The following is a 144179-nucleotide window of genomic DNA, read 5'->3' on the forward strand; positions in this document are numbered from 1 at the left end:
CCTGGGGGTGTGCCGGGTGAGGAGGGGGCCTATCTGTTGCTCTGTAGGATGCCATTGGAACAGTTACCAAGGCAGACTAATCTGCCTTCAGATCAACACAAGCTGCTGGCAGACAACCATGCTAACTACAGTGAGGGATCTTTCTTCTGGAAAGTAAAGACTATATCTGCCGCAGGGGAAGAATCGTTCCCCAGCCTGGCGAAGACCCATTGCTGCTGGAAAGGCAGCCCGCTGAGTGTGGAGTTGGGTCAAAGGCAGGATGGCCTCTGAGGCTCTTTCCTCAGATGAGGGTTCGAGGACCACGGGAGCCGATCTTCCGCCGATGTACAAGGTGCTTCTCGATCTTCCTGTGGACTACAGATCCAGATCCAGGTCCTGCTTCCAGAACCTCTGGGGTTTTTCTATGCCTGGGCCTCCATGCGGCCCTGCCCTTCCATGTGTGGGTCTCTCTGCTTTGTGTGCATCACTGGCAACCCCAAAACCATAGCCCGCCTTGATGATAAACTCATCGAAGGCAGAGACCACATTTCATCTATATGGATCCCTGGCGACTAAGCAAGGGCCTGGCATGGTTGTTCCATTAAAGACTAGGTTTCTCAGTGTGTCTGTAAGAATTACAGTAGCTGGAGATGAGGAGAACAATTTCTGGTTAGGGTGGTCTGAGAAGACTTACCCCCCAAAAGTTAGGCTTGTATGAGGCCTTTGAAAACCATGGCTTATTTAGTTCATGGGAAAGAAGGAGGGCATTTCAGGCATGGAATCATTGCTGAGCCAAGGTTCAGAACACAGTTTATGAGATCCCATAGAGCAGTAAAGTGCAGTAGGAAAGAATCAACTGGGGGGCATTTAAAATATACCCAATTCCTGGATCCCCTTGCGGACCAGATGAAGCAGCCTCTGGAATGGGCCCAGGCTTTGGGTGCCCATACAGCTTCCTCAGTGAGTCTAATGTGCCACAGGGCCGAAGACGGTGCTGGGACTGTCAGGTCACATAGGAGGGGTGTAAAGAAGGGCTGGGTTTGAAGAACGAAGACTCCTGATGGAATCTCTTTCGTTTTTGGCCAGGAGTTTGGGCCCTGAGCCAACGCATATTAGGGTGCTTTTTGTGTTTTGCAAACTAGGTTTTATGGCAGGTTAATCTGGTTCAGATTCAAATTGAGGGAAGAGGGTGAGAGGCTTGCGACACTGGAGAGCAGGATGGCACAAAGTTCCAGGAGAGGCCTGTTCTCAGGTGGAGGAGCAGAAAAGGGAAGATGAATCCAAGAGACATGGAACAGGAAGAATTAATAGAACGTGGTGGGATGAAACATGTTTTCTCATCAGGTGTGGTAGCAATGGGAGAAATCTCTCCTTATATAAAGATTTTATTTATTTGAGAGAGAGAGAGAGTGAGAGAGAGAATGAGTAGGCAGGGAAGGGCAGAGGCAGAGGAAGAAGCAAACTCCCCGCTGAGTGGGGAGCCAGATGTGGGGCTTGATCCCAGGACCCTGAGATCATGACCTGAGCCAAAAGCAGATGCTTAACTGACTGAGCCACCCAGGCATCCCGAAGTCTCTCTTTATATAAACAGTCCCAAAGTTATGTAGGCGAGGAAGTAGGGAATGGTATTCATTCTCTACACCTGCCCCGGCCCACTCCCCACCACCCCCATAGTAGCTGGATATTAGGAGCTCATTCCTTCTTTTGAGTTACCCTCTCCTAAACTATCAGTGCATTCTATTTCCCCTTTTCTTCCTTGAGAAACTTTCTGAAAGGAGAATCTACCCTGATGTCCTCACTTCCCCACCACCCACACTCTCACTAACCCCCTGCAATCTGTCATTTATCCTGAGTCCCTCTTGATGGCCTCCAGTGGCCTCCCACTCTTTAAAATCCAAACTTCTGTCTGTGCCTCATTCCCCTCCACCCCTTGGCTGCACTTAACTCTCTTTCTTAAAGCGTGACGCTCTTGGCCTCTGGGCTGGTGGATGCCCCTGGATCTCCTTCCACTGCTTAGCTGCTCTTTCTCTAACTTGCATTTTTCCTTCCACCCAGGACAGATTCACCCAGGATCCATCCCCAGGCTCTTTCTTCATTTTCATTTCCAACTGTCAGGAGGACACTGTCCACCTCATTGTCCCATCTGTGCCCCATACTCACTGTCGTTATGGGCACCAGTATTTGCAAAGTCCTTTGTTGTGTGGAAGGTGCTTTACCCACAGTGTTTCACTTGAGCTTCATCGCCCTCCAACCCTGCTCCTTTCATTCTGCTCTTCCCTCCCTCTGAATCTTGGCTCTGTTGCCGCTAACTGAAACCCCAGTTTCTCAGTCTAAAATGGGGATAATTATACTCGCATCACGAAGGCCTTGTGAGCAAACAGGAAAAAGTACAACAGGTAAGCTCACTGTCTGTCACACTGACTTCTTCTTCCTTGAAGGCAGGATCTAAGTTTGGTTTGGTTTAGTTTGGTTTCTCACTAACCCCCAAAGGAAATGCTCCTAATGTAATGGAAGGAACGAATTCCAAACACTAGAAAGAGAAGTTGCCTTAAGCTGATGATTTGAGTAAATTTTGAGGAAGTGGCAAATTTCAACAAAACTAGGTCTGAGCTTATTTTTCCTTCTGAACACCTTCTCAAGGGCTGAGGGGGTTGCAGGTATTTGGGGCCTGAGTTTTGACGAGGTTGGCTCGTGGGAGGTACAAAGATGGCAGTGGGAGTGCCTTTGCTACTCGTGGCCTTGCGTGTCAAGGCAAGGTTCTGTCTTATCAAGGGGTATCAAGTGTTTGTCAGTTGTCTGCACTGGAAGATTTGATGGCAAGATTTTTATACTGTCTGAGCTTGTCTGCTAATTTCTTGTCAATTTTGATTTATGAGTTGTTTCAGATCTATGAACTGCTGAGTAACCTGATCTGTGACTTGCTACTTGGATTACTGCCTGCAAATATTTGGGGGGCTGTAAAGTGATAACATCCTAAGGAATATGGTCAATAATCAGACAGTCCCCATGACAGGGCTGCAGGTGACTTACTTGTAATATGATGTTCTAGCATAACTGTGAAAAATTACTTGGCCTTGGGGCCTGAAATGCATTTAGGGTTGTTCGAGAACTATGAACACCAGCTGGCCTTTCTTTAATGCATCGTTCTTAATTCACCTTTTTCAACTGCCAACAGTGATTTGGAACATTGTAATCAAAGCTTTTTGGACTTGGTTCTAGAATTGCAAGGGAAGTGTCTGACTGTTATGTTTGAAATACTTTGGTAGACATTGTGAAGGTATTGGATCAAATGTGGTAAAAAAAAATGAGGAAGTGGACTATATTTACATTATTTTGCCTCATGTGTGGGAAAGCAAAAGGTAGTTTTCTGAAAACATCCTCACTAAGCTTACTTGCATTCTGTGATTATAGTTAAAACATCATGTAGGTGGATTTCCAATGAACACACGAATACGTGGTGTTGGTGACCAATGCGTTATGGAGATAAATGGGCTGATAATGTCAGGAAAAGCTGCAGACAATTTAAGTTCAGTTTCAGTGACCTTTGTTACTCCTTGCATCACGAGGTGAAATCAATTATCTCATCCCCTGAAGCTGTGCGGTCCCGTGACTTGCTTTTCCCCCAGAATGCAGTGCAAGTTATACAACTTTGGAGCCTAATTCTTGAGAGGCCTTATATCTTCTTTTCTTGTCCTCTTGAAATGCTGCCCCGGGTCTGCCATGTGAAGAAGCCATGTGGAGTGGCTTCTTAGCCTTGCCTGCTAAGCCCCCCTGGATTCACCAGCTGAGAGCCGGCGTCAACCTGTAGACATGGGAATAAGGTGGTCTTGGGTCATCTGAGTCTGTCCAGCCTCAGGAGAGCTCCAGGTGACTGCAGCCATCTGAGCGACCCCAAGACATAGAGGAAGAATCAGCCAGCTGAGACTGCTCACCCAGAGAATCATGAGCAAATAAAAGACATTCTAAAGGTTGTTTTAAGCCACAGAATTTTGGGATCGCTTGTTATGTAGGAATAGATAAGAACACAGGCAAATACTATTACTATTCAATGTTGACTTTATTGAGAAATAAAACAAATAAATTGCACAGTGACTTGTTAGATCCTAGAAGTTTAAAGCAGGAAGGGACTTCACGGTCATCCCACTGATTCTTCTGATTCTTGACGCTACTTTCATGGAGGCATGTTTGCCGTCGCTAGGAGACTAGCTGGTCTCTGAGGGCTGGGGCCAGCTTTTATGCTTCTTGGTATCCCACCCCCCTGCTTGTATTCCCTCTCTCGCTGTGTCTCTCTCTGTCAAATAGATAAATAACATCTTAAAAAAAAAAAGAACCACATTTTATGTACCACTTACTTTTGATAATAGCACTCTTATTGATGCCTTAGTCCAAACAAATGGACCAAGGCATCCCTGTCATCTGTATCCATAATGGACACTGAACTGGGACACAGAAGTCTGGTCGATTCATAACCCCAAATCCTAGGCTGTGGGAACTTTCTACTAGAGGGACCCAAACTACCGTTACCATACACAGTTAAGGGAGAGTGTGGCCGTCATTGGCCTGGGGGTGGGTTAAGAGTAACTGTTCTTTGAAGACTCTTACAAAATGCTTTTTAGCTTTTCTAAGAACTTCTACAGCATTTGATCTTCACTGCAGAGCTGGAGAAAAGGTTACCATCTATATTTTCAAGACAGGACAACAAGGACGCAAGTGTCAGTTTGCAATAAATCCCCAGGTTTTCTAGTCATCAGTTCAAATTTCTTTGCTCCAGACCAGGCCATCTCAATGACTGGGAGAAGGAGGGCCTTGGACCCCGTGATTTGATGACATGCCCAGCCACTTGTGTTCTACTGAGTCTGGGATTCTGTACTTCTGCGAGACATCAGGGGCACTGTCCAGATGTCCAGACCGTCCTTCAAGGAAGGACTTGTGGTCCAGCTGTGAGGGGTGGTCAGCAAATAGCCTCTAGCACTGAGGTCCTTCCAGGTCAGCCTCAGGTGCCGGCCAAGAGCTGTATTAGATTTTTCCATTATAAAAATCATGCTCGGAAAAAAAAAAAAAAGACATGCTCATTCTTGGTTATTTGGGAAACATGCCCCTCAAAGGCTATTAAAATTTTGCCAAGAATAAATATATTTCTCAATGTACCCTTAAATTAATAGTGGGCCCCTCAAGCCAAAGGAACAGAATAGCCAGTTACTCCTCAGAAAGGGCCACCCCACCTTTCCTCTCATTATCAGTGCTGCCTGTGGCCAGTTGTTCAAGGCTACAGAAAGTCCCTTTGCCAGCCAAGTCTCACCCCACAGCCCCCCCAAAATAAAAACTGCTGCTGCTTCTTCGGGGGGGTGGTAATTATAAGAGACTCAATTACATAACAAATTACATGTATTATAAATATAAAAGACTCAATTATATAACAAATTGCTTTGAAATGATGATTTAAATTGTGTATTGGCAGGAAGTGGATATTTGAATATAATGAATTGCATCGATTATAAAAGTGTCTTCTCTAAAGCTGGTACAATAACCGCCTCTGTTGGTCAGCTGCTCAAAACACCAGCCAGCTGGAAGACTCCGAAAATGTAAGTTGTTTGAATTGCATTTGGAATATGTAAGGGGATTGGCTCCCTTTGTTGTTTCTGTTCCTGGGTGATAAGGCTCCTGAGAATAGATCTGTGGCCCCAACGTGGGGCAGTCGCTCTAGTAGGGCTTCCTGCCAGGGCAGGCGGGGCTGGTCCCCAAAGAACCAGGACAGTGCAAGGCTGGGAAGCCTATAGCCTGCAAGCCCAAAGCAGGTGCCTTAAGCCTCTAGGCATCCAGTCCCCTTCCCCGTCCCCACCCGCTCAGCCCACCTGGGGAAGGAAGCACACGTCTGTTTGGTGGGCTGTGTCCTATGCCAAACCCTCCACGGCTTTTATGAAGGCTTGACACGTAGGGGTGGTGGATGCCAGGAGTGCGTTAGAACATTTGTCCTGTGTGAACCATTACTGTAGGGAGATGTGGCAGGCCAGAAAAGATTGCCTGGGTTAATGCAGAGGAGAATTAGGAAGGCCCTCAGCCTGTGAACTGGCTACTGTCATACCCAGAGCTCCCCGTCCAATCAGGAGAGGAGTTTAGCAGCCAAGCGTGTTCCGGTTTTCCCAGAAGGGCCTCAAGGAAACCTTGACAAATAAGGGCCATGCTTTTGGCCACTGTGGACCCTATAGTCCAAGCACTGACACACTTTTTCTATAAAAGACCAGACGGTAAATGTTTTAGGCTTTGTAGCCATAGACTTCTCTGTTGCTTCTTCTTCATTGTTGTTGTTGTTTAAACAACACGTTCAAAACGTGACAGCCATTCTGTGCTTGTGGGTAGTGAGAAAACAGGCTTCAGGCTGGGTTTGGCCCCAGGGCCATCATCGCCATCCCTTCCTGGTGTATTATATTTGGTGGCGAGGCACTGGAATGTTTGCTTTCTATACTGAAGCACTGAGATGTGATGGTGGGCCCCCAGCAGTGAATCCCAGATCGAGCTAGTCCTTCGGGAAGAAGTGGACAAGCACTGAAGAGTCACATGACCTCCCTGGAGACCTCTGACTGACCCTCCAGTTCATGGTCACCTTGTTCTTCTGGCCAGACCTGTAGCTCCTGCAGGACCTTCTTGGCAGTTAGCCTTTACTGCCTGGCCTTTGTAAGGGTGGTCTCATGGGTTGGTGTGCGCCTGGGCTGTCCTCCTAGAGGTCTCCTTTCCGTACCCCACAGCCACTCTGAGAGCCCCTGTGAGTGGCGGCTTTCAACCATTTCATCTCCTATCAGTGCTCAGAGCAGTGCCTGCTACAAAAACACTAAGTGATGCGGTCGCCGAGTGATGCTTCGTGTTGCACACTGAGTTCCCCTCTTTTTTCCCTTCCTCACTGGCGAGGCCCAGCAGGTGGAGAAATTGAAGCTATTTTGTGATTTGTGGAGTCCTTGGCAACGTGTGGCCCCTTGAGGTTTTCTGAGGCCCCTCTCTTGGTTCTGAGTGTTACTGTGCCAAACCCCATAGTAACCTTTGTGATCTGCTCCCAAAGTGTGGAACGTGGCTGCCCCTTGGGTGGGTGGGGGTGCGCCTGGGTGGCTCAGTCGGTTAGGTGTCTGACTCTTGATTTTGGCTCAGGTCATGAGATTCTCTCTCCCTCTGCCTCTGCCCACCCCCCGCCCCTGTTCACACACACTCTTTCTCTAAAAATAACAACAACAACATGGGAATACCTTGAGTTATTTTGTCTTGCCCTATCCTGCTTTTAGGCAAGAACTATGGGTCAGTCTAATCTTACCCTTGACCCTTAGCATCACGCACGGCTTTGAAGACAGCTAAACTGTCGATTATTGAGCACCTACTATGTGCCGGGCATAGTGGGAGCGACTTTACATGTATGGTTTCTAATCATATGGTTGCACTGGGAGGGCTACATTATTATCCCCATTTTACAGATTAGGAACCTGCAACCCAGACAAGTTGTCGCTTGCCTTTGACCACACAGCCTGTATATGGCTAGGCCAGGAATCAGCAAGGACTTCTTTTTTTTTAAAGATTTTATTTATTTATTTGACAGAGAGAGAGAGAGATAGCGAGAGAGGGAACACAAGCAGGGGGAGTGGGAGAGGGAGAAGCAGGCTTCCTGCTGAGCAGGGAGCCCGATGCGGGGCTCGATCCCAGGACCCCGGGATCATGACCTGAGCCGAAGGCAGACGCTTAACGACTGAGCCACCCAGGTGCTCCTAGCAAGGACTTTTTGAGCATCCACTTTGATCCAGGCACTGCACTAGGTGCTGAGGATGCAAAAAAGAATCAAGCCTGGTCCCTGTCCTCAGGGAGCACACAGCCTGCCCCTTTCTGGAAGGTTGCCCTAGAAACATATGTCTCTTGTCTTGCCTGGAAAACAACTTTGGTTGGGCAAAGAAATGAGGCACTGTCACCTGCCTTCGACCTAAAGCCCTCCTGTCTTCTTCCATGAAGCCCAGGAGGTCTCCAGCTGTGCTGAATGGTCTGGGAAATGGAGGCTTTGGTGTCATACCACCTGGGTTCAAATCCCAGCTCGACTATTTTCTGGGTGGTGACCACTGGCAAAATACTCAGCCTCTAAGTGGCTGCTGTGGGTTTAGATGACAGGTCCTGTAGAAGCGCAGAAGATCTCTGTGCAAATCAGCAGCTATTATTACCAACTTGCATTGTTTCTAAATGCACTTTTCTTATCAAAGAAAGATGATCAGAGGCTCAGCCTCCCTCCCCCCTCCTTTAGTCTCACAGCATCTCACATCCTCCCCCAGGCTTGGGCGGTGGGTGTCATAGGCTGCAGCTTGCAGACTGCTCTGGACGGCACCTGGCACTTTGAAGTGCGTGAGACACACCAAGGAGTGTGAATGGTGGTGTGAATGGCAAGCTCAGTCAGCCAACTCTCCCTGAAGCTTTGATCTGCTTCTGCGTGCTGGGTGGAACAGAACACAAGCTCTTATCTGCCTCTTCGGGGGCACTGGCCCACGCTTGGCTTTCCCACACTGTTTATAATACAAATCTATCTGTGCCCAGATAGAGACGTGCCAGAAAGCGGGCAGGGGAACCCTCATGCTGGGCTCTTGTCTCCCTGCAGGGTTAGGCTGGGCCATCAGGAAGTCTCCTAGCCTTGGTTTCCTCTCCTCTGAACTGGGAGGGCCTTATCAAGCCTGCAGTCTCATTGAAAAATCCCCTGGGGAGCAGAACCGGTGATGGGTGCCTGTGAGAAGTAGGGCAGCCCGGACTGGCCTGGGAGGTGGCTGGTGTCGGGGAGTGTGCTCTGCAGCCTCGGACACAGCTCATCCATCTGGACGAGCTGCCGGGGGGGTGCCCGCTGTGCGTGAGGCCAGGCAGCCCAATCAGTCTTTGGGAGATAACGCAGGCCCACACAGCCTCGCTGGGCTCTATCGTGCAAGGTGCCATTAAGAGCAAGATAAAAGCTTAGAGCCTTGACTCAATCTTGAAAACAAGGCCCTTGCAGGCATTTTTCTTTGTCACGGTGTCCTCAGGAGAAAGGAGAGTTCCAGGGAAGGAGGAGGAAGATGAAGGAGCAGAGGGGGAAAGTGGTTTTTGAGAGAGTAGACAAGAGACCATGAAAAAGAAAAAGCAAAACTTCGAGAGCGCCCTGAGCTCTTCGTTTTCTTTTCATAGTAAAGAGGAACACTGTGAGGGCCAAGTAGCAGGTTTGCGGGGGACACACAGAGCACCCTCTCCTTTTTGTCTGCATTGCCTCGGGCGGAAGGATGGTCCTGAGCATCATTCCCACAGCGGGAGTTTGTTCCTTCAGAGGGGAACTCTATGATCACGTTCTCCTGGGTGACTGGGTGATGGCCTTGCAGTAATCCCCGGCCCAGGGTCTGTCTTTCCTTCCTCTTCTGGCTGGCTTTCCCCGCCTGTTTGTAGGGGCTGGGTCAGCTCAGGAAAGCCTTTCATGGATTGGCTTCCCCTCTGACCCTCAGAACTTTATTGGACATTTGCTCTCGGGGCTGAAATCCAGCTGAAGAGATCTGATTTCTCAGAAGTCATTTTGAGAAGTCATTTCAAAGGGAGTCCTTTTCGTGCCAGAGCCCCAGTTTGGTGGCCCCAGACCTGCCCCTTTAGGCTGTGAGTCTGGATGAGGCCCTTGGTCTCTTCCTTCCATCCTGCACGTGGAGCCTGGGATCCCAGCACAGGGGCTGCCTGGGACAGCTTGTGAAGTAGTGGGACTTGGCCCCTGTGTTCCTGGTCTCTGGCAGCTCCAGATGCCCTGCGTTTTCCTCTGACTCTGCTCCGTGTATCTTCCCATTCCCAAAGTTCTCCCGCTCCCCTGCCCTCATTCATTTTATTAAAGCTTGCTCTAAAAACTGGAACTGACCCTAACTTTGGGGCTCTTCTCCTTCAAAGAGCCTTCTCTGCTAGGTCCTGCCCTCCCTTGCCCCCCACCCAAGGCAAGGTACCCTTCCTCAGGGCTCCCACTATATTCTGTAATGCTCTTTAACTTCCCTTATTCAGTTCCTATCACATTTTGCATAGTTATCCCTTTCTTGACTGTGACCCTCAACAGATGATGAGGTCCTTGAAGGAAGAGGCTGTTAGTCTTTTGCCTTGGTCCTAGCATCGAGCACAATGCTAACACAGTAGGCTCTCAACCCTTGTCCAGTGAGTTAATGAATTCCTTCCTGCAGTTCTTTCAAACTGTCCTAGGGTTTGGCTGAGGTGGCTCAGGGGCAATCCAGCTTGGTGGGAGGGAGGGAGGGTGGGCAGGGGAAGTGGGGTAGGGCATTCTCCTCTCCCACCACCTCCCACCCATGAGATAATTTCCAGCCCCAGCCCTTGCTTTGTCCACAGCAAGTTTACTTTGATCTGTCTTATATTTATATACATATATATTAAATTATATATTATGCATATTACATGTAATATATACAATATATGATATAGTATAGGTGTAACATTCATATTACATATATGCATATGTAACATATCATCTGTATAATATAATATGACTTATATATGATGCACACATACATACATATAAAGATATTTTGTCAGAAGAGTTCTGTTTAAAAAAGGTTTGAAAACTAAGACCTTGAAGAAGAACCATGAGAGACAATGGACTCTGAAAAACAAACTGAGGGTTCTAGAGGGGAGGGGGGTGGGAGGATGGGTTAGCCTGGTGATGGGTATTGATGAGGGCACGTTCTGCATGGAGCACTGGGTGTTATGCACAAACAATGAATCATGGAACACTATATCTAAAACTAATGATGTAATGTATGGGGATTAACATAACAATAAAAAAATTTAAATAAAAAAAAAAAAAAAAAGAAAACTAAGACCTTGAACTTTTAATCCAAGGTCTCTCTCCTAGGGCATTTGCTTTTGAAGCCATTACTAATTACCACTTGGACAATGGAAAGCTTTGTGCCAGCTGGAAGCATTCTAGGATTTTACTGAGCTGATGGAGGCATTACTTTTGGGATAGTGACTTTCTTCTGGTGTATGGACCGCTCACCCCACCGCCCACATCAGCAATCCTGGCCGGTGTTAGGGAATGAAGAAGGAATTGGATTACTGGAAGCCACAAAACCATTAATGTCATTTATCTCAGAGGGTTTTGGTTATCATCATTGTTTTGGTCAGCCTTGGGCCAGCTGGGAGGCCACTGTTGACCAGGTTGTTGTGTGAGGGATGAGAATCTTCACAGACACAGACAAAGCACCTGTTTCTCTTGCTGGCCTGTGAGGTGGCAGCCGGGTGGCAGCTCTTGACCCCCTTTTTCTGAACCGCCCCCTCTTCCCCTTGGCGGGCAGCACCTCTATCCTTCTGCTTCCTAGATGCTGAGTCCTCCTACCATGAGGGTCCCTGTGGGCCTGCCCTTCCTAGTACAGGAGCCCGAGCTTTGGCCCTTCACTCCTTATCAAAATCCAACCAGCTTCTGTCACATGGTGTGATCGTGGCCAGAGCACTGACTTGGGAGTCCTAGAACCTGGTCTTGAGTCTTGAATTACTCACCAGTCATGGGACCTCAGGTGAGCCACACATTCTCCAGAGTCTCAGTAAATGGGAGTAATGGCCCCAACCTTCCTATCATGAGTTGAGGTTCATCTGAAACACCAGGTCGGTCTTTCTCAGCTTTTCCTGCAATTAGATTCCCCTAGGGAGCTTTTAGCATCCCAATTCCCAGGGCAAACCCCCAAACCAATTAAATCAGACTTTCTGAGACTGAGATCCAGAAATTAGCATTGTTTAAAGCTCTAGAGGTAATTCTCACATGCAGGTAAGGCTGAGAACCACTGTTTAAGGTCCAAGTATTATGAACACTCAAAATATAAGCGGATTCTGAACTTCCATCTGAAAGAAATTGCTTTTCATCTGAGAGCAGAAAATATGTAATTTTCTAATCTAACAAACAAATCTACAGAGGTTCTCAGTCCTGATTTGGTTCAGAATCTCTTTAAGAATCTCCTGAAGGTTGTATAGCCATTTCTCCAGGAATGAACATACTCACAAAAGTTTGCACGTAATTTCAACATATAATATCACCTTCTTAGTAACATTACCTGCTACACCATCATACCCCTCCACACCCATATACATTTCCTATCTTCCTGCCCTGTTTCATGCTTTCTCTGTAGTCTTTATCACTGTCTGCACGCACATCTTCAAGTCCCTCACTGTGCCAGAGTTTCTCAAGGTGTGGTTCCAGGACCACCTTTACTTCATCAAGATACACAGGATGGGATTCAGAATCTGCATTTTCAAAATCTCCCTGAGTTTCTCTTAAACACTGAAGTTTGAGAGCCCCTGGTCTGGGGCCCAGAATTCTAAATTCACAATATTCAGGGGAAAATCTGTTGCTATCTCTTCCAGACCCTGCCTTGCAGGTGGGAATTCATCTCCCTCAGTGTACTGGTGATCTTGAGTAGAATTTCCAATGTTCCAGAGAAATCCTAGGTATTTTCCAATTTACCTCAGGAGCGTGCGGGAATGTGGCTCTGTCAGTAGTATGATTTGAGGGGCTTGGATTAAGGTCCCCTATCTAATGGGAAGGTTATCCCCTTCCCTCACCAATCATGGTACTTGGAATTCCATCATTGTCCAGTCATTCTTCTTGAACTCCAGCCTCCACCTCTAGTACAATGAATAACAAAAACCCAGGCAGCAGGCATATTTGACCGCATCTCTCTGATCCAAGTTTTCCACTGGCTTCCTATTGCCCGCAGGGGGGAAGCATACCTGATTTTTTGTTGCTAAGAGGCTCTTCAGGATCTGGCTCACCTCTGCAGCCTTTGCGCCCACTGCCCTTAGCACACACTCCAGTGGGATGCAACCACACGTGGTTCTTGGAGCATCACATACCATTTCCTTCCCTGGCGGTCCTCTGAGATTGCTCTTACATCTCTTTACACATGTCACTCCTCTCCCCAGACTTTTAGATGACTCAGAGGGCAAGCCAAGTCTCCACATAGCTTCCAAGGCCCGGCAGGATCTGTCCCTCAGCCTCCTTACCTCTCTGCCCTCATCTTCTGCCACTCGCCTGTGTTACTTTGCTGGGGCAGCTGTAAGAAGGCTCTGCAAACTGGGTGGTTTCAAACAACAGACATTTATTTTCTCGTGGTTCTTGGGGCTAGAAGTCCCAAACCAAGGTGTTGGCAGGGCCACGGTCCCTCTGCGGCTGGAAGGGGAAGGATCCTTCTGTGCCTCTTTCTAGCTTCTCGTGGTTGTCGTGTGGTATTCATTGCTTTGCAGGTGCAGCACTCCAGTCTCTGCCTCTGTTGTCACATTGCCTTCTCCCTGTGTGTCCCTGTGGCTTCACATGGCCATCTTTTTAGAAGAACCCACCCTGCTCCAGTATGACCTCATTGTAATTAATTCTATTTGCAATGACCCTGTTTCCAAGTAAGGTCCCATTCTGAGTTAATGGGGTCAGGACTGTAAAGCGTCATCTTTTGGGGGACATAATTCAATCCCTAACACCTCCATCTTCTTCATTCTGTTCCAGTCACACTGGCCTAGAAATGCCAGATTTAGCAAACAAAAATACAGGGCTCCTAGTTAAATTTGAATTCCAGATAAACAGCAAATAATTTTTTAGTATAAATATGTCCCAAATGTGGCCTGGAACATTTTTTTTTTTAATACAAATATGTCCTGTTCAATATTTGGGACATACTTGTGCTAAAAAAATGTATATGTTATTTACCCCAAATTCAAATTTAACTGGGCATTCCATATTTTCTCTGGCAACCTATACTCCTTGTTGTTCCTTGAACACAACAAGCATGCTCCCACCTCTAAGCCTTCATGTTGGCTGTTCCCTCTGCTCTGGGATGCTCATTCTCTGATTGCCTTCAGCAAGGCTTTCCTGAATACCTGTCCCTCATATTCATACTGCCTGCCCTCCTTTCTTGCTTTAATTCTTTCCCTTTGTCCCTTGTCTCTATCTACCTGGCTATCTATTTTGCCTGCTGATTGTGTTTATTGTCTGTTACCCCCAGTAGAATTTAAGATGGATGCTTTTGTTCACTGCTGTCTCCCCAGGGCCGAGAACAGTGCCTGGCACATAGTTCAGTAAATGTTTATGGGATGGATGAGGAAATAAATCCTTTGACTTTTGCTCAAGCACTGGAGAGCAGGCCTCTGTAGGTGTTGCCTACCTAGGGTGCACTTGCACATCTGGTAGAAGTGCCCCTCCCTCACTCACAGTGTAAGTAGTTTGGGAAAGTCCTGCCCCAAACTCTAGATTCAGAGGTATAATGGGATGCATGCTGGCCTGTGAATTCCAACCATTTGGCCACAGGCCTTGGTTCAGGGATGGGCACAGGACCCCAGCCGGTCTCAGAGCCAGTCTCAGAGTTTCTGCTGGAACTACTAAGATAGAGCACTCTCTTCCTACCGGTGTTTCTGAGAGGAAGAGGATGTCAGGTGGAGCTGCTGATAGCCATCTTGTCACCAATAGAGGAAGAGCAAGGGGTCAGCTCATGGCCAGAAGCCTATGAGTGATCTTTCAGGCCTGACCATAGGCAACTTCAAAGGTGTTCTGTCAGCTTGGGTTGTCATCACAGAATACCCATAGACTGGGTGGCTTAAACAATGTACATTTATTATTCACATTTCTACAGGCTTGGAAGCTTGAGATCAAATTGCTGGCAGATTCCATTCTTGGTGAGGGCCCGCTTCCTGGCTTGTGGACAGCCACCATCACCCCGTGTGCTCACGTGACCTCCTTGTGTGTATGCATGCGCAGAGAGAAAGGGAGCTCCGGTGCCTTTTCCCCTTCTTATAAGGACACTAATCTCATCATGGGGGCCCCACACTCATGACGTCATTTAACTCTAATTACCTTCCAAAGGCCCTACCTACAAACACCATCGTATTTTGGGTTAGGGCTTCAACCTATGAATGGGCGGGGAGGGGGGGTCCACACACACATTACTCCATAATACGTTATCTGGCAGGCTTCATGGGGGAAAGCTGCCCTTCCTACACCAGACGCAGTGCACCGCCAATGCATGGCAGGCTCTGAAGGGAGTTGCATTCAAGGACTAGGCCCCTGTGGTCAGCCATTCTTTCATGCACGGCTGCATTCCTGGTCCAGGTGCCTCCATCAGAAGCCTCTTTATTGGGGAGGAAGGGTGACTAGGCTGAAACCTTATGGTGGGAAGGGGAAAGTTGAAGACACTTTTCTCCACACTGACTCAGTACTCAGGACTTTTCTACTAGGTATCCCTGCTCCTCCTGGCCCCCAATCCATAGAAAGACAGGAACCTATTGTTTGAGGCTCCCTCAGCAGTGAGCCAATTTCCCCAGGTGTGCTGATACAGTTGGCCTTCCCCAGGTGCTGTTCCATGGGGGAAAATGGAACACTGGGGAGCCAGCAATTTAGCTTCTTCCTTATACTATGGCAGTAAATAAATAAAGGCTTAATTGTTACTTTCATTTTTGCCTTGTTGTCTTAATTGACTACTTTGACACCTGGCAGATCGGCTCGGCTCTTGACAGCCTGCTTGAGAATGAAACAAACACAGAGGTAACAGAGCTGAGAGACAGAAGAGGGATAACTGGGTCTCTATAACATCATCTGAACTCCCCTAAATCTAGCTGTGCTGGAAGCCATTGTGACACTTAGACCTTTTCATTCTTGAGCATAAGCCAATTAGCTGTGTTTTTGTGCCATTGAATCCTGAGTCAAGTACATCCTTTCAGTGCCCCCCTCCCCCCAGAACTCAGGAACTCCCCCCACCGGGTTCCTGTTCTCCTGCGTATTTGCCTTCACCGTGGTCCAGATCAGCCTGTACTATTCTGTTTCACGTGCTTGCCTCTTTCAAGGGACATCTTCTCTTAGAAACCAGGGGTGTGGCTTCTTTTTCTCTATCTCTTTTTAAATCCCCCCACCTCCTACATGCCCTTGCACAGAATCACAAAAAACTCTGTGGAATGAGTACTTAATGAATGAAACTCCAGTGGGCTGTTTATAATCAATTAGGTAATTATAAGTAGGAGGAAAAACTCTTTTTAATATTTAAAAAATTTGCATTGGACACATTTTTTAAATCCCCTTAGGAAATCAAATCTGTGTTATGGGATACAACCTGTATTCATCATCTTTTGCTGCATAGTAAGTTATCCAAAAACTCATCAGTTTAGAACAACGAACATTTATCCTCTCAGTTTCTCAGGGTCTGGAGTCAGGTACAGCTTAGCTGGGTCCTCTGGCTCTGGATTTCTTACAAGGCTATGATCATTGTGTTCCTGAAGCTGTAGTCATTTCAAGGCTCAACTGGGAGAGGATCTACCTGCAAGCTGACTCAATGTGGTTGTTTGTAAACCTCAGGTCCTCAGTGGCTGTTGGTGGGAGACATCAGTTCCTTGCCACATGGGCCTCTCCATAGGGCTGCTCATAATATGTCACTTGGCTTCCCTCAGAGTAATGAGAGAGCAAAAGAGAGAGAGATCCACGATGGTGGTCATAATCTTGTTATGATTTAATCTCAGAAACAATATCACAACGCTTTCCCTATATTCTGTTTGTCAGAAACTCATCACTAGGTTAAACCCACACTGAAAGAGAGATTATTATATGAGGGCCTGAATACTAGGAGGCAAGGATCATTGGGAGCTATCAAAGAGGTTGCCTACCACAGTCCACCTTCTGACTTCCAAGATTCACATCCCTCCCACATGCAAAATACCTACCCTATCAAGGTCCTTAAAGCCTCATCTCATTACATCAGTTCAAAGTCCAGAGCTGCATCTAAATTAAGTTCAGGTGTGATTGAGGCTCCTCAGGTGTAGTGTCTTAAATACAGACCCTTTTGATCTGTAGACCAATGGAACTAAAGAAATAAGTTATCTGGCCCCCATCTATAGTTGTTGATCAGGAAGTCATTCTTGTCCAACAAGGTAGAAAATTGGAGGCACAAGGGTTCATTGGTCCATAGAAATTCTGAAAGCCTCTAAGTAAGTGCTGGAAGTTTCTTGATTAGATCCCAAGGCCTAAGATTAATTCTCCATGGCTCTTGGCTCCACTCTCTGAGCTGTTGATTCTGCCCTCTGAGTCATCTTTCCTTTTCTTATTTTATTTTTTAAAAGATTTTATTTATTTTTATTTGAGAGAAAGAGAGAGAGTGAGAGAGAGAGAGAGCACGAGCGGAGCAGGGAGGGGCAGAGGGAGAGGGAGAAGCACACTCCCCGCTGAGCAGGGAAGCCTGATGGGGGGCTTGATCCCAGGACCCCAGGATCATGACCTGAGCTGAAGGCAGCCTCTTTACTGACTGAGCCACCCAGGTGGCCCTCATCTTTTCTTTTTTATGAAAGGTAGCATATTTTTGTAGCTGAGCAGCTTTCTCAGCTTGCTTCTTGCCAGTAGAATTCTAGGGGTTGAAAAAGTCTCCTCATTCTGTACCGTTTCTGTCCCCTGTAGACAAGTTGGCTATGTTTCTACAAATATAAGTCTTTTAAGAAACTTGTAGGTCTCCTGTGAATCTCTTTGGGATTCACTCCATTAGGCAAAAGCCATACCTACAGATTTCTTTGTGATAAGCCCCTTTGCTTTTGCTGAAATGGTTGAGGTCCAATGCCCTTAACTTTCTAGAGGCCCTATAGTTTGATTGAGAGGATTTGTGAAGCAAACCCTTAATCTCTTATGATAGTATAAGAAATATGTGTTTGCTCTTCATCCCCAGCTCCTGGCCAGAGCTCCTTTGGACATTATTTCTATAATGCCCTAAGGGATAATAGCAGTAGGAACATCTTTTGTTATAATATTTGAATTTTGTCCCTAGCTCCTGAAACAGCTCCAGAGTGATAAAGCTGAAAAGAGCATCTTTTATAAGTTTGTGTTAATGAGATGACTTTTGGAAATTCCCTACGGTTGGGGGGGGGGGGGCGCGGTGGTTGCTAGTGGAAACAACCACATGATTAGAGAGTTGGAAATTTCAGCCCCATCTGCTGATTTCAGGGGCCACTAATGGCAATGATTTAATCAATCATGACGATGTAATGAAGCATCCATAAAAATCCTGACTGAAGGGGTTCCGACAGCTTCTGGGTTGGTGAATACTTGGGAGTGCTGGGAGGTGGTGCTCTCGGAGAGGACATGGAAGCTGTTGCCCTTTCCCACATTCTTTACCCCAGGTGTCTCTTCTAGTTGGCTGTTCCTGAGTTGTTTTCTTTATTATAAATGGGCAATTGTAAGTAAAGTGCTTTCTTGAGTTCTGTGAGCCATTCTGGCAAATTATTGAGCCCAAGAAAGGGGTTGGGGGAACCCCCCTGCCCCCATTTATAGTTGGTTGGTCAGAAGTATAGGTGACAAGTGGGACTTGAGATGGGTATCTGAAGTGGGAGGGGGAAGGGTTGTGGGATGGAGTCCTTGCCCTGTGGGGTCTGCACTAATTCCAGGCAGGTAGTGTCAGAATCTAGTTAAATTGTAGGACGCCGCAAACAATGAATCATGGAACACTACATCAAAAACTAATGATGTGATGTATGGTGATTAACATAACATAATAATAATAAAAAAAAAAATTGTAGGACGCCCAGTTGGTGTCCTATGAGAACTGGAGAATTGCTTGGTGTGGAAAACCCACACATCTGGTGTCAGCAGTGTTGTTAAGTAGATGGAAACGGGAGTATTTCTTTCTTCTTTAAGGGGGTTTTTATAGACTCTGAGGCACCACCTTTGATCTTTCTGAGGTCTTAACAAAAAGTTTTACTTTTATATCCTCAGTTTCTTATTTATTTATTTGAGAAAGAGAGAGAGAGCGCATGAGCTGGGGGGTGGGGAAGAAGGTCAGAGGGAGAGGGAGAGAGGGAATCCCAAGCAGGCTCCACTCTCCAGTATGGAGCCCAACGCAGGGCTAGATCTCATGACCGTGAGATCACAACCTGAGCCGAAATCATAAGTCAGATGCTTAACTGACTGAGCCACCCAAGCACCCCTTAGTTTCATCTTTAGACACTGTTTTCCTGCTAGTGCCTTGGATTTGATATTTGTTTGAATGCCATCTGGAGAGGCTGAAAATTTTAAAATCTTTTTTTTTGCGGGGGGGTGGGGAGGTGGGTGGTGGGGACTATAATAGTCTTTCCCTCAGTTTATTTCTCTCTTCCTTCATTTTACTATAAGGAGCAAAAAGGGACCAGGTGGCACCTCCATCACTTTGGAAACACCCCGTAACTGATAACCTAGGTCATTAGGAATATTTTCTACTTTCCATATAACTGCAGGTAATGGTGTTGCTGAACTTTCTGCTATTCCAAAATAAGGTCCCTCCTCTTGCAGTTTCTAATAGCACGTCTCTCATTTCCTTCTGAGCCTTTACCAGCAGTGTCTCCAAAGCCAAGATTTCTACTCACTGTCTATTCAAGACAATTAGGCTTTCTTTAACATGCTCCTCAAATTCCTCCTACCCTCTGCACACTGCTGGGTTCCAAAGCCACTTGCACACATATCTGTTCCAGGAACCTTACTTCCAGGAAACAAAAATCTGTATTTATCCCTTTTCTCCTCTTACCTCCAGAGGTGACTATTCTAACATATATAAAGCATCATTTTGTTTGTGAAGACTTCATATAAAATTATACTCTTGTTTTATGAGCATATATTTTTACTTTCTTAAATGGTATTGTTTTAAATATCTCATTCTGTTTCCCACTCTTTCCAACCATCACTATGCTTTCAAGCTCCATCCATGATGTTATGTGTGACTAGATGTAGTCAGTGGCTTCCAACTGTGTGTAGTACACCCTGGGTTACTCCCCCCCTCATGTTTTATATGTCCAGTGCCCTAGGGATGGGTACCCAGATGATCTCCATCTTCATGCCATCATCACAAATAATGTGGCCATGAGCATCCTAATCCATAGCCCCTTAGGAATTTGTGTGAAGATGTCTTTGTGATATATGCATACCCAGAAGTGGAATTAATGATGCTTAGGTTATACATAGGCTTACATTGACTAGGAAGTGCCAAATTACTCATAATATTCATACACTAGTCTTCATTCCCACCAGTCATGCATCAACGAACTTGTATGCCACATCTAGGCTGACGCTCAGTATTGTCATCCAGCTTAACATTTTTTTCAGTCTATTTGGTATGAAATTGTATCTCATTAATATTTTGATTGACGTTTTTCCTGACAATGGATGAGTTTGAGCATCCCTTCATATACTTTTGACTTCCTTCTTCCACGGATTGCCTGCATATATCCTTCTTTGTATCCCTGATTTTTAAGATCAGAGAGCAGGTATGATTTCCTCTGCATTCTCCACTGCTCCCAGCAACACTGATGGATGTTGACTGATGACTGATGAGAAGGTCAATGTGGCTGTGTTATTTGAGCTTCTGGGTTTTGAGGTCTACTTTTCCTCCACAGAGCCTGAGGTGTTTGCCTTCATTCATTCAGAACACATTCATCAAACAACTACCCCATGCCAAGTCTTCCTGTGCAACTCTCCCTCCCGGCAAAGCCCAAATGACCTGTCAGTCACTCTATCAATTGAACAGAAGAATGAAACTGGTCACACTAGTCATCTGGCATCAGACAGACTCTGGTAACATTTTAAGTGCCCTTTTATAGACTCCTCTGATTCTAACTCACTGACTAGTTGATTTTTTTCCTTAACTGTTGTTTTTAACTGCCACGTGCCTAAAGCAAGGCAAGATCCAAGGAATCTTAGCTATGTATTTGCACGTCAACACAAGACTTTGTTAAGTGTCTCTGCTTATGAGGCACAATCCCACATCGTAGTGAACTATGATTGCTGAAAGCTATCATGGATTTCACTGTCAAAAAATAAACTCTCCTTACTGTATTCTATAAAGGTCACAAGTCTCAGTGTGACAACATTTACTGGCATTTCCAGAAGAAGTAGTATTCTCAGCCCTAACCTAGCTACTCCCACACCCACCCACTTCAGGGCAGGGTTAGGAGCCCAAATCTGTAAGTCTTGACTGAAATACCTCCACCCCATATTGTAATTATCTGTTTATTTGCTCTTCCTCCTCTAGATTTGGGGCACACAGAGGACACAGATTGTGTCTTATTCATTTCTTTAGTTTACTAATACTTAGCAAGGCATTTGTCACAGAGTAAGTGTTCAGTAAACATTTATTGATTGAATGAATGGACATATGAAAAAATAATTTATTGAGCACCTATGCCACATACTATGTCAGATTCTGGGAATTCATAGATGAATAAGACACAGTTTAATTATAAAATAGTGTGGAAAATGTACAGAGGAGAAACACTGCATCTTATGGGGAGCTGAATCTCAAACAAAGAAGGAATGCCATTTGCAACACTCATCTTTTTTATCTCCGAAAGAGTTCTTCTGCCTTAAATTCTGGATATGGCTTGTACTTGACTTGCAAGAAAAGAGGCTTTTTCTGTGTGGACATGTGTGTGAGAGGTGTGGGTATGGATGCTGCCTATCCATGTGTGCCTATTCCATTGTAGCCTGAAGTTAGTAAAGGGAGGTTGAAGGCTATTTGCCCACCTTCCAAATGGCTGGAATAGCTATAGAACCATCTGGGGCTGTAGTGCAGACAAATAAGTGAGCATCACAATATTGGACCCTTAATTCCTTTGGTATGTGATCCAACAGTTGGGAAAATCTAAGCCAGCCTAGGAGTGAGCTTTCCCAGCTCCATCTCAAATCCATGTCAATTTTCAACTCTTTGGTCAAGTGAAAGGGGCTTGGGTCAAGTTCTGTCCAAAGGATCGGGCTTTGAGGGAAACTTAGACAAGTAAGTTTGCTGAACAGTCTAGTTATGTACCTCTTGGAAAACATACAAGTCAGGCCTCTGCAGGAACCTTGTTTCACTTCATATCAGCTCAGTGAGAAAGCTGAACAGTGACTTCTAAAATGGGCAATAGGTATGGGGCCGGGTGGGGAAGTATGCTAGATTTGGCATTATGTCTTCCACAGAAAAACAAATACTCATTTCTTTGTTTTCACTTTAAAAGATACTTCTTATAAAAAGGGTTTCTTTGTAAAGAATCACTTAATACTTGGTATTTCATCAAGTGAAACAAATTTGGGTTCTCCTGAGCAAATCCCTAAAGAGATTTCCTTCATTTCCGTATCTGTGGACTTTGGATAGCAGAGTCTAATGTGAAATAATCTTCAATAAAATTTTTTTCATTGATATTCTACAGGGCAGAATTCTTTTATCTTTATTTGCTGCCTAATCTTGAAGCATTTGCTCAGTAACCACAGTGTGGGCTTCAGTTAAATATGCAACTCCTGCCTCTGGCATTCTTCTACAAAATTATTGAACTAGTTTGCTGGTGTGTATTTACCTCTATTTTTAAGGACTCAGTGACTGATAACCAGGATAAAGTGCACATGAGTTGCCTTTGTTTGTTTGTTTGGGGTCGATGAGCCTGTCTATCATAAACCAAAATAGTCAATAGAAGATGAATTGATGAAGGCTACCACCAATAATAATTGCACAATGTGAGGACAACCAATAGAGTAGGGGTTGGTAAACATTTTCTCTGAAGGGCCAGGTAGTAAATATTTTAGGCTTTGTGAGTCATATAGTCTCTATCATAACTACTTACCTCTGCTGGTGTAGGGCCAACTCAGCTGTAGACAATATGTAAGTGAATGAGCATGGCTGTATTTCAATAAAACTTTATTTACAAAAACAGGCAACAGGCCAGATTTAGCCTGTGGCTGTAGTTTACTGATCCCTAAACTAGGATAGAAATAAGTAGCTTTAGGGGTGCCTTGTGGCTCAGTCAGTTAAGCATCTGCCTTTGGCTCAGGTCATGATCTCAGGGTCCTGGGATTGAGCCCCATGTGGGGCTCTCTGCTCAGCAGGTAGTCTGCTTCTCCCTCTCCCTCTCCCCCCAACCCCCGCTATCAAATTAAAAAAAAAAAGAAAGGAGTAGCTTTAGCTATGAAAAATATCATAATGGCCCTCCCCTTTGAACCTCTAATTTTGCCCTGTATCTTAGCATACAGCATTTGCTGTCCAGTTTTGTTTCCTGAGCTTTAGGTTTATAGGGGGAGTGAGGGGTTAGAGTGACAGTGTTTGCAGAGGATTCAATGACAAGAAGCTCTAAGGGGTGGGGTGCCCTTCCCTTTTGTTTTCAAGCCTCCTGTCCTCTCCTAGCTGGGCCATGGTAATGGGCTGAAATAGAGAAGGGTCTGGAACGGAAACCAACCACTCCGCCGAGGATCTGTGGCTCCCAGGGGAGTTGGGGTTTGGTGCTTAGGGGGAAAGAAGGGATGTGCTTCTGGGAGTCTACTCCAGCAGCCCAGAGATGAGCAAGAAAAGAGACCAAGGTCCCCAAATTCTCCTGGGTGCCAGATTGGTTCCGGTTTGGAAGAAGTCATTTTCAGGGCACAGCTTGTAGGCACAGAGCTTGGCTAGTGGTTTGTGTTTCACTGGTAAAGAAGATCCTGCGATAGTTCTTGTGCTCTCTCTGCAGCCGTCGACAGATGTGGACTCCTTATTCGGTTTCAGTGTTGGCCGAAGCAATGATTCCACCGTCTCCATTGGGGACACAAGGGACGCAAGTAACAACTAAAAGAAAGGTAAGAAACTGAAGGTCAGGTATCCTTTATTTGGAAAAGGGCCAATAAGTACATTAGTGAATGTATGGAGTGGATGTTGCAGCTGAGACCAAATTCTAAGATTGTGGTTAATTTTCTTTCTACCTGGAGTAGATCCCTAATCTTGCTTTTTTGCTCAATCATTTTTTCCCCCAAGTCTGAGCAAACATAAGCCATCCTTGAGTTCTCGGCTCTGGTAGGTTCCCAAGTGAGCAGCATCTGTTGGATGGAGAAGTAGTTCATGCCCAAGATGTTTTTAGAGGGCTGACCCAGCGTCGGTGTCAGGGCCATCAATTAGACAGTGGGAGAGGGGAAGCAAAGAGGCAGCGATGAAGTTGGTAATTACACACCACAGTACCATTGACCTCCAAGAGCAGGTGGCGGTGGCAAGTGAAATTCCAGGCTCTGTCACTCAAGATTCATTTTCGCTCTTGTGTTTCGGCCTGAGGGGATGCTCACTGATCTGGAAGAGATTGTCTACACTGTTTTGTTAATAATAAGGACAATAAGAAAATAGTGTATTTAATACAGAAGGATATTTTCCTTTCCTTAGTTGCTTGAAAGTTGCTATTACATTTTTAAAACCTCTCTCTTTATTGTTCTCTCTCTCTTTATATATGTGTGTGTGTATATGTACACATATATACATCTACACATATATGTGCAAATTGGGAAGATCAGGATCTACATCTATAGTATGAGTTCAATATTTACTGCTTCTTTATTTTTAAAGATTATTTATTTATTTATTTATTTGAGAGAGGGTGGGGAGAACACAAGCTGGGGGGAGGGGCAAAGGGAGAGGGAGAGGTAGGCTCCCTGCTGAGGAGGGACCCTGGTGCGGGGCTCGATCCCAGGACCCCGAGATCATGGCCTGAGCCAAAGGCAAACGCTTAACTGACTGAGCCACCCAGGTGCCCCAATATTTACTGCTTCTATAGAACTGGCCCTTTGTTGAGGCCTTTGCAGCCCTAATATTTCCATTTCTTCAGCCTTGCCTTGTTTACAGAGTCACTATTACTCCTGAGTCACAGGTCCAGAGAGGAGGACCCAGAAAAGGATACCCAAGCCCTGGCAACAGATTTGGTGACATTATCCTTCTGCCTTCCCAGTTGTACTTGCCGTTTTCAACGTCACTCTGAGCTGTGATTCCGATTCCGTCTCCCTTTGTCTCCAGCTTCTCTTCATCCCAGTGAGGCACTTCGCTTTTGGCCTTCAGTGTGGTGGGGAGGTGAGTGAATTTTCTTGGGTGCCTACGTTCGTCCTGAGCAGCCTGGAGTCAAGGGGTGGGGGGTATGGACAGCGGGGCATAACAGCTTCATTTTCACTAGCCCTTGAGCCACGTCAAACACTTCTTACAATAACAGACCCCAATCTGCAATTGATGTCCGGGACAGATGGAGGTCTTGGCAGAAGCTGAGATGGCTTTCCAATTTCACTGAGATTATAAAAACAACATTTTTGAACTTTACATCCTAGCACTCATGACCCTGAGCATTTTATTTTTCTTTTGTCACTGCCTTCTTCGAAGACCAAGTCACCTGTTCCTTCAGCTTGAGACAATGTTTTCAGGTGATAAGAAAAGACAAACTATCAGAAACCCCAGAGGTGCCAATTATCTACCCTTTCCTTGCTAACAACTTGCATGTCTACTCATTGGTTTATATAAAAGTAACTACGTCTTTCTCTTAACATTCTTGGAGGGGGGCGGGAGGGGAGTGTCTGTCTGTGCCAAAGTAGCCAGATCAGACTTTTTAAATGAACAAGAGTCAGAAAAAAAAAAAAGGTAAATTGACTTTTTATAGGGAAACAGGCCATTCCTCAAAAACTATTAAAGATTCTGTCATCTAGAATATCCCTATCCTGTTGACCTTATTTACAGATTTCATGAAAAATACATCATCATAACATTGATATATGGACCCTGTAGCATCCAATTTCTTGAAGGCATTTGAACCTGATCAGGATGCTGGTCATGCACTCATAAACGTGGGGGCAATATAAATGAGATGATGCCCCATGGACTATAATACCCACAGATGCTTTTCTAAAACATGCTCATATCCTTTGGAAACAAGGCAATTTGGCTCTCTACCTTGGCTCTGAATGAAATAATGTTCTGGGTGGGGGAGGCAGGTAATAAAAGCAACGATTGTGAAGTGTTACTGGCAGTTTTTTTCATTTTTACTGCAAGCTGGGCCTACATTTGTCTTCATTGTCAAAGGGCTGGTGTTGTTTACAAGTTAAGGACAAGGAAGCAGGAAAGTTTATTCCATTCTCTGGGCCGGGAAAGCACCATTTCCTCATCATGAATCCAAAACCACATCTTGAACAGGAATTAGGTGACACATCGTTTTAGATTTGGTCCCATTTGGAAGGTTTCCTTGCTCTTTTCCCCATACCTGCCTGGTGGTGTGGAAATACCTGGCAAGAGTTGCTCTTAGAGGGTGATAGCAAACCAAACTCGGCCATTTCTCCCCCCACCTCCCCCCCATGTCAACTGACTGGACATTGAGAACAGCTGTGGGGTCTAGCCTTTGCCAGTTGACAAAACCTTACCAACTTTTCTCATCCTTCAGGAGAAACAAAAGGTGGGTGCAGTAATTTTGGAGGCGGAGTGATGGTTGGTCGACTCCTTTATTGTGGACAGTGATGCGGGTCGAAAAGGTTTACTCTGCATCCAGGCCTCCATGTATTGACGATCCATCTTGATTGTTAGGACAAAGCTCCAAACCAGGAGGCACATTACTCTTAGAGTGCCTCTACACATACTGGATGAAGAACAAGAAGGGACTTGTAATCCTTCCTCATACTTTGGAGAAAAACCAGCCCAACACTTTCTGTCGGAGATATTTTCTGGGGGGTGAGAGGGGGGAACACAGCTGGAAGGGAAATGCACACACACACACACACACACACTTCAAAACAAATCTAAAATGCAAGGAACTTCAGAGATGGGAACAGGGACTGAAATCCCAGCCCAGAGCTTGCAAATCCTCAGCAGCTGAACAGCAAGCCTCTGTGTGCCCATCCTCATTTATGAACAGTCAACAAAGCAACTGCAGGTGATCTGGGCTGATGCCGTGGAGGCCTCTCAGATGGCTGGGCTCCTGCAAACTTATTCACCACCTCATTAAAGCAATTTCAAAATCAATTCCGGATTTGACAAGCCGTCAGTACATTGTTGCTTCTCAGTGATGGGAGTGACATGTTAACAGCAATTAGACTTTTGCACATGCACATTGGAGCCTGTTCAGCATATTCTTTATTAGAAGAGCCTAAAAAGCGTTATTATAATCATCTAACCTGGGGTCATGGACACATGCTCTATGATCTCCGCCTCTGTCAGCAGTCCCCTTGGTGAAATTTTTCCTATTGTCTGTAGAGATTAAAAGGAAGTGCTTACCCCAGATGCGATATTGGAAAATCAAAGGTCAGAGGAAAGCTTGTGGTAACCTCCATGTTTTTTAATACAAGTTATAGGAGCAATCAGATTAGCATGAACAGATATTGCGCCTTCTAACAGATGGAGCAGGATTCTTATGCAAACGAGGGAGGACAGGCTACAGTGGTTTGGTGGCAACATTCTCGGGGCAGGAGTGGGGATGCTGTTATCTCGACTGTGGCTGGCCAGCACTTGGACAGTGAGGATGGCAAAGCCTTCACTCCAGATATGCTCAGAGGCATGTCAGTCCTGTATGTCATGGAAAACCACTTCCTTCTGTCATAAAATCAGCCTATCCTGTTTGGAACGGTCCCCTTTGGAGCCAGCTCTCTTGGTCAGCTAAAGTCATCAGTGGGAGCTGTTTCCTTCTCTGCTTTGGGGGCCCAGCAGAATGTACTGAAAACGAGTAGTGTAACCTGATCTTGCCAAGACTCTGCCAACCAAATGAGATCCAAATAAGTCTCAAATCTCGTTGGACCCCATTTACTTCTGGGTAGTCCCAGGAGAGAGTCTCTCCTGTGCCCACAAACAATTTCCTCCTGGTCTTCTCTTCTGATTTCTGCTTTGATGGCTACCATTTGAGAGTGGTTTTACGCCCAGTGTCCAGTGTGAATAAAGCTAACATCTTACAACAACCGCTAAGTAAATACTTTTATTATTTCCAATTTGGAGATGAAAAAAAGGAGAGCAGCAAGATTCCCCCAGTTGCCTAGTATCTCATTGCTAGAACACAGGATGCAAACTCAGGCAGTCTGGTTTCCAATCTCCCATGGTTAGTCATTACTCGATGCTGCCTCTTGAGCAAAAGCTGATCTCTACCCAAGGGGACCACCTCCCCAGCTCCCAAAATATTCAATGTTCCAGTAAACATTTACTGACTAACTGTTTCACGCAATGAATGAATTTGGATTGACTTCATGATGGCCAGATTCATGCAGAGCTATATAATATTTCAAATTCCCAGCCTTCCCAAGCAAACCCAGATTGCTTACACTGGCTAGCCTATTTAAAATTGCAAACAGCTCTCAACTCTGTAGTCCATAGTCGCTTTCCCTGCTTTAAGTGGTGATGCTTATCACCACTGACATATCGTATATTTTGTTTGCCTATCTCTCCCTCTAGAATATAAAGGCAAGAACTTTTCAGTGTTTTGTTCTTTCAGTGCTAGGACAGTGCCAGCAACAAACTGTGGTCTGGATAATTGTTGAATAAATGAAAGGGTTATGTATTTCAGGTATAAATAGGGTAGGGAATGTGTCCTATCTTTGGTTCAGAAATAGATCCACAGACCTATGTGCATCATTGATGAGAAACACAACACAAAAAGCAGGAAGGAATTTAGCGCTCTTGCCTCTTTGTCATTTTTAGAGAGTCATTTGCTTTTGATAACACTGAGCTGATGGTAGAACCAGAACTAAAAATCCATGTCTGTGTACTTTCCCACCCCATATCCCACCACTTAGTGTGACCAGATCTAGAGATTTCCTTTTCCACTTAGCTCTATATTAAATGTCTTCTCTGAAAGTCCCCAACTGATCTGATGTTGCCCCCACTCCCACTTTGGGTTCCTTCCTGGTTGGCTGACTGCAGGGGCTATAGGGGGTCCCTGTTGTTTTGTTGGATGGGGGTTTGCTAGCTTTTGAAGCAGGCTTGCTCATTGCTGATTTCCCCCAGGCGCTTGTTTTTGAAGCCAACACTTCAAAGGCAAGCAACATTTGAAATTCCTCAGCTATTCATCCAGTTGGTAAAACTAGATGCACACCTTCAAGAAGCCATTTGTTACTTTCATTGGGGTCAGCAGATAAGCAGGAAGCCACCATTTGGAGGATGAGCTGACAGCCTACCATGAGGATCAGTAGGTCTGCAGAGGGTCTGCTTGGGGTTAATATTTTGATGTAAAGTTTCCCAAAGAGAGGTTTTAGGAAAATCAAGTGTGGAAATTATGTGTGTGTGTGTGTGTGTGTGTGTGTGTGGTGTGTATGTGTATTTGATGATGATGATGATGATTTTGGATGGTGGGTAGGCAAAAGGTTGAGAAGAAATCTTAGCATTTCCAACAAGAATGAATAGAACAGCAGTTTTCCAAACTGTGATCCAGGCATCCTTGGGGGTTCCAGAAACCTTTCTGGGGGTTCTGTAAAGTCAAAACTGTTTTCATAGCAACACTAAGATATTATTTGCCCTTTTCACTGTCATTCTTTTTTTTTTTTTACTATTTTTTTATTATGTTATGTTAATTACCATACATTACATCATTAGTTTTTGATGTAGTGTTCCATGATTCATTGTTTGCATATAACACCCAGTGCTCCATGCAGAACGTGCCCTCTTTAATACCCATCACCAGGCTAACCCATCCCCCCACCCCCCTCCCCTCTAAACCCTCAGTTTGTTTCTCAGAGTCCATAGTCTCTCATGGTTCATCTCCCCCTCCGATTTCCCCCCCTTCATTCTTCCCCTCCTACTATCTTCTTCTTCTTCTTCTTCTTTTTTTTTTAACATATAATGTATTATTTGTTTCAGAGGTACAGGTCTGTGATTCAACAGTCTTGCACAATTCACAGCGCTCACCATAGCACATACCCTCCTCAGTGTCCATCACCCAGCCACCCCATCCCTCCCACCCCCCACCACTCCAGCAACCCTCAGTTTGTTTCCTGAGATAAGAATTCCTCATATCAGTGAGGTCATATGATACATGTCTTTCTCTGATTGACTTATTTCGCTCAGCATAATACCCTCCAGTTCTATCCACGTCGTTGCAAATGGCAAGATTTCATTCTTTTTGATGGCTACATAATATTCCATTGTATATATATACCACATCTTCTTTATCCATTCATCTGTCGATGGACTTCTTGGCTCTTTCCACAGTTTGGCTATTGTGGACATTGCTGCTATAAACATCGGGGTGCACGTACCCCTTTGGATCCCTACATTTGTATCTTTGGGGTAAATACCCAGTAGCTTTTCACTGTCATTCTCTCATCAGTGTACATAGGAGTTTCCAGAAGCTACCTGTCATGTGATATGGCAAAAGAATGAATGCAAATGCAGGAATGAGAAACTAGCTGTCCTCTATTAAGCCAGACATTAAAGAGATTTGCAAAAAACATAAAACAGTGTCCCTCTTCTCCCTTTTGTTAGAAAATGCAGCTACTCTCCATAAAGTTATATTTTTATGTTAACATATAATAGGCTTATTATTTTTAAATGATTTAATAAATTTAAATAATTTCTCAATCTTAATTTCTAACACAGTAAAGACTGATGTATATATATATATACACACATACATAATATGTATATATATATATATATACACATATATATATATATATATATATATATATTGCACTATAAATAAAAGCACTTTCAGATCCTCAAAATTTTTAAAAGAGTGAAGAGGTCATGAGACCAAAGTTTGAGAACCACAGTAATAGAGCTGTCAAAACTTGGTCTGAATAAAGCCACAGAGAATCATACATTTTAGAATGAGAAGGATCCTTGAAGCATGATCTGGTCCTGTCCCCTAGCTTGCTCAGGCAGGCTAGGTATTATCCCTTTTTACATATGGGATTACAGAGACCCAGAGGGTTCACAGACTTCCCCAAAACTCCGCAGCTGTTGAGTGCAGTTAGGGAGAGAAGTGAGGCTGTGGCAAGATTGGGATGACAGGTCTTGTTCTTTTGATGCAGACAAAGCTCTACCCACTACCCCACTCTGCCGGGGACACACATGGTCCTTCCTAAGGAAATGTAAACAACAAACATACAAACCTATCTTCTTCTTTCTTTTCTTTGGCTGTTAAATCTACCTTTGGTAATTTTTCTGGTGGTGGATCTGAATGTGCTAGAAAGAACTATTTATTTGCTTAGCTTATTGGGTTTAGAAATGGTGGGCTGAAGTTGGTGATGTTGGCAATGCTGGCTGTGGTCCTTGCAGGGCTCAGCTTGTGGGGGAATCCACTTCCATATTCACTGGTGAGGCTGTTGGCAAGCCTCAGGCTCTGGCTGGCTGTTGATTAGAGATTTTAGTCCCTTGCCACATGGACCTCTCCACAGCTGCCCAGCTCACAACATGGCAGCTGGCTTCCCTCAGAGTGGGTGTGAGTGAGAGGGGCTACCCAAGATGGAACCCATAGTCTTCTTGTCACCTAGTCTTGGTAGTGACACCCCAGCACTTTTGCCATATTCTAATTTTCAGATGTGAGTCACTAGGTCCAGCCCACATTCAAGGGGAGGGGATTACATATAGGTATGAATACCAGGAAGCACGGATCCTGGGGAGCCATCTTAAAGGCTGGCTACTACAACCTCTAACCTAACATTTGATCTTCTCCATCATCTGGTGACCTCATCACACAGTGCCTTTTAAGTGTAAATAACTTGTGTTCATTATCTATGGGCTGGTCTGATGCAGAGGTTAAAACCATGAACTCTTCTGGGATTTTATCTCCGCTCTACCACTCTGATAGCTTTTGACCTCAAGCAAGTGACTCTGTGTCTCAGTTTCCCACCCATAAGATAGGGCTGATAAACATTGCTCCTTCTTGGGAGTTGTTGTGAAGATTGAGTTAATACATACTTACAGAGCCATTAAAACTGTGGCTGGCATGGAGTAAGCACCATATGGGTACTTACAGTTACAGGTTTCCCCCCACCATCTGAAAGTAGAGTATTCCTATTAGGCTTTTCCGATATCTTAGGACACATCTTGCTAATGGATGCACAAAATAAATGGAGATAAAGCACAGATGCTCACAGAGTTCAAAGCTATGGCAGCTTTATGTTGAGTGAAATCGCCAGGGAAGGAGTTTGGGGGGGGCCACTCTCATGGCTTAGGGTGGACAATGCCTCGATAATGGCTCACTGTATGCTGAACACTATTGTACTTTTCACTTTTTCTCATAAAAGCAAAAGATCATTTTTGTATTTCTTTTGGTTGGCAAAAACAAATCCTAATGTAGGTCTTTTCATATAAGTGAAATGGCATAACATGAGCTTTTGAAAAGTAGGGGGTCCCTGTATTCCTACTATGCACCAGGCACATTGTACATTATTTATTGCGAACAATATCCCCATGCAGTAGGTATTTTCACATCATCTGACTAATGAAAAACTACTGCTTAGAGAGTTTAAGCATCTTGCCCAAGGTATCATCACTGGTAAATGATGGGACCAGTTCTGGACTTCTACACTGTTACTTTGGGGAACGCATCATGGAAGGAAAATGGTCAGGGAGAGTGAAATAAGAATACCCCAAGGTACTGTGGATATAATTATGAGTTAAAAGGAAGACACGTTTTGATCATTCCTATGTACACAAATGAGGGTTTTTCTAGGACTAAATTTAACTTTGAAAATAAATGACTGGTAGCCAGGCAGACTCAAAAATAACCAAGTACTCAGGCTATAATTGTTTACCATGTGATTTTTCCCATCCTTTTTATGGTACTTACCTTGCAATTAAATGATCAATAGTTATCCTGTAAGTAGCAAGTATGCCCATGAAATTTGTGACCTGGAAAATCAGCCATTACAAGAGTGGAAGTGTTAAATGGTCTGGAAATGATCAGTGGGAAGGTAAGGCTGCCTCCCTCTTTTGACATATCTACTGGGGCACTAAATTCAGAGATACCCAAATAAATTCCCAGGCTGTGAATTGGCACCATCTGCAGGCCCTTCCACAGAGGAGCTGGAACTGCCTGTGGTGATGCCTCATCCAGGCTGGGAGTGTGTCCTTGGACACCTAGGCAGGGAGGTGTGGCTCTCTAGACCAATTCAATAAAAACTCCATCATCAATTTTCAGGGCAGCACATGACTAAGCATGGCCACTTGTGGTCTGGTGGCCCACTGAGTTGGTTGCTCTCAGCCACGCTGGGCATGTTTCCTGTGACTTCCTTGTAGAGAGAAACTTCAGGGAAGGCAAATGGGTCTTGGGAAATTGGGGGCACCCACTCCTTCTAACATCGGAGCAGGTAGACCACACTGGGGAGAAGGCAGCCACTGCTGGTCTCTATATCCTCCCCAAAAGGAGATAGTTCCATAATTACTCATTCAGGAGTAAGGAAGAAGGGCAAGTCCAATTGTTCTCCCTGAAGAACCTGCATCTTTACTGGGGATTGATGATGGAGTCACATGAGCCAATAGGACCCTGTCAATAGTAACTGGGAATATCAGAGAGTCTGGAGCATTCAGAAGAGGTCTAGTGAGAAGGGTAGGGTTTGAGCCAAGCCTGGAAGGCTTTAACTAGGCAAAAAGGAAGAAAAAACCCAAGCTCTTTAGCTTTCTAGGATACGGCCATGATCTCCTTTTCCAAGCCTCAGATTCCAGGAAAGCAGCTTACTGTAGAGAAAGTGGGCAGCCTTTGGCATTGGGCAGACTTGGCTCAAAGTCCTGGATCTCTAATCACTTGCTGTTGGGACCTAAAGCAAGTCACTTAATTTCTTTGAAGTTCTGTTTTTCTACCTACAAAACAGGAATAATAAAGCCTACTGAGAGCAATGCTAAAGATTATATGAAAACATATGTACTTGCACATAGTAGGTGCTTAAGAAACATCAAAGTTCCCTTCTTTTTTACTGTCCCTTCAGAGACTCTACTGGACCCTATTAGGCCTGCATGCCCAGCCATGCCAACTCCTGTTTCCACATCATCTTATGCTGACTTTAGTCTCTTGAAACCCTCCATCAAAGCTGCCATCAAATGCCACCTCCTCTGTGGCCTTCCTCAGCCCTCCAGCCATAAGGGACTTTTCTTCCTACCCTCCTAGTCACTCTGTCAGGCATTCATCCCAGTCTCACTGGATATTTGCTATTAGATTACTTGGGCATACTCCCATCTCTTTTGCCGGGAAACAAGATCCTTGGGAGCACTGACCGTGTCAGGTTTATCTTTCTAGATCCACAGCAAGAGCAAAAACACAGGAGCGGGCATGGCTGTGGTATGTTCAGGGGCACAATATCAGCCTGGCTAGGAGGGATGGTTTGGGTCAGGGCAGTGCAAAACTTGGCAGCTTGGGAGCATCAAGGCATTTGTCCCAATTCCTCTTCACCGCTTGAGCATAGCACCCTTTTCATGGCTTTTGAGGTTGACTTGATATAAATCTGAGTCTAGTTCACTTTAATGTACTTAACACTCAAACTGGAAACTATCTTTCCCACAGAGCTAGTTATATCAGCTCTCTGGAAGAGAGGGGACTATATCTGGGTCACAGTTTTAATTGGGACAGTCAACTCTAACAGAAATGCTCTAAAAGACAGGTTGGGTGTGCCCATCTCTGCCAATTAGGAAGCCGGCTGGGGTTGCCCCCAGTTGTATGTGTAGTGTTTGTTAAACCTCCCATAGAGTTCACATCGTAGGCCATTCCATACTTGTTCACAGAATTAAAACTCAAGAGAGATGAAAGGAGCTGCCTGACCCTCTGCCAAAGAGTCTTTCCTCTCCAAAGCCAGAATGCTTTGAGGGAAAAATTCTAAAGTAGATCTGAGACCACTTAAATTAGAACTAGAAAAACCAACTCCAGGTGATAGGGTACAGAGAACGTGTTGGAGTTGAGCATCCTGTTAGCCAGACAGAAAGTGCCTGGCTATTTAAAGGTTTTCTTTGATTTTGCACAGGCTTGCTGCATTTTCAGAAAGGTCTATAGTGATTGTATTCATAATTGCACAGGTCACACAACTAGTTGGCATCAGAGCTGAGCCTAGTGATGCTATCTTCTATTTACTTCGTGCTTTTTACATTTGTGAAGTCCTGTTACATACTTTTATTTCTCAAAACCAGTTATATAGGGCTTACTGTCCCCATTTTAAAGATGCAGCAGCTGAGGTTCAGAGTCAGAGTCAGCTAAATGGTAAAACTTCTCGCGAAGAGCTGCTTTCCCTGACCGTCCCCCCCTTCTCCCCTCCTGTCTCGCCAGAGAGATTGTAATGGGTGCTGGAGCTGGGGGCGGACGTCTGCAGGGAGGGTGCTCCTGGGCTGTGTGTGACAGAAAGAGAAGCCTCGGGGACGCGGCCACCTTGGGAGACTGTCGGGAGCATAATTTATCCACCCCTCAGCTTTGGAAAGCCCCAGGTTGTGCAGCCCGGGGACCGCCGTGCCCTCCCCGAGAGGTTCCGAAGGCGGCGCTCCTCGCATGCTATACAAACCTCAGGCACACATTTTCAGACAGCCGTTAGCAGGCCACAGAAGTTCCCCAAGACACTTGGTAAACCTTGGTCAAATCTGTTCCGACTTTGTGTGGGCGGCTGGGTTTCATTAAGAGGGTGCTGAAAGCAGCTACCCCAGGAGGGGCTGAATCTGGACCCAGCAGAGCCTCAGCTCCTGCCCTCCTTCCTCTACTGTTCTACCATCCCCCCTTCTGGAAGTGCAAACCCTGACACAGCGCTCATGGGTGTCACATGCCTTTCTATGTGCAAGCTTGGTCGGAATGAGATAGTACAGTTTCTCTAAATTTGTTCTCAAATTCTGCAGAATTGTCTGTGAGGAAATCCAGTGTGGGCTCCGTTGGTTCTTAAAACACACTTAAGAGACACTATCCACTGGGCATTGCCCTTGGGTTCAGTCACTTTTCCTAATGACTTCTGCAGTTAGTCCTGAAAGGCTGGCAGATTGTAGTTTTAAAAGCTTGATGGCGAAGTTTGGGGAAAAAAAAATCTTTGCTTGTCTTCAATTTTCATTTGTCATTGAGTCCCGGTTTTCCCCCAAAGTTACTAGACTTTGCTGGTCTCAACTGAAACAAAACAAAACAAAACAAAACCAACCACAAAAAGCTGCTTTTGTCCACAGGGTGAGCTGCTGGTAGCGAGGGTCAGGGCCGCCCGCACGGTGGCTTTCGGAGACTAGCCAGATGGCTTCATAAACAGATTCCCTGGGCGGCTGGGGCAGAGGTGAGGACAGACAATGAAGATGGGGGTGTAAGAGCGAAGCTGGATTATTTCGTAAAGACAGGAATGGGAAACAGGGAAAAAAAAACATCTGTCCTGGTGTTTAAGAAAGGCTAAGTAACGGGGCCGCTGGTGTCAGACTGTTAGTATCTGTAGAAGACCTCAAGAGACACGTGTCTAAAGTCCCATAAACCTCAGATAGATAAATCCTCTTGTCTTTCTTCCCAACTTTCAAAAACAGTGTGTATTACTCAAGAAAAACCACAAAACTTTGAGCTGGTACTGGTTAGCCCAATATAAGGTCAGATTTTGCATAGGCGATTCGGAGACAGGAAATAGACTGGCGTAAAAGCAGTCAAGAGGGCACTGAAATAATACCACCATTTCCACAGGCTTCACACCAAGACACTCTGTCATCTGTGGGCATTTTTTTTTTTTTGATGGTTGGTTTGCAAAATGACTACAGCGCATTAGCATTGCCAGTGAACCTCTATTGTGAAATTCTACAGAATGAAAGGAGGGGGGATTTTGTCATGCAACCTAGAATCTATTCTCGGGAGGGAGGTGGGAGAAGATGCTGGTCTGACCCATGAGTTTGTATAACAACTTCTACACTTAAACAAAATAGAATATTGGGATCTTCTCTCATTAAGAGTGGAGTCAAAGTTGTCCAAAAGAAGGGCTCCTGGGTGGCTCAGTTGGTTAAGCGTCTGCCTTTGGCTCTGGTCACGATCTCAGGGTCCTGGGATTGAGCTCTGCGTAGGGCTCCCTGCTCAGCGGGGAGTCACTTCTCCCTCTCCCTCTGCTCTCACCTCCCACCCCCTATTCCCCTCCTCCCACCCCCATGCCCGCTCCCCTGGCTCGTGCTCACTCTCTCTCTCTCCAATAAATAAATAAAATCTTTAAAAAAAAGTTGTCTGAAGGAAAACACCACCATCTTTCCACGTACTTACTGAACAGGTCTTTGGGATAGCATCTTCACTGTGTCTTTTAAAACTGTATGCCCTTAGGGGCGCCTGGGTGGCTCATTCGTTAAGCATCTGCCTTCGGCTCAGGTCATGATCCCGGGGTCCTGGGATCGAGCACTGCATCAGGCTCCTTGCTCAGGAGCCTGCTTCTTCCTCTCCCTGCCGCTCCCCCTGCTTGTGCTCTCTCTCCTCTTTCTCTCTCCCTGACAAATAAATAAAATCTTAAAAACAAAACAAAACAAAACAAAACTGTATGCCCTTTAAGCATCATTCATCTCTGACAATTCTGCCAGGTTGGCCTGCTAAATTTTCAACTATTGAATTTTCATAATCCTTTTGTAAATGAATATGCTCCCAACTGGCTATTACTCCTGAGAAAACTAGGAAGTGATCTGAAAAAGATGATAATTTGTGATAATATGGAGCAAGACCAATTGTTCCTCTTGGATTAAACAGTTCAGAGTTGAACTGAAGTCCAGGGACTTGAATTTCTAATCAGTATTATCCAGTGTTAAAACTTTCTGGGCCAGTTTGGCCTTTGGTAAAACTTCCATTTAATAGATAATTGAGTCTATTTCCTGAGAAGGGTTAATCTAAATATATTAGTTGACCATTTCACACAAGATTATTAATTAAAATTTGAAATTATAATACTTTATATTAACAGGTATGTTCTGATTTAGGTGGAAGAGCTAGATATTTCCATTTTAAGTCAACATATCCACAAATTAGATCTAATGCCATTGTCACAGGAATGGTAACACCTAGGTGATGCTTATAAACAAGGCTTATTTAAGAATTTTGTGGACTGGGCGCCTGGGTGGCTCAGTTGGTGAAGCGTCTGCCTTTGGCTCAAGTCATGATCTCAGGGTCCTGGGATCGAGTCCCGCATCGGGCTCGCTGCTCCTTGGGAGCGGGCTTCTCCCTCTGCCCCTCTTTCTCTCTCTCTGTCTCTCATGAATAAATAAATAAAATCTTAAAAAGAAAAAAAAAAAAAGAATTTTGTGGACTAAACTACTACTCCCAGAGATCCACACCCTACATCAAGTCATACACATTACAAGGCACCCACATTTCACCTTAAACACACATACACACACACAATTGTATGGATTTTTATAAACCAGATTTTAAAATTATATAGTTAATTGTAACTTATTTATTTGTAATTGGCTATAATGGCAAGCATAATCAGAAATTCTTTTGAAGTGAGAAAAATCTAACCTATAAATTCTTTCCAAATATAATGATATTTTTATAAATATTGAATTTAACAATTAGTGACATTGCCATGTTTTTTTATATTTATAGGTATTGAAGTATTTATTTAGATTTAGTGATTTCTTTCTTTTTTTTGTATTTTGAAACCAAAACTTTTTTTTTTTTTTTTAAAGATTTTATTTATTTATTTGACAGAGAGAGACACAGCGAGAGAGGGAACAGGAGGAGTGGGAGAGGGAGAAGCAGGCTTCCCATTGAGCAGGGAGCCCAATGCGGGGCTCGATCCCAGGACCCTGGGATCATGACCTGAGCCGAAGGCAGACGCTTACCGACTGAGCCACCCAGGTGCCCCGAAACCAAAACATTTTTTGCCCCCTGGTTTCTAACATTTCTATAGCTTCTTGAGAGGCCTTGTATTCATAGTGCTTGATATTTATAGTGGCCTTGTTTATAAAATCCTTTAAAGTCATAAAATATCTTAAAAATTCATAAGCCCTTGAGCAAGCATCATTGTATCATGGTTGCTTTTTGTCTCTTGTCCTCAATAGCTAGATTAAGTAGTCCCAGGAATCAAGAGGGGTAAGTTGGATTGATTCCTCATATTAACAATCCTAGTGATGATCTACTTGTAGAATTCAGATTTAAGTTCTGCTGGATTAGAAGTCCTGGTTTTGGTGACAGGGGGTAGAGAACTACGAGCACAGGACCAAGTGCAGTTTCTACTGAATCAGTTTAGGCTCCTTTTGCTGATGGACCATATTTGCAGGAATGACTGGCCCTGATTATCATTAAGAACTACAATTGCTGCTACGCAGTGGGGACAGGAAGGAGTATGCCTTGAATGAAGGGGATTCACTGGGATATCTCAAGGAGCCTCCAAAGCCCAGTGCTAACCATAAATGAGGAAGTGCAGCAATTGCAGTCCAAGAACAGTAAAGCAACTGGGATGGGTGGGGGCTGGGGGAGAAGGAATAGAAGGTTCAGGAACATGGAAATGTTAAAGGAGATTGGCTGTGTATATGTTGCGTAGATTTGCGGAGAAGCCACCACTAGGCTGAGTTCTCCCCAAGGGCCTTACGGAGCACACCCTTCACAAGGGCACAGTGGAAAGCACTGGTGAGGGAGGCACCAGCTTTATCATTTTCACAGACCTTGTAAAGCTCCAGGCCCTGGCACTCTTTCTGTAGTGTCTAGTGAATACATGGCCTTGTTTATAAAATTCTCTGAAGGTCTCTTTCAGGAAAGATCAATAGGGACCATCTCTTGTGATTCTTAGGCTGATACTCTTAGAGAAAGAGTTTTCAAAAATGTCATGGAATTTACAGAGTGAAAAAGATAAAATGTGTCCTCACCAGGATGGTAAATCCAGATTCATAGGACAGTGGTCTGATCTCAGTAAAATTCTTCTCCAGCCATATAGTCAACTTTCAAAATCCACTCTCATCTGTTCCCTCAGTCCCTTCCAGCACATATAGTCAAGTCTTGGAAAACTTTGGTTGTATATGATGTTTCCTGCCATAGCAAAGGCTGTATTTTCTCACTTGGGTTGTGTTATAACCTGATTCCAGCTTTAGTCCGGAAGCAATGAGGGAAAAGCTGTCTTGAGGAGGACAAGCATCATCTTACAAGGCACTTACCTCAGGTGAGGCCCTATTGCTGTTTGCAGGTGAGGAGAGGCTGGTTTTGTCTAACAAGGGAGAGGGAGCCTCTTGGTAGACTGACGATTAAGAAGATTCTGAGCATTCCAGTTTGCAGGTTCATTCCAAATATTCCCATCCTGGGTTACTATATCCCACACTTTCTCTCTCAGGATTTGGACTTTGTCCCAGAGACTTGTTGAGGCTGGGCAGTCAGTCTCCTTTGCAGCTCTGCTGCTCTTATTAAATCCAGGGCATGATTTTCAGCACAGCCTTCCCTCTCACTGCAAGAGAGAAGCCATATCTCCAAGCTCAAACCCTGCAAAGGAGGCATTTTCTTCACAGGATGTCCCAAAGTTGATAGTTGACCAACTAGAACCTCTCTTTTTCTTCTTCTCAAAGTATCTAAAGCCATTGACAAGGTCTGTATAACACCATAATTTGCAAAATTACCATTGCCCCTACCATTCAAAGGCCACCACTACCACATAAGCCAATGTTTCACCTTCTACCTATATTTCATCCAGGTTGACCACCTGTGAAAGTCTTAGTAATTGTGATGCTACGGCACACCAGGGCTTACTTCATTACTATCAGCAATAGAGTCTTTCTGACCCATGAATTTGAATTCCAAATCCCATTATAAGGGTTTGCTTTCTAGGGTCACTTCTGGAATCCATTGTCTTAACCTGGATTTTCCCCAAAATTATGAGCCTGAAGGGTTTACATCCAGATTATTTTAGGAAGTGACCCCCAGGTACTAAGAAGAGAGTGAGAGACGTGGAGGAAAAGTTAGTTTGAGATAGCATTGTTAAGTTACTGAGTTGGTCATCCCTTTGGGAGACTGGGACTTGATTTCAGTGGGGCCCTTCTGAGGAGTCTGCCTAGGAGACACAAGAGGAGAGTATTTATTCAATGTATCTGCTATCTCCTTTTCTCCATTAGTCAAGGCTTAGCCTATGGGGTGTTAACTCCGCTCACTTCCAGGCTTCTGCACCTGTTAGAAAGGCATGGTGTCCCACATGGCAGTGCAGAGAAGTTCTGGGTGTTGTCAGGTTATTCCTGTGCATACTGGTGACTCATCATTGGCTAGAGTGAAAAGATGAGCCAGGAGGACATGAGGCAGGGCACACATGATGTCCCCTCAGGACCCACCCAAGAACTCACCTGTTAAGCTGAGATCAGAATAGAATGTAGAAAACCCATCAATGATATTTATCTTATGGAGCGTGTGCTACTCTATTTTTTTAATGTATGTGTAGAAAAAGATCACATTTTGTTTTCTTTCCTTTTTTTTTTTTTTTTAAACATTTAAACCACGGAGATAATAGAATACCCATAGAAGAAAGTCACTTGTGTAGTTCAAAGGAAAAAATGGTAAGGAAATGAAGAAAGGAAAACAAAGGAAAGGCCAATTGCTCAAAGGACTTAGAAGTAAAATATAACCTTGGATGACTTGTCTCTCAGATACTCCACCCCTCTGTTCTGTGGGAACTCTTCTTCATCCTCCAGGTCCCAGTTCACCTCTCTTCTGTGGTTTCTCCAGCTCCTTCCACTTTCCCTGACTCTGCAGGTCCTGACTCTCCCCTCAGGGTCACTCGCTCTCTCACCTGTGCTCCCAAAGGTTTGGACACAAACCTCTGTTCCAACATCTGCCACGTTGTACGGCAACTTTGTTTGGCCTTCCAGTAGACTGGGGCCTTCTCTCATTTTTTCTCCCCCTCGACGCCTTTTCTAGCATCTCATATGAACTCAATTTCTTAATTTCAGCCATCGTATCATGCAGCAGATGACCTTTCAGGGTCTGCTATGTGCCGGGCATAGTGGGAGAGACACCATGTTGTAAGACCCAGGTCCTGCCCTCAAGAGGACACAGAAAAAATCTAGTGGGCAGGTCAGGAGTTGGCTGATTAAAAGTCCAACCCCCATTATAAAACCTGAAATCCCAGTTTCAGCTGTTAGCCTAGTAGTCCTGAAGGAAATAAACTCTTGGCATGAGCCAGGGAGATAATGGTTCCATCAGAAGTGAAGACACAAAGTAGCCAGGAGCTTGGTGACACTCCTGTAGGGGTCTGAACGCACATGTCCCACCTCATGTAGGAATGTGTGGGGAGGGTCCCAGAGCAGCAGTACCCCTGCCTGAGCCAAAGTGAGCCTGGGAGGGGGAAGGGAGGGATCCAGGGTATGGGCCATATCAGATTGCTAAACCCCGTCCAGTTATACTCAGAAATGAGGAGCTTGTTGGTGCCCTCATTAGGACAATTGTTCCTTAGAATGAGAAGCAATTTAAACAAGATCTGTGTTGCCTGGGCTCAACCCAAGTTCCCTCCCCACACCTCTAGTCTGTCTACACCTGCTGGCCTTCTACCCAGGTCAGGCTTCTCTCCCAGAACCGAAGTCACCTGGTATCAACAGGACCCTTCTCTTTTTAAGTTGCACTAACTAGGCCTTCTAGGCTGGGCTGGCCCACAAACCAGCCCTTAAGCGCTTCGGGAAGAAACACCCTGGAGGAAACAGTGATTCAAAGGTGCAGCTCACACTCTGAATATCAGGTCGGTTTCAGTTCTAGGTCAAGAGTTGAGACAGCCCAGACAAATGATCCTCTGCTCCTTCAAAGTCAGGCCCCTTTGTACCAGTCTGAGGTTTCTGGTTAGGCATTTGTGGAAGCTTGTCTAGACCTCACTTTTCATATGGTGGAGTGTCCTGTTAACTTGGAAATTTTCATGAATTATTTTGAAAGCATTGCAAAATAGGTCCAGCTTGTCTGTGGGGAAAGAAGTGGCTGTCTGATTTGTCACTTCTATTCTTTTTTGAAATTGAGGCAAATTTATATGACCCAAAATTATCCATTTTAAGGTATACTATTCAGTGACATTTGGCACTTCCACAATATTGTGCAACTACCACCTGTATCTAGGTTCAAAACATTTTTGTCACTCCAAAAGGAAATCCCATACCCATCAAGCAGCCCCTTCTCTTTCCTCCCTCCCATGGGCCCTGGCAACTACCACTCTGCTTTCTGTCTCTGTGGATTTATCTATTTGGGTATGCCATGTAAACGTGATCATACACATGTGACTATGTGTCTGCTTTCTCTCATGTAGCACATTTTCAGGGCTCATCCACGTGGTGACATGTATCAGAACTATGTTCCTTTTTTCCTAAATTTCATATTCTTTTTTTTAAAGATTTTGTTTATGTATTTGAGAGAGAGAGAGTGAGCACGAATGGGGGGCAGTGGCAGAGGGAGAGAGAGAAGCAGACGCCTCACTGAGCAGGGATCCTGATGTGGGACTCGATCCCAGGACCCTGGGATCATGACCTGAGCCGAAGGCAGATGCTTAACCAACTGAACCACCTGGGCGCCTCTAGAACTTTGTTCCTTTTTATGGCTGAGCCCACTGTATGTTTATACCACATTTTGTTTATCTATTCATCCATCACTTCTATTTTTTGCCACTTCTTAAGATCCTGGACTTTGGCCCCAGTCACTCAGTTTCAGACTCCTCATTCTATGTCCTTCAAAAGGAGTAGCAACTTGTAAGGAAATGAAGGCAGCCCAAGGTGTGATTCTCTAAAGTTGACACCTTCACATGAAACACACATTCAGCTTTCTTCTTCTGACTTTGTTGTTAAGGAACTGTTGGAGGGATCTTTGCTGTATTTTATTTTTCTTTTATTCAAGAGAAAGCACTGAGTTTGAATTCCCTAAGTGGGGCTGTCTGTCTTACCAATGAGATCGTTTCTTAATGCTCTTAAAGTGGACTTTCAAGGCAAGATAAAAACCTAGTTCTTCAAATCTCTTGATATAAATACAGCAGGGCTCAGACAGTGAGATGGGACAGACACCTGCCTGGGGGTTGGTGTCTGGGTCTGGCTTGTCTCCCTCCCTTGCAGGGTCCAGCTTTCACCGCTAGCCCACCATTTGTGCCAACAGGGCCTAAGACCAATGAAGACCAAGAGAACTGCTCTTTCTGTGACATATTTCCTCACCCTGCCACAATTGCAACAGGGGAGATGAGATAAGGAAGAGGAACCTCAACAGAAAGACCAAGTTGGGGATGGATGTAAACAGCAGGTTTGCCACACAGGGACTAGAAAGCAGCTCTAGAAGGGCAAGTTGTTGCAGTTAGACCTGGCTGGGAGGACGGAAAGCCTTCCTTCCTTGTGGGGAGTGACCGTGGGAGCCCATTAGAGCTGATCAGCCAGGGGGAGCGTGCCTTTGACTTTATCCCCAGAGGATGGACTCCTGGATATCAAGGCACAATTTTACTGGCAGATCATTCGAGAAGAATCTTCCCTAGAGTCCATTGACTTGAATGAAATACATACAGTAAAGCTGGAGTCTGAACCTGTTAATTAAGTGTGATTAGTAGGAAGAACAGCATTTGGGGCTACTCGTGTTACAGCGGAATTGGCATCACTTTCTCCATTTTAAATATCACTCTGGGTTTAATTTACTGCTGATACCACTCTTAACTTTGAGCTTGGGGTCTTATCCCTCTCCTGGGACAGATGAAAAGCCCTCCAGCATTGCTTTATCTGCACCTCACCTAACGTGGTGTGGAAGAAAGAGAAGCAAAAGGCAGGAGTGTGAGTTTGAGCTTAGTTCTTGCCAAGGGCAAGTCATTTACCACCTAAGTACCATGATCTCGAAAATTAAGGCAGCCAGAGTGGTTCCTAAGGCATATTTTGTATACCCCAACTCCTGTAAGTCATTGGTTGATGGATGATTAGAAGGAGACTGATTCCCCGCATTTCCAGCCTGCCCTCGGGAAGTCCTCAGGCAAATGCAGGTAAGTGTAGGCTCTGAAGTGGTAATAAGGCCTGGGGACAAATGTGCTATACTGGTGGTATCCATTTCCCTAGTGTTCTGCGTTTAGGATGTTGTCAATTTTTATTTTGAAAATAATTGTCCAATTGAACAGAGGTTTAACTTACTATTATTGTGGCTGATATTATTTGGTATTTAGTGTTATTTCCACATCCTGTGTTCTGAAGTTAAATTATCTGGCCAAAGAATACTTTAAAACTTGTAATGGTTATGACACTGGTTAAGTTGTTGAAAGTTAAGCCTAAAATACAATGAGGCTCCAAAAATAGAGTGACGTAACAAAGAAGGAAGTTTACTTCTCTTTCATACAAGAGACCAGAGGCAAGTGGTCCAGGGTCCAAGGGGGCAACTCTGCCACATCCCCAACTTCCACCTCTGGTCCTGCATGGGGCTCTGGCTCTCCTTGAGTCCCAGCCCACAAGGGAGGAAAATGTCAAGAGGGTGCACGCGCCTTCCTTAGTAGGGCATGAGCCAGAAGTGGCACACACTTTTCTACTCACATCTCACGGGCAGGGCTTAGTCACATGGCTACATAATAAGCTGTAAGGCTGTAAAATGTAGTCTGTGGCTTGGCTATGTGCCTAATTAAAATTCAGGGGTTTGTTTTAAAGATGGGGAGAATGAATATTGGTAGGCAGCCATATTCTCTGCCAGAAGACTCATGCCAAATTATTTTCCAAAACGATTTGTGCTAAAGTTCAGTTTCACCAAAATTGCATGTGCATGCCAGTTTTTTTCTTTCTTTCTCTTTCTTTCTTTCTTTCTTTCTTTCTTTCTTTCTTTCTTTCTTTCTTTTTTTTTTTTAAGATTCTGTATATTTTATTTTAGAGAGAGAGAGAGTGAACCATGGGGAGGAGCAGAGGGAGAGGGAGAGAATCTCAAGCCGACTCCATACTGAGCACGGAGCCCAGCACAGGGCTGGATCCCACAACCCTGAGATCATGACGTGAGCTGAAATCAAGAGTCGGACGCTCAGCCGACTGAGCCATCCAGGTGCCCCAGGCATGCCAGTTTAACAAGTGTTTATTAAGGATCTTTTTTTGTGTGTAAAACATCCAGACACCATGGGGATATTGTTGGAGATAATGCAGGAGACAGTTTTGTACACAGGAAACATCTAGAGACAGGGATTAATTGCTGAAGCATGTGGTTCAGACCCTGCATGTCATGGAAAGGACTGGTGAAAGTTGGAGCATGCAAGAGTTGTTGGTGAAGGAGGAGGAGGTGAATTCAGGTGGAGTTTGCAGGTTGATGTTGCTCATCAGCTCTTGATTGTTTCTGCTCATAGGGCCAGGGATCACTAAAGTTAGTCCTCACTCAACCTCCAATGCCATCTAGCCATCTCTAACGTTTTATTAAATCTTTCCATGCCAATGAGTAGCAAAAGGGTAGGGTTTTGAAATGTACACTCTTTTCCTGGTCGTCAGTGGAATATTGAGTGGATTAAAGGAATCAAAGGGGAGGCAGGAAAAGAGAACTCAGGCCTACTGGAGGAGGTGAAGACTATTCATAGGTTCTGTGAATGCAGTCTGTGTGCTTTCACCATGCCACATGGCATCCCCTGTGGACAGTGAGGTCTCTAAACATTGACCCAAGGGCCCAGGTACTAAATATCTTTAACCAGAAATATCCCCTCTGGGTTTTTTACCTTCATGCTCCATGAGTTGAAGAAGGGAAGGAACTAGTGTAGTAGTTGGATGAATGGCTGGGATGAAATAATATCAATTGATGGTATAGGCAGCTGAGGTTCTAAGTATAAACAAACTTTGAAAAATTGGGAAGAAGAAGATAATCATTTTTGCTCCACCTCTCCTAGGATTTCCATCTCTTTGCCATTTTCCATCGGTATTCCCATAGTGTTCCACTCCCTCTTCTCTAAAATGTGTCCTATTTGGTTGTATCTCCTGTTCCCCATTTTTCTCTTCTCACTTTCTTACCCTACTGTGAATGATTTTTGTTCTACTTTCTTATTCTACATTTTCTGGAGTCTGAGCCTATCTTTTCATCACTCTTCCATTCCTCCATCTCTCCATCTATCCTGTCATCCATCCATCCATCCATCCAACCATTCAGGAAAGCTAATTTAAACTATAGTCTTAATGGCTTTAAAAGTCTTAACTTTAAGCCTTCTTCAGTTGAGTGAGTTTCTGGCATAACAAGCTAATGGGGTAGATATTTGGGGAGGTGAATTTAGCTATCTCATATTCTTTGCTTAAACATAGAACTAGTTACCTTAGATATGTTATGTCAGGGCAAGAGCAAATTAGAAGATGATTCTGCTCAGTTCATAGTCATCTCTGCCTAACTGCTGTCATTACAGAATGTGAAATAAACCTGCAGCTATGGTCACAAAGGCCTCATTGCTGGCAAGGCCCTGGCAGGTTTGTAGTTGGTGAGGAGCCTTTGCAAGACACCTGCCCTGGGTTTTGCTGCTGCCCTCCTTGGAGTGTTTCATGGGTGGGGTTTCTTCTGTGGTCAGGGCACTGGGATTGTGGGTATGATCTGTCCTGTCATCACTTTCACTCTGATTAGCTTCATTCGGAAGAACTTTTGACAGCCCTTCACAGACACAGGTCAAAACCATTTCCATTCTATGGGACTGATTTAATCTCTTTGTGTAGAGGCTGATCTTGGGAAATAATACACTTCTTCTCACGTCAAACATGTAGGACATGAGAGCCCACAGCTGCTCTCGATGCATGTTGGGTTTTCTCACTGGGGGCCCCATGGCATCTTGGGACAGCCAGCTAAAGGTGTTTGTCTGGCTTGAGCACTGACGTGTCAGTCACCACTGGGCTTGGTGCCACTCAGCTTTGTGTGTAATTAAACAATCTGTAGCTTAGTGGGACATCCTGCTTGCCTTGGATGACTCAGAGCTCCCTGGCAGCTGGTTGAAGTTTTGTTTATAGCAGTGTTGCCCACTCACTCTACACCTCCAACTCCCTATAAACCACTCCACAGGTGGCCCAACTTTTGGTGCAAATAAAAGTTTGTCAACTGTCACTCTCTTTCTCGTGTGTGTGTGTGTGTGTATGTGTGTGTTAAAACTTATCTAAACAAAATTCAGCTGTGGGGAGTCCATTAATAAAAGGTTTCTATTACAAAATTATTGGCACTCTGCAAGGCGCTTTGTAGGAGAGCAGGAAGATCGATATTACCTAGAATAAAATAGCCAGGCAGACATTACTCAGGGGAAATAGGCTCTTAAGTATGAGAGGGAATATAGATTTCTACCCAGGCAGTCAATGTTTGAATATGATGAAAAAGCGTATTAGAATCGGTGGTCTGGCAATTATTTGAGAAGTGTTGGGAGACTCTAAATGTGCTTAAAAGAAAACAAAGGAAAAATGAACAAACAACTCAGCTAAATCTTCCCAGAAATAAAGAGCAACTATTTAAACACAAGACCAGAAACCCAAAAAGGTAGCATTTGATTAATTTGTGGAGATATCTAAGGCCACAGAAGTGGTGTGATGACTGTGCTTGCTTTGGGGAGGGAGGGAGAGGACAGGGAGACCATGCAAGCTTCTAGGCCAGGGAGGCCAATGAGTAGCCATTCCTCATCTCTAAGCTTGGTTCTTTCACTTGTCTCTTGGACGCTTTGTGAAAGGGAGGGGGGGCCCACAATGGATTGTTACCTAGATAAGATCAATTTAATGGGGCGCAGTTTACTTTCCATCTCTGTCATGTGAACCAATTAACCTGTGCACTGGTGAAATGCAACTGGCAGATAATTGGGCCATTGTTGGAGCAGTCCATGCCCTTGGTACCATTTGCAAATTGTTGAGATAGTGATCTCTGGATGACTCCAGGGATGAGGGGAAACTGGTTCAGTTGCAGCTATGGAGGGGTATCAGTTCTCAGGCCCAAGGAATGGCTGTGTATTGTCAAGGAAGGTGAGCAAGAGGAAGAGGGAAATAAAAGGGAACCTCCAGATTAACAAAGGGGAAGGTGAGGCAAGGAAGGGGCGAGGGGGGAAAGGGAATGAAAGAGGGAGAAAGAGAGAGGGAAAATGAGGAAAAGGAAGGAAGAAGGGAGAGAATATAATACTTTCAGGTGCTGCTTTTGACAGCAAATAGTAGAAGGGATCATGCACCCAGGACAGCTTTCCCTAAAATATATTCAGAGGAGGACTCATGTCCTGTATGGTGTTAATTGGTGTTTTATGGGGGATTTTTTTTTTTAAAGATTTTATTTATTTATTTGACAGAGAGAGAGACAGAGAGAGAAGGAATACAAGAAGGAGGAGTGGGAAAGGGAGAAGCAGGCTTCCTGCCAAACAGGGAGTCCGATGCAGGGCTCAATCCCAGGACCCTGAGGCCATGACCTTAGCCGAAGGCAGTCGCTTAACCAACTGAGCCACCCAGGCGCCCCCCCCCCCTTTTTTTTTAATGAAGAGAGATGTCCTATGGTTTCATCCACTTGGGAAATGTTTGGTTTGGCAGGTTTCTTTAGTGCTTTCCTTAGAGCTTTCAATAGACTAAAGTGCATTATGGGTCTCTAATATGGGGCCATGGTATATGGCCTCTTCTCAGATGAGTTGATTGGGAAATTATTTATTTGAGCACCATATCCTGGAACAAGCATTCTGATAAATGGAAGTTTTGAAATAATGATCTAGGCCTTTGCCCTGCATCAAGGTAATAGCCATTTCCATGCTGGTTCTTCCTTTAAGCTGGACAAAGTCCTGTCCTCATCCTTTGGTGGCAGCACAAAGGCTACCTGCCAGGGTATGTTCCAGAGTCAGTTCTCAGGACACCAACCCTCCGTTCATTCATTCATTGGTGTACTCATTCATTCAAACTCCATCCTCTGTTGCTCTTATGCTTTGGGTTCTGGCTCTAAGCACTTACTCTTTCCAGACTTAGATGCCCATGCCTGTCCTATCCTAGCAGAGCTGGAAACATACTGATTTCTCTTCTGGTGTTTTGACATTCAGCGCTGCCATATAGTCTTGGATATCTGCTTTGGCTCTGCCTTCTCCTCTGAACTCAGTGTCTCCAGTTGTCTACAAGGCCAAGACCATTGGCCAGTGCAGCCCCTGGCCTTGTATAACCCACCTCTTGCTCAGTTTTCTCAGCCAGGATAAGTTGAAACCCTCATCTCCTCCTCCTGCTCTTGAGGGTGTGGATTTTAATACCACCCATCCTCGGATCCCCTTCTAGCATCTCAGCTGCTCCCAGAGTCAGGAAGTTTTTCTTGTAGTGACTTAAATGTTTCTTCCAGCCGATGAATAAGTTAATTCCTCTTGTTGTTCCACAAGAGCAATGGACAGTGAAGGGGCATCGGGCACTGGCCTGTTAGGGCTGAGGTGGGCAGCTCACGGTTGCAACTTGCTAAATCTGCATTCTTACTTCTGGAAGGGAACAGCTCCTACCCAGGTGAAGTCCCTCAGATGCCTTCTGAGGACCTCCACTAAGGGTGGAAGGGAGCCAACAAAATCCTCTCTGGCCCTATTCTAACCTCCTCCCATGGTGTTATTTAAATGGTGGCAACTCCTTCTAGAGACATGGCATCATGAGAATGTATCCAGTGGAGATGATCCCATTGTGCAGGTCTATGAGATGTTGGCCAAAAATGTCATAATTCTGTGTTGATTCACTGCTTCCTCTAGAGGCCCACAGGCTCCACTTCTCCCTAGTGAAGGTATTCATTCCACCTGTTTTATGGGAGACCTGTGAACTCATGGCAGGAAAATCACTCCTCTCTTGAAGCTCAGGGTAAACAGATAAATGAACTGAAGCACTTACGATTCCCTTACACCCCATCCATGAAGTCTGGGAGGGATTAGACAGAGTAATTAACCACTATTAGCAGCTTCTTAGATCCCTTTTCTTTCACTTTCTGCAAATGGCCTTCCTTACCCCACCACCCAGTGGGACTTATCAGGAGCATATAAGGTAGGGGAACACATGAATCTCCCAACCCCCAAATTTATAGGAAAAATAGGCAGTGGGGAAAGAAGGACATGAAGAAATGATGATTTTAGAAGGTTAATTTATTTCATCCAAAATGCAGTTGCTATCTGCTCATTATAGACATTTTGGAAAATAGAAAAGGTAGAAAGATAGAAAATTTGTCTATGAAGATAAATGGGGACATTTAGACTTTGGTGTCCACAACTGCAATGGTTGTATTTTTCTTGACCTTGTTTTTTTACCCACAAACATAAGATATCTGGTATCTAATCATATCTCCAACTTTGTACTGGTTTCTAGAAAACTGCAGTGTTCATTCATGGGGTATCTAATTATTAATTCAACAATGCTTATTGAATGCCTACCATGTGTCAGGAACTCTGCTAGGCCTTAAGGAGATATCAGTGAGCAAAACAGTTGTGGGGTTGCCTATGCATACACACCATTCCTAAGTGGTGTGAGCTGATGGATGTTGACATGTATTAATACAACTGTGTGTAGCTAGCACTGTGTTAGCACTTTGCACATGTGTCAGGAAAATTTAATTCTTTCAATACATGTGTATTTTCTCAGAATTTTTCCTTCTCCCCATTCCAAGGAGGCCATCCCATACGGATAGGCTCTTGCTTGTGGGTGAAGTCTGTGTTGCTGTAGGACACCTCCTCTCTTCAACTTTTGTGAAGGCCTTTGGCATAATCTCTTGCAAAAGACTGTGGCTGGGGTCCCAGAGGAGGAGGGGAGGGAGCAGTGTGGTTGGAGAAGAGAGAGGTGTTGGCTAAGAAAGTCAACAGCTTCTGCATCACTGAAAAGGGGATAGTCAGGGCTGCTGAGAGTGGTGAGGCTCTGTGTCCTTCTCCTGGGGGTTGTCAGAGGGGAAAGACTGGTGGCACACCAGGTACCTGTGCTCCCAGCAATAGCCAGTATCATCACACCCCCCTGTGCCAGAGAGCGACTGAGGTGCTTGACTCAAGGGACCACGAAGACGTTGACAGCGGACATCTGCTTGTTGACCAGTGTGAAGTGCTGGTTGTGGTTGTCTCAATGTTTCATGATTCATGAGGTCTTCAGGGCCTCTGTAGAATTGATCTCAGCTACTTTGATAACACACCAGCCTCAAATTCTCTTTGCAACTTAATAGTAGCCAGCCCAAACTCTAACAGACTAGGACAAAATCAAATTCAGACCAAATGTTGCCACACGGCAATCACTGAATTAGCAATTATAGCAAGCTGACTACATATTCTTCCTACCACTTGCTCTTATATGCTTAATGAAGCCCTGGTTCTATGTACTTCTAGGTGCTTTGAGCACCACTTTACATGCATGATTCACTTAATACAGAGTACAGCAGAGACAGATTCTAGTCCTTTTATAGTTGACATCAGGCATCCAGAATTTTCCGAATAGTTCAACACAGGATTGTTTGTAGATCAAGTCTAGCACCATCCCTATATTTCCAGGCTGAAGGCCTTGCTGGGTTCTTAATATTCCGTTCACAAGTTCATGCTTGACCAATGAGCGCCTCTTTCTATCATCTTTATGCAGACTAACAAGCCACTAGTATTATCAGTTTTATTTGTTTCCTGTGGCTGCTGTAAGAAAGTACCACAAACACAGTGACCTAAAACAACAGAAATGTATTCTAAGTCTGGAGGCTAGGAGTCTGAACTCAAGGTGCCGGCACGACGGCACTTCCTCTGGAGGCTCTAGGGGACAATCTGTTCCTTGCTTCTCCCACCTGCTGGTAGCTCTTGGCATTCCTTGGCTTGTGACTACGTTACTCCAATTTCTGCCTCTATCTTGACAGTGACTCCTTTGCTTCTGTCTGTATCATCTCCCTCTGCCTCTCTCTTAGAAGGTCGATCGGCATTGGCTTTAGGGTCCATCTGGATAATCTAGGATAATCTCTCATGTCAAGATCTTTAACTTAATTTTATCTGCAAAGGCCATTTTTTTTTTTTTTCCCAAATAAAGTCACTTTCACAGGTTCTGGGGATGTGGATATGGGGGTATGGGGTCATCTTTTAACCCACTACGTCAACAAACCCGCTTTCTGATACTTAGGATGCTATAAAGCAAATCTGCTATTGATCACAATGTAGTTAACAGGTGAACAAGCAGTAGCTACCTCTGGAATGTGGCCTTTCTGACAAATACTAGCTGACTACCCCTAGAGTGTGACTTCATGATAGAGCCAGTGGCGGCCCCTAGAGGGCAGCTTTCAGTTAGGAACACATTTATAGGACACCAGCTAAAGAAGGGGTGTTTTCAAAGGAAGTTATGACATCAAACAGGATGGAACCCTAATAACGCTTGTGACTGAATTTACCACTAATCTTTAGGATGTGGACTCAGAGTTAGACTTACTTTTAGGAAATAAAAGACATATTTCTTGTATCCAAGTTTGCACTGTGAAATTCCTGCCATATACACATTAGCATAGTTAATTCTTTACAGCAACACCAAGGTAAAAATGATTATATACATTTTATAGGTAAGGAAACTGAATTTTATCACACTGATAGAGAGGATATGGCTAAGACTTGGCTACATTTCTGCCTGACTCTAAAGTCAGATCACTTTCCTACATAACTAGACTGTTTTCTCTAAGAAGGTCCAACTTGCCTGGAAATATCTGCCCCTGCCCAGTTTCTGGTGGTACTTGCAATTCCACCTGCTTTAGGTAAGTACCCCATGGACAGGTAACATTAATGATGAGGGAGACAGAGGGAGAGGAGTGTAGAGATCAGAAAGGGGAAAGGAGAGAGGTAGGGGCTCAGGGGGACCCTTCCTGAGAAGGGAGTTGAGGGAGTAAAGTGATGTCTCAGTCAGTTTGGGCAGCAGTAACAAAGTACCACAGAGTGGGCAGGCAGTTTATAAACAACAGAAACTTATTTCTCACAGTTCAGGAGGCTGAGATCAGAGCGCCAGCATGGCTGGGTTCTGGCCAGAGCCTTCTCTGGTGTTGCAGACCACTCATTGTATCCTCACATGGCAGAGAGTAGAGGGAGGAAGCAAACTTTCTCATGACTCTTCTAAGGGTACTAATCCCATTCCTGAGGGTTCTACCCCATAACCTCATCTAATCCCAATTTACCTCCCAAAGGCTCCACTTCCTAATACCAACACATTGGGAGGTAGGGTTTCAACACCTGAATTTGGAGGGGGCGCATAAAGATTCAGTACATGACAAGTGACCAAGAGTTTTCCCAGATCCCCCACCAGTCAGTGGGATGGCAGACATAGTAGGTCACCAGGGCATCAGAAGAATCAGGACAGGCAGCACTGGGGGTCCAAGTGGTCCCCCACTGTGTGTGTCCTGGCTGCCTCTGAGTCTGGAGTGACTTTGCCCTATTGGTCCCATAATTCTTCCCTGGCTCTCTACCACTTCGTGGTCCTGCTTGAGTTGTTGCAAACTCTTAATGCCTATGCCAATTGACCTATTATCTATGAGTAGATTACATGATTAGCTTCAGTTCTTCCTTCTTCCTTGTTTCTCTAGGCATTGCCATGTGACCTTGCAGTGCCTTTTCCTAAAAGCAGAATATTTCCTCAACCCATTGATAGTGAGCTTGGCCGTGTAACTTGCTTTAGCCAATAGGATGTTGTCAGATGTGATGTGAGCAAAGGCTTGAAATGTGCTCATACAGTTGAGTCTGTGTTCTTACACGTTAGCCATTGCCACGAGAAGAACATAATCTAGCTAGTCCATTGCTCCAAGATGGATTAGAGAGACATGGAGATGATAAGGATCCAACCGTCTAGCAGTTTGAAACCTAACCGAGCTGAGCTCAACCCAGGTCAGCTTGTCCCTCGCTAATCCAGAAATATATAAAGAAGAACAACTGCTCATTGTTTTAAACTACTTTATGTTGGGATGGCTTGCCATACAGCATTATTGTGGGAAGGGCTGCCTGATACATTCTGTCTCTGTCCTTGTCATTTCTACCACTTTCCACCACTGTCTACACCATCACTGCTACATTAGTGTTTTGGGGTGCCAGCAGCACTGGTGGGAGTTAGAGCCCCAGATGCTAAGGCAGCTTCTTAACATAGAGCTGGATTCCTGAAGGGCACCATGCAGAACCAAGCCCTCCATAGCACGTCCAGACCCTGGAAGGGAAGAAGATGGGTTCTCTTTCTATCTTGCACAATGCTGTAACCACTCCCTCCTATCATATCTCCAGGGGGGTCCCAGCCTCTGCCTGAAGCTAGGTTTCCGAAGGTGCACCTGCAGTTCTAGAAAGCTCTCCCACCCCATCTGTAGATTCAGCATCTGCCTGGCCAGTTCTAGCCACGGATTTTTGCAGCTTGACTTGAACTAGCCAGTGTAAGTTGACCTCCTCCTTTCTACCTCTCTAACTGCCCACATCCAAGTCTTTGCTTCAAGCATTCTTGAGGGGAATAGCATCATGGCAGAGGAGCTTTCTGGAGACAGAAAAGAGGATTGTCAATCTAAATCCCTGCCACTTCAATAACAAGCAGCCAATCAGGTGGGATACCAGTTGTTTTCTCTGGATAATGGGATTAGGGATTTTATTTTTAAAACAGTTTTTCATTCTCCTATGTGTTTTCTAAGTCCTCCATTGTTTTTTACCTGAAAAACAATAAATGCTAATAAAAACAATGAAACAGCCCCCACAGCTGTGAGCAAAGCCCTGCAGGGTGGGGGTGGGGTGGCGGGGGCGGGGGAGTGGCCATAACAGTAGCTGTGACAGTAGCCAGGGGTCAGTGTCCAGAGCTTTTAGCAGCAGCAGCCTGTGACTGTGGAGTCCAGCCCAGTCTGTCACTTGGCGCTGGCTTCCACTGAGGGTCAGTGCTCCTAACCCTAGCTGGGCAACTGGCAAAGGACTCCCTTTAAGAAGTTGTGGGGGACCCCGAAGACCTGGTGAGGGAGTGTGGCTGGATCAGCATAAATCCATCCGCACTATAGGGGATCTTTGCTTTGTGTAGTAAATGGGTTTCCGAAAAATGGTGAGAATCACAACTCTAAATCAAAAAACCATTTTACAAGTGCCAGGGGAGTTTCCTGAATAAAAGGCTCCTATTGTGAAGGCCCCGGTAAAGCAAATAATCCCTCTCCATTTTATCTTTGGCATAAATCTGGATTTTCATTTAGGGTGTTTTGGGTTTCCAGGAAAATACAGACGACAGGTGTTCTGGAAAAGCATCTCTTGAGATGTCTGCCAAGAGGTAATGGCCAGCAGCATCACCTCCAATTGGAAGGACAGCCCAGCTCTGGTTTAAGTCCCAGTCCTGGTGCTGACACTTTATGTCCTTTGCAGGTTCTGCTCCTCCTGCCTGGAATACTCTCCCCCGAGAGTTGCATATGGCTCCTTCTCTCGCATCCTTTTGAGCTTGTGCCCATATGTCACTCATCTTTTCACGGAGGCCTTTCTCATCATTCCACTTAAAATTGTGACTCTTCACTATTCCTTCTCCCCTTTCCTGTTTGATTTGTCTCCATAGTACTCATCACCATTTGTCATACTGTATATTTCCCTGATTTTGTTTACTGTCTATGTCCCTCCCTGCAATGTCAACCCCATGGGGCCAGGATTGCATGTTGTTTTGTTCACTGCTGTATCCTTTGTGCCTGGAATAGTGCCTAGCACAGAGACTGTGCGCTTTGATAACTATTTGCTGAGTGAGTTGAATGCATGATCTTAAGCATGTTATTTAAATTTTCTGTGTCTAGAACATAAATGAGGAAGTGGCAACTGCCCCTCAGCCTGAGAGTTGGAGAGCCAGGAGGGGTTGCTGGCACTGGGTCAGCCTTCCAGAGCAGCTCTCCTTTGTCAGGGGGGCAGCCATTCTGCAACTTCAGCCAACTCTTGTCTCAGGGAAGCTGACCCAGGATTGTCATATTTTAAAGTAACTTCTTTTTAAGAAAAGCCAGAAAGTAATTTTTTTTTAAAAAAGTGAAATCACCTGATTTTTAAATGTTGGTGACCAAGTCCTACCTTTACAAAAACCTTGTGCAGTTCAGACAACACACAAATGCATCAGCTCTGCAAGGTGGGCACCAGGATGGGATCTCTGGACTAGATACTCTCCCTTTAAAATTCTCTTCTCTTCTATTAAAATTCTGTACTTCCATTAAATTGTTTCCATCTTTCCCACGGTGGTGGGAAACATATAGACTAATCAAACTCAAACCAAATTATTTGAGTTAAATGGTAAAGACTGGCCATGATATTTGTCTTCCCAATCTTGTGGAAAAGTTTGCTCCCTAGAAAACCCCTGGCTACCTTTTCAATGACATAGAGAAAATCAACACAAAATGTGGAAAGATTGGTTGAGGTACAAGGCAATGGGACTCCCATCATGTTATTTCTCAGGTTTATATGATGTGGAAGATTTCCTCCATGCAAGACAGTAACTCCACCAGGCCCTAGCTCTGGTCTTATTGGGTCACTTGGAGGGGGGAAAAGAAAGCATTCCTTTTCCACTCTGTCACTCCAAAATTTCATTTTATGCAATACATTTTATTCTCACATAATGATTTCTGCTCCTTGGCTGCTATTAACAACCCTTAATGCATGTATTTGATAACTTGTGAAATGTCCCAGTGAGCCCCCTGGGATCTGTAAAGGACTGTGATGAAGGAATGCCTGAAACAAACAGGAGAACGTCCAACAAATGGAATTGCTCTGATGACCTCCAATCCCAGGGCCACTGTGATAAATGACTCTCTATTGCCAATTATATGAGTTGTAATTGGACCCTTTCCTGCTGCAGAACAAGTTATTTTATGACTGTGATATGGTGTGTGATATGGAAATATGGGCTTTGGGACCAATATTTGGGAGCTGTAAGTTGCTGGACAGGGTCAGAGACTAAGAGGTGAGAGAGAGAGGAGCCAGGAAATGTTGGTACGTGCTAATGCAGAGGTAGAAAGGGTGTTAGGGGAAAGGGAGGGAAGAAGGGGTAGGAAGCAAGAAAAAGTAGTCCTCATGGGGGGCAAGAATTGCTATGGAGGGGCACAAAAAGCCTGGTTTTAAGACCCACAAACACCTGGGCTTGAGTATCAGCTCCATTTCTTATCAGCTCTATGTGCCAAGTTACTCAACCTCTTTGAGACTCAGTTTTGTCACCCATAAAATGGGCCTAGTAAAGTCTTCTTCCCAGAGCTGATATGAAAACCAAATGATAATGTATGTGTGGTGCCAGGTTCAACGTAGGGACTCAACACCACCCATGTAACCCAAGATTCTGGGTCTCAGAATTTTCAATTATAAAATGGTAGCTGGTATTGAACTAGATTAAGGGTAGAAACTCAAATGCTTATAGGGCAGAGGCAGATAATGCAAACGAGTGAAGATAGCTAGATATAACAACTACTGTAGACAAAAATGGGTCCAGGGCTGACTGGAGCCTATGAGCTCTGTTGTGTGTTCTTAGATCTGCAGCATTTTCAAGAGAAAGCCCCAACTCTGGTCTTAAGGTGAAGCTTAAGTATTTATACTTAATTTATTTAAGGATTTATAAATGTGGGCACCTCTCCCCACTTCTAAAAATATATTGTCTGGACCATTGATGTGTATACAGGTCAAACAAAACTCAGGTCATTTCCAGTCTGTGGGCTACCATTTTGTAGCCTCTAAACAAAAAGATTTAGAAGGATTGTAGAAGGATTGTTCATCATAGCCTAAGTAAGTAATTCTGGATTTAGATGACCACAGAGAATGTAATTTTGACTTGGAACCCAAGCTGTTCCTGGAACTCAACAGAAAAGTCAGAAAACCTGGATGCCCTAAGGTCTGGGATTCAGAGAGCATACATTCTCAGTAGATTGTAGCATATCTGAAAAAGCTGGACATACACCAAATAAATGATTTTCCATTCTCAAACAATTGCATTGGAATCTTTGGGGTTGAAGCTTCTCTGCAAGATTTGATGATGTAGCTAGATGGAGAACCACTGAAACAAAACTTTCCAGAGGTAATATGTGATTAAATAAAATAGTAATTCTAAGTCACCTAGAAATACAAAATTTATAGAAAAACCAGCAAATTTGTTTTCTAAGAACTTTTTAAAAATTAATTTATTTTTGAGAGAGAGAGAGAGAGCATGCATACACGTGCACACACTTAGCAGGGGATGGGGAGAGGGAGAGAGAGTCTCAAGCAGACTCCGCACTGAGTGTGGAGCCTGATTCGGGGCTCAATCTCGTGACCGTGAGATCATAACATAAGCTGAAACCAAGAGTCAAATTCTCAATTGACTGTACCACCCAGACACCCCTCTAAGAACTTCTTAATTTTGTTTGGTAGTCTCATCCCACAAATTGGAAAATAATAAAAATATCTGCCCTCCCTTCCCACTAATTTTTTGGTCAACATCTTCATCTGCATAATTGCACTAACATATATGTAGCTGTGTGACCAATATGTACAACTAAAAAAAATTTTGTTGTTGGAAAATCGCATTTACGTTTCTAACAATTGTTAACTATGTGGACTGCAAGTACCTTGGATGGTAGAGTAGACTTGGCCACAAATTAATTGAAGCTCCTCTCAGCAAGAGGTGGAGCCTATTTCCACATTTCCTGAAGCTGGGCTGGCCTGTGACTTACTTTGACCAACAAAATGCCATAAAACTGATTGTGATTTCTGAGTGCAGGCCTCAAGGGGCTTTGCAGCTTCCACGCCAGGCTTTTAGGACTGAGCTGCTATGTGTGGAAGCTTAATTGTCCTGCTAAAAGGGCCATGGAAGAGAAATGAGTTATTCTCACTAACAGGCTAACTGTCAGACGTATGAGTGAGGCTATTCAGGACCAGCCAGCCTCCAGCTGCCCTCCCAACTGAGATCTGCCAATGAACTACAAAAGCAAAGGGAGCCCAACTGATACAATGTGGAGCAGAGGTGGGCTGTCCCAGCTGAGCCCAGCCCAAATTACTGACCTACAGGACTGTGAGCAAATAAATAATTGTATTTTAAGCTATTAAGTTTTGTGGTGGTTTGTTACACAGCAAAAGATAAGATTGCCAAGATACACCTTGGCAATCTTTTGAACATTTCTTTAATCACAGGGAAGCTTTCAGAGAGTTGGGCAAATACATAGTCATTATTTTCTGGAAGGCCTAGAAGCTGGTAAAGTATCTCAAAAGTAATTCTTAAGGCTGTGATGTTATTTATGCTTTGAGTAATAGAAAGGCTTCTGAAGGAGGGGAGGGAGGCTTTGAGGTCTGGGGAGGATATAGGGCTCTCAGTAGAATTAGGTGGGATGTTTTCAGCTGTAAATTGTAGAATATGCAAACGAAAGTTTTTTGAAAAAATATTGACACCTAGTATCTAACTTAAGAAATCAAGAAGTACATGAATATAGGGTTTAATGCAGTAGTTCAAGTTCCCAGGCTCTATCTCTTTTCCTGTGCTGCCATCCATAGTGAGTCAACAATGTTTCTCCTCATGGTCTCAAGATGGCTGCTGTAGCTACAGATCATCTTACAACGACCTCCTTAAAAGGAAGGGAAGGTGGTGGGGAAGAAAGCTCTTCTCCTGTGTGGCTGCCTTCATTAAATGAAGGAAGGGGGCGCCTGGGTGGTCCAGTCAGTTAAACATCTGTCTTTGCCTCAGGTCATGATGCTGGGGTCCTGGGATTGAGCCCCACATCAGGCTCCCTGCTCAGCAGGGAGTCTGCTTCTCCCTCTGCCCCAGCCCCTGCTCATGCTCTCTCTTTCGGTTTCTCGCTCTCTCTCTCTCAAATAAATAAAATCTTTTAAAAAAATAAAAAATAACATGAAGGAAGCAAATCTTTTTCCCAGGAGTTTCTCAGCAGAATTTTTCTTATGCTTCATTGCCCAAAATGGGATCACTTGGCCACCCTAATGTAAGGGAGGCTGGAAAAGCAGGTATCTGATGTTTTCAGTCTCTGTTGTGGGAGGCAGGCTCTGCCTGAAGGGAAGACAGGTAAGGATGAGAGTTGGGAGGCAACAAACAGAGGGTGAGCTAGCCTTTGCCCTCCCAAGCACAGAGAGGAATGAGTGCTCAAGCCTGAGCTTGTGCTCTCAAGTCAGGGACCATTTGGGCTACAGAACAAACATGATATACAGAACACGTAAATGTGTCCCCCAATTATCCAAGATCTTTGAATATGTGATTCATATGAAAAGTGATCTAAAAAAATATTTCAGTGTTTCCTTCAAGACTTTAAGACATAGATATTTCATAGCTATTTGCCTTTTGTATGAAGCACTTACTCTGAAATTATTCTAACCATAACAAAGAAGCACTGTTGTGGTAAATAGGTATTAAGAGTCTGAAGAACTGGCTGACCACATTAGCAGAATGTGGGTTGGTGTCACAGTCTGAAGTGAAGACTTCCTCATAATCCTTTGTGTCTTCGTGACAGAGGCAGTCAGAGACAATGGGAGCCTTCTCTGTGGGATGTTTTGGGAGGTTGGGTCAAACCCAAGATGGTGGCCAAAGTGATTGCTCTACTCTGACCTAGGTTAGAGAGGAAGTTAATTCTCCACATCTTTCAAAGCAACATCCTGCTTCAGGTTGCCTGGTAATAGAGTTGAGAATGGGTTTGGAGCTGGAGGAATACAGATAATTATTATATTTCTGTTAGACTTGCTTTAGGCTACTAGAGTGACAGTGGTTCTTCCAGACTGGCTTTAGACTTGACCTTTTCAAGGCATTGTACCTGCATCAGGCTACTTCCCTTATTTTTAAAAACAAGTTGGTAAAGCTTCACAAGTCGCCTGTTAAATTTGACCAGTTACATTTTACATCAATGGTGATCTATTTACCTTTTTCTTCCCTCCTATTTTTTTTTTTTTTAAGATTTTATTTATTTATTTGACAGAGAGAGACAGCGAGAGAGGGAACACAAGCAGGGGGAGTAGGAGAGGGAGAAGCAGGCTCCCTGCCAAGCGGGGAGCCCGATGCAGGGCTCAATCCCAGGACCCTGGAATCATGACCTGAGCCGAAGGCAGACGCTTAATGACTGAGCCACCCAGGCACCCCTTCCCTCCTACTGTTTAATCCTTTGAATTTATTTCTCTCTTTGGGCTCTTTCTTAACAGTTTTGTACATGACAATACCTGGAATCACCCAAATAGCCTCCCAGATAGCATGCAGCTAAGGATCTGAAAGTCCAGTCCTATGGGATATTATTAGTAGCCAACTAAGATCTGACTGGGAACAGCAAACCTAACAGCTTGACAATTCTGTGGCCAACCCAATAGTTTGCTTAAAAAAAAAAAAATTCTCTCTTCTTAAAATTTAAGGGATATGGACTAATAAGAAAATAAAAATAATTAAAAGGGTGCCTGGGTGGCTCAGTCGGTTAAGCATCTGCCTTCGGATCAGGTCATGATCCTGGGGTCCTGGGATTGAGCCCCGTGTTGGGCTGCCTGCTCAGTGGGGAGTCTGCATGACCCTCTCCCTCTGCCCCTCCCCCATGCTCATGCTCTCAATCTCTCTCTCAAAAAAATAAAATCTTTAAAAAAATAATTTATAATTATAGTTCTCAGAAATAACTGTCCCTTCTATTCTGGTGAATATCCTTCTAATTTTTTTTGGGAAAATATTTCATATATATATATACACACAAAAAAATGGAATCACACTAGACATACTGTTCTATGAGTTTTTCCATTTAACAATATCTCATGAAGGTATTCCATGAACGTTTTTCTCATGAACGTTTATTTTTAATGGGGTTTTTACAATGGTTATGCCATAATGTATTCAATTAATCTTTTGAGACATTTACATTGTTTCCATTTTTTTTTCTATTGTAAGCAATGCTATGATTAATAGCCTTAGGGCTTAAATATTTGGGTACATTGGTGATTATATTTTTATTAATTTTTAATTTCTTAATTTTTTTGTGATTGTACTTTTAGACTGAATTCCCTGAAGGGGACTAAATGGTTTGCCAGTACACTGGTACCTGGTACTGGCATAGGAATGCAGTGAAGCGGCATGTGAAACTTGCCCAAGTGCTTATCATTTAGGGTCACTGGTGATGGGGCATACATAGGGTATGGTAGGCATGAGAAGGCTGTCTGGAATCTTCCAGTGAGTGAGGTGTGTTTGAGACCGTCAACACTCAACAAATAGTGGTTATGTATGTATTTAAAGTAAATTCTGTGAAATTAATTTCCGTTTAGTGACAAATATCTGCTTGGTCTTGACTTTGGACTGCAGTGACCAGCAAAACAACAGTCAGATTACCGAGTAATACAGATTTCCCCCCCGATAGTCTCATATGTATGGCTGGAAGGAGGAAGCAAGAGAAGCCTTCTGTTATACGAGCCAGAGCTGGAAGATTCAATGTTCGGAAGGATGACTTGGTCACATTTTTGGTCACAAGTGTAGCCTCTGATTTCTGATTTCAGGATCATAACCTAGTACCCACAAATTTAGGAAGTCAGTAATTTAATAGAACAGAAACTCAGCTGAAGTGGAGTGAATTCTGGCCTTAATTATTACTTTGTTGGGATGTTTTTCTTTGGCATTTTCCCAGCTTGAACCACTGTTTGCTTTTTTTTATGCCTTTTTTACTCTGCCATGTGTTGTATTGTAATACATAAATTAGTAAGAGAGTTGCTGGTTATGCCCTTGAGATATTTAATAGAAATGGATAATTAAATTAGTAATTGTCTCTGGGAGGTTTTAAACCTACAGAGGGATGAGTGTGGGAGTTAGTAGTAACCTTTAAATTTCTCTTCATATTTTTCAAAGAACATATATGTTTTGAAAGCGCACTTTCTCTTCTTCTTCCTTTCACCTTTTGGAGCTCTCAGGAGAATTTCAGGGGAAATGAAATAATGTCAAGTATTGTGAAGCCAGGCAGGCCTGGCTGTGAGTCTCGCTTTGCTGTCTCCTGGGTGTGGGGGCCTTGAGTCTGTCATTTAATTCCTCTGAGCTTCTTAATCTGTAAAATGAGTATTTCATTAATTTTTTTGTTGTGATAAATGAAACCAACTTTGATTAACTTACACCAAAAAAAAAAAAAGGTTTACAGGAAGGTTACTGGGTAACTCAGGAAATGGAAGAGAGAGCTAAGCATCAAGCCACGGGAACAGCTCGCTCAGGGCCTCCGGGAAAGCAGGCCACACCCGCCCTGGGCCCACTCAGGTCCAAGTCCCAGGAGGAGCAACCTGATTGGCTGGGATAGAGTCACATGCCCTCTTCGGGCCTCTTCCTCTTCCCAGAGGGGTGGTCCTGGGCAGTTTGATTGGCAGTTCCACTAGAGTCACGTGAAATGGGGAAAGTGCAGTTTCTCAACACAAAGTGGGAGGAGGAGAACTCTTTCCGGAGGGAGGAGTACTGGGTGCACATACACAAACTCAGAATACCATCTCATCGCTCTTAGGAAGAGTCCAGATACTTGTACCTAAGATCCTGGTATATGGTACGTGTTCACTGAACAGTTATTCATGGTTATTGTTGTCAGAAGGCCAAGATTACTTGTTTTAGTATGAGAGCAAGGTTAAGAAGTTAATTCTTTTTCTTTTGAGTCCAGTGGATTCTCTTTACAGAACATGTGACTAAAATGCAGATTTCCTGAGCCCCTTATTGGACTGGGTGGATTAGAATCTCTGTGGAGGTGGGTTCTGGCCTCTTCCTCTTTAACAAGTAACGTATAGGCTCCTCTTGCATGCTGTGTTTTGAGACCCAGAGTTCGTAGTGATTAGGTGTGAGGATTTGACTCTGCTCAGGAAACGTTTTATTTTATTTATTTTTAAAGATTTATTTATTTGAGAGAGAGAGAATGCGAGCTGGGCGGCGGGAGGGGCAGAGGGAGAGAGAGAATGCCCCAAGCAGGCTCCCTGCTGAGCGCCTTCAGCGCCAGCCCCCTCTCTCCCCACCCCCCCACCAAGTACCCGGCTGGACCCTAGGACCCTGAGACCATGACCTGAGCCAAAATCAAGAGTCTGCTGCTTAACCGACTGAGCCACCCAGGCGCCCCTGGAGGAGTTTTAGGAGATTTTTTCTTCCTACCATCACAGCTGTGGAAGATGTATGTTTTGCTGGAGGAGTAAAATGACCTAATCAATCGGATTGGTTATAAACCGTGTTTCTCACCCCTGGCTGCACACTGGAATCATTTGGGGAGCGTTGACCACATACTGATGCCTGGGACCCATCTTGGAGAGCCCACCAGCAACCGAATGTTTTCAGTGTGCTCCCAGGCTGGGAACTCCGGAGACGTCCTCCCCCCGCCCCCCAAGCCCAGCGGGCACACCCTTCTGTTGACGGCTCAGCTTATGCAGAATTGTACAGTTTCGGAGCATAGTCTCCTCAGTTTCCCCCAGCTGATCATGGCAGTTACCCAGTCCTAAGGCAGGTGGGGGTAGGTAGTAATCTGCTCCTGATTTTAGAGATGAAGGAACTGACCACTCAGAAAGATTCATTCATTGGCTAGGGATTCCACCAAAGTCGCACAGCCTAGAAAAGGCAGAGCCAGAACTCAGGCTTGTTCTTCTGGCTCCCGGCTCCCCGCTCTGTACACGCCCCTCTCAGAGATTGGAACATTCAGATTTTCCAAGCTTTCTTTCAGTTATGGTTTTAAGGAAACCTAAGGGTGAGCCCTAAGCCCTTTGCAAGAGAGCTTATGTGAAAAACATCCTTTGAGGCTTTCAGCCACTTTCTGGGAGGTCTTTAAATCATTTCTGTCCCAGGGGCTTTGATTTAGCTACCAGTTCTGAGTGCGGTGCCTTCGGGGGTTAGAGGGGTAAGGGCTGCGATTACAAACCACAGCACCCCTGCCAGCTTCCTGCGGGTGGGCTCGTCCTCTGAAGGAACATTCCCAGATGAGCTGTCAGCTCTGCTCCAAGAGCCCGCCTTAGACCACCCCCCCCGCCCCCCGTGAGACAGCACCAAGCAAGAACTACACCCAGCAAACGCTTGGATTAGACGGTAACACAGGGTAGATTTTCTCACCCTTCTGACTTCCCCAGCATCTGCCACCTCTTGACCATCTTCTTAAGCTTATTTTTTCATTAAAAAAACCCAAACTGATATATAATCACCAAAGGACGTAAAGGAGTACCAAAAAGGAGAAGGAAAGAACCACTTGTAATAGTGATAGGTGTTTATTATAAACACACTGAGTCTCATAAATTTGTGTGATTTAATCCACACAATACTCAGTCTATGCATGAGGACATCCAGAACCTGAACTCTTGCCCACCATCCCCCTTCCCGTACACCACCGCCAGGAAAACACACAGCGGCCTTAACGCTTGGGGCACTTCTGCCTTCTCTCCTGTGTATCCAGTTCTTGCTGCTTGCTCCCTGAAGGCCACAGGTATTTGATATCTCTGGGTCTTTGCTCTGCTGGGCTGGACATCAAGAATGGTTCTCTGTTCTGCCCATCTGGCCAGTTTCGGCTACTGCTAACATAGCCCAAAGACAACCTCTCTGTTACGGGCTGGATGGTGTCTCCCCAAAATTCATATGTTGAAATGCCAGCCTCTGGTATCTCAGAATGTAATTGCAGTTGGAGATAAGATCTTTATATATTTTTTAAATTTTTTAAAGATTTCATTTATTTGAGACACAGAGAGAGAACGAACATGAGAAGGGGGAGAGGAGCAGAGGCAGAGGAAGAGCGAGAAGCAGACTCGCCACCACAGGACCCTGGGATCATGACCTGAGCCAAAGGCAGATGCTTAACTGACTGAGCCACCCAGGCGCCCCTGGAGATAAGATCTTTAAAGAGGCGACTGAGCTAACATGAGACCGTTAGGGTGGTCCCTGATCCAGTCTGACTGGTATCCTTGTAAGAAGATACATGAGACCGTTAGGGTGGTCCCTGATCCGGTCTGACTGGTATCCTTGTAAGAAGATACATGAGACCGTTAGGGTGGTCCCTGATCCGGTCTGACTGGTATCCTTGTAAGAAGATACATGAGACCGTTAGGGTGGTCCCTGATCCGGTCTGACTGGTATCCTTGTAAGAAGATACATGAGACTGTTAGGGTGGTCCCTGATCCAGTCTGACTGGTATCCTTGTAAGAAGATACATGAGACCGTTAGGGTGGTCCCTGATCCAGTCTGACTGGTATCCTTGTAAGAAGATACATGAGACCGTGAGGGTGGTCCCTGATCCAGTCTGACTGGTATCCTTGTAAGAAGATACTTGGTTGTAGATACAGACCCTGGGGAGTGTGTGCACGTGGGAAAGGTCCCGTGAGAGGACACAGTAAGAAGACAGCCATCCACAGGCCAAGGAGAGAGCCCTCAGGAGAAACCAACCCTTGCTGACACCTTGATCTTGAACTTCCAGCCTTCAGAAAGCTAAGGAAATAAATTTCTGTTGCTTAAGCCACCCAGTCTGTGATATGTTGATACGGTAACCCTAGCAAACTAACACACTCTCTAAAATCTTTCCTGATGCCCAGTCCCATCCCTAGGAAGAACTAACAACATTCCTTGCTCTCACCAGGTCCCCTTTATTGAACTGTTTTCCTGTTTGTCACCCCCTCTGGGCCACCTGTTCTTTGAGGGCCACGTCTGGCTCATTTCTGCCTTTCTGGCATCTCACCCAATGCTGAACACACCCTGGGCTTGGGGAAAGGTATGAGTGAATGAATGAATGGACAACCTGAGGCTTTGAGCTGTTGCCTGGTGTCCTGGCCTCTGAATAGGGGTCCAACCACTGCCCGTAGTAGATTGATTTGGATCATGTACACTGTGGACATTCGCGGAAGGGTGAAGGGACTCCAGAGATGGAGAGGGGTCAGGCAGATAGGCAGGACCCAGGAGCGGTGGTCGTCCAATCACACCCCCCACCCCCATCCTCCCAGCTGCACTTCCTCCTGCTGACTCACATGCCTTGGAACAGTCCTGTGCTCTGCAGCCTCCTGGCCCGGGTCCCTGGCGCTCAGCCCTCCCTTCAGGCTGTCGGCCACTTGATCACAGGCAGAAGATGTGAATTCCCCGCGGCCCCATTGTGTGGTCCTCTTCTCAAAGTCTGTTTCCCCACCCCGACTTCTGGAAGTCCCTTTGGAGGGTCTGACAGACAGTCTCTCTTTCCCACCCCTCCAGCTGGACAGGCTCAGGGAACAGAAGGAGCTTTCTGGGAACAGGCCGGGGAGGAGGAGCCAGGAAGAGTGACAAAGGCCCAAGTTCAGGCTTTCTTTGCTCTGGACTTGTTGCCCAGGCAGGGATCTGAGCTGCCTCCAAAGTGGTCCTCTGGTAACAGGGGAAGCAAAAGAGATTCACTAACAGGGTAGCATTTATGCGTAAGCCAGCCCACCCCAGGTTTCAGCCCCGGTGGTGGAGAGCCTCTTTGCATAAGGAAACCCTCTGGAGGGAACGGTTTTAAGTGAGAAAGAGGCCAGGCAGACAGGCCTGGCCTGGGATCAAAGCAGTAGGTCTCAGAGGGTGGGCTGAGTGGAGGACAGGCTGGATCTCACTTCTGGGTCAGCGCCATGAACAGGGCAGTGGGGAGCAGGGCCGGCTTGGAGGATGCTGGGGGCGGGCAACATCTCCCTTGTCTGCTCTCACCTGGGACTCCTGCAGCGCTAAGAAGTCTCAGAAACGGGTAGTGGCCGCGTGTGGTGGCCTGCAGAGGCAGAGTTAGAGGTGCTCTGGGGAGGGTGAAGGCTGCCCGGGAGGCAGGGCCAACTTCTCCCGCAGGCTTGGTGCCTGGGGCCCATGGCACTTGGAGGGGCCCCAGTGATGTCTTGTTTTCTTTTAAAATCAGAAGAAAAGAAATGAACTTTTAAGATACAAAAAGTCACATGTCCTGTGATTCCATTTATAGGATATGTCCAGAAGAGGCAAATTCCATAGGGACAGAAAGTACATTAGTGGGTGCCTGGGGCTGGGAAGAAGGGGAAGTGGGGAGTGACTGCTCCTGGGTTTTGCCGGGGTGTGTGTGTGTGTGTGTGTGTGTCTCTTTTTGGCATAATAAAAATGTTCTGGAATTAGGTTGTGGTGTAGGTAGCACAACCTTGTGAATATACTAAAAAGGAATGAATTGTACACTGTAAAAGGGTCTTTTTTTTCTGGCATGGGGATTACATCTCAATAAAGCTGTTATTTTATGTTTTAAAAGCAAGGGGGGAGGTCAGGGACAGAGGAATAAAAGAAGAAAATCTAGAACCATAGCATGATATATAATCTTTAACCAAATGAACAAGAAATGGGTTTGGACAGAACAAAATGAGATGAGGTTAGGCAAAACTAACCTAACAGGTTTCATCTGGTGTACTAACTCCGTTGGTGGCTTTGTGGAATGCTGAGCTAATGAGAATGTTGAGGCTGCATTTAGACTTGAAAAGAGCAGACAGGGTGATCAGTTGGGCACAGGGGGTGGAGGCGGGGGTGAGGTAATATTTGCCAGCCCCGCGTGCATGACCTCTGTGGTTCTCCCGTTTTCACACTCCCTGCCCTGAGACACTCCCATGAAACAGGAAGGGGAAACGTGGGCCCTAGAAGTGGGTTAGAAAGTGGAGATAGGCCTCGTTAGGGCCAGCACAGACCCCGCTCCTCTAAGCGAGGGGGGGCTCGCCGGCATTTCTTCCCATACCAGTTTCATTCTCGAAATGGCCCCCTCACCTGCTGCCCCCCAGTAAGTAACAGTCCCGGAGCAGAGCTCTTGACCAGCTCTGTGCAGGTCCATAGTCATGGTATATCTTTTCTAATTGCCCCCAGCTTTTCTACCTCAGAGAACTCTCCTTGGAGAAAGGGCAGTTGAGTAAAGGATTTACTCAAACCTTTCTTGGTGCAGATCCTGTCATTAAAATATATGCATCTTTGGCCCTCTTCTCTCTTTCCGGTGGGGCTTAGCAAGTAACATCCCCCCTCACTTTTCAGAGTGTGTCAAGAGACTAGCTTTGGGCAGCAGAGAAAAAGACATTTATCATTGGAACGACAGCCATGGCGGGCAAAGCCATTTTTATCCAGTGGTGGCCTTATCCCTTCTGGGAAAAATAATGAATATTAGAGGTTCTGTTTACAAATATGCACCCTTTGCTGATTTCTCTTGCCGCCCAGCAATTTTTCAACAGGACAGCTTTTCTTGGAAAGACTGCAGACTGCCAGAAGATGATAAAATGTGGTATCCAGAGAGACGCCTGGGGCTCTGTTTGTTTAACTGGGTAATTGGGCTAATTGGGCATAGACTTTGAAAGGTCATCTTCCTGCAGCCAAGTCGCCCCAGGTGCTGGTCTGCACAGAGGCTCTCTGGTTGAATAATCAGGTCTAAAATCTCCTCCCCCTCTTTACCTGCTTCTCCAAGGGCCACCCTCCAGGACAGGTTTATAACCACCGCCCCCCTACCATGGACCTTTATGGAAGACAAATTTTGAACTCTCTGAGCTGCATAAACCTTTCTAGAAAGAACCAAATGTGTGAGGCTCATTTCCCCCATCTCTTCGCTATTTGAAGCGAACCTCGCTTTCCCTCCCAGACTCACTAACACGCTTAAGCCCTAGAACAGCTAATGAGATCAGAAAGTGATTAGCTGTCAGTCTACAAGAGAAATTGATCAGTGATGGGTTTCAGGGGGAGGAAAGAAAATGCCCCCAACAACAGTCCACAGATTTTACTGATCCTATTTGTGCTCCTCTTTATCACGTGTGACTTTTTTTTAGCATCTCTTGTTTCTACAAGATCATCTGCAGGGCCTCACAGCAGGTGCTGTCCACATGTCTACTTTAGAAAAGCCCGGAATGATTGTTCTCAGAAACCGAGTGCAGGGTAAAGGCACAACATTCAGAGTTAGCTATGGCCAAGATGCTTTTGTTTAAAAACCAAACACTCCCTTTGCAGGAGGCAACATGCTGTGGTGGGAAAAGTCAGACACACGCATTTGGGTGTGATTCCTTGCCTGTTACATCATGCTGCATGATGTCGGCGAACTACTTGCCTTCTCTAAGGGCCTCAGTTCCCACATCTGTGAAACGGGGAGGCCTCCTTGGCAGGGCAAACATCTAGCAGTGCCCAGACAAAGAAGGAAGGCTGAATAAAAAAATTAGTAGTATCACTAATTTCATTTCTAAAAGTGATTGCAGACCGGTGTTAAAATAAGGAATTCAACAACTCCTATTTGTATGGTCTCCCTTGCAGGGCCATTTGGGACCCCACAGCCCAGCTAAGCCCTCTGGAATGGTTTCCGCAGATCCCTAGTCGGTACCCTTGTGTGTTCCCAAACAAGGCTCATGGGCCACCATTTCCCCTCAGTCATCTGAGGTGCTCTTCTGAGCCTGTGATGCTGGTGGGTCTGCCTCCAGGGAAAGCTCCCAGTGGGACAGTCAGCCCACACCCCCAGCGGGGCCACAGAAGGTTTTCGTGGGCCTCTTTTTCCATGCAAAAATAGATACTAAAAATTATATTTTAAGGCTTTGTTGATAAATGATAAATATAATCCAGGCTGGGTAAAAGTTAAAACATCTCTTTAACTCTAAAAGTTCTTTTTAAAAAAAATGGAGGTGAATTCACATAATATAAAACCAGCCATCTTAAAGTGTACACTTTAGTGGCGTTTGCTACATCCTCAATGTTGTGCAACCGTTCTCTCTTTCTAGTTCCAAAACATTGTCATCACTCCCAAAGGAGACATTGTAGCATGAAATATCAGTCCCCATTCCTTCTTTCACTTAGCATAATGTCTTCGACATTCATCCATGTGGTAGCATGTTTCAGTACTTCTTTCCTTTTTAGGGCTGAGTAGTTTCCCATTGTGTGGACATACCACATTTGTTTATCTCATTCGTCAGTTGTTTCCACTTTGGGCTATTATGAATAATGCTGCTATGAGCATTTGTGTACAGGTTTGTGTTGGATATTTGTTTTCATTTCTCTTGTGTATATGCCTAGGAGTGGAATTGCTGAGTCATGGTGACTCTAAGCTTAACTTTTTGAGCAACTACCACTGTTTTCCAAAGACCCACCAGCAGCATGTGAAGGTTCTAATTTAACCACATCCTCGCCAACACCTGTTATTATGTCTTTTTATTGTGGCCATTATAGCAGGTGTGAAGTGGCATCCATCCATCTCGTTTTAAGGACAAGTGGAAGACCAGAGAGGAGATGTGACCTGTACAACCTCATATGTTGCAGAGTTAGGCTCTGGACAGCGAATCTCTCTACCTTCCAATCTGATGTTTGTTCCCCCATCAGATGAAATGTCCTTTTTCTTCAACATTTTTTTTTTAAATTTTATTTTATTATGTTATGTTTCTTCAACATTTTAAAAAAAAGATTTTATTTTATTTTATCTTACTCTATTATATTGTATTTATTTTAGAGAGAGAGAGAGAGAGCACTCGAGCGAGGATGAGTGGGAGGGGCAGAGGGAGAGGGAGAGAGAATCCCAAGCAGACTCTGCACTAAGCATGGAGCCTGCTTTGGGTCCTGATCCCCCCAACTCTGAGACCATGACCTGAGCAGAAACTAAGAGTGGGACGCTCAACCGACTGAGCCACCCATGTGCCCCATCTTTTTCTCCACCATTAAGAGAAAAGCAAAGTCAGCTAGTAAAGTGATACATGGAGCCAGGCTTCCCTCACTAGCTATGATAATATAACTCTAGGAGCTTACCACAAATGGAGAATAGCAGCAGTGAGCTTCAGGAGAGGGAGTCTTCCCACCCAGCCAGCAGTCTGGTTGGGATTGGCCCAGGCCCTTGCAGAGCTGACTTCACTTTCTGAACTTTTCTTAAATGGGGCAGAGCGTTAGCAATGACCTAAGTCTGCTTCACCTGCACCATAGATTCTGTTGAGAACCTATTAGATGCTAGTTATAGTTTTACACAACGGAGGTACAAAAATAAATAAGGTGTGGCTTGAGTCCAACCTATTATCTCTGTATTATTCTATTGTATAAACAGTACAGGTAGATGCAGGGCATGAAGGGAGTCAGATAAGGGACATCAACCCAATCTGGAAGAGGGGAATGAGAGCTGAGTCTGGAAGGGCTCAGAGTGACTGTGGGAAGCTTGCCAGGCCTACTCTGTATGTGGAAGAAGGAGAAGTGTGTATGCAGAGTCTCTGGATGGGTGAGAACAGCTTGAAAGTCAAGTGGAACATTCAACAGCTCATGGTTGAAGCCGTTGGAGCATTTTAACTGAGCTATACATAGCTGAGAAACTATTTTCAGAGGTATGCTCATCAGCTTTGTGGGCAACCCAGCACATATAACCCAAGCCAAGTCAGAGGTGGAGTGAGAAAGGCAGCCATCGACTAGCTGAGCAAATAATGTTCCCCACTGGTCAAGTTCTGCATTTGAGTGTATACAGTACAGAAAGTACTAGGGCATCAGACTGGCTTTGCTGGTCACATCTCCCACACACACAGTGTGGCTGTTGTTTTCAGTTATGAAGGAAATATTTGGTCCCCAAACAACCATACAAATAAAGAAAAACATGTATTGATTCATCTTTTCCATTTTGGTTTGTGTAAAGTACCTCTTTTTTACATTAGCCTTCAGCTATGTGGTTTCTGCCCAGGCAGGCCTCAGCAAAATTGTGCAACAGGTGAGGTTTCTTCCTTAGACCCATCGGAAGCTACTGTAAATCCCCCTCCTAATGATCTAGGTTGAACAGTGATGCATTAGGTGCAATATGCCTCAGGTGCTGTTTACTTGTAAAGTTGAACACGTTCTTGATTTTAAATCTTGGTTTGCAAATCCTTTACTCTTCGAAGTTGTGTTTCCAGTGCTTTGGCCTGGTAGAAATATCTGTCATGTTAGTTTTGAGGGGTTTTTTTTTTTTTAATGGAAAACCGAGAGATTGGGTGACCAGTGGTAATGGCACGTGTAGTTTGAAGCAAATGCCAGCCGATGTTCATAATTAGTCATTTCTGTGGTAGGAATCCTGGCAGGCTCTGGAATACATAGGGGCAGTGTAACAGCGGTCTTACTGAGCAGTAAGAGGGGGAGAGAGTAGGAATCCTGTTTGAAGCTTTTTAACAAAATTACTTAGATTGTATAATACCGATCAACGAGGAGATGACCTTTTTCTTAAGATTTATTTGGTCACATTTTAAATAAAATTGATGAAATGGCAATTGTCCATATCACAGGATGTTACCATTTTTAAAAATTGGAATTGCTAGGTGGTAGCCGGAAGCTTCTAAACCATCCCTATCATCACCATTGTGGAAGAAGGAAGCGCTCTCTTTCCTTTGGAGAATGAATGTGACAGTTTCTGCTGTGGAATAAGGTCTAATCTCTAGTGCATTAGAAGATAGACACACTGGATGGACCTAGTCTTCCTATTTATCTTCCAGAGGAGAAGGAACAGTTTTTTTTGTTTGTTTGTTTTTGAGAGAGAGACCAAGAGTATGCCAGCTGGGGGTGGGGGTGGGGGTCAGAGGGAGAGAGAGAATCTTAAGCAGGCTTCACACCCAGGGAGGAATGCTCGATCTCAGGACCCTGAGATCATGACGTGAGCCACAATCAAGAGTCAGATGCTTAACTGACTGAGCCACCCAGGTGCTCCAAGGGACAGTTTGTAGAAAGGTTCTAAGGAGGGCACTTGCATCTTTGTTTCTGTCTCTCAACAGTGCTGGGACATGGATAGCAGTAGGTGGAAGGCTAGAGGGAGGGCTGAGAGGAGATGCAGGAATGCAGTCCATTAGGGAGGAGGACGGGCTGGGCTGTGTTTCAAGGGCTCTTGAAGGGGGAGGGAGGGTGAGAGGGAGCTCCTGGGGTGAGCACCAGATCGAGAATGAGTAGTGGTACTAGAGGTCCTGGTACACTAGAGACAGGTACAGATATGTGAGAGATGAGTGGGCCAGGGATTCTGTACATCAGAGCCTGCAGGAGGTCAAGCTGGGCTTGTCTTGAAGAGCAATATTTGGCCTGGGGTAAGGGTATGCAGAGCACAAATCTTACCTGTTGATTTCGGGCAATGGGGGATGATTTATGGGTGCTTGTCTTCATAAGAGCCCTGTATTTGCTCATACCTCTCTCTTTTCTTGGAAGGTAGTTTGCTCCCCAAATACCTGTTAGTTTTTCCAAATTCAGCTGGAACATCACTGTGAAAATTTCCTGACATTAGACCTAGATCACAGTACTTCTGCATTTATGTCCCTGCCTCCTGTGTTTAGATGGTGAGGTCCTCAAGTGTGAGACCACGCCCTAGTCATCTAGTGTTCCCACCATCCAGCACAGAGAGGATGCTCAGCAATTGATCTCAAGTGAATGAGTAAATACGTTGGATTTGGTCTTGGATTTTGTCTTAAGCACTAATTGTTAAGGTCATTTTCTCCCCGGCCTGTAGCCTCCGTGTGTCACCCCCTCACCCTCCTGCCAGCCATCTAATTTAGCCAGGGACACCCAGGGAGAGGGCCTGAAATTCTCTGGTTATACCAGGATGTGGCCTATGATTTTCTTTTGGTACTGTTACCACAAACTTAAGATGGGCACCCCCAGCTGGAACCAACTGTCAGAAACTATGAAGTCACTGGAGAATTTTTGCTACCATGCACTGACCTACGATGATGGATATTTAAGAAAAGACAGAAAAAGAAAGAAAATTAAAATGGAAATGGAGGTCAGAAAAAAGGGTTACCACAAACTTCATGACCTAAACAAACACAAATTAATTTTAATTAATTAACTAGTTAATTAATTATATTTATTTTAGAGAGAGCACATGGCGGGGCGGAGGGTGGCAGAGGGAGAGAGAGAATCTCAAGCAGACTCAGCACTGAGCATGATGCAAGGCTCGATCTCAGGACCCTGAGATCATGACCTGAGCTGAAACCAAGAGTCGATCGCCTAACTGCCTGTGCCACCTAGGTGTCCCAGCAACACAAATTTATTACTGACAGTCTGGAGATCAGAAGTCTCATGTGGTCAGCTGTATTTTTTGGTTCCCTAGTTATTGTAACATGTGGTTAGGGTTAAGAACTGCTGCCTTCGGGAAAGTTCTGTCTGCTCTCCAGCACCCAGCTTTGCATCATTGTGTGCTCTTTACCTCTGCCCAGAATTGACCCCCTCAGGTTCTGTGGCCAAAGAGGAAGAGGTGAGCAGGTGGGGTTTTTCTGATTCTCTTGGGCCCCCTTTTGCTTGTTGGCAAGCCTCTTGTTTAAGGCCCCCATGTATGGGAGCCTCTGTAAGTGCCTTTCGCCCTGTCCTGACTTAGCAGCAGGTGGAGGCCTTTGCCTGGGCATCTGTGTTCCCTGTGGGCAGGGAAGCAGAGAAACAGCCCCACTGAGTGCAGGGTGATGTCTAAACTTCATAGGAATAACGGTACTTCATTTTCCCGCCCTGACTCCCCTTTCCCTCATTGATTTTTTTAAATTAATTATTTACTTATTTATTTAATTGACACAGTGAGAGAGGGAACATAAGGAGGGTGAGTGGGGGAGGGAGAAGCAGGCTTCCTGCCGAGCAGAGAGCCCGATGCGGGGCTCCATCCCAGGACCCTGGGATCATGACCTGAGCCGAAGGCAGACACTTAACGACTGAGCCACCCAGGTGCCCCTCCCTCATTGATTTTATGGTGGGCTATGTTCTTGGTAGTAGCAGAAAACATTCATTTGCAAAGACTGTGATTTACATTTCTCCCCTGACTTCTTGTTGGTTTAGTAAATCCACGTAACACTTGAGAGTGGAGATACCTTGAATGCTTACAGAGAATGGCAGACCTGTGCTGTTTCCAGGGAGAGCAGGCAACTGGGCTGGAGTGTGGCCCCACTCCTGGCACAGGGTTGCTGACCCAGGTCAGGAAGATGATTGGCGCTCCGTGCCTTCACTGCAAAAGTGCAGACCCTAGGAGGGTGGTAGGTGGTCAGATGCACTTGGGGATTTCTCAACTTTCTAGTCCAGACAGTGTTTTAATATGTAAAAAAATTTTTCTTATTCATGAAACACTTCAAACAAGCAGAGGATGAGAGGAAATGATATAACAGAGCCTTATATATCTATTACGGAGTTTAAACAATGGTTATTATTTGGTTATATTTGCTTTAGGAGTTCTTAAAAAAAGAGAAAGATAAGTTAATTCCTGCGAGCTATTGCTCTACCACATCTTTTTCTCCCTCCTTCCGCAAAGGTAACCACGCACTTGAACTTGATGTACGTTATTCTCATGAATGATTACATTTTAACTGCAATGGATGTATTCATAAATGATCATACTATGATTGCTTTGTGTTTTTAAATTAACTATATACAGATGGCCCCTGATTGATGACTTTTCAACTTTATGATGATGCTAAGGCAATATGCATTCAGTAGAAACTGAACTTCAGATTTTGAATGTTGATGTTTTCCAGCCTAGCCATACGCTGTATGGCATCTCTCTCCTGATGCTGGGCAGCGGCAGCATGAGGGCAAAGAACTGATACATTCACAACCGCTCTCTAATGGGACAACCATTCTGTTTCTTACCTTTAGTACAGTGGTTAATTAATTAGGTGAGATAGTCAACACTTAATTATAAAATAGGCTATGTGTTAGATGATTGTGTCTAATTGTAAGCTAATATAAGTGTTCTGAGGATGATTTTGGTATGTTAGGTGTATAAATGCATTTTCCACTTACTATATTTCGGCTTATGATGGGTTTGGCAGGACATAACCCCATTTTCAGTTGGGGAAGATCCATATTTCCTTCTCCTTTTTTTCTTTTTGTAACTTGAGAAATCCTTTTCTGTCCCAAATTCACGAAAGATATTTTCCCATGTTTCTTTTAAAGGTTTTACAGTTTAATCCATTTAAAACTTAGTAGTTTTTATATAGGTGTGAGGAACTTAATTTTATTTTAATTTTAATTTTTTCATCATTCCTTCAGTGCTGCATCCTTTTCCTATTGATTTATAGTGTTACCTCTATCATGTGCCTGACTTTTGTATATGTGGATCCCTTTTATGTTCTGTACTGATTTCTTTTTCTTTTTTTTTTAAAGATTTTATTTATTTATTTATTTGACAGAGAGAGACACAGTAAGAGAGGGAACACAAGCAGGGGGAGCGGGAGAGGGAGAAGCAGGCTTCCCACTGAGCAGGGAGCCCGATGCGGGGCTCGATCCCAGGACCCTGGGATCATGACCTGAGCCGAAGGCAGACACCCAACGACTGAGCCATCCAGGTGCCCGTTTGGTATTGATTTCTAATGGTCAAGATGTTTATTCCTATACCAGTACCACATTGCTTTAATTACTATAACCTCATGAGTTTTTAATTAATATTTTTTTGAGATATAATTCATGTATCATAAAATTTGCCTTATTGAAATGTAAAATTTAGTGTATTCACAAAGTTGTGCAACCAACTTCACTATCCAACTCCAGAACATGTTTGTCACCCTGAAAAGAAACTCTGTATCCATTAACAGCCACTCTCCACCCCTCCACCCCTCTCAGCTCCTGGCAACCACTCATCTACCTTCTGTCTCTACAGATTGCGTATTCTGGACATTTCATATAAATGGACTCATACGATACGTGGTCTTTTGAGTTTGGCTTCTTTCACACAGCATTTTTCAAGTTTCATCCATGTTGTAGCATGTTTCAGTACATCACTCGTTTTATGGCTGAGTATAATTCCATTGTATGTATCAGTTTGGGTTTATCCATTGGTCAGTTGATGAACATTTGGGTTGTTTCCACCTTTTGGCCATTATAAATAATGCCACTATGAACATTTCTGTACAAATTTTTATGTGGACATGTGTTTTCATTTCTCTTGGTTATGTAAGTAAGAATGCTACTGCTAGGCCCAAAGGGTAATTCTATGTTTAGCATTTTGGGGAACCACCAAACTATTTTCCCAAGGGGCTACACCATTTTACATTTCCACCAGTAATGTTTGAGAGTTCCAATTTCCCTCCACCTTCACCACTGCTTGTTGGTTATTGTTACCCTACTGAGCATGAAACTGAATCTCGTTGTGGTTTTCATTAGTATTCTCTAATGGCTAATGATGCTGAGAATCTTTCCATGTGATTATTGGTCATATGCACATCTTCTTTGGAGAAATGTCTGTTCAAATCCTTGGTTTCATCATGTGTTTTGATATTAGTAGATGATCCCTTCCTTTTACTTCTTCAAAAGTCTTGCTATTCCTGGCCCTTCACTCTTTCACATAAAATTTATGATGAGCTTATCCCACCCCAAAATCCACTGGGATATATAATAGAACTTGGATTTGTAGATTAATTCGGAAAAATTGATTCATTAAAATATATATAAACATGGAAACATCATTAGTTGCCCCCGTTTCCATACCAGGTCTGGATTGCCTACTTCCAAATCATTACTGAGGGTTGGGGAGGGGGAGCTTGGGGGATGGAAGGAGGAGGGAGGGGGTGGAAGGGAGAGAGGAAGAAGGGGGAAAGAGAAAGGGAGAGCCGAGGGGTGGGAGGGAGAAGTGGGGAGAGAGAGGGAAGAGACAGGGAGAGCAATGAGGGTAGAGAGAGAGGCTAGTAGATTAAACTACTGCTATTTTGGGTTTCTTTTTTTTTTTTTTTTTAAGATTTGTTTGAGAGAGAGAGAGAGAGAGTGGGGTAAGGACACAGAGAGAGAGAGGGAGAGAGAGAATCTTCAGCAGATTCTCTGCTGAGCATGGAGCCTGACAAAGGGCTTGACCCTGAGATCATGACCTGAGCCCAAATCAAGAGTTGGATGTTTAACCCACTGAGCCACCCAGGCGCCCCTATTTTGGGTTTCTGTTATGCTCAGTCATAATCCATATCCCAAATAATAAAATGGTATATCTCTTCATTTACTTAGCTTCTTTAAATATATTCTTAAAATTTTAAAACATAATTTTGTTCATGAAAATTTTCACATCATCTGTTAAGTGTATTTCTTTGTTCTTTATGGTGTTTGTTGGATTGTAACATGCATGTTTTTCAAAATCCCTTTTTTGTATGTTTGTTGCTAGTGTGTAAGAGCATAATGGACTTTAGTATTGTTTGTGTGCCAGCAACTTTATTGAATGTTGTTATTAATTCTATCAGTTTGTCTATAGATGTTTTTTACTTTTCTGTGTTGATCAACATTATCTGTGAGTTATGACTTTTTTCTTTCTTTCCAATTACTACATCTTAAAATATATTTTTCTAGTGTTACTGTGTTAACATTGACAATACAAGTTTGCATAGAAGCAATAATAGCTGACATTCTTATGTTTTTCCTTATTTTAAGTGAGAAATTCCAATTTTTCACTATTTTCATCTTTGCTCTTTGTTTTTGATATTCTTTATGTAGTTAAAGAAATCCCTTTTATTTCTACTAAGAATTTTACCTCAAAATGAGAATTTATTTTATCATATGTCTTTTTTGCTTCTATAACTTTTCTTATTTGGTTTATTATTAGGTAGATTATGTACATAGATTTCATAACATTAAACCTTTCTAAGATGAAACCTGCAGTCAAGATTCTTTTGGTGTAGGGACTCCTGGGTGGCTCAGTCGATTAAGCGTCTGCCTTCGGCTCAGGTCATGATCCCGGGGTCCTGGGATTGAGTCCCACATCAGGCTCCCTGCTCAGCGAGGGGTCTGCTTCTCCCTCTGCCTGCCACTCCCCCTGCTTGTTCTCCTCTCTCTCTCTATCTGACAAATAAATAAAATCTTAAAAAAAAAAAAGAGATTTTTTTGGTACATTGCTAAACTTCATTTGTTAATCTGTTTATAAAAATTCTCTTTGTGCCTATATTTGTGAGATCACGCAATGGTTTTTGATTCTTACACTGTCCTGTCTGGGTTATCTAAGGATCTGTCACTCTCATAAAATGAGTGGGGAGCATTTCCTCTTTTTCTGTTTCTGAAACAATTTGAATAAGATTGAAAATATCTGTTCCTGTGATGTTTAGTAGAACTTACCCATGGAATCACTTGAGGTTGGGTTTTTTTGTGGCTATATTTGTGTGTGTGTGTGCCTGTGTGCATGTGTACTTACGTGTGAATGAATTTTAAAACTATTCATTTTATTTACTGATTATAGAACCATTCAAATTTTATACACTTCTTGGACAGTTCTGGTAAATTTTATTTTTCTAAAATATTATAACTTTAATCTGAATATTCAAATGTTGTTCATGGTATTATTGTTCATAGTATTATGATTTCTGAAAATCTCCACTGCAATGTGATTAGCTTCCTTTCTACATTTCTTTTATGGTGGTTTATAGGCATGTGTGTAATTTTTAAATCAATCACTATTTTTCTTAGCCAATCTTGTCAGAGGTTTGTTTCTTTTACTTAGTCATTTTTATTTTATTTATTTATTTATTTATTTTAAACATATAATGTATTATTTGTTTCAGAGGTACAGGTCTGTGATTCAACAGTCTTGACAATTCACAGCGCTCACCATAGCACATACCCTCCCCAATATCTATCACCCAGCCATCCCATCCCTCCCACCCCCCACCACTCCAGCAACCCTCAGTTTGTTCGCTGAGATTAAGAATTCCTCATATCAGTGAGGTCATATGATACATGTCTTTCTCTGATTGACTTATTTCGCTCAGCATACTTAGTCATTTTTAAAGTAGTAACTATTGGGGCACCTGGGTGGCTCAGTTGGTTAAGCATCTGCCTTCAGCTCAGGTCATGATCCCAGAGTCCTGGGATTGAGCCCGGCATTGGTCTCCCTCCTCAGTGGGGAGTTTGCTTCTCCCCCTCCTTCCTGCTCATTCTCTCTCTTACTATTTCTGTCTCTCTCAAATAAATAAATAAAATATTTTTTTAAAAAGTAGTAACTATTGGTTTTATTGATTTTTCCATTCTTTTTTATTCTATTAATTTTTCTATTAATCTTTAGAATTTGCTTTATTACCCAGTTTTTGATGGGAGTTTACTCTGTTGTTCCTTTCACAACTTTGAGTCAGATGCTTAGCTTTCTTAAGTTCTAACATATGTATTATATAAAATTACTTGTAAGTACTGCTTGAATTGCATCCCCCACGTTTTGATATGTGGTATTTTCATTTAATTGCAATGCAAAGTATTTTCTACTATTCATTAAAATATTTTAATTGACCCATGCATTATTTCCAAACATATGAGAGTTTCAAGGGTTATCTTTTTTGTTATAGATTTTTTTTATTTAAAGATTTTTATTTATTTATTTGAGAGAAAATGAGAGAGAGAGAGAGAGCATGAGAGGGGGGAGGGTCAGAGGGAGAAGCAGACACCCCGCTGAGCAGGGAGCCCGATGCGGGACTCGATCCTGGGACTCCAGGATCATGACCTGAGCCGAAGGCAGTTGCTTAACCAACGGAACCACCCAGGTGCCCTGTTATAGACTTTTTAAAAGTAATCTCTACTCCCAACATGGGGCTCAAACTCACAAGCCCGAGATCAAGAGTCACGTGCTCTACCAACTGAGCCAGCCAGGCACCAAAGATTTTATTTACATATTTATTTGAGAGGGAGAGAGAGAGAGAGAGAGAGAGAGAGAGAGAGAGAGAGAGAATGCAGGCACATACACAGGGGGAGGATAGAGGGGGAGGGAAAGGGACAAGCAAGATCCACACTCAGCTGGGTGCCCAACACAGGGCTCGATCCCTGACCCTGAGATCATGACCTGAACCAAAATCAGGAGTTGGAAGCTCAAGTGACTGAACCACCCAGGCACCCGTTTTATTATAGATTTTTATTTTTATTGTATTAATGAGAGAGCATGGTTGTATGATATTTGTTGTTTGGCATTTCTTAAGATGACTGTGAGTCCTAATACTGTGTATTCTTTAATTCTTAGGTACAGGGATTTATAGATGTCAATTAGATAAACCTTGTCCATCACACTGTTTAAAACTTCTACAGGCTGACTCTTAAAATTTTCTAAAGTTTTCCTTTTTTATTAGATATTTAATTATTTTAAATACTACCGTGTTTTATTACATTTTTTTTCAGATTATAATTCTATTACCTCAGGTTCTTAAAAGTATAATCTTGTATTTATGGTATTTTCTGTCTTCTGTTTGTGGTAGATTTCTCCTCTTGGATTTTGACATTTTTAATAGAGAGCTTATCTTAGGTTAACCTTTTCCCTTCCATGAATTCCTTGTGGCATTAATGGTTATTCTTTTAGCAAGAGCCTCAGAGTTATCACTGGCCCAGGCACTGGGGAGTTCCTAGAAGATGTGGATAAATTTGAACCCCAGGTCTGTCTGGGATTTCTTTATTATTATTATTATTATTATTATTATTATTATTTTATGTTAGTCACCATGCAGTATATCATTAGTTTTTGATGTAGTGTTCCATGATTCATTGTTTGCATATAACACCCAATGCTCCATGCAATACGTGCCCTCCTTAATACCCATCACTGAGCTCACCCATCTCCCCACCCCCGCTCCCCTCTAAAGCCCTCAGTTTGTTTCTCGGAGTCCAGAGTTTCTTATGGTTCGGCTCCCCCTCTGATTCCCACCCTTTTCATTTTCCCCTTCCTTCTCCTAATGTCCTCCATGCTATTCCTTATGTTCCACAAATAAGTGAAACCATATGATAATTGACTTTTTCTGCTTGATTCATTTCACTTAGCATAATCTCCTCCAGTCCCATCCATGTTGATGCAAAAGTTAGGTATTCATCTTTTCTGATGGCTGAGTAATATTCCATTGTATATATGGACCACATCTTCTTTATTCATTTGTCTGTTGAAGGGCATTTTGGCTCTTTCCACAGTTTGGCTATTGTGGACATTGCTGCTATGAACATTGGGGTGCATGTGGCCCTTCTTTTCACTACATCTGTATCTTTGGAGTAAATAACCCAGTAGTGCAATTGCTGGGTCATAGGGTAGCTCTATTTTTAATTTTTTGAGGAACCTCCACACTGTTTTCCAAAGTGGCTGTACCAACTGGCATTCCCACCAACAGTGTAAGAGGGTTCCCCTTTCTCCACAACCTCTCCAACATTTGTTGTTTCTTGCCTTGTCAATTTTTGCCATTCTAACTGGTGTAAGGTGGTATCTCAATGTTGTCTTGATTTGAATTTCCCTGATGGCTAATGATGAAGAACATTTTTTCATGTGTCTGATAGCCATTTGTATGTCTTCTTTGGAGAAGTGTCTGTTTATGTCTTCTGCCCATCTTTTGATTTGATTATTTGTTTTTTGGGTGTTGAGTTTGAGAAGTTCTTTATAGATCTTGGAGATGAGCCCTTTGTCTGTAGTGTCATTTGCAAATATCTTCTCCCATTCTGTGGGTTGCCTCTTTGTTCTGTTGACTGTTTCCTTTGCTGTGCAGAAGCTTTTTTATCTTGATGAAGTCCCAAAAGTTCATTTTCGCTTTTGTTTCCCTTGCCTTTGGAGACGTGTCTTGAAAGAAGTTGCTGTGGCCAATGTCAAAGAGGTTACTGCCTATGTTCTCCTCTAGGATTTTGATGGATTCTTATCTCACATTGAGATCTTTCATCCTAGCAACAGCAATCAGACAACAAAAAGAAATAAAAGGTATTCAAATTGGCAAAGAAGAAGTTAAACTCTCTGTCTTCACAGATGACATGATACTTTATGTGGAAAACCCAAAAGACTCTACCCCCAAATTACTAGAACTCATACAGCAATTCAGTAATGTGGCAGGATACAAAATCAATGCACAGAAATCAGTTGCTTTCTTATACACTAACAATGTAACTGTAGAAAGAGAAATTAGAGAATCGATTCCATTTACAATAGCACCAAAAACCCTAAGATACCTTGAAATAAACCTAACCAAAGAGGTAAAGGATATATACTCTGGGAACTACAGAACACTCATGAAAGAAATTGAAGAAGACACAAAAAGATGGAAAAACATCCCATGCTCATGGATCAGAAGAATAAACATTGTTAAAATGTCTGTGCTGCCCAGAGCAATCTATACCTTCAGTGCCATCCTGATCAAAATACCAACAGTATTTTTCAAAGTGCTGGAACAAACAATCCTAAAATTTGTATGGAATCAGAAAAGACCCTGAATTGCCAAGGAAATGTTGAAAGAGAAATACAAAGCTGGGGGCATCACGTTGCCTGATTTCAATCTATGTTACAAAGCTGTGATCACCAGGACAGCATGGTACCGGCACAAAAACAGACACATAGACCAATGGAACAGAATAGAGAGCCCAGATATGGACCCTCAACTCCATGGTCAAATAATCTTCAACAAAGCAGGAAAAAATATGCAACGGAAAAAAGACAGTCTCTTCAATAAATGGTGCGGGGAAAACTGGACAGCGATATACGTAAGAATGAAACTCCACCATTCTGTTACACCATACACAAAGATAAACTCAAAATGGATGTCTGCGATTTCTAATTCCCAAAGGAGATATTTTTGCTCATCTAGAATTCAGAGACAGACAAGACTTCTTGTTTATCTGTTCTGATAGATTTTGTTGTAGCCTGTCTTTTCAGAAGGGATATCACTTTTTGAGAGTTCCATTTTGAAAGTTCTTACTTCCAACTCTTTACCTTGCATTGGGTCCAACATCCTGTCTCTTGTTTTAAAACACAAGCCGTTATGTTTTTTCACCCTATGGTAACCACAGCATTATCAGCTTCTAAGCTATCATTCTGTTTCATGCTCCTTTTTGGCACCTAGAAATTTCCACCTTTTTGTGTGTGAGCCTAATCAAATATTTAAAATATTTTAAAATTATATTTTATCAGCAATTAGTGGTTTTTGAAGCAAGACATTTGTTGTTGCTATTGGTTGTTAGTCTTATATTTCTAGAGCTAGAATACATGCTTAGTCTTTAATTGTGAAAGATGGAGAAGTTTCAGAACACCATGAGACAAATGCTTCATAAAATGTTTCATCTGTTGTTTTCTCTTGAATTCAGCATCATAACAATATTTAGATGGGTCCTTCATTGCTGTTACTCTGAAGGAGCCAACCTCACGGTTGGGTTGGTGTTTGTGGGAGACCTTGGTGGAGGCCAGCAGCTATTGTGGGGCTGCTGGAGGGAACCTTCAGGCCGTGGTTTTTATACATGGAGGAAATGTTTTATCTCTTTCATAAAACACCTTTCCTAGAACAAAAATAGCGGGTCCATGGTGAAATTTACTTGAACAGCTTTCCTGGTGAAGTTTCCTTTGACTTCGGTCCATGGGAGACTGCTATGATATTTTTCTTTACTTATTCCAGAAACAAAGAGTTCTCCCAGATCAGAAAAGAAAGCAAGCAGATTCCTAAATGAAGGGCCTTCAGGAGAGGATTTTTCTGTTTTTGATTCTCTCTCTGTTCAAATATACAGATAACATAATAGAGAAATGTACAGAGGCCTTACTAGGGCATTCCTTGCTTAGAAAAAGTGGTCACATTGATTAAAACCTTCTATTCCTGTAAAAAGGAGTAGTTATTATATACAGATCCAGGAAGCTCAGGGATTCTCCCATAATAGCCAGAAGTAATAACGTAGCCCTGAGAACTACAATTTCAGTGTCTCCTAAGTGATAATCATTGTCATGGTGCTAGGAATCCAGAGACAGAACAATTTAGTCTTTGCCCTCAAAGAATTTACAGGTCAGTGGAGATGAATAGATCACTGGAAAATTAAAAGAATGATACAATTAATTTAAAAAATTGGTGGGTTAGTCTTCATCAAAATTAAAACTTTTGCTCTTCAAAAGACAATGTTAAGAGAATAAAAAGACAAACCACAGATTGGGAGAAAATATTTGTAGATTTTATATCTGATAAAGGACTTGTGTCAACAAAAACTGATGATGTACTGTCTGGTGACTAACATAACAGAATAAAAAATAAAAAATAAAATAAAGTTTATCATAATAAATGCAAACTAATCTATAGTGATAGAAAACAGATGAGCTGTTGCTGATTTAAAAATATATAAAGAATACTCAAAACTTAAGAAGAAGAAACAACTCAATTTTAAAAACAGGCATAAGATTTGAAGGGATATTTCATCAGAGAAGATACATGAATAGCACAAAAACACATGAAAAGATGCTTAACATCATTAGTCATTAGGAAAATGCAAATTAAAACCATAATAAAGTATCACTAAAGACCTATTAGAATGGTTAAAATAAAAAAAGACTGACCATATCAAGTGTTGGCCAGGATGTGGAGAAACTGGAGCTCTTGTACACTGCTAGTGGGAATGTAAAATGGTACAACTACTTTGAAAAATATTTTAGAAGTTTCTTAAAAATTATATATACTTCTACCATATATCTGGCCACTTAACTCCTGGAATTAAGATAAAAGGAAATATGTGTCTGTAAAGAGATTTGTACATGAATGTTCATAGATTTATTTGTAATAGTCCCAAACTAAAAACAACCCAGATGCCCATCAACAGGTGAATGGATAAACCAACTGTGGTACTTCTGCACGATGGAATGCTGCTCCATTGTGTAGGATAAGAAGGATTGAACCACTGATGCACACAGGAAGGACGAGTCTTGAAATAATTATGCTGAGTATAAGAGAAGACAGACAAAAATGAGTATATGCTATATAATTCCAACAAATAAAACTTTAGAAAATGCAAACTAATCTATAGTGATAGAAAACAGATCAGTTGTTGCCTGGGGATGGAACTGAGGGAGGTGAGGGGGAAAACTATAAAGGATCATTCAGAAACTTTTAGGGGTGATGAATTTGTTTATAGTCTTGATTGTGGTGTTACTTTCTTGGGTATATAACTATGTCAAAACTTATCAAATTGTTCACTTTAAATATGTGCAGTTTATTAGAGGTGCCTTGGAAGAGGTAAGTTCAAGGTGCTATCAGTGGATGGTACATGGGAAGGTCCTTTAACTGATACTACCTGGAATTCAGGGAAGAGGAGAGAGACGCTTAGCCTGAGATTTGGAATTTGAGTCTGTGTTATTGAGGGAAAGGGGGTGAGGAAGGGCAGGGGAGTAGAGAACTCTTCACATTGAAGCTACACCAAATGCAAAGGTTCCAAAGCATGTAAGTATGTGATATGTTTAGAGACCTACAAGTAGCATGGCATTACTGAAACATAAGAAGCTCATGGAGAGGAGAGGAGAGGCAGATAATGGCTCAGATTCCTTTCTAGTTCATGGGTTTATATAATTCTCATCATGAGATACCACTTGTGTAACCAGCTTGTCCAAGGATCCCTATCCTTGAATACAATGTGGGGTCTCCATTTATGTGTAAATTGCAATGGTATGACTCCCTGACCCCCTACTTGCCCAAAGTATCCCCCAGTTATTTGGGAGAATCTCCAAATGGGCTTTCATATATATATATATGTTCATAAAACAGTCTGTCATGTTCTTCCTTTCCTTCCCAAGACACACTTTTTGACTTCTATTCCCCAACAGGCTGACCCAAGAAGCTGCATTTACATTCCTGTACCTGTTTTGGAGTTCTGTCACTGGGAGGACTCCAGAGTTCACACCACACTTAACAAAATGCTAGTTGTACCCAAAGCTACCAGTCTCAGGTGCCAGAGTAGAGAGAAAAGCTTGTGCATCTGCATTGTGTCAGCTTAGCTAAGCAAGAATTTCCTTTCACAGAATTCCCTTCTCTTTATAAGCACAGATCAGTATTGCTCACAAGAGATACTTCCTGTGAGATCTGGAAGGCAGGAGTGAAGCAGCGGCCATATTTTTTTCCTCTGATGGTCTGTACAGCAGAGTGGCAGCTTGCCCCCATTTATCCCTGATTTGCTATCAGACTTGGGCCAGTCCCACCAGATCTGCTGCTTCTGTGAGTTCTTGGCCAGGTCCCTGTGCAGCTTTGTGGTGAAAGGGGCCAGTGTCTCCTGTGCATCACCCAGTGCATTGAGGTCTGAGGTGGTGGGAGACCGATGCAGGTCCCAGTTTGTCTGTGTGGGTTCCAGGTTGTTCTTGCTATTGACCACGTCCAGTTTTCTTTTTTTTGACTGCTACTCTTGCTGATCTATGGCAGCATCAAGTTTAGCACCAAGCATAGAGCGCTGTGTAGAATGCTCTACTGCCTTCCACAGCTGGGTGAGATCTAACTCCTGTAATAAATGTTTTATTTCATATCACTCACAGGGGTCCTGCTTCTCTAGTTGAGCCCCAAGACAAGTCTCCCACCCTTATGCTACCTGGATCCAAGAGCAGCGTTGTTTTGCCAAAACCTTTATAAAGATCTCTCTTGAAAGCATAGTATCGAGTGTCTGACCATCCCCTCTACAATCAGAGACTCAGACCACAGGGCTGAATGGGGGAGAGGTGCCAACACAAACCTTCCATTTTCCTCTCTTCTCCCAACCCCACCCCAACCAAATGCCTTCCTCCTCCCCCAGTTAATAGAAATAAAAGCATGGGTGTGAACAGATGTTCCTTGTGGGTGTGAGTGCTAGTGGAGGGCTGCTTGGCTCTCCATCCCAGCTGCCTCAGGGACCCTCTCAGACAGTTTCAGTGTCCTCAGAGACCAGATGAACTCCTCCCTGAGTCTTTGATTCTTGCGTTCAAAGAGTCCCAGCAACTTGACCCTCATGTCTTTGTTTTCACTCATTTCCTTTCCATGGTGCTTTGCCAGAATTCTGGGATGGATTACAAGGCCTCCCCGAAGACCTACTTGACTGAAGGAGCAGAGCAACAGGGAAGAGCAATTTCATGGCTTTTTTATGCCAGGAAGTACTGTATCTGGTAAACTCACGTCTACAAAGCCCTCAGAAAGTGAGGACATTCCAAGATAGAAGAGGATGAACTGGAAGTGGGTAATGAGAGGCCCTGACCCCCTACCTGCCCGAATCTTGAATCCTCCTGTGTGAGTCTCTTGGGCTCTGGGCAAGTCTCTTTCTGCTCTTCCTCTGTAGACTTACCATATTTCCTTCCCACTGGTCCCACAGGACATCAGGAGTATGATGAGAAGAATAAACTCTGAAGCCTGGAAAGCTGTGTTACCTAGTGCAGCCTTTCCTGAACCTGATCTTTGGAACTCCCTCAGTTGGGTTACTGTTCCCACATTCATGCTGGAAACCAGCACAAATTTCCAGCTCTCTCCTGCCTCCCCAAGATTTTAACTTAGTAGTTTGGGCTATGTCATGGAATCTATACTTTGAAAATGAAACAAAAACCAAACAAAACTCTGCAGTTACTCTGATGGTAAACCAAGTTCAGATACAACTGTGAACAACTAGATCTAGTGAACAACTGATCTAGTGAACTGATCTAGTGAAGGAAAGAACCTTATATAGTTGAGTTCTGTCGCCAAGCCCAAGGAAAATGGAAATATCCAGATAATTCCAGTACAAAAACACAGTTTCATTAGAATTATGTGAAGCATGAGTAACTGTATCTGAGACATTTGGGTGGAAAGCATACCCGTGAAGCAAAGTCTTTTTTCCCAAATAGGTTTAAATTCAGACCAAGCCTCTGGAAAAGGTGACAGTGGTGTGAGATTGAACAGAGAAGGAAGAATTGCGTTTTCTGAACAGTTTTACTCTCACTGTGGCCACCAAACATTCTGGATGCGCTGGGAGTCTCTTTCGTTTTACACATGCTTATTGCAAAGTAGCCTTATAACTCACAAACCATGAATCCCTATTTTTGACATGGAAAAATAATGCCTGTAACTTAATATACCGTACTTTCGCAAATCATGAGAGAATAGATTTTGGGACAGTGTTCCTTTTGTTTAGGATTTGAAATTTCTAATGCATCTGTATGTATAAATATATTTTTAAAGTATAGTTGATGTATAATATATTATTTTCAGATATAGTACATCATGATTCAGCATTTCTATAAATTACAAAATGATCATGAGGATAAGTGTAGTTACCATCTATCATCATTACAATCTATCATTATTACAGTATTATTGACTATATTCCCTGTGCCGTACTTTGCATTCTTGTGACTTATTTATTTTATGACTGGAAGTTTGTACCTCTTAATCTCCTTCACCTAGTTCATCCATCTCCCCTTCCCTCCCCTCCCCTCTGGCTTTATTCTCTGTATTTATGAGTCTGTTTCTGTTTTGTTTGTTTGTTTTGATATTTTAGGTTATATAAGTGAAATCGTATGGTATTTGTCTTTCTCTGTCTGACTTATTTCACTTGGCATAATAGCCTCTAGGACTCTCCATGCTGTTGCAAATGGCAAGATTTCACTTTTTTGTTAATGGCTAATATTCCTGTGCGTGTGTGTGTGCGTACGTGTGTGTGTGTGTGTGTGTGTTACATTGTCTTTATCCATTCATCTACCAGTACACAGGTTGCTTCCATATCTTGGCTGTTATAAATAATGCTGCAGTGAATATGGGGGTGCATCTATCCTGTTGAATTAGTGTTTTTGTTTTCTTTGGATAAATACCCAGAAGTGGAATTGCTGGATTGTATGGTATTTCTATTTTTTAATCTTTTGAGGAACCTCCATACTGTTTTCTACAATGCCTGCACCAACTTACATTCCCACCATCAGTACACGAGGGTTCCCTTTTCTCCACATCCTCGCCAACACTTGTTTCTTGTCTTTTTGATTCTAGCCATTCTGACAGGTGTAGAGTGATATCACATTGTGGTTTTGATTTGCATTTCCCTGATGATTAATGATGTTGAGCATCTTTTCATGTGTCTATTGACCATCTGTCTTCTTTGGAAAAATGTCTATTCAGGTCCTCTGCCCATGTTTTAATTGGAATTTTTTGTGTTGTATGAATTTTTGAATATATTTTGGATATTAACCCTTCATTGGATATATGATTTGCAAATATCTTCTCCCATTTAGTAGGTTGCCTTTTCATTTTGTTGATGGTCTCCTTCACTGTGCAAAAGCTTTTGAGTTTGATGTAGTCCAAATTGTTTATTTTTGCTTTTGTTGCCCTTGCGTCAGGAGACAGATCCAAAAAAAAAAAAAAAAAAAATACTGCTAAGACTGATGTCTAAGAGTTTACTGCCCATGTTTTTTTTTTTTAGGAACTTTATGGTTTTGGATCTCACATTTAGGTCTTTTAATCCATTTTGAGTTGATTTTTTATTTCAGGTCAGCATCAGTTGCCTTGTACCTAAGATGGCTACATGTCCCAGACATTATCGGGGAGGGGAGGGGTACAGATCTGTCATTCTGCCCATTATCGCCCATTGGTATGGTATGATCATGGTACATGGTATGACCATGGTATGACCGATGAACAGCTCTCTGTTTCGTAATTTGAGTGTGGGAAATAGAGGCTCCGTCTTGAGAGATTGAATGGAATGCTTGCAACTCTGTTTCAGGTCTGTGTTCCATGGTCTGCATTTGCTGGACATATTTCTTAAATGCCACCTTTCCTGGGAGGGAAAGCTGTAGCCTATTTTTGTTCCATCGAATGTATTAGTCCATTGCTTATTGCCTTGCTCTGGACGGTCACCCCCAGAGGAAAGGCAGGGGCTCTGTGGGCCCAGCATTACATTTCAGGCGAACACCAACTTAGTGCTGCCATCTCGTGGCTGGGTAAACTCTAAAGGCTGCCAGCCACTTTGGAGCTACTTTGCAACAAGGAACCAGACATTCAGAATGCGTGGTCTTTGCCTGCTCAGAAGAAAACTTGACCACCGATTTCTAATAACGGTGCCATCCCCGCTTTTCTATTTCTGGAATGAAGAAAGTACCTCTTGTGTCGTTAAGGTAGATTCCTGCCTGTTTCTTTAAAGAGAAAGGAATTCATTCTTGTTTTGGATTTAGTTATTTTTGGATCAGCCATTAGGCAGTATTGCGAGTAAAGGTTTAAGAAGTTTGGAGAAAAGGAAAAGAAGTGTACTATTCAAGGCCAGAAAGGGAGGCTGAAAGTGGAGACAGGTAAGTCTTATCTCTGGGACAGAAGTTCTCCAAGTGTGGTCCCAGGACCAGCTGCATCAGCAACAGCGGGGACACTTGTTAACATGCACGTTCTTGGCCCCCAGCCTAGACCTGTGGACTCAGGAACTCTGGGGTGCAGCCCAGAGATCTGTGTTTTTAGCTGATTCTGAAGCAGGCTCAGTCTACAACACTCTGTTGAGGACTAGAAGCCATCCCTGGACAGCAGTGAAGCAGATGACATTCGGCAGCCATTTGGTTCTTCATTATACTCATCCCTCTGCATTCCCTCTCTGCGTGTTATTTACCCAGTAAACAGCGAATCTGTGCTCAGCAACTATTACGGGCAAGCCCTGTTTCAGGTGGTGATACTGGGGTTGGTCTGAACAAGAGCCCAAGGATTTGCATTTCTAACAATTTCCCAGGTGATGCTGATCCTGCTGGTCTGGGGGGCGGGATTTTAGGAGCCCTGGGTTTAGAGGTGAGAGCAGCAGGCCCCAAAGCCTTTGTGGTTTTCAAATGGAGCATGCATCTCGGACTTTTCAGAATCTGTGTGGCCGTGAGACCCGCTTCTCAGCCCTTCCTGCCTCTTACCACGGGCACTCAGGAGACGTGGTTATTTGAATTGAACTCTAGTCCATTATAAAGGGATTAAAATAACATGCTGTGATTTCACCACCCAAAGTTGGGGCATTTGAAAAGCCAGAGCAGACATACAATTATTAAAAGGCTTTAGTGAAAATTGTCAATAGCCTCGGAAATTCTGGCCGTATATTGAAAGGCCTGCTTGGTGCTCTGCGTCGACTCAGGCTGATCAATATTGCTTGCATGCAGCACATCTACCGCTTGTTTAATTTGCCATTTATAAATTTGGCCAGTCCAGCAAATCTGAACAGTTCTAATGCAAAGGACAAATAAGCAGAACCGCAAATCAAACTGGATTTGTGGGCACAATGAAACAGTAAGAAATGTCAGAGCTGGGCGCAGTAGTCTCACAGCAGGTAAGAATACAAATGTCTGCTTGTATGTCCTATGCAGTCTCTACCATCTGCTGACTGCACACCACTCCTCTGATGGAGCTTCTAGCCAGCACTGTCTGGGAGGGTAAGACTAGACTTCGCTTTGTAAAATCTTTTATTTATTTATTTATTTATTTATTTATTTATTTTTAAAGGTTTTATTTATATATTTGACACACAGAGAGAGAGAGAACACAAGCAGGGGGAGATGCAGGCAGAGAGAGAGGGAGAAGCAGACTCCCCGCTGAGCTGAGCAGGGAGCCCGACATGGGGCTCGATCCCAGGACCCTGAGATCATGACCTGAGCCGAAGGCAGATGCTTAACAGGCCCAGTCCTACTCTGAATTGTAAAATCTTAAGTCTTACACAGAGAGTGGGCGAGGCAGCTTAGTGTGGTGGTAAATACGCAAAGCTTTGGGGTCAGGCAAGGCTGGTCCCCCAAATCTTTCATAGCTTGTGGGAAGTTACTTGCTCTCTCTGGATCTCATCTTCTTCACCGGTCAATTTGGGGCAGTGCAGCCCACTTCATGCAGTGGTTTTAGGGATTAAATGAAACAAAGGTAGGTAAAGCACATAGTGGGTGCTCAATGTATAGAGTAAACGCCCCGTTTCCAAGGGCTGGGGCTGGAAGAGGCTGTGAACATCCACAACTGCGGTCTTCGTGCTCTGGGCCTTTTTCTCCCTCTTAAGGTTGCTCTGTGTTAAAACGTGAGTATACGAGCCCCCAGTGGAGGGCACCCCCAGGGCTATAAAAGCTCTGTGACCCCCAGGGCAGCCGAAATGCCAGCCTAAACAGTATCAGATGACCATCCCGGAGAAGCAAACACAAGCCTTTCCTACAGAAATGACTGAACTGGGCCTTGTTGATAGGGTTGAAATAGGATGTGCTTGAATTTTAAAGGGATGCCCCATCTATCCGGTAGGTGCATGCTAGCTAAGTCCCTGGGTTTGCCTAACGCCTTCCTCCTGGAAAAGTTCGGTGGTGAAGCAATTGGGAGGAAGGAGGGGAGGCCTGGGTGGAGGCTGCTGTGGAGGTATGGAGGGTCCAGGCTTGGATGTGGATGGGAGCATCAGAAAGAAGGGGTGTCTGGAGAAGTAGGAGGTTGGGCGTGGGATACTGGAGATTCGGTTTTTAACTTTTCTGAGGAAAGACTGCTCTGGGTGAGTCCTACTCTGAAATCCTTTTCGTGAACCATGGGTCACTTCTCCCACAGTGTGGCCCCATTGCTGAGGGAGTTTATGATGGAGTGAGAGTCTGGGAGAGGGAAAAATCCATCTCATTATCACTGTGATGAATATATAGAGGAATGAGTTCAGGCCATGGGGTCAGATGTGGTCCTGAGTGAGAATCCAGATCTTCTCCGTTAAGCTGAGTGACTTTGGGCTGGTTATGTAACTAAACTGTGCCTCAGGTCTGACTGGAAAACGGGATTAATAATATACCTATCTTGCCGGACTGTTGTGAGGGTTAACAGGGATAATGCAGGGAAGCATTTAGCAGAATTCCTGGTTTACGGGAAGCACTGGATTTTAACTAGGGTTATGAGAAAGACTGTTTCTTTTTAGATTCCCTCGCATGGATTTTTAGCTGTGCGACCTTCAGGGGGTCACCTATGCTTTCTGAGACTGAGTTGCTTCAGCTTTTAAAAAAACAGAAGTAGCCTGAGGGCCCTGCAGGTGGGGGTATGGGTCAGAGGACTCTACTCCATGGCTTTGGATGTGTGCAGACAAAGCCATTCATTATGAGAGAGTGGGAGGCAGGATGCCTGGGCCTGGTGCATTTGGGGAGGCTGGGAGGGGGTCTAAAGTTCATCAGGAGAAATGGTGTTTAGAAAGGAGTGTGTCTTCCGTTCTGACTGAGAGGAAATGGGGAGAGATGTGGTGTACACTAAAGGCGGGGCTGGCTGGTGACACTTGTGGTTGTATTTCTCAAACGGTAGGGCCAGGTCCAGATTTGCTGCCTGGGCTCCCTCTGCACCTGTCACGTATGCCCTTACTTGACTTTGGGATAAGCCGCTGAGGCACCCGCAGCAACTGGGACCTGGAGAGTGGCCCTGCTGTTACGTGGATCCACTTTCCACATGTTGCCAATTTTCATTTATTAATTCATTGTACACGTATTGAACATTTACTATAATCTAGGTGTGGGGGATTCATTCAGCAGTGAACTAAACACAGAGAAGTCTTGCTCTCCAAGACCTCGCAGTCTTGTAGGGGATAATAGCTTATATACATATATGATTAAGATTTTTGCCATGAAGTGCAAGTTAAGACTGCCATGAGACTGAACAACAGGATAAACCTAGTTTAGATTGAGGGGGGCGTGGGGGGGTGTTGGCAGCCAGAAGAAATGAAATGGGCGTGAGTTTGGAGAGAGGAAAAGACACTGGCTAAAGTAGAGACGGGCTTTGATTTATTTATTTTAGACACAAACCTCTCTTTCACAAAGGCATTAACCATGGGAACAGCAGTTTCCCTGTTTCCTGAAACTATTGTCCTCTGAATGCACACTTTGTGCTTCCCCCGCCTGGTCGTGTTGGCCTCCCTCCTTCAGTTACCCTGGCCCGTGTAAGTTTCAGCTCTGGGCTCAGCGCTAGTCCCACGTGGGTAAAGCTTCTTAGCTCTTCCACTCTCTAAGTGCTCTCCTTCTCTAGACCTTCCTCAGCATGCGTCTGAACTGCTCTTCCCACCTTGACTCCACGTGGCAATATGACAATGTGTTGTCCCTCCTGTGTGACACGTGTATGCTAGTTTGTATGTCCTACATCTCTGCAAAAGTAGGTGTAGTGTCTCCCCAGCGAGAGTACTGATAGAGGTAGTAGAGTGTTAGAGCTAAAGGAGCCCTTATAGATATTATCCTCCAAAATGCTCATCCTTAATAGAGTAAAAGTGGACCCAGAGAAGTGAAAGGGCCCCACTAGTCACTGGATGGGAATCTAGGACGGTGACCGTGTCTTGTTATTTTATGGGTTGCGTTTATCAGGATGCTTGTTCCAGAGTCAGAATCCAGCACATATTTTCTCATTGATTGCGTTGGACCATTCCATTACTTACTCCCAGCAGGGGATGTAGCACGTGGTGTCACTTAGCCCCTCTGGGTGACTTGATTACCTTATTTGTCAAGTGGGTATAATAATCCAAATGAACAGACAGTTACTAAATACCGTATGTCAAGAACTTTGCAAAGCTTTGGGGGTATAAAGCTGATAAGATAGATCTGGTCCCTGCCTTAGGGGAGCACACAGTCGTAGAACTTGGTAAAGGAGAAGTTGTAAGAGATTAAAAATACCTATAATAAAGGGCTATGCAACATATGGGAACATGGAGCAGACCAACAGATTTTGCTTGGGAGAATTGCAAAAGTTCATTAATACCTTCTCTACTCACCTCAACTTTGTATTATGAGTTGCCAGTGAATAATGCAGTGAAAATGTGGAGAAAATTAGAAAGGACTATATATAGATACACTATCTACGTGGATGTATTGTGATTTGGGAGGCTTTGGCAAGGGGTAAGAGAGGAGAATGACGGCTGGGAAGAGAAGGGGGACAGACTTTCTGATGAACCAGCACATTTTACACAGAGAAAAATTCAGGTCCATGGCTATAGGCCATCTAAGCTATAGCCATCCAGCTTGTAAACTGATCTTTTTGTCACCTAATGACCAAGCCTATTCATTGCGTTAATGCCGTTGAAAGCTCTCTGTGTCCTAGGGTGTTAATCACCATTATCTTCCCATTGGAATAAGATGGCTGGGAAGGCCAATGATAGAAGAACAGATAAGATATTGGTGGGGATGAGACCTTTGGAATGGGTTCCCCATTCCAAACCCATATGGGAAATCCATTGTGGTAATGGGCTATGTCTTGTCAGAGTGATGAGCCCTGATGGGCTGGTGAGAGACTCCCTTTTCTCCCCCTGTGCCCTGTGTCCCGGAATCATGGATATCTGAGTAGTGTGTTGTTTTGAAATGAATACTTTGCAGACGGGAACAGCTGTCAGAATGAAAACACAATGTTCAGAGAAATATTACTTGGTTAGGATTCGCAGCAGCATGGGTCAAAGGACATTGCCCAAAGCAAAATAATTATGTATGGTGAAAGTATGACATCATCCTGGGAGGCACTCCTGAAAACAACAACAGCAACAAAAACCCTTAGTCTTAATTTGCGTGATGCCCTTAACACTTGGTTCTGCCCAAACTCAGGAGGAACATCTGATCTAGAGCTGAGTGGGAGAGGGAAAAGTGACCACGGGGCACCCTCTGGTGGTGAGGCAGGCCCACTACAGTTCATGCCCTGAGTCTTGCCCTCGTGGGAAGGAAACCTGGACATCTCAGGTTTTTAGCATCCCAGATGTGGAGGGACATCTTCCGTCTGCTAAGAGAATGTTCTGAGGGTCTTCTTGCTGGGCTGGGTAGCAATAAAACAGGCAGGCACGGTGGAGTCTTGCATAAATAGCTCATTATTAGAGTGACAATGGTGCAAGAAGAGCCCCTCTGTAAATCACTGTGACACATGGCTAATTCAACCAGAGCTAGAGCCCCACGTCCTATACAACCGTCTGTCCTTCCTTCTTTGCTTCTTCCACTTGGCCAATTAACCAGCAAGGGGTACTCTTTCTTTGAAGTTGAATCTGTGTTATACTGCTGTGGAAACTGCAGTAATTGCAGTACCCCCAACCCATTAGTGGACTCTCTTCTCTGCGGCACCGTGAGCCTTCAGGAAGTACGGATGGAAAGAGGAAGGCTGGAAAGGAGATAATTCAAATGACTGGTTGTCATCTCATCCCAGGAGGGATGTCTTTGACACCGAATAATGCACAGATGTCGCATTGTTGTTGGCATAACCTTGGGTGACAAAGAGCCTGTGGTCTCAGGGATAGTGACCGGAGCTATTCCTCAGCTCAATTTCACAGTGGTGCCACGTGATACTTTAACTGCAGCACCTTAAAAAAGAGGGGAGGTCATTTAAGTGGTGGCACCTCGATGCTGCCTGGTTTTGTCGCTGACTAAAGCTGACTGAGACACCCCAGGCCAGCTTGCAACATTGGCAATTCAGCAGGCCTGACATTCCCAGTCTGTGCCCGGATGTCCTTTTAGTCATTTGTGTGTCATGACACTGGGGCAAAGCCAGGTCAGGAAATAGAGTATCCGGCACCTCCACTTTGCAAACAACTGGGGCAGACTTGTGTTTGCTGGAGCAGGAATCTGAGACAAGTACTGGGTCACCCGCAGCTTGAATCTGTGTGTGTGTGTGTGTGTGTGTGTGTGTGTGTGTGTGTTGGGGGGGTGCATGCCTGTGCTTTAGCCACTAGCTTCATTGTTGCCTCAAGAGTCCATTCTTTTGTGATGGCAAAGTGGATTTGCCCTCGCACAGGCTTTGCTGTTACCACTCCTAGATCCTCTGAGTAGCCGTGGGGGAGGTGGGGAGATGGGGGGGGACACAGCTGTTCCTGATGGTGGCATCTCCTGCCGCAGAAACAAGTCCGGGCAATCTGTGGGTCCCAGAGGAGTTGTGTCTGGCTCCAGCTCCCTTGAAGCAGAGTGTTAGGTGTATGTCTCCTTATAGGCAGCCGGGAAGGATCTACTCCTAGCCCATTTTGCTCAAGGCCAGTGACTGTTTTTGGGCAGTGAAGCAGTGGTGGGCCTCATGGGCAGATGGTAACCTCCAGTTAGGAGATACCCCACAGGGAATTAAATCAGCATTTTTTCCTACTTTTTTTTTTTTTTTTTAACAACCAATCCAAATACTTGGAACGTTTCATTAATTTGTGAAGTACACACTTTTAACTAAAACATGTAAACCCAATGTCAAAACCATTTTTATAATTGATTAGATTTTAAATGTTTTCTCTTTTCATATTCAAGGAGCTCCTGCCCAGTATATGCTGGAAATCACCACATCCAAACACTTGTTTATAACTTAAAGGCCTTTAGGAATCATCAAAGGGAAACATAAGGAGGTAACCTGTCAGGCGTGTACTGGTCTTCAAAGGGATTTTCCCACTGTGCTTTTGAAGAAGATTCTATTACCATTGACAAAGTTCTTTTCCTGGAAATCCTCAGGGAAATCACTTATTGAGAAAATTCCTTGATCAATGCCCACAGATGGGTAGGGGGCTTATGCAGAGTATGTTGAGTGAGCTGGTCTTCCCTGTAATCTACTATAGACATTTGATTATCTGTACGCATTAGACAGTCTGGTAAGGTTGCTAGATAGCACCAGATGACAACCGTTTTTTTTTTTTTTTTTTTTTTGACTCCCCGATAGAGATCCCCCTGTGGGTCAATTACTCATGTTGACAGCTCTGAATGCTGCCACTCAGCTGGGCACCTGGTCTACACCCAGAGCAAAAAAAGTGGACTTACTCTATGGGATACCATGAAAGTGTGGGACATGATCAGTAAGAAAAGTTCATTTAAAAACAGAGAGAGAGAGGGAGAGAGAGAAGCTCTTTTGATGTTGAAATTTCAAATTGACAGAGCATTCAATATTACTCTTCTAGATTTGTAATAAGTGAGGTCCAGACTGAGAGTTCAGGGGTGCCCGTGTAGGTGCTCCCATACGTGTAGGTGCTCCCATACCATCTCATCTGAGAAAGCCCAAGGGGAAGGCACAGCTCTGTAACATACTTAGCTGGTGCTCACCAATTTCTCTTACTTGGGGCATTTCATTGATTCATTCAACAGATAGTTACTGAATACCTACTAAGTGCCAGGGATACAAGAGAGAACAACCATTTAAATTTATCTTCTCAGATACTTTGTTTTAAATGTTTGACAAAGTAATAAATAGTAAAGAAGAGCTTAGTAATGGCAAGAAGCAGTCTTTTGCCTGGTTGTTACCCCACCCCAACCCCTGCTTTGATCTATTTAGGATTTAATTTTTGTGGTGATTATCTCCTTACAATATGCTATATCTCTATTTCTTGATTTATGAGCGTTAGATAATATTTTTTAATTTCCACTATGAAAAATGAGGAGTTGGCTCATTATACTACGGTCACCTTTTCTCACCTCTCCTCTTCCTACTTCCTCTCAACATTTAATAATTCTTACCAAATTATTATTATTACAATTGTTGTTGTTATTATTATTTGCTTCCTTCTCATCTCAAACCGAGGGAGAAGCGTCTTTAAGATCATCACTCAGAAAAAGCAGGGGTCTCTGCCAGAAAGAGAGACTGGCAAATTTTTTGTCCTTTAAGTACCAAATTTCTCTGAGTGACCATCTTGTGAATGTTGCTTGTGGTTGCTCTCTGAGTCCTGGATCCCAGATCTGTGGCTCCCATTTCACCTTTCTTGGGTAAGCTGATGACTGATTTAGACTCCTTACCTGAGAGTTTACACACTGACCTAAATTTGTGCCTGTAATATGGAACCACAGCTTCCCCTGACATGCATCACATCTTCTGAAAACCTTTTCTTTCTCAGTTTAGATAGGTTCTGCCAGGTCTCTGGGGGTTGGGGTGAGGGGCATGGATTTCTCCTCAACTCCAAGAACTCAAACTCTCAAACTCTTTCCCAAACAAAACAGCTTCCCCTGTCTGTTTTACTCCCTCACCCTTAATAAGCCATGCTCTCTAGTTCCCCAATGGTTGGCTCTTCTCCCAGTCCAAGATGGCCAAGAGATTTATCTCTGGCACGTTTGATCCATGGGCACTATGATGCTGTGAAGAATGAGATCTCCTTAGGGAACAACACAATGGTTGATTCCCTAACATCCATTCTAATTAAGATGGATGAGTCTAAAGCAGCAGGATCATCTCCTTCCCTGGGCCAGTGACTAATTTAGGAAAGGGCAAGCAGTCTACCTTTGAACACTGATGTGAGGAGAAGCCTGCTGAGGGTTTCTGGGAAAGGTCACTTTTCTCTTACAAGTGGGGAAAGATGATCTCTCTGTATCCTCTGGACCTTGTCATCCTGTATATGATTTCTACTGCAGCCATCCTGCAACCAGAATGAATCTTTTTTTTTTTTTTAAGATTTTATTTATTTGACAGAGAAAGACACAGTGAGAGAGGGAACACAAGCAGGGGGAGTGGGAGAGGGAGAAGCAGGCTTCCCGCGGAGCAGGGAGCCCGATGCGGGGCTAGATCCCAGGACCCTGGGATCATGACCTGAGCCGAAGGCAGACACTTAACGACTGAGCCACCCAGGCGCCCCTGCCAGAATGAATCTTAAGCCAACTTTGAGGATGGCAAAAGAGACAGATTGAGAGAAACAGGGTCCTTGACAACTTCATTGAGCCACTGAATCAACCAACCCTCAATTCACCCCCAGTCTGGCCCTCTAGACTTTCTGTTATGTGAGAGAATACATTTCTATATTGTTTAAACCAGTTTGAGTCAAGGTTTCTGAACTGATATGATTTCTGAAGTCATTTTTGGAAGCAGACCTGTGATTGATTAGCTATGTCTGTCACCGATGGAGGTGTAGACATATGTGAACCTTAGCCCCTCCTCCCATTTTGCTTTCATTACTACCCAGAATAGTATTTTTTAATTGAGGTATAATTGACATATAACATCCTATTAGTTTCAGGTGTACAATATAATGACTTGATATTTATATATACTGAGAAATAACACCATAATAAGTGTAGTTAACATCCATTACCACACATAGTTATAATTTCTTTTGTACTAAAAACTTTTAAGATTTATTCTCTTAGCAACTTTCAAATATACCGTATAATACTATTGACTATCGTTGCCTTGCTCTACATTATATGCCCAGGATTTCTTTATTTTCTAACTGGAAGTTTATACGTTTTGCCCACCTTCACCCATTTTGCTCACCCCTAACCCCTGCCTCTGGCAACCACCAATGTGTTCTCTGTGCCTTTGAGTACAGTTTTTATTTTAGATTCCCCATATAAGTGAGATCATACAGTATTTGTCTTTCTCTGTCTAGCTTATTTTACTTAGCATAATACCCTCAGAGTCCATCCATGTTGTGGCAAATGACAAGATTTCCTTCTTTTTTATGACTAAATAATATTCCATTCATCTTTATCCATCCATTAATGGACACTTAGATTGCTTCCATGTCTTGGCTATTGTAAATAATGCTTCAGTGCACATGGGAGGGGCAGTGCATATTATCTCTTTGAATTAGTGTTTTCGTTTCCTTCAGATAAATACCCAGAAGTGGAATTGTTGGATAATATAGTTCTGTTTTTAATTTTTTGAGAAAACTCCATACCGTTTTCCATAGTGGCTGCACCAATTTACATTCCCACAACAGTGCATGAGGGTTCCCTTTTCTCCACGCCCTCACCAACACTTGTTATTTTTTGTCTTTTTGATAACAGCCATTCTCACAGGTGTGAGATGATATCTCATTGTGGATTTGATTTGTGTTTCCCTGATAATTAGTGATATTGAGCATCTTTTCATGGACCTCTTGGCCATCTATATGTGTTTTTTGGAAAAATGTCTACTCAGATCCTTCACCCATTTTTTTAAAAAAAGATTTTATTTATTTGAGACAGATTGAGCAAAAGAGCAGGAGGAGGGGAGCAGAGGGAGAGGGGGAAGCAGGCTCCCCACCGAGCAGGGAGCCCGACACGGGGCTTGATCCTAAGACTCTGTGATCATGACATGAGCAGAAGGCAGACACTTAACCAACTGAGCCACCCAGGTGCCCCTCTTTACCCATTTTTAAATTGGACTTTTTTTTTGGTGTTGAGTTGTATAAGTTCTTCATGTATTTTGGATTTTAATCCTTTATCAGATATGTGATTTACAAGTATTTTCTCCCATTCAGTAGGTTGCCTTTTCATTTTGTTGATCATTTCCTTTGCTGTGCAGAAGCTTTTTAGTATAATGTAGTTCTACTAATTTATTTTCACTTTTCTTGCTTTTGCTTTTGGTGTCAAATCTAAAAATCATCACCAAGACTAATGTCAAGGAGCTTACCGCCCATGTTTTTATCTAGAAGTTTTATGGTTTCAGGTCTTACATTTAAGTCTTTAATCCATTTTGAGTTGGTTTCTGTCTATGGTGTAAGATAGTGGTCTAGTTTCATTCTTTTGCACGTGGCTGTCCAGTTTTCCCAACACCATTGATTGAAGAGACTGTCCTTTTCCCAGTTGTATATTCTTGGCTTTTTTGGTCATGAATTAGTCGACCATACAGGTGGGGATTTATTTCTGGGCTCTCTATTCTATTCTATTGATTTATGCGTCTGTTTTTATGCCAATACCATATTGTTTTGATTACTATAGCTTTGTAATGTAGTTTGAAATCTGGGGGCATGATATCTCTGGCTTTGTTCTTCTTTCTCAAGATTGCTTTGTCTATTCAGGCTTTTTGTAGTTCCAATACAAATTTTAGATTTATTTGTCCTAATTCTGTAAAAAATGCCATTGAGATTTTGATGGAGATTGCATTGATTCTGTAGATTCCTTTGGGTATTATAGACATTTAAACAATATTAATACTTCCAATCCATGAACACAGAATATATTTCCATTTATTTTTGTCATCTTTAATTTATTTCATCAGCGTCTTATAGTTTCAGGGTATAGGTCTTTCCCCTCCATGGTTAAATTTATTCCTAGGTATATTATTCTTTTTGATGTAATTGCAAGTGGGATTACTTCTTAATTTTTCTTTCTGATAGTTCATTATTAGTGTATAGAAATACAACAGATTTTTGTATGTTGATTTTGTATCCTGCAATTTTACTCAATTCATTGATTAGCTCCAACAGTTTTTGGTGGAGTCTTTAGGGTTTTCTATATATAATATGTTATCTACAAACAGTGGCAGTTCTGTTTCTTCCTTTCTGATTTGGATGCCTTTTATTACGTTTTTTTTTTTTTTTTCCGTAATTGTTCTGGCTAGGGCTTTTAATACGAGGTTGAATAAAAGTGGTGAGAGAGGGCATCCTTGTCTTGTTTCTGACCTTAGAGGAAAAGCTTCCAGATTTTCATTGTTGAGAATGGTGTTAGCTGTGGGCTTTCATATATGGCCTTTATTATGTTGCGAGTTTTATCATAATTAAATGTTGAATTTTGTCAAATTCTTTTTCTGTGCCTATTGAGATGATCATATGATTTTTACCCTTCATTTTGTTAACGTGGCATACCATGTTGATTCATGGTTGTTGAACCATCCCTCTATCCCTGAAATAAATCCCACTTAATCCTGATATATGATCCTTTTAATGTATTGTTTTTTTTTTAAGTTTTTAATGTATTGTTGAATTCTGTTTGCTAATATTTTGTTGCAGATCTTTGCATCTATGTTCCTCAGGGATATTGACCTGTAATTTTATTTTCTTGTGGCATCCTTGTCTGGTTTTGATAGCAGGGCAATGCTGGCCTTGTAAAATGAGTTTGGAAGGGTTCCCATTTCTTCCATATTTTAAGGTGCATACAGTAATTATTGCATAAAATGAGTTTCCTGCTTTTATGTCTCATTCTACGCTTTAGCTTCCTGAACTGCCCAACCCATTCGACACCTCATTTTTTCTATTCCTTTTGGCTCCCATGGGTACTGACCTTTTGCTTATTCCATTCTTATGACCTTCCTCTTCTCCAATGTAAGGATTTAAAAATCCACCTGGGAGGATGGACAGGACACAGACAGGAACACAGCATAATGCAGCCCTATTGGAATCACCAGCTGTGTGGTGTTGACAAGATCACATGTGAAGCAGATCTGATTGCTGTAAGTGTGGCTCCATCAGTCACTGGGGCTGAGCTGGCTGACCCGAGGGGCTGAGTGTCTCTCCAGTCTGGACTTAGTGATCTGTGGGTTGCCCTCCAGAAGCCGTATGCATGGTCAAAGAGGATGCTCTTTCTGGAGAGGAAGAGCTTTCCTTTTGTCAAGGATACACAGTATACTGATGACCAGAAAAAAAAAAAAAACAAACAGCTTTTGAGCTCATCTACCAACATTGTACTAGGAGCCTTTCTTAATTTCTGAAGTCCTCAATATATTTCCTCGGTCTGTAAACAAGAATGGTAAGAGGTTGTGTGGAAATGATGGGCTGTCATTTCTCAGCTTCCATTTTTCATTTAACTTGGAAACAAGCTGTAGGGACTCAACCTGTGTTGCTTGTAAATTCAAGAATAAAATGGATAATACACATAGGTGCAGCTTATGGAGGAATTCATGTGTCCTCAGCAACAGACTTACACTATTTTTTCCTACTTGCTAATTGATTAAAAATATTGATTAAAAAATATGTATGGATTGCAAAGTTCATTTATTGATTGAGAGGAGAGTGAAAAGGATAGCTTCTCTAATTAAAACTGATTGGAGCTGTGAAAGTTTAATTAATTGGATGCATGTCACTTCATTTCCATGTTATGTTGTGCACAGCACTCTGTTTTCATAATTAACGTGTTGTGTCAGGATGGTGGGTGTCTCTCTAATCAACAGTCTGAGGGAAAAGTGATGTATGGGCCTGCTGAATAGGCAGAGTGGGTGGAAAGAGATGTCCCAGCCAGAATCTCCAGTTTCTGTTCCCTGTGGTGGGTTTCTTGCCATTTTATCACCCTTTGTTCAGTAAATGAGATTTTGGTGGATCTTCCCAGAGACTGCTCTTTGTTTGTTTCCTAGGTGTTTCTCCATCAGAGGACAGGGAGGTCGTTTGACCCTTGCAGAGACTGCAGGGTGAAGACTGTCACCAGGTCAGGGAGAGTCACTCTGACCATTCTCTCCTCTGAACTCCTTTACTGTTCACTGCATTCGCTCCTTGCTGGGCAACCCCCTTAGCCAGGACAAACGTTCGCTGAGTGTGCTCTCTGCAAAGATGGGTGAGTGGCTTTGAGCCCAGACTCCAGCTTCTTACTAGACATGTGACCTTGGGGAATTACCTCAATTCTCGGTGCCTCAGTTTCCTCATTTATAAAGTGGGAATACTAAGACCTCAGTAGTGGTGTTGTGGGGCTTGCGTGAAATAACGTAGTGGCATCTTTAGCACACACTATTTTCAGCCTGTAGTTATTGAGCACTTTTGTCTCCTTCCTATACAGTTTTTTTCCTCTTTTTAAATCTTTATTTGGATCATCCTTTTGTAGATTCTAACTCCTAATTGACCTCAGCCCTGTGTCTTCCTCCTCAAATCCATACCCTACTTTGGGCACAGAATTCTTTTTTCCAAAATGAAAAGTTGGTTATATGGATGCTTTGCTGTGACCTAGAGGCACCCTCTTGCCCGGACGATGTTTTGCCTCGGCGGTGTAGGAATTCTCAGCCCTGTATAAGCTAGCCGCACTGTCTACTTGGCCAGCCTCACCTACAGCTCCTCCTTTCCGCAACCCTCCAGCCAATGCCTCGTCTCCCTCACAGCTGGGCACAGCGTGCCCTTTTCCTCTTCTGCCCACAAGTCTCCGTTTCTCAGAAAAGCAAATATCCTACCAGTTTTTTTCAAATTCAGCTCAAATGTCTCCTTTTTGGTGAAGTCCTCTCTCCTTTCCCAGCATTATTTTTTGTTTGGAGTCTCTCTTCCTGCCTCAACAGGAAGTTCCTCTGGGCTGGGGCTATGTCTTGGTCATCTTTGTGTCCCAGTGCCGAGCAAGAGTGTAGCACGAAGTGGGCTTTTAATGATTGTTGAATGATGGATACAAAGAGCAAAATTTTCTTCATGCAGAATTACTATTTAATATCTGTCTTGCCACAAGACTGTTGGCTCCATTCAGGCACGGGACATTTCTGTTTTGTTCAACGTTGTTCCCTGTTGCCTGGCACATGATAGGTGCTCAATAAATAAAATTGGCGCATCACCTGGTCTGTATACCTCATAGGTGTATTGTGAGAGGACAAATTGATGGTGAACATAAAAGTTTAAAAATGATTGAAAATACAGTAAGATTATTTATAATAGAATAATCATTGCTACTAATGTTATTGCCATGATACATGTTCTTATTGCTGGAAGGTGTGCCCTTCTCTTTTTGAAGTAGATTTCCTGAGTAGCATGGCCTCTGGATCCTTCTATATGCTGTCATCTCAACTGGGGGTGCCCTCTTAATTGTCAGAGAGGGATCCTGAAGCCTTTGCTCAGCCAATACCACAACTGAGCTGCTTGTGAGTCTCATCCTATCCCTTTTAAAAAATCCTATAATCCTATAACCCTCTGTTTTTCCTATAATATGCTATTGTCCTACCTCAGTGACATGGATAATAAATAATGCATTCTGGTAATTTTAGAAAATCATTTTATTTCCAGGCACTTATATGGAGTCTAATCAATATTTATACTTATTTAAGGAATTTTCGTTTGTTCTTTTTTTTTCATTAAAAGGGATTTTCTCTTTTATTTTTATAAATGTTTGACCTTGTATCAATTAACAAGTCTTTCCTCTAGTGTAAAACCCAGTAAACAAAAGCCAGCCATGAAGATCGTCTCCATGCCCCTTCTGACTAATCTGGGAAGGCCTTCAGGAAATGGGGCCCAATCACACGTTCCGGTTTTGCTATCTCTTCGCATGTGAATGTAGTTCAGGAAATTAGATTACACTCCAGGCCTGCCACCTCCAGCCCAATACCAGTGCCATTCTATCGGCAATATTTACAGCCCCAGGAGCCGGACATTATAAAGACCCAAGGTGATTAAAAATAGCTTCACATTGAAAGGACTTTTTTCAGAGGCCCTATCCTTCCACATCAAAATTTAATATTAATCAAAAAAAAATTCAAGCCCTGAACTCTTTCCCCAGGTGTATCTTGAATCGCATAGAAAAGTAAGGAATGCTGGCAATGGGGAGTTTAGCTGGGGTGAAGGCCTTGGGGGTCTTAAGGTCCGGTTTTAGGCAGGCTCCTGCTGGTTGGCTATGTGTTAAGGGGAAGTCATTCAAAGTTTCTGGGCTTCGGTTTCCAGGTCAGTTGAATGAAGAGGCTGATTCAGTGATTCTAGTGAGCTTGCAGGTAGCCGGTCCACAAGGATACTTATTGCATTCCTACCTTGTACCAGTGCTGTGCTAGGTGCTGCAGACCCAGCCATGAAGAAGACTCACCAGCCTAGATGCTGATGCAAGACCCCAGTGTGCACAGTGCTCAGGCCCAAAGCACAGCCTGTGGGCCGTGTGACTGGCTTGGGCCAACCTCATCTTCTCCTCCCAACTTGTAGGCTTGTGCGTGAGTTGAGCCCTGCTCACCAGTTCAGCCTCCCACTCTGTACAGCATCGGTTTCTCTTTGCCTGTTTCCCCTTCTTGCTGACTGACTTCCTTCCAAGGCAGAATACAGGGGAACTTGTAAAAACATCGACTCTGAAGAAGAGGAAGTGGACACAGCTTAGCTCCCTCTCCTTCCTGAGGCTCCTTGATTCTGTTCTTCTGCCAGGGATGGTTTTGGGTTCCTAGGGCCTACATGGGGAGAAGTTGAAGCCAGTTCCACAAAAGACCCTTCAGGGCAATGGATGCCACCTTCCTTAAGTTATAGATGAAGAGGAGTCTCTGGCAATCAAGGGAGAGCCAAAGACAATCTACTCGAATGATTGGGTGCTGTGCCCACTCAGAACATGGAGGCAGCTTTTCTTATTTAAAAAGTTCTGCTTTCCCTTACCAGGCAAAAAGAATAGCAGTTAGGAAGGTCTCAAGACACAATGGAGGAGCAGAAAGAAGGCCAGGGGAGGTGGTAGGGCAGGATGGTGCAGACCTGGGGGGCCATGTGGTTCAGACACTGTTACCCTAAGACAGTGGGTCTCAAACTCTAGCAATGCCAGAATCACCCAAAGGGCTTGTTCAAACTCAAATTCATTGTTCTTGATTCAGTAGGTCTGGGTGGAGCCCGAGAATCTGCTTTTCTAGTTCTAACAAGTTTGCAGGTGATGTTGATTCTGCTTTTCACACCGCTGTGCTAAGAGGAATGGCTTCAAGGGAATACAATCTTAATCAGTGTAATATTGGCTTAACCAGCCTCTTCCTTGGAATATTAATAAGCTGAGACAAAAGCCCTGGATGTATTGGCTGCAATAGAAAGCTCTATAGCAGTGAGACTTTAGAAGGGTGTTTCTCAAGTGTGGTTGGCAATCCATTTCCATCAGAACCATGTAGGACCCCAGTATTCAAAATGGTTTCCAGACCAGCAGCATGAGTATCACCTGTGTGTTGGTTAGAAAGACAGAATCTCAGGCCTCACCCTGAATGAACCAGAACCTATTTTTAAGTAAGATTCCCCTGTGATTTGTAGGCCCATTATAGGTTGAGCAGCATTGTTCCAGGGGTTTTTCAGATGTGCCTCTAGGGTGAGTGGTGTTGGGGGTGGGGCAGGGAGTAATGGGAAATGCTGTTACTATAATCCAGAATTGTTGCATCCTGGCTCAGCCTGAGTGTTGAGGTGGGCGTGACCATGGGTGGGAACTATGCTGGGGACAGTGGCTCAAGCCTTCACAGAGCATATGTTCCTGGAAACCAAGCCTACAGGAAGGTAGGGTGCCTTTAGTGTGGAGGCTGTCAATAGTAACAGTATATTTTTGAAGATCGATATGGTAGTTTCCCTTTATCCCTGGGGAATATGTTCCAAGACTCCCAGTGGATGCCTGAAACTCTGGATAGTACCTTATATATTTTCCTGTACATATGTACCTATGACAAAGTTTAATTTATGAACTAGGCACAGTAAGAGATTAACAACAATAATAATAAAATAGAATAATTATAACAATATAGGAAAATTTATGTGAATGTGGCCTCTCTCTCTCAAAATATCTTATAGGGACGCCTGGGTGGCTCAGTCGGTTAAGCGGCTGCCTTTGGCCCGGGTCATGATCCCAGGGTCCTGGGATCGAGTCCCACATCGGGGTCCTGCTCAGCAGGGAGCCTGCTTCTGCCTCTCTCTCCCTCTGCTTGTGCTCTCTCTATCAAATAAATAAAATCTTAAAAAAAAAAATCTTATTGTACCATCCTTACCCTTCTTGTGATGATGTGGGGTGATAAAATGCCTACATGATGAGATGAAGTAGGGGAAGGACGCAGGCGCTGAGACGGACATAGCCTCACGCTCCTGCTGACCTTACGACAATATGTCAGAAGGAGGATCCTCTGCTTCTGGACCGCAGTTGACCGCACGTAACTGAAATCACAAAAAACAAAGCTGTGGATGGGGGGGGGGTGGCTGTTGTATTTCTTCAGCTTGTCTGTAGCAGAGAATGTATGGAAGGTTTTGGAATAGGTCACGGCTAAAGGGGTGGAGCAAGGAGGGGAAGGAACAGTCTCAGATCAGGCTCCTAGAATTATAGCCCAAGCAGAATCACTCCCTCTCATATTTCGTAGGTGTAACAGGTGAGTGAAGTGAGAAAATGTGACAGGATCTTATTTCCTGCCAGTCATCGCTAAGAGCATCTCTTCCAAAAGGCCTAGAAAAGGTGTTTTTTTTTTTTTTTAATGGCCTTATTGAGATAGAATCAACATACCATTTACCCATTAAGTGCACAACTGTATTCAGTATATTCACAGAGTTGTGCAGTGTTCACCATGATCTAAGTTTCGAACATTGTCATCGCCCCCAGAAGGAACACCATACCTGCTAGCAGTGATTCCCTATCATGCTCCTCCTCCCATTGCCTTAGGCAACCACTCATCTTTCGGTCTCTGTAGATTTGCCTAGTCTGGACATTTCATGTGAATGAAATCACACCTCACAAGGCTCTGCCTAACTCAAGGTCACAAAGATTTACTCCTCTCTTTTCTTCTAAGGGTTTTTATAGTGTAGCTCTTACACTTAGGTCTGTGATCCACTTTGAGCTAATTTTTGTTTTTTGTGTAAGAAAGGGGTTCAACTTAATTCTTTTGCATGTGGCTATCCAGCTGTGTCAGCACCATGTGTTGAAAAGACGATTCTCTTCTTACTGAATTGGTTTGGCACCTAGGACAGTTGATTTTTTTTTTAAGCCTAGCTTTATATTAGACTTGCTTAGGGAATGTTAGAAATATACCCGTGCCTCTGCCCCTCCTCAGTCCAATTAAATCAGAATCTTTGAGCTTGAAGATCCCCTGGTGATTCTAATGCCCAGTCAGGGCTGCGGGCCAGGGGCTTAGGGTGCGGTTCTCAAAATGTGGTCTCCATACTAGCAGCACTGGCAAAAGCTGGGAACTTGTTAGAAATGCACATTCTCAGGTCCCTGCCCAGACTTGCTGGAATTAGAAGCATCAAGAGTGAGGCCCAGCAATCTGTGTTTCAACAAATCTTGCAGGTGGTTCTGGGGCACGATGAAATTTGAGAACCCCTGGCTCTGACTAGAGGTTCGCCCTTGCTTTAAATGGTAACAGGCTGGCTTCTAGCAACAGACTTACCTGGGAGTTATCTGCTCCTGTACCCACAGAGGGCCCAGAATGGGGCAGAGCCGACAGTCTCTGCCTTAGGGTCCAGTGGGGCAAGTGTCGCTGCTGCCATTGCTGGGCATATGAACCTTCTCCTCATAGGCTGAAAGTGCCGTCTGCAGAGACAGCCCGCGCCTGGCTCTTACCAACTTCACTCATGGGGCTGGTGACTGTGATGGACAACGAGGCACAGTCCTTGCTCAGGGGACTTCTATGACCAGTGTTCCTGCACTGGTTGATCTGCCCAGCGTGCCCCCACTTTTTCGTATATGGGGTATTTAATTCCTACTATAGGAGCCTTCATCATCCCCTAGATGCTGGACTTCACAGAGTATGACATGATGCAGAACCTCAGCATCAGTAGCATCTGGCTCAAATTACTGTCACCAACATAGCTCGTAGGGCCCTGTTCGCCGGGCTCAGAAACCTCAGGCTCTTGTATGGTTCTCCTTGCCCAAATCCTAACCTTATGCTGCACAGTCAACACCTCTCCACTGCTTTGCTCTTGGACTTGACTCCTGCCTGTCTGCTCAGATTTCAGGTCTCGAACCCCTAGCTCTGTGGCTGGGTTTCTGACAAATGCTAGCAGGTCTTCCTCCCTCCTTTGCTCAGTGTGCCCCTCCTGTCTGTGATGAGCTAGGCCTGGGTCCACCTCTAGGATATCAGGTCCCTCCAGGAGTGCCTGCCTGGCTCCTATCCCATTTGCCCTGTCTCTGGAGCTCGCCCTGGCTTTGACCTTACTCAGGTGTGCTGCTTCCTGAACCAGATCCCTTTCCTTCAGAGATTATCAACATCTACTGGATACCTTGTGCTGGCTAAGGGTTTTTTTTTTTTTTTTTTGATTCTCACAACTGTAAACATGGCCCCATCTGGCTAAAGCAAAGTGGGAATTCTCGTGTGCCTGGAAAGCCCAGGTTCTGGTTTGGACCAGCCTAGGTCAAGAAACTTATGGGGACTTTCTCAATCACATTGCTTGGCTCTTCTCTTTTCATGATGATTCATTCTGAGGTTCTTCCTTACAGTAGCAAGAGGTAGCTGTAGTAGTCCCAGATCTTGTATCTTTTTGGCTTTATCCTCCATGGGGAAGCATCAGAATCTCTTATTCTGCAGTATCATTGCAAGTCTGATTGGGACATAGGTTCATCCCTGGACCCATCTCTGCAGTTAGAGTGGAGAGTTGATGCACGGATTGGATTGGGCCTGGGTCTTATGCTCAACCTTTGGGGTTGGGAGTGGGCAGGGCTCCACATTACCATGAACACAGAAAATGGGGAAGTAGTGTGGTACAATAAAAAAAAAAACACCTGGTTTTTGTCCTCAGTTCCTGGCATAGAATGCTTAAGACTCTTGGAATTTACTGCCTTTTGTATGCTGATGAGATGACACAAGACCGAGTTCCTAGATAGCTTCAGGATGGGGGCCTGTTACCAGAGAGACCAAGCCATGATTATAGGGTTAGAACTTTCAACCCCACCTCTGAACTCTAGGAAGGGGAGGAGGGCTGAAGATTGAGTTCAGGCACCAATGCCTAATGATTTCTTTCTTTCTTTCTTTTTTTTTTTTTTTAAAGATTTTATTTATTTATTTGAGAGAAAGAGAGAGAGAGCATAGACGGAGAAGCAGACTCCCTGCTGATCAAAGAGCCCAACTTGGGGCTCTATCCCAGGACCCTGGGATCATGACCTGAGCCAAAGGCAGATGCTTAACTGACTGAGGCACCCAGGCACCCCATCCAATGCCCAGTAATTTCATCAACCATGCTTACGTAATGAAGTCTCTGTTAAAAACCCCTAAATGATGGGGTTCAAAGAGCTTCCCGGTTGGTGAACACATCCAGGTGCTACAAGTGTGGCGTACCCAGAGAGGACATGGAAGCTCCATGCAGGCTCCCTATACCTGATCCCACATATCCCTTCCATTTGGCTGTTCCTGAATTGTATCTTTTATAATAAACCAGTAATAGTAAGTACAGTGATTTCCTGAATGCTGTGAGTTGTTCTATACTGACCCTGACAGGGAGATTGTGGGAACCCCTGGATTTATAGCCAGTCAGTTAGAAGCATGGGTGGCAGCCTGGGACTTGTGACTGGTATATGAAAGGTGGGGGGCAATCTCGTGGGACTCATCCATTAACCTGTGGAGTCTGCATTTCTGGGTAGTTAATGTCAGAATGAAATTGGTTGAATACCCACTTGGTATTAGAGAATCAGAGAATTGGTGTTGGAAAAGCCACCACATATGTTCAGAAAGCTGGTGTTCAGAAAGCACATGCCCACTGTATTCCTCCTCCCAGGTTGGATTCCAGATCCACTTCTCCTAAGGTACTGATGAATCCTGTGGGCATCACACCCTGATAGGACACCATCTTCCTTTCAGTCCCAGATACTGCAGCTCAGGAGGGAATGGTTCAGAGTTTGACAGAGAATAAAAGTTAAAATCTGCAGTGGGCTGGGGGAGTATAAATGGATATAATTTTCCTTGCAGCTAGTTTGGCACTATGTATTGACTTAAACATTTTCTTACACTTTGGCAAAGTAATGTTAAATTTTGGGAACTTTTCCTAGGGAATGAGCTGACATATGTGTTAAGCTTTGGGTAAAACATTATCTATCGAACATTATTTATATTAGGAAAAAACCAACCATGAAAAAAATGTCCAACATTGTGGGATTGATTAAATAAATTTCAGCATATCAGCATTTCTTTGGATAGAATATTATATAACCACTAAAAATTATAAAGAATTTAAATCCATGAGCAAATGATGTATGCTAAGTGAATAGCATATTCACTTAATATAGAATATCTTCTGAATTATACCAGCCAGGCTTTAATAAAAGAATTGGAAACACACTAATACAGGAAATAAAACCTGTTTAGTGGGATAATTGGTGTTTAAATTCTTTTTCTTCTGTTTTTCTTCAGTATTTTCGATTTGTCTATAAGGATGCTGTCACTGTGTCTAATTTCCAGGGCAAGACCCAGAAGGGCAATAGAGTTCTCCTTTTATAATCAGGAAAAAAGTTCAAAGAGTTCCTCAGCAGTGCCCTCCACAAATGTTGAATTTTAGACTCTGCTCCATGGAGCTGTCAGGGAGGCAAGGGAATGAGAGTTTATGGGCTGCATTGATTTTGTACTCCTTTCCTGCTTATAACTTAGCCACGTGAGGTGAGTCCTCTTGGAATAGCTAGTAGGAGGTACAAATCAAAGGCTGGGACACTAAGGACAAGTCCCGTCTGATCCGTGGAGGAGGGTGCGCTCAAGGCGGGGAGGAGGGCAGGGGGACTGGCAATTCCCCTGGGTAGGCTCAGCGGGGATGAAGGGCCTCATGCGTCTTTCAAGTCTGGAGGATGTAAACTTTCACCAGTTGGGCAATTGAACTTAAATCACTGCCGAGGACAATGGAGCCTGAGAGGTTCTCTGCGGTGGCTATGTGCAGCCTCCAGCTTCTTTGGAAGGCCGATCTCTTGAAGACCAAGGCTAGCAGAGGGTGAGCTTGGGGGAATGCATCCCTGTGTTTCCTCCTTTCCTGCCCTCTCCCAGTGAATGCTCAGGACTTCCTGTCTTTGGGATCCTATTGTGCTCCCTCTGCCCTGTTATTCCTCTGGCTTTCTTTGGGTCTTAGGGCTTCAGCAGTACCCCTAGCCTCTGTGTCCGTTTCTCCTGGCAGACTGACATGTCCACCATTAATAGCTCTGATCTCTGCCAATCTGGCAAAGGCAATGTGGTTCTGGGAAAACTGACTCCTCCGCTGTACTTCCTTCTTGGATAGCCCTTGAATTTACGTTGAAGTCATGGCCCAATGTCAGTTGCAGACAGGGACAGGAAGAGGGGCTTCCTAGTCCCCCACAATCCTTTCTTCCATTTTGCACATCAGCCTTGACTGTTCCTGTGTTCCCTGACCTATTGTGAGGATGGAGGACCACTTTGCAGAGAAACCGATCCCATCTGTGGGATTCTAGGCTCTTCTGGATAATCCATCTTTCATCGCTTCTGGCGAACTATACATTTCTCTCTCTCTTTTTTTGCCCTTAAACTTTTAAAGTATATAATGCTTTTGAGTTGGTTTAACTTCAAAAATGACAAAAGCACGGAAAGTAAAGTCTCTGGCCCACCTCTGTTCCTTGTCTGCCCACTTCTTCACTCCTTCCTCATCAGAGAGGATGGAGGGATAGAGCCAGCTTTTCCAGATGGCTGCTCAGTGGTCTCAACTCCATTTCCTCCACTGATTTGAGAGGATATCATAATGTCCTGTATATTTGGATCTGTTTCTGGGCTTCATCTTCTGTTTCACTGTCTGTCTATTTCTCTGCCAACATCACCAAATGGAGGACAGGCAGCAGCTCTTCAAGCCCAGGGGAAGGTATGCAGCTTTTCTCTTCCTCACCGTGTTCTTTTTTTTTTTTTTTTTTATTATGTTAATCACCATGCATTACATCATTAGTTTTTGAAGTAGTGTTCCATGATTCATTGTTTGCGTATAACACCCAGTGCTCCATGTAGAACGTGCCCTCTTTAATACCCATCACCAGGCTAACCCATCCTCCCACCCCCCTCCCCTCTAGAACCCTCAGTTTGTTTCTCAGAGTCCATAGTCTCTCATGGTTCATCTCCCCCTCCGATTTCCCCCCTCCTCATTCTTCCCCTCCTGCTATCTTGTTCTTTTTTTTTTTTCTCTTTTTAACATATAATGTATTATTTGTTTCAGAGGTACAGGTCTGTGATTCATCAGTCTTACACAATTCACAACGCTCACCATAGCACATACCCTCCCCAGTGTCCATCACCCAGCCACCCCATCCCTCCCACCCCCCACCACTCCAGCAACCCTCAGTTTGTTTCCTGAGATTAAGAATTCCTCATATCAGTGAGGTCATATGATACATGTCTTTCTCTGATTGACTTATTTCGCTCAGCATAATACCCTCTAGTTCCATCCACGTTGTTGCAAATGGCAAGATTTTGGGTTTTTTTGATGGCTGCATAATATTCCATTGTATATATATACCACATCTTCTTTATCCATTCATCTGTTGATGGACATCTTGGCTCTTTCCATAGTTTGGCTATTGTGGACATTGCTGCTATAAACATTGGGGTGCACGTACCCCTTTGGATCACTCACCGTGTTCTTTAGTTCTCCTTTCAGACTTAATGCTGATACTACTAATAATTTTCTTCATAGTGATGTCTGCAGTAGATACAGTTCTCCCCATTTGATGGATAAAGACAATGAGGAACAGAGAGGTTGAAGTCACTTGCTCAAGGCCGTGTAGCTGGTAGGTGGAAGAACATTAGGAGTCCTGAGACAGACATGTACCTACCATGCTCTCTGTATTATTTTTCAGAATATTATTATTATAATAAATACTAATAGCTACTGTTTATTAAGAGCTATCTCTAGCTGAGTACTTTGACTTCTGTGCATATAGTGTTTCATTTAACTGACTCTCCATAATAACTCCACAAGGTAGATATGACCACCAGATTGCACACATGGGAAATTGAGGCCCCAAAGTGTTATCTAATCTGCTAAAGATTAGTATGTGTTGCTCGGAGGACCACTGTCTTTACAATCATGCTTTACTGACTCTGGATTTTCACATTCACTATCAAGTATTCTTTCATATTCCTTCACTATCAATTCCTTTGTTAGTCACCAGACCTCAGGCAGTTTCCAGAGGCACAGAGGTAGGGACGAACAGGTGTGTAGGGCTCCTTACAGCTCTCTACTCTGAACTCCTGAGGTGGTCCCCTCATATTTTTGGACACTATTTTGCTTTCTTAGGTTATGAAACTCTCTCAAACAACACACAAACTCTCAGAGCAGGGTCTTTGTGTTCTAAGGCCATCAATAAGTGTGTTGGTGTTGAGAAGGTGGATATGGAAGTCCACATTAGATTAAAAAGAAAAAAAGCCAGCTAATGGAGGATCTCAAAAACCCAACAGTGAAATTCAAACTTGATGGCACAGGTAGTAGGGAGCCTCAGAAGATTCTTGAGTGAAGACATAAGACACAAAAATGGTCTCTAAGGGAAAGTAGTCAGGGCTCATAAGCACTCTGAATAATCCCTGCACAGAAAGGAAAGAACCAGGACAACTAAACCTAGTTAACCTTATATGTAAAGGCTTAGATCTTCAGGGCACTTTGCTTTGTCCCTCTGATCTAAACACTGTATCATCTGAATGTCCCAATACCCCATTATTTTCCTCTGTGGCTTTGAGGGTCTTTGTGTCCTAAGTCTAGGAGGATAGGGCAGGGCTTTCTCTTTTAGATGAATCTCTTTATTTCAAAGACTGGGAAGAACCTTGGGCAGACTACAGAACCCTTAACTCAGATGACAGTGTCCTTCATGGTCTGGCTCTTGCCTTATTCCTCTGGCCATCATCTTCCATCTTTTTTTGCTATGCCTGAATCCAAGCCGAGCACTTTCAGTTCCCAAATGTGCCATGCCCCATTTTGCTCCTGGAATAGTTTTTGCCCCTTCTTGTCTAACTCCTCCTCTTCCTGAAGGCTTGGCTGAGATGTCACCTCCTTACGGAAGTTTCCTTGCGCCCTGTAGGGTGGGCTGGGTGCTCCTTCTGTGTCTCTCCACTGCATCCTGCCATTTCCCAGTCATTTCTGCTGCCTCGGTGATGGTTGAATAGCTTACTTGTTCCCCTGGATTCAGAGCTCCTAATGGGAAAGGCTGCTTCTCAGTTGTCCCTGGGCCTGGCACACAGCAGCTGTCCAGAAAATCTTGGCACATGAATAATGAAGGAACATTGCCACGGGCCAACTGTCCCCATCTGTTGCACCAACTGACTAGTTGGTGGCTCTCAGCAACATTAATCTCCTCCTTGTCATCCCAACAGGAAAACCTTTGCTCCCAACTTAGGAACAAAGGAACTCTTTCCTTCCTAGGAAGACCTTTCCTTCTGGATTCCTGACCTCATGATTTCCTAAGTCCTGGCTTTCCCAAGAGCCCCCATCTCCCCAGCACCAGCAGCAGTATCCCTCACAGCCTCCTTTCTGTGGGCCAGAAAATCAAAAAGCAATACTTCCATTGGCCATGTGACTTCCTGAAGGTACCAGGCTACTCTGAAAAGACTGTCTTTGACCAAGCTTGAGTCCAGCTCCTCTGAGCCCTCCTCTTGACTAAGCCTTGAACTTGGACTGCATCCTTGGCCTGCTTGGTCCACCCACTTTTAGCAAGAATCTTGCTGAGTCAGTTTAGCAAAAATCCCCCCACCCTTGTGTCTGATCATCCTCAATATCTGATCAAATTCTTTATCCCCCACCTTTGATATCTTATCATCCTGGCCTGCCTTCAGCAAGAATCCTGTTAGGTGGGTTTAGCAAGGATCCCCCTCACCCTTGATGTTTCCTCTTAGTGCTCTTCCATCCACTGACCCCCACCCTGCTGCTTTGCTATAAATCACCACTTGTACTTGGTATTGAGCCCCATCTCTCTCCCCTACTACAAAACCCCTTGCAGTGGTCCCTCTTGAAAAAGTTTTCCTTACTGCCTTTACCAAACATCGTGAATCATTTTTCCTTAGTAGCATCCCCACACCCCATCCTGACCTTGTAAACCTCTGTTCTTGTGCCTCTGTCTTCTCAGGCCCTGAAAGTCACTTCTCCCTGGGGCCCACTGCCCTCCTGTCTCCTCCTCCTCTTCCTAATAGCACCTAAGACTTTACTCTCCCTCTACGTTAATTACTCCCTTTTTTAACCTCTGTGATCTCTCAGCATTTGTCTTTCCTCCCCTTCTATTTTCTCCCCAAGCTGGGACCTGTCCACCCACTTCTTAAATATAGATTTTTCCAAATTTGTGTTTTGTTTTTTTTAAATTTCATTTTATTTTTATGTTAGTTATCATACAATACATCATTAGTTTTTGATGTAGTGATCCACTATTCATTGTTTTTGTGTAACACCCAGTGCTCCATGCAGTACGTGCCCTCCTTAATACCCATCACTGGGCTCACCCATCCCCCCCCCCCAAAACCCTCAGTTTGTTTCTCAGAGTCCATAGTCTCTCATGGTTCATCTCTCCCTCCAATCCCCGCCCCCCATTTTTCCCTTCCTTCTCCTAACGTCCTCCATGCTATTCCTTATGTTCCACAAATAAGTGAAACCATATGATAATTGACTTTCTCTGCTTGACTTATTTCACTTAGCATAATCTCCTCCAGTCCCATCCATGTTGATGTAAACGTTGGGTATTCATCCTTTCTGGTGGCTGAGTAATATTCCATTGTATATGTGGACCACATCTTCTTTATCCATTCATCTGTTGAAGGGCATCTCAGCTCTTTCCACAGTTTGGCTATTGTGGACATTGCTGCTATGAACATTGGGGTGCATATGGCCCTTCTTTTCACTACATCTATGTCTTTGGGGTAAATACCCAGTAGTGCAATTGCTGGGTCATAGGGTAGCTCTATTTTTAATTTTCTGAGGCATCTCCACACTGTTTTCCAAAGTGGCTTTACCAACTTACATTCCCACCAACAGTGTAACAGGGTTCCCCTTTCTCCACAACCTCTCCAACATTTGTTGTTTCTTGCCTTGTCAATTTTTGCTATTCTTACTGGTGTAAGCTGGTATCTCAGTGTGGTTTTGATTTGAATTTCCCTGATGGTTGATGATGATGAACACTTTTTCATGTGTCTGTTAGCCATTTGTATATCTTCTTTGGAGAAGTGTCTGTTCATGGTATTGGCACAAAAACAGACATATCGACCAATGGAACAGAGTAGAGAGCCCAGATATGGACCCTCAACTCTATGGTCAAATAATCTTCAACAAAGCAGGAAAAAATATGCAATGGAAAAAAGACAGTCTCTTCAATAAATGGTGCTGGGAAAATTGGACAGCCACATGCAGAAGAATGAAACTCGACCATTCTCTAACACCATACACAAAGATAAACTCAAAATGGTTAAAAGACCTCAATGTGAGACAGGAATCCATCAAAATCCTAGAGGAAAACATAGGCAGTAACCTCTTTGACATCGGCCACAGCAACTTCTTTCAAGATACATCTCCAAAGGCTTGTGAAACAAAAGCAAAAATGAACTTTTGGGACTTCATCAAGATAAAAAGCTTCTGCACAGCAAAGGAAACAGTCAACCAAACAAAGAGGCAACCCACGGAATGGGAGAAGATATTTGCAAATGACACTACAGACAAAGGGCTGGTATCCAAGATCTATAAAGAACTTCTCAAACTCAACACCCCCAAAACAAATCATCAAGTCAAAAAGTGGGCATATTTGTGTTTTTAACCCTCTGCTCCCCTCATTCTGTGCACACTGCCTCTCTGGTGAGTGACTACCAAGGTCTCGAAATGAGTATTGTCTCAGCGTGGTTGGAGCCTCTTAGAAAATGCTCAGGGACTTATCCGGGAGTCCAAACAGAGGAGGTGTTATCAGGTCTCAGCACAGCCAGCCCCCTAACACCAGGATCCCTTACTTCTTGGGCTGATAGGCTGGGCCCCAGGTATCTCTCAGAGTGCGTCTGAATGAATGGAGGGGAGTCTGCTCACAGGCCCCCAGTCCTGCTCTGAGCCCATCCACCTCTTGCCCCCCTCTGCACATCCTTCTGGGCAGCCAGTTACAGGGACCACCGCCTCCCATTGAAGACAAAGGCCCAAGGAGTAGTGGGAGGAGCTAGTGTCCCAGGTACCTGAGGACCAGGGCTTGCTATCCAAGGTGTGGGCCAATGTGTCCTGGTGGCACAGCTCCAGGTATCTTCACATATGCTGGATAATTATATCTGTAGCTTCCACACTCTTGTAGTGACATCCAAGCTGGTTGTAAGCTGATTGTTCTAATAGTTCCTGTATATTTTGAAAATATACATATCATCATTATTTTGAAACACTTGCCATGAAAAATTTGATTGGATTTGAAATTTGTTTACATTATCACAAAAATGTCACTATTACTTGTCAATGAAGGAAGAGTTACTAGATTCATTCCAACATGATTTTTCGATGTAGATTTTTGAATGGTTGTAAAAATGATTTAAAAATTTGTATTACCTCCTTGTGTAAACAGAGTTTCTTGATGATGGAGATCATCAAGAATTTGAAGGGATTATTATTAAAAAGTGTTATTCCAGAGTTACATGTAACAGTTTCCAATCTGTCCCCCCCAAGAGAATGGGCAGAGGTCATGAAAAGTTTGTTCATGGACACAGATCTGAGTGTTTCACTTCAATATTTGAAAACATTTTATTTGGAAGTTTTATATAAATTCAGTATTTCATACCTTTCTGAAACTTCTGTATTTTATTTTTCTTATACTGAAATAAATAAAGTATAATGATTTTTTCCCCATTAAAGTCTAAGTTTCCTTCAATTTACTCCAGGGCATGATATGTTCTCTGTATGTTCTCACATAAAAAATGTTGGGAATTTTTAAAAGCAACTTTATTGAGGTGTATTTACATGTTAAACTACTCACCCATTTTAAGTGTGCAACTAATGATTTTTAGTAAATTTACTGAGTTGTGCAACCGTTCGCATCTGTTTTTAGAACATTTTACTCATCCCAATGAGATGGGATGCTAGTTGTGAAGGATGGTGAATGAGAGCAAAAGGCATCCTTGGGAGGACAGAGCTTTGGGTCCTGAGCAGCCAGTGGTCAAGTATGAGGGTGCTGAATTCCTAGGAGAAGCACCCCGGAAGGGGGACGGGGCAGACCAAGAAAATGGTTGTTGCTCTGGGAGTGAGGGGGCTTGGGGGGTGGTTTGTGGCTCAGCTTAAATATCCCTGCCTCCAGGGAGGTTCTTCCAGCTCACATAGCAGGCTGCAGCTGCTTCCTTTCCAGGTCTCCAATGTACACCTTTTACAGCCAGACTACTGGTGGATTTTTGGTTTGTGGATCTGCTGTCCCTGCCAGACTGTGAGTGTTACCGTGCCCCACCTTTGTGTCCCCATAACTTAGCCCCATCTCTGGCACAGAGAAGAGCCTCACAGTCGCCGTGTTCCCAATGACTAAGTGCTCTCCAGCTCTTTATCGTCCCCTCCAAGGTTGCCGGAGCTGACCAGAGGCACACGGGGAAGAGTCCCCAGCAGACAGTGACCAGAGCAGGATCAGGCTCTGTCGGTCGTGGGACAACAGAGAGAGTGCAGGCCCGGCCGCTGCAGCCCTGGCTTCTTGTCTGGCTCTACTTCTGACCATTTGTCCCTCTGTGCTGTCACCTGTACCTTTCAGCGGTTCCGTCTCCTTCCAGATGAGGCTGCCGGGTGACACGCTGTCTCAGTTGCCTTCCAGCTACAAAGCCCCGTGATTGGTGTGGTGCATCTTTCCCCCAGTGTCTCGTGGAACTGCCTGCATCTGAAGGGGCCATCTCGGGGGGAGCGAGGGTGACAACGACAGGGGCTCCAGCCCCTGGCTCTCCCTGGGGACCCGGCATCATGGCATTTGCCAGAACTGCTACTGCCCATCCCCAGATACCAGTGAAGGCAGCAAGCAGATAAATTGCCTTTGCCACCCCCAGAAGCAGGTCTCTGGGCAAGATGGCTTCTCCGGGCCAAAGGAGAAGGAAGAGATGTAAAGCAAGCACATCAAGCTGTTTTTGACGGCACTTACCAGCTGCCCAGACCTGCAACCCCCTTTTTAAAAGCAGAGTTGCTTTACTAATAATAGAGCTTCATTATTCTTTATCACTAGACTCTCAACTCTACTCCCTATTTCCCTTTGGTGTTCTCCCGCTCACTAAACCCATTTGTCCTCTCTTAAGATCTTACACTTAAAGCCCATGGAAAATACAGCTGTGATGCTATGGGAAAGCTTTCTGGTGGTGGCCTGAGCTGGTGAAGTAGTTGCAGCCAGGACAGAGAATGCACCCTAAACCCTAAACTATTTTTGGTTCTCAGGTGCCTCAAGTGGGTTTCTCGGTTGGGGGTGGGAGCTGCTTCTTGGCACCCAGTTGAAGGAATTTTAGGCTTTCTGGTGTCTTCTCTAAGCTCCATTGCCAAACCCTTGGTGTTGCGGAAGCAGAGGCAGCCCCAAGGGGAGGCAGTCAGTGTCCCCCCCCAACCCCCCAGCTCTCTGGGCATTACAGGACCAGTCTGGGCTTCCTGGGACTGATCAGACCTGACTGTCGTTTTCCTGTCTAATCATGTTGTTAATTAACATCACAAATCTTCGCAGCTGGTGGCTGCTTTTTTCATCTCATCCCCTCCTCCCCCCTTCTGTACACCAATTAGTGCAAAAGCGGGGAGCAAATCTTCAAGCATTGATTTGCCTTTGTAGTAATGATTATTAAGGGAACAACCCAACCCCCTCCAAGCAGATAAACTCCCCCCACACCCTAAGATTGAACCGCATGCTTCCTTCCTCATAGATTTTTGGTTTTGCTAGGCCAGGACAGAGAACCCAATTATTGAAGAGAATAATACCACATTTGTCTCTGGTTTTAAAAGACAAATGGGATTGTGAGGAGAGAAGGGGAGAAAACACCTCCAGAGGATGTGGCTCATTTAAAGGTGTTGGCTAGTCTTTTCAAAAAGCCAGTTCCTTGAAGGTGGAAACCTAGTCTAGCCAAATGTCTAGTGGAACAATGTGAAAAAGCCTCCACTAACAGCTCTCTGTTTATGAAGTGGTCCGTGCGTCAGACGGCTCAGCCCCTGCTGGTGCATCAGAACTTCAGGGGTCAGGACCAAAGCGTGTCTGTGCCAGGAGAATTGTTTACAGCCCCAGCCTGGAGAGGGATCCAAGGACGGAGGGGCCGGTGCCCCCACAGTGGTCCAGGGACAGCCAGGCCTTGAACTCTGACTCTGGGTCCTCACTAGGGCACTTGCCAATAGACCTCTATGGTTAGGTGGTCCCCTAGAAAGGCTATATGGTCCCATGGCAAAAGAAAAGGAGTATTTGGCCTTGTGCTCACTAGGCAGTGTTTAGAAGAATAGATAAGGCATAGTGTGTGTTTGAGGGGATCTCACCTGTTGTGTCTTTTTACCTCCCCAGTATTCCCTTCCAGGCTTGCGGGATCATCTCCTTGTTTCTCCTCCACTCTCACTCCCTCTCCCAAACACACAGACATGTGGCCTTAATCATTTCACTCTTCTCACCCTGTTCTCTCCTGTGTGCGGGATTGTGAGGGCCTGGGCTCTGTGTGGGAGCACGAGGTAATCAATTAGCAATGTCTGCCAGGGTCGGGGGGAGGGCTGCCAAGCAAGTGATGTATTTACCATTCCCATCCTTTTTCATTTTTTAATTTTTAATTGTGGTAAAATACACGTAACATAAAATTTATCATCTTAACCGTATTTAAGTGTGCAGTTCGGTAGTGTTAAGTATAATCGTACTGTCATGCAATCTGTCTCCAGAACTTGATCAACTTGCAAAACCGAAGCTCTGTATCTATTAGCATGCCCTTTATCCTCCCCTCCCCCAGCCCCTGCTAACCCCATTCTATTTTCTGTTTCTGCGAGCTCGTTATTCTCGATAAGTGGAACCATACAGTATTTGTCTTTTTGTGTCTGGCTTATTTTATTTAACGTAGTATCTTCAAGTTTCATCCATGTTATAGCATGTGTCAGAATTTCTTTTCTTCTTAAGGCTTAATAATATTCCATTCTATGAATATACTACGTTTTATTTATCCACTCATCTGTCAGTGGACATTTGGGTTACTTCCACCTTTTGGCTGTTGTGAGTGATGCTGCTGTGAACAGGGGTGTGCAGATTTTTTCCAACAATTCAGTGATCTAATTTAGTGTTTTTCAACTTTGTTTACATTAAAACCACCTGCAGAGCTTTTAAAAAATACTGTTCTTTGAATCATCACCCCAATTAAATCAAATGTCTAGGTGTAGAGTCTGTAGATCAAAAATCAAAGGTATTTGTTAAAAATGCAGATTGTCTGGAGATTGTGATTCACTTGGTCTGGGCTGTGGCCGAGAAATCTGTACTTTTAGGAAAGAGCCTCAGGATATTCTCATGATTGGTATTTTAGATATTACGGTCTAAACCAACAATTAAAGGCTACCTTGACCTTCACGAAGCCTTATCCCTTGGTCATAAATGGTGTCAAACTGTTCTCTAGTTATCTTATGTATCTTGGTCTTATAGCCCCAACTGGATTGTAAGTTCATAAAGTTGTAGAATTTCTGAATTCAAAGGGGCCATAGAGACCTAAGGTAATGTGTTCGACCAAGGATACACCTTAGTTGATTTTAGGACTGGGTCTAGAAGCAGTTCGAAATTCCTTCCACTCAATAGGAATTTAAAATTTTTGTTTTTCCGCAGTACCAGTGCAAGCCAGCATGTTACTTTTAAGAAAGACTGGGTTGTGACTACCGTTGTTCTTGTGAAAGTTTGGGTGCTTACATTTATACTTTCTGCTGCCCTGAGCAACCCATCAACTAGTGATTGGGACGGCATCATGACGTGTAAGGGATTGAAAGAGAACGTGATCTCAACTGTGCTGTTAAAGCACATCCTGACCTTTAGGCCAGGTTCAAGTCCACACTGGCTGCGTGACCCTGGACCAGTATGGACGTAATTTTACTTTCTTCCTTGAGTCATGAAGCATAAGAGCTTGCATTCATTAAACATTGACTATTCACACCAGCTGTGATTCTAGATGGATTCCATGGATTATTTGATAAGCCTGTGAGGAAATGAGAGCTTGGAAGTGTTCAATGACTTGTACAGAGTGACTCGCTAGCATGTGACAGGACTTGGATTTGGCCAGGCTGATTTCTCGGCCATTCTCTTAATCACTGTGCTAGTTCACATTGATGAAAAGAGATGAAGTAAGTTGAATGGTTAGCAGAGTGTTTAGTCCATTACAGAAGCTCAGTAGATTGGCCATCATCATTATTGCAACAGCAACTAAACCTTATATAGCTCTTGTTATGTGCCAGGCATTGTTTTATGTACTTAACACATATCTATTTGCAAAATAATCCTATGAAGCCGTACTATTATAACAGATTTTAGAGATGAGAAAACTGAGGCACAAACAAGTTCTACTGCTAGTAAGTAGCAGAGGTGAAATTCATCTAGAGAGTATGGCTCCAAAGTTACTTCCATAACCAGTATACTGTGCCGCCTTCCATGTGGTAAATGTGAAATACCGTTACTACTAATGACTAATAATAAAACCCTCAAATTTCTTTCAACACGGTAGTTTTCTACATGCTTTCCTTGCAGGCATGCCCTGAAGATAATAATAAATATAATAATATATTTTTCTGCCCTCTCAAAATTCTTATGCAATTCAATCTGATACTATTTCACAGCCTCTGATTTCTTAGTTATTTTGGGAGTAACCTCCGGGGAAGGGACATTCATGGGGCCATTACATTTTTTAAGTTGGAAGGAACCTTTGGGCTCTTCTAGGGCAGAAGTCTCTAAAATAGAGTGCTTGCACCCTACGGGATGCACAAGGTCATCCTTTGGAGTTGGAGAAGAAAATATTAGTGTAATATCAAAGAAATTCAGGGCCATAGCGATTCTCCTGTCGTGAAGTTCGGTGGACACCTCTTAGATGTTATCATAGTGACTGGCTCCCGCTGTCTCTGCTGACCCTCCTTTCTTGAAACATTCCGCTCCCTTAGCTGAGCGAGGTAGCACTCTTGTACCTTTACTCCTCTCTCTCTCTGGCTGCTCTTTCCTAGTTCAGGAATTAAAAAAAAATTTTTTTTTTAATTAATATATGGCTTCACATGGCATTCTTACTTGCACTATGCATCAGAAGGTCACGGTTCTTGCATAGAACGTCCCCTGTCTGAGACAAAGGTGGAGAGTCTATAGCACAGACTAAGCTGCCTTCCCTGTTTTATTTCCTTTCAGCGTATTTATGTGTGCTGTTAGAGATTAAACTGGGTCCCACAAGAAGATTTGTTGAGGTCCTAACCCCTAGTACCTCAGAAGGTGATTTATTCTGAAATAGGGTCATTGTAGATGCAATTAGTTACGTTAGATGAGGTCGTACTGAATTAGGATGGGCTCTCAATCCAATATGGCTGCTGTCCCCATAAGAAGAGAAGAGACACAGAGACAGAGACATATGGAGAGAAGACAGCCACGTGATGGCAGGGACATATACTGGAATGAAGCATTTGCAAGCCAAGGAATGCCGGGATTGCTGGCAAACACCAGTAGCTAGAAGAGCTAGGGGAAGATTCTCCCCTACAGGTTTCAGAGGGAGTGTGGCACCATTGACACCTTGATTTCAGATCTCCAGCCTCCGGAACTGTGAGAGAATAAATTTCTGTTGTTTTAAGCCACCTAGTTTGTGGTGCTTTGTCATGGCAGCCACAGGAAACAAATACATGTGCCTACATAGGTAGATTTATGAATTCTATTTCCTTGTTTAAATGAAACTATCCCTCACCAAATGGACACTCCTCAAAGACACCACCATTTGAAGATAACAGCTCTGATGCAGTGCAGGGGACCACGGGGACATGGGAGCACTGCCCCCTCCATCAACTGCCATCATGAGGGAAAAATGAAGACCGTTCCATTTAACCTGTAAGAAGTCAGTTAAGAATATATTGAAATATCAAGATACTTGGTCTGTAGATTACCATCTACTATAATTATGATAAATCAATCTTATCCCAATTCATATTTGTCTTGAGGTATTAGCTAATGATAGTATCAAGCCATCATGATCAATAGGACATTTAATATTCCTTATTTCATCTTCATCTCATCCTTTTAAATATTTTACTTTTATGCCTTTTCATAATGTGTGCAATATTTCTTCATTAAGATGCACATTTCTGCCTCATAAATGAAGAGGATAAATAAGAGCATATATATTGGCAGTATGTATTCATACTATTTTTTTGTTGATGGGGTGAATGATCAAGTCAACACCTCCCCCACTTCTATGCCTGAGGAAACAGGTTCCAGGGTAGTTATGTGAATTGAGTCACCCGGGATCAGAACTTGAACTGGGTTCTTCTGACTCTGGGCTGGGATTAAGCCCCTATACCATTTTTTCTCCTGCAGAGAGTTAATGAGTTGCACACTCTGCCCTGTTTCAACATCATGAGGCCTTGGGCCATTTTGAGTAAAATGCTCCTGTTTAGCAAGACTTGTAGGGAGTAGAGATGTCCCAGGAGGGTCAGGCAAATGTGGGCTTACATTCTGGCTCTGCCACCCGATAGCTGTGTGACCTGGAGCAAGTACCTGAACCTCTCTGATCTTTACTTTCCTCAATTATAAGATGCAGATATTTGTGCTTATGGTATAGGATTATTTTTAAAGAATAAATTATATAATGTTCTCAAAGTATAAACTACATGCTCCTTAAGGTTTAGTTGTAATAGTTGATGTTGCTGTTGAGATTATGAAGATGCAGGAGATAGAGTTCTGTCTTATATATGGGGGGAGGGGGTTCTGGGGACCATTGGATAAGCCCCACGTCCAGATGTGAGTCTGATTTGCCTGGCTGGGCATGCGGCAGCAGAGACCAGGGTTTCTGTGGGCTGACCTTGCAATTCCCACTACCTTTCCCTGAGCCCAGGTCACATTCCTGGTACTAAGAAATTCACGCTGCTGACTTGGCGTCACATTATTTCTCTTGTCTTGGTTACAGGCAAATGTCCTGATGGAGAGTTTTCTTGCTCACCTCTACCCACTCTTCAATCCACTGTAATCTGGCTTTTACCCATCAACTTCCAAGAAGCTGCCCAGCCAAGGGCCATAGTGACTTTACCTTGTCAGGTCCAATGGACACCTTTTGATGGTTACCATGACATCTTGGTACTATTTGTCACTGTTAGGGACCATTTGATCCCTTCCTCCTCCTTAAAAGCATTCTCTCTTTCTTAATTGAGAAACACCACACTCTCTTGGCTTTCTTCTCTCTGGATGCTCCTTCTCACTCTTTTTTTCTGGCTTACATTCTTCTACTCTACATTACATGCTGGAACTTTGGCCAGTTCTGCCCAAGCCTCTGTTCTTCCTGAACAGTTCCATCTATGGGCTGGTCATCTACTACCCTTGGCATCACTGATTCCCATATAGAGGGAGGGCTGGCTGTCAAACTCACCTGTCAGGAGAAAGGCTTTTTCAAACTGCATATGTCACTGCATATGGTTCTGGATACACCACATATCACTGTCCTAGTGGTCCTTTCTAGAGATGGTGGTTGAGTGGGGTGTATATGTGCGCATGCATGTGCCCACATTGAGTAGCTCTTATTTAATGCTCACGCATCCCAGTCTGTCACCTGCACATGTAGGTACTACTATACATCTCCACTTGGATGTCCACTAGTCACCTCACACTCAGTCTGACCCAAGTGACATGTAGGTCTCCCATTAACTTGTTCCTTTTCTTTCATCTCTAGTTTGAGTGAGTGGCACCACCATTCAAACAGTTGCTCAAGCCCAAAGCTGGTTATCCATCATCCTTCACTCCTCCTGTTCCATTACCCCTGGGCTGACGCCCACAATCAATTACCAAGCCCTCGTGAATCTACCTCCCCAAGTCATGCACATCAGGTCATTTCTCCTCTTCCTTACTGATGCTGCCCTCCTCACTTCCATTGGGTGTTCCAGCCTTCAGACCGTTGGCCACACTTAACCTTCTTTGTGCACAGTCTTATCAGGGGACTCCCCTGCCTGAGTGCTTTCGTGGTCACTGTTGCCCTCGGGATCCAGCTGGGCTCTGCCCACCTCTTCAGCCTCATTTCTAACCTCTTCTCACCATACTCCTCTAGTTGATTGTCTGGACAGAATATACTTGGGACAAAAGAGGGTGCTGTCAATTATTACCCTGGGAAAACAAGAACTTTCTCATGAAAACTGGGGGATTCAGTCAACCCAAGTCATACCAAACCTTCGGATGTGATTTGTGTTCTTTCATCTGTCGACCTTTGTTTTGACGTCCCCTCTTTGCCTGTTTGCGACCTCCAGCCCCCGTGTGTTCTTCTAACAGTCTGTACCTCATCCCTATAGCGTGTAAAGCACTCCATTAAAAATGTTTTTTAAGCTTTTTATTTTCAATTGAGGTATAGTTGACATACCATATTATATTAGTTTCAGTTGTACAACACAGTGATTTGACTTTTATATACATTATGAAATGCTCATCAAAGTTAGTGTGGTTATCATCTGTCACATACAAAGTTATTACCGTATTATTGACTCTATTCCCTATGCTGTACTTTCCATCCCTGTGACTTATTTCATAAATGGAAGTTTGTACCTCTTAGTCCCCTTCACCTGTTTCGCCCATCCCCCCCACCCCTCACTCTCTGGCAGCCACCAGTTTGTTCTCTACATCTGTGAATCTTTTTTTGGTTTTGTTTGCTCATTTGTTTGTTCATTTACTTTGGTTTTTAGATTCCACACATAAGTGAAACCATATGGTGTTTGTCTTTTTCTGTCTGACTGACTGCACTTAGAATAATACCCTCTTGGTCCATCCATGTTGTCGCAAAATGGCAAGATTTCCTTCTCATCACTCCATTTTAATTGTATTTTCAGCCTCACCTGAGAGAAAAAATGAAGTTCGTTTGGATCTTGAGTTACTTTAATGCTTCTACCACTCCCTAAACTGCTTTCTCCAGTATAACCCTGCCTTTTTTTTTTTTTAATTTTTTTTATTGTTATGTTAATCCCCATACATTACATCATTAGTTTTAGATATAGTGTTCCATGATTCATTGTTTGTGCATAACACCCAGTGCTCCATGCAGAACATGCCCTCCTCAATACCCATCACCAGGCTAACCCATCCTCCCACCCCCCTCCCCTCTAGAACCCTCAGTTTGTTTTTCAGAGTCCATCGTCTCTCATGGTTCTTCTCCCCCTCCGATTTCCCCCCCTTCATTCTTCCCCTCCTGCTACATTCTTCTTCTTTTTTTCTTTCTTAACATATATTGCATTATTTGTTTCAGAGGTATAGATCTGAGATTCAACAGTCTTGCACAATTCACAGCGCTTACCAGAACACATACCCTCCCCAGTGTCTATCACCCAGTCACCCCATCCCTCCCATCCCACCCCCCACTCCAGCAACCCTCAGTTTGTTTCCTGAGATTAAGAATTCCTCATATCAGTGAGGTCATATGATACATGTCTTTCTCTGTTTGACTTATTTCGCTCAGCATAATACCCTCCAGTTCCATCCACGTCGTTGCAAATGGCAAGATCTCATTCCTTTTGATGGCTGCATAATATTCCATTGTATATATATACCACCTCTTCTTTATCTATTCATCTGTTGATGGACATCTTGGCTCTTTCCACAGTTTGGCTATTGTGGACATTGCTGCTATAAACATCGGGATGCACGTACCCTTTCGGGTCCCTACTTTTGTATCTTTGGGGTAAATACCCAGGAGTGCAATTGCTGGATCATATGGTAGCTCTATTTTCAACTTTTTGAGGAACCTCCATACTGTTTTCCAGAGTGGCTGCACCAGCTTGCATTCCCACCAACAGTGTAGGAGGGTTCCCCTTTCTCCGCATCCCCGCCAACATCTGTCATTTCCTGACTTGTTAATTTTAGCCATTCTGACTGGTGTGAGGTGGTATCTCATTGAGGTTTTGATTTGGATTTCCCTGATGCCGAGCGATATTGAACACTTTTTCATGTGTCTGTTGGCCATTTGGATGTCTTCTTTGGAAAAATGTCTGTTCATGTCTCCTGCTCATTTCTTGATTGGATTCTTTGTTCTTTTGGTGTTGAGTTTGATGAGTTCTTTATAGATTTTGGATACTAGCCCTTTATCTGATATGTCATTTGCAAATATCTTCTCCCATTCTGTCAGTTGTCTTTTGGTTTTGTTGACTGTTTCCTTTGCTTTGCAAAAGCTTTTTATCTCGATGAAGTCCTAATAGTTCATTTTTGCCCTTGCTTCCCTTGCCTTTGGCGATGTTTCTAGGAAGAAGTTGCTGCGGCTGAGGTCGAAGAGGTTGCTGCCTGTGTTCTCCTTTAGGATTTTGATGGACTCCTGTCTCACATTGAGGTTAACCCTGCCTTTTTTAAAATAAGAGACAGAAGGTTTGAGGCTCAGAGTCATGGTGTAAGTGACAGAATATCGCCAGAAAGTTAAAACATCATCTTATTTTCATTTTATCTATTGATGTTTATCTTCTTTTTATAACAAGTAATGCCAATTTTCTATTTGTGCTAATGACATAATGTTTTCTTTCAAAATTAATTGAAGTAAAAGAAAATGAGCCAATTGAAATGAAAGCATTAAATTAATAATAGCCCAGTTGATATGTGAATATGGAGAAATTTCATGACAGCTAGTACATCTCCTCAGAATATGGACATTCTCCTGTCATAAGACAATAAATACCATTATCACACCTAAGGAAATTTATAGTATGATGCAAAGTATGTGACTTCTGATATATTCTAAATATTGACTTTTAAAAATAGATCACTTATAATATTCTTTTGACTTTATCCAATGGAATCTAAATACCGTAGGACTTCTATACTCATTATTGTCTATTTTTGAATACATAAACAAGCTCTTCTGTAGCATTTGAACATTTTACATCTTTACTTTCTTTCCTTGAATTTCTATTCTGCTGACTACAAAGTTTTATCTTAATGTATATTTTTTATGCTTCAAAGTTTTTTATTGAGCATTCCAGCATGTTCTTCTAAAACCAAAAATTCACTGACTAAAACTGAATTCTTCCTTTATAGCCTGTGATAATAAAGCCCTAAGTGTTAACAAAATCTTCTTGATTGAGTAATCATTATAATTATTAGTAGTACACAAATACACCATTAGTATGTTACTGACCATAATATAATAACATCACAATTTTGATATTAGTCATAAAATGTAAAAAATGTTTTGGAAATATATCTGCTAAATGACGTGATGGGGTCTTTAACAAATAGTTCATGTATTCCTGGTTGACTAAAACTTATTGCCAGAAAGAGACAGGACAGCATCAGTTCTAGTCCCATTTTTTATAGTTGCAAATTAAAAAATTCATATTTAAAATACAGTTATGGAAGGAGATTTATTATACCAGTTTGAATTTTTTTGTGCTTATGTAACAACAATCACAGTGATATATCACAACATTTACTCAATGATTTTAGTAATGATATATCATTTGACAATGCAGTTAGGGTTTCCTTTCAATTTTATTAAAAGCAAAGTATTGGAGATGGCTGAATTGCAAAAGGTTTCTTATCCAGTTGTTAGACTTATTCACTCTCTTGATTTCTTGGAATTAGAGTGAAAAGTATTTATTAATCCTGATCAAATTATGCTTAATTATACTTATTTTTTCAATGAAAGTTATAATCTTTAACTTGATATATTTGTAAATGATTGAGAAAATAAAACATTGGTCGACACAACACAATTTTGCCAATGCAATATTTTATATCAAATGCAAAAGCTTTGAATGTATTTATATGAAATCATAAATTTAATTTATGGAAAATGTCCATCATGGTCAAGCCCATCAGCCAAATCTGTTTGCTTCCTGTCAGAAAACATCAGACTTCATTTTCCAATTCTAGTAGACATCTCTGTGATAATGCTCTCACTTCTGGTTTTAGTTCCAAGAATGAAAGAGAGAGAAGTGGTATCTGAAGCCTTGCTAGGAGTTTACTGCCTGGTGACATAAGGCCTGTGCCAGATTCTCTGCTTTGCTCTTGGCCCCAGGAGCATTGCTTTCTTTGATGTAAGTTGGGGATAGAAGAAGAGAGGACGTCAAGTAGAAGTTCTGAATAGTTGAATTCAGAACTTTCTAACATGGCCAAAATACCTTGTCTTTAATGCCACTGTTGGTCCTTAACAGAACATGCCTAACACTGGGGGGGGGATGAGCGGCCCTGCCAGATGTCTTGCATTCACCTCTCCTACTTTGCCTTTGTTTCGGGCCTACTCGGGAACACCTGGGCCAAGTCCTGTGGGAGGAGTCAGGCTGGGTCGGGGGGCTGGTGTTCATAGAGAGCTATGGGTGACCGTAGCAGGGAGGTGGCAGAGGGGATCAACAGACCAGCAGGAAGCCTCTACTATCAAAGGAGCCACAGGGAGCTCAGTGTTAGAAAGAGTGGAGATAGGAGTGGGAAATCCAGAATTTGATTTCCTTAAAATTATCCCTGCTTGTGGATCCTTTGGAGAGGTTTCTAGTTGCTTCCAAGCTGGGGTGCACTTACCCCTATGAAGCCTGCAGAGGTAGTGAACTAACTTTACTGGAGTCTGGGTTGAGGGTGAAGTGGGGGAATTGGGAATGGAGGGGACACAGTGAATGTATGCGAGCATACATAAGTGTCTGTGTCCCTAGCCATGGTTCTTTCTACAACACCCTACTGCCTCAGGGCCTTTGTACTTGCTGTTCCTTTTGCATGTAATGCTGTTCCCAAGCCATATTTGCATGGCATATTCCTGCACTTTCTTTAAGTTTTAATTTAAATGTCTTGGTGAGCCTTTTCCTGCCTATGCTATTTTTAAATTGTACCCACCCACACTTGGTATCTCCTTTGTTGTGTTTTCTTCATTGAATATTTATTTGTTATTATCTGTCATCCCACACCAGAATATAAACTCCATGCTGTCAGGGATTTTTCTGAGTTTAGCTACCCATCGTAGGCAATCAGTTAATGTTTTTTGGCAAAATGAACAAACTCCCACAATAAATCTTCATCTAGAGGTCACAAATCCAATTTCCTATGAGGAAAAGGTAGGAAATGGCAGGGGTGGAGTGGGGATGATGGCAAACCACAGAGCTCATGTCACCCATCTAAAGAGCACAGCCACTCCTTGGCATTGCCATGTGACATTGTCGTTTTAATTTTGATTTTTCAAGAAAAACCTGAAATTGGAATTTTGGGATGGGAAGGTAAAGTCTGATTTTTACATATGAGAAAAAAATTTTTAATTGAAAAATGAGCATACTGTACAAAGTGAACAAATGGTTCAATGGCACCTGCTTATGACTTCTCCTTAATCCAAACTGGAAAATGGCTTGGGGGTGGGCAGAAGGGACACATCAGAAGAGTGCCTTCTTTTTCTTCCATGAGTCCTGTGCAGCTGAGAAAGAGGAACATGCTTGGGGTTTACCTCACTTAAAAATCCAAGAGATTAATTGAAGAGCTAGTTCAGGGAGGTTCAGAATAGATTATTGCGCACCAGAAGTTTCCCAAATATAATAGAAAGTCTTTCTCTCAGAAGGAGGCAACTCAAGAGGTTCCTCAACAGGCATTTTGTGAAAACCACTCCTTCCCCACACAGCATTGGCCAAATCTCGATGAGGTGTTAAAGATTTGATTAAAGACTTACACGTAAGACCTGAAATCGTGAAACTCATAGAAGAAAATAGGAAAAAAAAAAACCCCAAAACCTCCTTGACCTGGGTCTTGGCAATGATTTTTTAGATATGACACCTAAAGCACAAGCAACAAAATAAAAAACAGGCGGGACTACGTCAAACTAAAAAGCCCAAAAGGGTTATCTTTTCAGTACAATGAAAAGATAACCCTATGGAATGGGAAAAAAATATTTGTAAACCATATGTCTGCTTAGGGGCTAGTGATCACCTATTGTAGGTGATCACTCGCCCCCCTCTGAGCCTCCGTTCTTCATATGAAAAATCAAAGTTTGAGCAAGGAGATTTCCAAGGTCCCGCTCAGCTCTAACATTTGGCAATTCTACAGCAAAGCCCTTCTCTTAGGAAAAGCAGGCCAGTGTGGCTGTGCTCATGGAAATAGAGAATCTTTTATTATTCCTCTGAGGAGGATGGAATTTGAGAAAGTTGGCTTTGGATCCAGACTTCTCCCAAGGAAAGAAAGGTCGTGCTGGGGATTGGCAACTGAAGCGTGCACAGTCTTGCTCTCTGCGAGCTGAATTTCTGATGTACCCGGGTGCAGATGGGTCGCGAATGAATGGAATTGGCAGAGTTGATTGCTATCTTTTTTAATACTGTTCTGTGTTTGATTTCTGCTATGACCCCGGCAGATGACAACAGATCGCTGGGCTTGACCAGGAGTAGATTATTTCTTATCTGATCATTGTGTGTATTTCAGATGACTGAAGGTTTTTAATATTGAAAAGTCAAACAGCATGGACTGTTTCATCCACTCTTAGCTTAGCCCATTATTTACAGGCCCATTCCCTTAACTTTCCAATTCTTTAAAAAAAAAAAAAAAAATCAGCCATCAGCAGCCCAGCCTGATAATGTCGGAAGATGGAATTTGGAGATAAATACATACACATTCTCCATGGCGCTTGGGTGGCTTCTAGGCAGCACTGGGTTTGACACACAATCTCATTTTTATGCCTTATGTGGTTGAGTCTCATGAGAAACATTCATTGCCAGGGGCAAGTGTGATTTAACCATGTCATGCCAAGGGTTTGGACCTAGCAGGGAACTAAGTTCCTAGAGGGATTTGTTCCGCAACTAGAAAGTTCTTAAAAATGGGCAGAGCATTATTTTGAGATTTCTATGACTTAGTCGAAAGTGTTACAAATATTTCTATTTTCTGGGGGATGATTGGGAGCTAAGGACCCAGTGTTTACATTCAGAAGGTAGACTGGAGAATTCTTGGGGGAAGATGGTGACAAAGAGGAAAAAGATATCAAGATTGTGAAGGGTTTGGGATTTTACCCTACTTGCAACTTGCTAGCCAGCCAGTTAGCCTGCTGTGGTTTTCTGGATGCTGGTGGACTCCTGGTTCAGAGACAGAGAAGTTTGTTGCTTCACACAATAGCAGTAGCCTGAGTATCATGGTTGTGCCAGTTTCCTGAACCCCATTCCCACAGGGTGATATGGAGAGGCCCAGGTGAGACCCACAAATGTAGGGAATTTTGTTATAGCGGAGGCACCCTGAGTTTAAGGAGCCTGAATCTTTTATAGTGGGAAACAAGCCTACTCTCCCTGAGCTCTGGAGGGAGACATTATCTATGGGCAAGCCAACTCATCCCTTGTTCTGCAGAGAGATACTATGGCTATCTTCTTCTTCTTCTTCTTCCTCTTTCTCTTCCTCTTCTTCCTCTTCTTCCTCCTCCTCCTCCTCCTCTTCCTCCTCTTCCTCTTCTTCTTCTTCTTTTTTTTTTTTTCCCCATCTCTGTCTTCTAAGACTGTTCTCTGTATAAATATCCTGGAGAAGATAGTCTGGGAAAGAAACAGTCAGTGCCTCCTCTTGCAACATGTGCAGAAACCCAAGACATGCATGGAGAATTGTCTTCCAGAGGGAACAAAGGGCTGTTTTTGCCCTAAAGTTGCACTTTCTCCCTTCCTCCCCAGCTGCCTCAAGTGAGTTCACCCTGGCTTTGGATCCTGGTTTTTCCTCTCTAGTTTCTAAGGAAATCCAGGCAGACAGATTCCTGCCTAACCTTAAGGTGCAATTCGAACTCTTCCTGGGGCCAAGGCTGAGAACTGTAGAAGTCCTGTTCACTTTATGACCATTGTATCTTTTTTTTCTTTTTGTGTTCTCTGCAGTACAATTGGGCACTTCATCTATTGGAAATCTTAATTCCATATCATTTTTGAAGTAGATGGGACTGTGGGTTTGTTACCTCAGCCAGTCCTTGTTGAGTGAGGCAGATTTCACATTTTAGACCATTAAGTTTCTGAAGAATCAAGTGCCTGGTTCAAAATCATTCCATAAAGATGTGCTGGAACCATGATTCCAAGTCAGGTCCATGGAAATGGGTAGTTTCCTGTCGTTTTCCTCATGATCAGAGTTTGGACAAGGAGATATTTTCAGACTGGTTTTACCAAGAAAGGTTGAGAAAGGATGAGAATCCTCAGAATATCCTTCTGATGCTTCAGCATTTTTTTTAAAAAAAGATTATTTATTTATTTGAGACGGAGAAAGAGAGAGTGGCAGAGGGAGAAGCAGACTCCCCACTGAGCAGGGAGCCCGATAAAGGGCTCAATCCCAGGACCCTGGGATCATGACCTGAGCTGAAGGCAGACACTTAACCGACTGATCTGCCCAGGTGCCCCTAGCTTCAGCAATTTTTTAAGAAAGCAGTGTTGAAAGAGACTGCTGGTTGCCTACTCATTATCCATTCTTTCCTTCTGTAGGATAGGGCTTCTGTATATTTGAATAGGCAATTTGCCCAATTTTAAAAAAAACAAACTTCATTTGCTAGCTTTGCTTGAGGTTGCGGCGGTCGGTGAGGTGTGGGTAAGTAACTTCCAGCACTCACTGGCTGTTGGGAGACCCTTACCTTTTCTCTGTCCCTCTGTCCTACCTGGAACATGGCTGGGATGACTAGAGCCACCGTGACAATCTGTGATCCTAAGGACACCTCATAAATGGAAGCATGAATTAAAGATAGTAGAGCAGAAACATAGCTGGAGCCTGGACCACTGTGAACATCATGGAGTCACCACACCAGCGTGGAGTCCCTACCTCTGGACCTCTTCATTGTGAGAGAAAATAACTCCCTGTCCACCCTTTTATTGCCATTGTATTTTTGGATAGCAGATGCATGTAGCTCCTTGCAGATATTAGGTGCTTATTGATACCTAATTGTATCTCTGAGTGTTCATAGTATCTAGTTGAGTTTTTTAGTTACAAGTAACACAAACATTGCTTAATATTAGCATAAAAGGACTAATTAGTTTTTAGGAAGGTTATGGGGTTGCTCCCAAGAGGGAAGTAAGAGCTGAAGAACTGGGCTGCAGCATGTGGGCACCCAGATTGCTCTGGAAGACCTTGGTAGCAGGCTCCGCTCATTGATCTCATCAGTGAGCCTCAATTCCTTGCAGACCTTGTGTCCCTCAGCCAAGATTCAGCATCTCAGGGAGGCAAGTATTTGATCGGCTGAGCCAAGGTGACATGACTGTCCCGGGCGAAGGTCACGGATTGCATCCAGTGGGGGGCAGAGGCCAGTCCCTACAGGGCAGTCAGAGTGCTCCTGGGAAGTGCAGAGGATTTTGACTTTCCTGGGATGAGGTGAGTTGGTTAAGATAAAGGCAAGGATGGTGATGCCATGAAAACTTCAGGGATGAGCAGTTCCGGATGGGTCTGACCTCCTTGGGGACACAGGCTTACAATAACCGCCCTGCCTCTGAGGAGGCCAAATGCTTCCTGTCAAAGCACAAAAGAGCTCTTTTAATCTCCAGTTTATGTAGCTGTAAGTGCTGTAAGTGCTGTTTCATGGTAAAAATACTAACATATCCATTTCCTTGGCTGCCTGTTCTGTCCTTAATCGGGTTGCAGTTTCTAATTCACACTCATTAACCTACCTGCAGCAATTACAGGTCTTTGCAGATCTCCCTAAGTGGGGGCAAGTCATCTTGTTCCCCACCCCCATGGTGGGAAATCAGAACTCTAAAAAGATCAAGTGCTATTCCCAGGGCCGTGGGGTGTGATGATAGTGCCGTGAGGTAAAAGCAAATTACAGCCTGCAGTTAAGGTGGACAGAGGTCATCAGTTAAGTAATGGTTGCTGAGGAGAGCTGGCCTCAGTGTGAAGATGTTCATGGATGTGATGCTCTAGCCTCAGAGATTCATAGAATCTCTGCATAGAGATATTAGTGAAATATGTCCAAGAAGGAAGACACTCAGAAACTGGGACTCTGGAGGTACCCACCAGACTTTGGTTTCTTGTTGCAACCATATTTAATACATATCACTGAGGAAAGCTATCAGGAGGAAAGCAAAAGCTGAAGTCTCTTCCCATGTTTAAAACTCTTAGTTGAATAAAATCCAACCTCCTCATTCTGGCTGTGAGATCTTTTGTGATCTGACCCTGCCTTCCCACGTGCTCTCCTTTTTCACTCTGATTTTACCTGCTGCTTCAGTCACTTTGGTCTTCTTTCAGTACTGGAAGCAGGTTCTTGCCCCTTCACATTTGCAACCTGGGAATGCTCTCCCAGACTGTGCTTAGCTGACTCCTCCTTGCCATTCAGGTCTCAGCTCAGATGTCGCCTGCCCTCTGGGAGCCCAGAGCCCTCCTGCCTGGCTTCCATTCTTGGCTCTGTCATGTGCTGGCTGTGGAAGATTCAGCAAGCACTGAACTGCAGGACATCTCCTTCTGCCCGGCTGCAAATGGGGATGGTGCTATCCTTATATTGTAAAGTTGTTGTGCTGTTGATAGAAGTTAATATAAACGGAGGTGCCAAAGAGAACTACCGTATGATTCAGCAATCCCACTTCTAGGTGTCCAAAAGAATTGAAAGCAGGGTCTTGAAGAGATATTTGCACACTCGTATTCATAGCAGCATTATTCACAGTAGCCAAAAGGTAGAAGCAGCCCAACTGTCCACGGACAGATGAATGGTTAAACAAACTGAGGCATCTACCCACAATGGAATATAAATCAGTTTCAAAAAAGGAAGAAACCCTGTCACATGCTACAACATGGATGAACCAAGGCTCACTGATGAGATGAACATTATGCTAAGTGAGGTAAGCCAGACCCAAGAAGAAAGACTGCATGGTTTTAAGTATATGAGGTATCTAAAGTAGTGAATATACTTAACACTTAAGTGCTAAACTGTACACTTAAAAATAGTTAAGGTGGTTCCTGCCTCATCCCACAACCTGCCTGAGTCTTGAGCATGAACTATAAAAAAAGCTAAGAAGTCAATGCTCACCTAGCTCAGGCTTTGGAATGATTCCATATATGTGAGATAAACTTTCCAGGACATGATTATCTGGAAGGGATGCTGTCAACTCATCTCCCTCCAGGACCATAATTGTCATGTCACCTGGAGAAGGACAACAAAATCTGGCTTTGTGGTTGTTAGAAAGAGGAGCCACTGAGCTTGCCTAATTCCTGGAAAACTGCAGAGTAGGAACAGTTGTGTTCCAAACTTCCCATGTGTGAACATATTTTCCTAGGTCGCCTTGGCCCGTGGGGTTTGTATGGTCTCAGCGCTTGTCAGCAAAACAGAGATCTCTCAATAATCCTAACTTCAACATGGGTAGAAAGAATGCCATATCAGATTTCCCAGTGCCTTCCAGTTGGTACAAGTGGTTCCTGGTGGCCTTCACGCATGTCCCCATTGGTCCCTGGTTTTCAGGGTTAGAACTAGAATATATGGGATCTTTGTGGGAATTAGGAAACATCCCCACTTCTAGATTTACTTAAGCAAAGTGGATTTTCCTGCAGGGGACAGAGTCCTGAGTCAGGACACCTGGGAAGGGAAACAGAATGCGGGCACTATATTTCACTGGATGTTAAAAAAATTAGTTAAGGTGGTAAATTTTATGTTATGTGATTTTTACCACAATAAAAATAAATAAATAAATAAATAAATAAATAAGGCTTGACCTAGATTGTGAGTAAATAGATTGGAGTGGGTGGGGAATTTACCTTTAAAAAATCTCCCTGGATGATTCTAATCCCCCACACCACACTTTAGTAATCGCTGGGCCGTGCAATCATTAAAGATGCGTCCGTGGTGTGGATTTAGAGCATTTAAAACTTGCAACATCTCTCACATAAAGCTCTAATCATATGGAGGAAAAAATGATCCGCCGATCCTCCTCATGGGTTCTCTTTAATTTTGTCGAATTAATCTGCTGCTCCTCTGGATTCCCATCCCTTGCTGCCCTCTGAGTGGAGAGTGATAATCCGCAGGCAGAGGGCATTCGGAGCCGGCCCACCGGCGTGTTTTCCCCGGAGTGTCCACAAGGTGGCAGGCCAGGCACTTGGATTTGGGCAGCCAGGGGAGCGCGCAGCTGGCAGCCCGCAGCGCCCGGGGAGTTCGCTCCAGGGGTGTGCGGGACTCCCTGCCTTTGCCCCTGCAGAGGGGGTGCGCAGAGCAGGTGGTGGTGGGGTTCCCGTTGATGCCCAGGCTAGAACTGAAGCCGGCGGGTCAGGTTCCGGGAGCTGGCGTGCGTTTGTGCTCAAGGGAAGGTGAGCAAGCCCCCTCCCCCGTGCCCACCCCGCCCCCCAGGTTGAGTCCGGCGGCCACAGCCACTTCCCCGTGGGGCTCAAGTGCATCTCTCCCAGGAAGGCGGGCGTTTGAGTGCGTGCACGGGTCTTCAGGAGTAATTTTCGCAAGCTGTTCTATTTTTGTTTGTTTGTTTTTTTCCGGAAGGAGAGCAATGTTTTGGTGATATTTCTTTCAAATAATTAAAAGGCCTGAGGCAGAATAGATGTTCTGTGTTGTTTGCAAACTCCTAGGTGATGGGGGGAGGGTGACACCAGTTAACACGCACCATCTGTTGGATATTTAATAGGCATCTTAAAATTATTGCTTTGCTGAGCCTTGACCTAGCAGGGGGTCACAGTCCACAGCAGTAAATAACTCAGTGAGTGGTTTGGTGACACACTAAGATGAGAAGCGGAGGACTTCTCCACGTGATTTTAATGTGCTGTTGGTTTGTATCTTAAGCCAGGACTATGGCTTTCAGCAGGTACAAAGTGTTTGCAAGTGAGGAGAAAAATGACAGGACAGGAAGCAATGCTGGCACAGCCCCAGGAGCACAGGCTTGGGGTTCCCCGGCCGTGGGCGCGGGCAGGGATAGGGGTTTGGGACAAGTCCCTCACCCTGTCTGAGGCTCGTTTCCTCCTGTGTGTTGATGGGCACGAAAACACCGGCATCATGAGTTGTGGTGAGGAGTCAAAGAAATTCGGATTCAGAAGACCAGTATGCCAGGTACAAGCTAGGTACTGAGGCTGCCAAGACAACAAGACAGTCCCTTACACGGGGCGCCTGGGTGGCTCAGGCGGTTCAGCTCCTGCCTTCGCCTCGGGTTAGGATCCCGGAGTTCCTGCTCAGCGGGGAGTCTGCTTCTCCCTCTGCCCTTCACCCTGCTTGTGTTCTCTCTCTCAAATAAATAAATGAAATCTTAAAAAAAAAAAAAAAAAAAAGACGCAGTCCCTTACAGTCCATTGCGGAGGCGGATATGTCTAGGAATGTCCTCAGTCTTAGGAAAAGCACACTAACAAGTTTGCGTGGGGTGCCCAGGGGCCCAGGGGACTGGCTAAGGGGTGTTCAGGAAGGGAGCGGAGAGAGGGATGTAGCAGGCAGAGGGAGCAGATTTCCCACGGGGGGTGGGGGTAAGGGTGGGGGTGGTCCAGCCCAAACACACTTGTAGTTTGGAATGTATAGTGTTTGCCACCATATTTTTTCTAAAAATGAAATTCTTTACCATCATTTAAAAGTGGAGTGATTTCACTTGGAATTTCATGTTTCCAGCTTCCTGGAAAGATAAAGATTTGGCTACACTGAACCAATTTTACTGCATGAAACAGTGATTTAAAACGAAGTAGTGGCTGCATTCCTTTTTTTTTAAAGATTTTATTTATTTATTTGAGAGAGAGAGTGTGTGTGAGAACACGAGCAGGGGGAGTGGGGGCAGAGGGAAAGGGAAAAGCAGACCCCCCGCTGAGCAGGGAGCCCGATGCGGGACTGGATCCCAGGACACTGGGATCATGACATGAGCTGAAGGCAGATGCTTAACCGACTGAGCCACCCAGGCGCCCTACGGAGTAGTGGCTGCTTTCTTTAGACGGTGTGTACCACAGTCCCCACCACACCTTATTGCACACCCAACTCAACTTGCTTTCTTGTTCACTTTCCATCCCTAACCCTATGGGCATTGAAATGGAATGTGCAAGCTCTACCATAAAGTGTCTAGAACAGTGGCGCATTTGGGGTACTTAATACCTGCTATTTACTTTTCTTCTTGACGGCTGGGCTGGCCTCACCGGCTGTTCCCTCAACAGTAATAGACATCTGGGAAGAAGAATAAAGGAAAGAGAACACTTGGAGCCACAGATGTGAAGTCAGGCTTTAGTCCACTCGGGTTGCTGTTTTGTTTTGGGGGTCCTGTCACATTCGGAGTGAAGTCCTGGCCGTTGCCAGGGGCCCCTGGAATGTCTGGGAGTCCGGCTGAAGTTACAGTTTATATGCAGGCCGTTGA

This window comes from Halichoerus grypus, chromosome 4 (assembly GCF_964656455.1).
Source record: "Halichoerus grypus chromosome 4, mHalGry1.hap1.1, whole genome shotgun sequence".
NCBI classification, from domain to species: domain Eukaryota; kingdom Metazoa; phylum Chordata; class Mammalia; order Carnivora; family Phocidae; genus Halichoerus; species Halichoerus grypus.